The sequence below is a fragment of the Thamnophis sirtalis genome, unplaced genomic scaffold (assembly GCF_051295495.1).
Source record: "Thamnophis sirtalis isolate CommonGarterSnake01/CBP01778 unplaced genomic scaffold, rThaSir2_p1.2 scaffold_5, whole genome shotgun sequence".
Classification (NCBI taxonomy): Eukaryota; Metazoa; Chordata; class Lepidosauria; order Squamata; family Natricidae; genus Thamnophis; species Thamnophis sirtalis.
Genome location: NW_028261385.1, coordinates 43836129 through 43963989, shown reverse-complemented (window position 1 = coordinate 43963989; position 127861 = coordinate 43836129). Strand labels below are relative to the sequence as shown.

The 127861-nt window shown below is 35.4% G+C and overlaps 1 protein-coding gene across 2 annotated transcripts; it reads left to right on the top strand.

Annotated features, from left to right (window-relative positions):
- Positions 1-15182: 15182 nt before the first annotated feature.
- MCTP1 (multiple C2 and transmembrane domain containing 1) lies at positions 15183-122329 on the top strand. Of its 2 annotated transcripts, XM_087715725.1 has the most exons (20): positions 15183-15282; positions 20784-20926; positions 21313-21392; positions 22391-22499; positions 30592-30630; positions 35751-35921; positions 37607-37737; positions 39937-40123; positions 45400-45493; positions 58208-58310; positions 63077-63179; positions 63528-63629; positions 63947-64021; positions 65499-65618; positions 89289-89408; positions 98487-98540; positions 117432-117541; positions 118555-118664; positions 119231-119328; positions 120092-122329. In XM_087715725.1, the coding sequence occupies exons 1-20, from the start codon at positions 15222-15224 to the stop codon at positions 120161-120163; spliced, it is 2082 nt and encodes a 693-aa protein (XP_087571851.1). In that variant the 5' UTR covers positions 15183-15221; the 3' UTR covers positions 120164-122329. The 2 variants fall into 2 exon arrangements, 1 of the variants encoding a protein (XP_087571851.1); XR_015696679.1 differs by lacking the exon at positions 118555-118664.
- The last annotated feature ends 5532 nt before the right edge of the window (positions 122330-127861 follow it).

The window sequence follows — 127861 nt, the reverse complement described above, 5'->3', positions numbered from 1 at the left end:
CAATTTTAATCAGCACGAACAAAACAAATCTATGAAACAACTTGAACATAACAATTTTCACCATCTATTTTCAAGGTTCCTTTTCAATTTGCTAAATGCCAAATGTTACAGTTATAAATAGAGTTATAAACAGTAATTACAGTACAGATGTTCTATTCATTTCACATAAGCAGATCTAGAACTGAATACTGCCACTAGGGTAATCAAACTTGGTATTCTGCACATAACCAATATACAAGAAGGTACTTGTTTTCTTTCTGGAATATATTCATGCTAGAGAGGTTGATTAGCAATGAGTGGAAAGGATGTGTTTTTGAGAAAGAAAACACTGAGTGATAGAGCAACAGAGACTTTATAATAAACAGGATAGGGTTGGTAAATCCAAGGACTTGGGGAGCATAGACAACAGAGTTATTAGTGTGGATAGATGTAAAAATAGCTTTCTGCCAAGGGTGAAACTTTGAACCAGATTTTTCATAAAAGACAATATGGTGATGTATTTTTACATGGTACAATCTGTAATACATGTGCTAACAGTGCAAACAGACTGGTGGTGATGGGAGGTGATTTCTCTAAACTTAAACAAGTTAAGTTTTTTTTCTTTCATTAAGAATTATTGGCTCTTAAAAATCACATTAATTTCCAATGGAGTTGAATGGAATTTGTTTAATATAAATTCCAATGGTAGAGCTGAGCTGAAATGTTTATCAATCTTTACAAAATTCTTATTTGGGAGAAGAAAAAAGGAAAGCTTTTGTATAGAGGCCCCTAGAAATGCATAATAATTTTCATGTTTCAAAAAAGTATGTCCAGTTGATTGAATTTTGTGACGTTAATTCACTGCTTGACAGTTGTGCATAAAAAAGATGTATGATATCAATAAGAAAGCAGGACAATAATAGCAAAACAAATTGACATTATCCTAAAAGTACCTGTGATCAATTAGTATATGAATTAGGAAAAGTGTCTGGTACCTGTATGCTTAGAACAAAACAGTAATTGCAATGTTTTGACCCACAATCTCTTAATTGTAGCATTAGAGTTAGATTTCAGGAATATCACTCACTGAAATGAGTTTCCTTATAATGGTGAAAAAATTGTGTATGGATCATTTAATTATGATAGATTTCAACACAGCACTATCAGAATATTTATTCCATGCATCTAACACTTCAGATAAAAATGTATGTAGGTTTTGCAGTTTCCCCTTCATGCCTTTTAAAAGACTATTCTGAATTTTTGGTTGAACTCAAATCAAAGGTTATAGAGTACAGCTATAGCTGTGGAATCAGCCCAGATACATAGCTAAAATAGCTGAATAAGTTAAATAAATAAATTTAAAATAAAATGAATTAAAATAAAATGTGCTAACATGTGAAGTGAATACAAAGCATATATTTGTCCAGAGTGCTTGTCAAAAAACTGGATTTTAAGAAACAAGATTTGTTCCCTAATTAATTTTACACATATTTGTTCTAAAAAAGCATGTAAAATCAAGGACAGATGCCTAAGTTCAGAACAATAATAAGTGATTATATCAGAATGACAAAGGGTAATATAAATATTATTATGTGTCAAATATTGCAAAGAGAACAGTGGCTCATATGGGAATGATGCGTCATATCATTACTAAACATATTTGAAGTCTACTCTTAATAGAAGAACAAGTATTTTATAAATACAATTGTACAACTGTTACTGATATATTTATCTAGGCATGCATTTCATTTGAATGGCTGAGTGGATCAGTGATTGGTTGCTGATAAAAATCAGGAGTTGGGGGTTGGGTTTACGTAAAAGAGATTTCTTGGTGACATTCACTTTGCATCATCCGTGTGGATGACAATCTGCAATGGTCATTGAGGTCAAGTAGTCCAGAATTGCATGTAAAAATTGTGCACGTTTTCTGATTATTTGGTTAAAAAGCCCTAGTTGTTTATTTTTCATGTATATCTTGCTTTTAGTCTAAGGAGCTTCCCATTGTAAATATATTTGAATCCTGAAATCTTTAATAATATCATGCTGACTTCTAACAGCAGTGTAATTAGGATAACAGTCTAGCCAGATGCTGTTGAACAGATTTTTTTGATTTTTTTTTCATCTTCTGTCTGACAGGTGCAATTTAAAGCTTAAGTTCTTGGCTCATGTGTAGCAATTTGCACTAAAAACACCCTCTTGAACTTACTCAGTTCAGTAGAAAAAGCATCTGGTATGATTTTTAATTAAAATTATATTTGCTGATGTTGGATTTATGATGATATGCATCAGTGATCAGGCATAGTCAGTTATCTATACTTTGGCTGCTAAGGATAGCAAGCTGTGCTAAATTATGAACTGGTGATAAGGGTGTGTGGAGTAGAAATGGAAAGCCTTTAAAAAGGGCAATAAATAAAGATCTGCAGAGTGTGAAAGGGGATGGAAGGGGAGAAAATCAAGGCATTGATTGATGATTGATTGATTATGGGCCATCAAGTCATTGTCAACTTTAGCTGCCACATTGATTTCTTTCATGACCATCTATTCCTAAATTGGAACAATTTTCCAAAACTGCTCATCGCTGCTATAACTGAGTTTATTATCTTGTTCTTGATGTTTCTTTCCTTCCACCTTTCCCATCCCACTCTTTGCATGAGGTACTCTAGTAAGATAATTGGAGCCTGTTCGTTTGTGCTCCAAGTGAGAACTCTGGATTGATTTGTTCATGCTTTTTTTTTTTTACTGTTCATTACATTCTCAGTAATCTTCTCCAACACCAAAGTTCAAAAATGTCAATAGGTTTCCTATATTGCGACTTCCAACTCCACATTTTGCTTCTATAGAGTGTCATGGGGAATACCATGGCTTGCAGGATTCTGATCTTTTAGGTGTAGACACATTATAGCAGTTAAATCAAGGAACTAAAAGATCATAGCATACCGTATTTTTCTGGCTGTAAGACGCACCGGAGTAGAAGACGCACCGGAGTAGAAGACACACTATGATTTTGAAGTAAATTAAAAAAAGTTTTTGCACTCTGCAGACCTCCCAAACCCACTGCACGCCTCATTTTTTGCAAAAAAAAAAAAAAAAAAAAAGCATGCAGAGGCTTTGGGAGGCTTGTAGAGTGCTCCTGGGGGCTGGAAGGCCAAAAATGAGTAAAACGGGCCCATGTTTTTGTCCTCCCCAGCCCCCAGGAGCACTTTGCAAGCCTCCCAAACCCTCTGCACATCCATTTTTTCAAAGAGGGCGGGGTTTTGGTAGGCCAAAAATGCTGCATTCAGACTCACCCAGATTTTCACCCACTTTTTGGGGGGGAAAAGGTGCATCTTATACTCTGAAAAACATGGGAGTTACTCATAAAGTGTACGGCTTTTATTATATATGTATTAATGCTTAGAATGAAAAATAAGAGGAGCTACAATTTTACTGTAGATGAGCAAATAGTATTAAATGAAGTCTGATGGAATGATTCCTATGTTAGGACTACAACAATTGAAAGACGCAACATAAATCATTTTATGCGGTTCTTGCTTTCATTTATTTCAGACACCTATGTGTATATTGTCTTTGTTGCTTAAATATTTACTTCTCGTTTTTTATATTCATCATCATCAACTTCGTACAATGTCAACCACAAACTGGTGAGTCAGTTTGGTCTAGTGGTTAGAGCACCAGGTTAGAAAGCAAGAGACTAAGTTCAAGTCCTGACTTAGCCATGAAAGCTAGTTGGGAAACTTTGGGCCAATTATTCTCTCTTAGCCCAACTTAACCCAAGGATATTGTTGTGGGGAAAATAGGAAGAGGAAGATGTGTTGGATATCTTCCGTTACCTTGAGTTATTTGTAAAGATAAAAAGGTGGGTAGTTAACTAACTAGCCAACTCAATTAGTTTTCTTCTTGACCTTCCTTTTAACCTTCTCTTACATACATACAGTACATTCATAAATACAATGATCTATGAGATTTTCATTCATTCTCTCAATGTGACCAAACTATCTTGATGTATTTCTTTCATATTGGACCTTTCACTTTTGTTCACTTAGTTTACATTTATTGATGTATCATTCATTCCCTATCATGGATTGTTTTATCATACACAATTTCCAATTATCCCATTCCCATTTCTTAGATAACCCATTTTCTCTGTATTCGGTTGATAATGCTTTTTCTGACATAGCTAACTTCCACATCCTTATAAAAAGCAGGCATGTTTGTCTGCACGACCAAATGCAAGTTAAAATTGATATGGAATTCATTGCAGTCAAAATATTAAATTACTGTAAATTTATTAAGTAAACGACTGTTAAATCAAAAATTACAAATACTTTCTAGTTCTAAAAAAATCATAAAAGATAACTTTCCTTTGCATTAAATATTAAGGGCATTCAGAATCTTGGTGTTAGTCTTGGTTCATTTCAGAAATATTTGGGAGTTACTGAATGTAAGAAACACATTCATTAAGATAATCAGTCATATGCTTTATAGATGTGCAGATGTCCAGAAACAGATTAGCATTCATATCTTTGCGCATGGAAACATCTTTATTTTATTATAAGAAACAAAGGGAAAAATTTTGTACAAAAAGTTTGTACATTCCCACAAAGAAAAGTCTCAGAACACTTAAAAAAGTTTTTTTTAATCTGAAATAAGATAAAACGTGGCTGTCACTGTAGATAGACAATGCTAATTACACAAAAAGATAAAATACAGAAACTAGTGACCGGGTACAAAGAGCCATTTTGGCTAAAGTGCTGGTCTAGAAACCAGCAGACTGTGAGTTCTGTGTCTCTCTTAGGTGGGTAAGGCAGCTGGGAGACCTTGGACCAGTCACCTATACTCAATTTTCTGAAGAAGGCAATGACAAACCATTTCCAAAATCTTTCCAAGGAAACTTCAGGGACATGTCCACCAGGTAATCTCTGTGAGTACCCTGACTCAACACACAAAAAGAAAAAAGAAATGAAATGAGAAAAAGGGAAGGAAAGAAGGAAGGAAGGTTTAACATATTTGTATAATGTTTAATGAACTTTTTAGATAGAATAGTTGTGGCAGTGGATAATACTATTTTATAGCACACATGCCATATTTTTCGGACTATAAGATCCACTGGAGTATAAGATGCACCATGATTTTGAAGAGGTAAATTAAAAAAAAAGTTTTTGCACTCTGCAGGCCTCCAAAACCCTCTGCACACCTCGTTTTTTGCAAAAAAAAAAGTGAGGGACATGCAGAGCTTTGGGAGGGGGCTGGGGGGGAGAAACAAGGAAAAATGCCCCATTTTTCGCAAAAATGGGCCGTGTTTTGAAAAAACAAAGGGCATGCAGAGCTTTGGGAAGCTTGTAGAGTGTTCCTGGGGGCTGAGGGGGCAAAAATGAGCAAAAATGGCCAATTTTGTATAAAAATGGCCCATTTTGTATAAAAATGGCCCATTTTGTATAAAAATGGCCCATTTTGTATAAAAATGGCCCATTTTTCCCCAAAAAAGACATGCAGAGGGTTTGGGAGACTGGTAGAATGCTCCTGGGCTCGGGAGACAAAAATGGCCTGCTTTTTTGCTTGTTTTTGCCCTCCCCAGCCCCCTTTGGAATTGACTAACACAAGATGTGGTGTTGGCTATTCGTTTGCCTGGCTTCAGAAAAGCATTGCACAATTCAAGAAAATCATGGGGAATAATGGCTATTAGCCCAGATAGCAATGTAACTACCTCTGAAGGCCATCTGTTGAGAGTGGACTAGGGAACATTCTTGTGCAGTTGGCTGACCATTGTGAGACAGACTGTTGGACTAGAAGGGCCAAGAGTCTAATCCAGTAGTGCTCTGCTCAGGTTCTTAATACAGACTTTTTACTGTTCTGCCCCAGTGATGTCAGTTTGCCCGAAGCAGGCAGCTTAGGACGTTCTTTTTATCAAGTTTATTATCAGGCATTCTTAATAGCAAAACTTACGGTTCAGTGTTAAGTTACTTCTGACTTTTCATGATCTGTCCCATCACGTAGTGTAAAAAGTCTGTGGTCTTTCTATCCCTTTGATGAGCGAAGAAGAGCAGAGATGAAGAGGGGATGAGCGGAGAAGATGAGGGGAGACGTGTTCTGCCCCATCCCAGTTAACAAAGGGCGATTTAGAGAGTGACTGGTAATAAATCACTTTTCCCGGGCAGAATACCCACTGCCCAATCAGGGAACACAGATATGGTCACATGTTATGGAACTACATTTCCCACAAGGCATTTCTGCCTACATTTCCCATAAGGTAGTTTCTTAAAGAAGACAGTTCTTAATTCCTACATTAGCTATATACTGTTGGGACAGCACAGGTTCCTTTGTAGTTGATGGATTGTAGTATGTTCTGAAAATTATGCATTTGGTTTCCATCATAAAGTCTTCAGCTCATTGGGTTCACCTTTTTTAAAAATAAATGTTGCTTACTTAATTTATATTAAATTAAATTAAATTGCATATGGTTATAAAGCAACAAATAACAATCTGATAATAACAGATTTCAGAGACTGTTAAAAATAGGTTGATTCAGCCTTATCCTCTTCAATGATTAATATAGTTTTGCATGGTTAAACAGTTTGGCAGGGGACATCTTGTACAAACTTAAATAGCAAATTCAGTTTAAATAATGGATTTATATGCAGTAAGCCTTGGGACTTACTATTTGTTTTCACAGCTGAATAAAATGCTATGGAGAGAATAATTACTTTGTTCAGTGCAGAATTTTGTATTAGTGAAAGGGAGAAAAATTAGTTGCATAATTATCTTTGGGGCTTGTGCTCCCCCTCCCTCCCTCCCTCCCTCCCTCTCTCTCTCTCCCCTCTCCCCTCCCTCCCTCTCTCTCTCCCCTCTCCCCTCCCTCCCTACCTCTCTCCCTCTCTCTCTCTCTCTCTTAAAGAAAATTGTCAATTCTAAGGTGCCACTACTTAATTGGCTTTTTGTTTTAATATTGTGGCTCTCACCCTTCACAAAGCACGTATGTAGACATTGTAAGAGGAGAGTCTTGTTAATCTATGACGGGGGTGTAAAACTTGATTTCTTTGAGGCCATATCAGGGTTGTGTTTGATCTCAAGGGGACATGGTGGGCATGGCCATGGTGGGCATGGGCAGCTTGACATCATTCATGTTAGGAGCGTCTGAGTGTTCTGCCAGCGAAAACGGGCTCCCGAGCTCCATTTTCTGTTGCGACAGCTTCCTGCAACTCTCTACGAGTGAAAACAGAGCTCGAGAGGGCTGCCCGTACCCCTGATCTATAGCATTGAAGATAGCTGAATGATCAAGTAGCACCAGGAGGTAATTGAATTACTGAAGCTTTGAAAGAATGTCAACCATATTGAAAATCCTCTATTGACTCCTTTTGATTCTCAGGTAAACTCTTCTCTCAGTGGTGATGATAGTTTTCATAAAGGAGAACCCGCTGAACAATGGTCATTGTAGAAGAAACAATTGCTTGTACTGAAAAGTCTTTTGTACTTTTGACTGAAGGCCAGTATTTTGGCCTTCAGTCAAACCTTTTGGTATCCTCTCATGGACAAATACATTTATTTAAAAATGATTTAGATACAAAACTGATTATCATGACAGGAAAGGATACAAGTTAAATTGTAACTCAGAAATAGGAAAATACATACGGAAACGGAAAAACTGTGAAGTGTAATCAGTACGGGTTGTTCCCACCACTGATGCTAGAATTTTGCCCTTTACTCTTAGCTTTTGCTAATCCCATTTTGTTGCTGCAGCTGAAGTTTGAAGTTTGTACTCTGCTAAGTGGGTCATACTGTATTAGTTGTAATAATTCAAATTCATACATTTGATGACATTCGTTTCTCTGATAACAGTAAGTGGATTCTTTAAAAATACCAATTATAATATTAAGGAGGTTGGGAAGACAAATGTGAGGGATGATAAAAAAGTGATATTACTGTATTTTATGGAATTGTGGCAATATTTTTTGTTAGGTTTTCTCAAGTCATGTATATTAACATTGAAAATTTAAGAACACTTTTTTTTAACAATCCCATCTTATTTCCTAAATTGACTTTATTTTTTCCCTTCCACTGGTGTACATTTTCATTCTTTAAATCAAAATATGTTATAGTTTATTTTTTGCAAATGTTAACTGAATAGATTCCAGTGATTCTGAGATTAGTTAAATGTTTTAGCGCAACATTCTGCACATAACTCTACGGGACCGATGGAAAAACGAAACGGTATTGCAGCTGTGTAAAAACCAAACTACAATCGAACTTTACCTAAGAAGACAACGACTTAGATGGTTTGGACACGTTTGCCGTATGGACAATAGCCGATTACCTTACCGATCGATTAACTCGCTGCGACCGGATGGGTGGAAAATCGCACGAAATGCCCCAAAGAAAACGTGGATATCCCAAGTGGCTCACGATCTTCAACCACTCCATTTCTCGATAACCGATGCCCAACAAGCCGCCCTAAATCGGAATCAATGGCGTGCTGTAATCCGTGACGTCCTGCCCCTGGCCTTCACAATGCAACGGTCACTGCCTTATGGACGTTGACATTTACGAAGATTAAGTCCATAATGTTATGTGCTTTATTAAACTGTATTTTTAAAATTTATTTTCTAAATATGAATAAAAATCCTGTTAACCCTCAAATTTTGTGTGTTATATTTCTCATTGTTAATGTTAGAGACTGGTCTGTGCAATCAATGGAATGTTTTTGTTTAACAACATTGTATAATTGGGATCTAAAAATGGGAAGGAGTTTGCTGAAATAGGCAAGTTTCTGATTGATTTTATATAAATAGTTGATAACATTTTGGCTTTATAAATTTATATTTTGCTTTCAATAGTTATATCAGCATTTTCACCAAGCCTGCTTTGTTTGTTGCTTTCCTTTAATTCTTTGAAACAGTGTATTTCATAACGTCAAATATTTTTCTGAATGGATTTGATTCTGTTATTTTCTTATAATTGATTGCTTTTTAGACTTTGTGGTCTAGTGCTGAAGGAAATTGATATCATAAGCATCAGCTAATACTTTAGAGCAACATGTTTTAAGTGCACATTTCTGTATATGTTGTGCCAGTGTCTACTGTAAACTATTTCACTTTGCTTAGGAGAAGGAAAATAAATGTTACTCTAGATATTTGGATAATTGAAATTATTCTGTAATGAGTTTGTGCTAATGTTTCATAGTGTTCCAAGATTCCAATTATTTTCATTTATCCTGTGATAATTACATTTGTCTCCAGCTGTATTGCTGACTGTTTACGCAAAGTGATCTAAGTGTTTGTGGTGATTATGGTATTCTGTTTCTGGTGTAAAATCTGTACTTTAAAATCATCTTAATGCAAATGGCTTTGCTTTATAATTTCCTTGAATTGCTCTGAGGCTTGTTGTAATTTGAGTTATTTGTAGTATTTCAGCATGGGTAGAAAAATATTTATTTATTATTTTGAAGAACTTATAGAGTCAGTTTGGTATAGTACAGTGATGGCTAATCTTTTTGTCATCATGTGCCAAAAGTGTACACACACCCATAATGTAATGCACGCATGCCCCCGTGCCCTGCTCCCCATGCATCCCCACGTGACCCCTGTGCATCCCGCCTCCTGCACATACAATCCCATGTGCTTCCCCACACTTGTGTGCATGACCTCCACATGCCCCTGGCATGCACATGCAACCCCTGTGCATGTGTGTGCAACCCCTATGCATGTGACCCCCCACTGCACCCAGCCCCACAGACATGCATGCACACCTCCCACATGTGTCCTTCCCCCTGTGCATGCATGGCAGAGACCCAAAAACCAGGTTGGCGGGAGGTTCACATGCATGCATGGTGGAGTTCAGCTGGGGTGACAGCTTATGTGCCCACAGAGAGGGCTCTGTGTGCCACTTGTAGCACATGTGCCATAGGTTCACCATAACAGGTATAGTGGTTAAGGCGTCTGGCTAGAAACTGGGAGACTGGGAGTTCTAGTCTCACCTTTAGCACAAAGCCTGCAGGGTGACCTTGGGCCATACGCTCAGCCATGAGAAGCAGGCATTGGCAAATCACTTCAAAAAATCTTGCTGAGAAAAGTGCAGAGAATCATTCAGGCAGTCGCTAAGAATCAACATTGACGATGGCACCAGAAAAAAAAAACTTGCCCCATTCAGTCAACTCTGAGTAAATTACCCCAAATCCATTTGTCTGGTTAAGATTAGAAAAAAAAATCAAAATTACATTGTTCACGCATAATCAAATAAAGGGAAGGACCAGGGGAGACATGATAGCACTATTCCAATATTTGAAAGGCTGCCACAGGGAGGAGGGGGTCAAGCTATTTTCCAAAGCACCTGAATGCCAGGCAAGGAATAATGGATGGAAACTCACCAAGGAGAGATTTAACCTAGAAACAAGGAGGAACTTTCTGACAGTGAGACCAATCAACCAATGGAACAGCTTGCCTTCGAAAGTTGTGGGAGCTTCATCACTTGAGACTTTCAAGAAGAGATGGGACTGCCATTTGTCAGAAATGGTGTAGGGTCTCCTACTTGAGTGGGGATTTGGACTAGATGACCTACAAAGTCCCTTCCAACTGTGTTAATCTGTTAAATCTGTTAAACTCTTTTTCCCAGACCTGATAAAACTACCAACTTTTTCTGACTTCCTCAAAGTAAAGAAGGAGCGGGGCCATTCAAATATCTGGAGGGATACTTTTTCACAGGAGGGAGGCAGCAATTGAAAAGATGTTCTTTCGCATCTGTGGGTCACAGTCTCTAAATGAAGATACAGGTAGAAACTCATTTTATTGGATCTTGTCAGTCAGGAAGAATACATTGGAAGAAGGTGTTATCACTGTATTCAGACTCTGGACCAGAGGTGGTATTTAGCTGGTTCTCTCCGTTTCGGGCGAACCGGTATTGGCGGCTGTAGGAATATCTGCCCACCCGCCCTGATGTAATGCATGAGCACTGTTCATATGCAGAAAATGGTGTCCATGGGTAGACGCGGCACATACGAACATGAGCGCACTCACATTTGTGAACCAGTAGTTAAAGTAAGTGAATCCCACCACTGCTTTGGACCATGGAGGTTTTTACATGCGGCAGTAATCTAGTAGTAATCAATGACACTCTGGAAGAGATGTTATATAGCATACCAATTACTAATTGAGCTGAGTTGAAGGACTTGTCATCTATTAAATACTGAAAACTGTCCGGATGAATAATATATGTATAAATTCTAAAATGTAGGACATGATTGTTTTGATTTATGTAAGATGGAGGACATTAATATAATTTTAAGACTAGAAATAGTATAACATCTTAGCATGGAGATAAATTACTATTGAGGATTTATATACATTGTTCTCTAGTTCTATTCTATTGTGTGTTTTACTCATATCTTTGCAATAATGATATACCATAATGCTAACAAATAATAAAAAAGAAAAGGCATACATAGCTTGCAATGAATGAATCAATTTTCCTGTGGATTACTTATTGTTTCTGAGACAGTCATTAAGGTCTGATGGTATAGTCTGGTATACTATACTTCATTTAATTTCAGTTGAGAAATCTTATTAACTTGGGTTCATATTTAAAAAGAAAATCTTGTATCATGTATGCAAATATTCATACATTTGTTTTATTTATTAAAAATATATTCTGTTTTTTAAAAAAACATTCCCAAGGCATATGTATATATTATAATATGGGCTTAGTGTAGTATAATAGCTTGTAGGTCCCTTTCATTTGATTGTATTCATTCATTCATTTATTCATCTAATCAGGACTCCCATGAAAACCACAGACTTAAATCTATAATTTAAATGTAATATCAAAGTATTTATAATATAGCTTAAAATAATAACAAATTATAAAAAGAATTTATAGTAGCTATTAAGTTAAACTTATATCTATGATACAACTTTAAAATAAATATGATCAATAAGAGCTATGGAAAGTTAAATAGACTTTTAGAAATCCATTGGTCCTGGAAAATCAATAACATAGATACCTGAAAAACTCATAGGAAAGGCATTCCAGAATTGTTAGGTAATCAATAAAAACCTTACTCATAGGTTAGTAGACCATGATATCTACTGAATGTGAGGACTGTTTTGGCAGGACTTCTGTTTGTGGAACATGAGTAGGAAACTACAGGAAGTCCTCAACCTATGACCACAATTGAGCCCAAAATTTATGTTGTTAAGTGAGTAATTTGTTAAGTGTGTTTTGCCCCATTTTATTACTTTTCTTGCCATGGTTGTTAAGTGAATCATTGCAGTTGATCAATTAGTAACAAGGTTATTTAGTGAATCTGGCTTCCCCATTGACTTTGCTTGTGAGAAGGTTGCACACATGATCCTGGGACGCTGTCATAAAAATGAGTCGGTTACTAAGCACCTGAATTTTGATCACATGACCATGGAGATGCTATAAAGATTGTAACTATGAAAAACAGTTCTAAGTCACGTTTTTCAGCGCCATTGTAACTTTGAAAGCTCACTAAATGAAGTGTTGTAAGTCAAGGACTACTTGTATAGAAAACTGGAGCCTTCAAATTTTGTCACTTTAATTCATGAAGAACTTCACAAGTAAAAGTTAAAGTAAAAGTTAGTATTCGTCTGGAAAGAAATCAGGAGTAATCCATGACTGCACAATAATGGAGGAATGTTTGCAATATCTAGTATCAGTATTTCCACTAACGCATCTTCTGCTAATTGAAGTTTCCTAGTTTCACTCACCACAAAGTTTTCTGTGATCCTCCAATAGCCCACAATTTCTTACATTCTGGTTGTATCAAATATTATTTCCCTTTGAAAATTTTACCTTTTATAATTCAGAGAAGTTAAAATTAATGTGACAGTTGTACTAGATGTAATCTTGATGGTTTCGGGCTCTTTTGTGAAAAAAGTGTAAGTCTTTTGAGCTTTAAGGCTCATTTTTTCTCATTGTTTAGAGAGCTCATTTTTTCTCATTGTTTAGGAAAACAAATAATTGTTGAGCTAATGATTCACCATAGCTCAAGTTTGAATTAAAATAATTCAACCTGTTTTAAAAGTAGTGCTTATAACAAGTGATTCAATATCACATAAATAAGATAATATTTATGACAGATTCTAATGCAAAGGTTTCTTGCTTTGGTACCTTATAATCTACATTATAAGTAATCTGGCCTACACTGGCCTACCTTTTGAAGTCAGTGAAGATGTTTTTAATCTACTGGATTTTTTAAACTTCCTAAAACTCCTTGGATTGTCTGTGTCTCTCTCTAAGTTATAGTGTTATATTTTACTTGCTTAACTTCTTAATCACTTCAGAGTATTGTATTATTTGAGTGCTAACATGAGAATACTCGTGTTATAGATGTAGATTTCAGAAATGAATTCTCAGACTTAGTATATGACTCTTTAATAGAAGAAGTATCTAATACTTTGCTTATAGTAATAAGGCATGCATTGCTGACTCTAGAAACTTACTTGATTTATAGAGTTGTCAGTATACAGGTAATTTTATCAATAGATTTTCAAAAATGCTAAAAACAAATGCTGTAGTGTACTTCTGAACTGAAATAATGAAAGTTTTTTAAAATATCAGAAAATTAATTTAAAATGTAATTGCTACTTAAATTTTATTGATATCAAATTAATACTGCACAAAATAAATGTCCAACTCTGAATTAGAAGTGTATTATTGATGGTCTGTTTTTTATTATAAAAATATAATTGTCTTGAATAAAACAACTGTATGATGCCAGTGAAGCACCTGCAGGCAGGACAAGAAGCAATGGATGGAAAACTAATCAAGGATAAAACCAACCTAGCACTAAGAATAAATTTCTTGACAGTTCGAATGATCAGTGGATTGACTTTCCCCCAGAAGTTGTGGGTGCTCCAATACTGGAGATGTTTAAGAAGATATTGGGCAGCTATTTATCTGAAATAGTATAGGATTTCTTGCTAGAGCAGGGGTTGGACTAGACCACCAAGGTCCCTTTCAACTCTGTTATTCTGTTAAATTGTGCTCAGAAGTTGAGGTTTACCTGTAATGTGATTACATACAAGAGGTGGTATTCAGTAGGTTCTGACCAGTTCTGGAGAACCGGTAGCAGAAATTTTGAGTAGGTCAGAGAACTGGTAAATACCACCTCTGACTGGCCCCGACCCCATCAATTCTCTGCCTCCTGCGTCCCAGCTGATCGGAGGAAATGGGGATTTTACAGTATCCTTCCCTTGGAGTGGGGTGGGAATGTAGATTTTACAGTATCCTTCCCGTGCCACGCCCACCAAGGCATGCCCACCAAGCCACGCCACACCCATCAAGCCACACCCACAGAACCAGTAGTATTTTTTTTTGATACCACTGATACATACCTTATTATCCTGAAAGAAGATATATTGTGGTCTGTGAGACAACTATTGAATTTCTTATTGAACAATTTAAAGATTTTGTTTCTCAGTTAATGGAATGAAGGTATAGGTTTTCTGTAATATAAAATTGTGCCTTTTTTGCCTCTCATATTAATTTAAGAAAATTATTTAAGCTACTCATTAATGATACATTACTATAATTATTGAAAATGTTCAAAATAAAAATCTTCTTATAAAAGGATGCTGATATTTACAACAGTACACAAAAAAAACCCCACCCTAACCCCAATGGTAGTTGTGTAGGCCATGTAGAAAAATCGAAATCCAAATAGGCAGTAACTTTATTTAGACAACTGCATTTTGCAAAATTATTGAGATCTTTCTAGTATCAAGAAATTTGATAAAGACATGATAGTTATAAAAGTGCATGCAAAAAAATGTATTAATGACGAACTTCTGTTAACATTGCTTATTAAACTATATAAATGCATGGTTCCTAGACTTTTTGTTTTACCTGTTTAAGTTTTTTATTTCTATTCTGTTGATCATTGTTTTATCAAAACAGGAAAAGTAAATTGTAGATCAAACTGTTACCTATAAAATACAATTGATCTTTTCTGGGAAGATAATAATTTGCTTCCATCATTTTTATCTCAATTTTATGTATGTACTGAAAATTCGTAATATTTATAAATAGGAAGATAATTGTTAAAATCTATTACTGTCGGTCAATGATATTATTATGATATTATTATGTAGTTATGAGAATAAGGAATTCTAGTTTTCAAACAAAATAATTGAGAATATACTAAAACTGTTGTAAGGATATTTTAATATTTTCTTTATGCTTTTTAGAGATTTGGGACAAGTAATGTAGAATTACCACCTGCTGAACCAGGAATGTACCAGTTGGATATTACATTAAGACGAGGTACTAATTTAGCAGCTCGTGATAGAAGAGGTAAGAATATGCTTACAAATTGTTCTAATATAGTTAGCTTCCTAAAGACTGAGATGGGTCTGATAAATGGTAATACCGTTATTACATTACTTTATACATTTTGTAATGATAACTTTCACCTTAACATAAGGATTTTGTTTGTTTTAAATTATTTTTAAATTTTAAATTATTGTTTAGCAACTTATAAAATAGATGGCAAATAGTAAATTTGTATCAAACATATTTCTCTTATCTATGTTTTCTAAATTTAATAAGGCAATATACTATTCCCCCCAGACCTTTTTCTGGCCCCAGAATATAAACACATATTTTTTAAAAAATATGAGCAAAAGAATACATATTCACTCGCTGGCTTAGTCCTGGATTGGAAACCATGCATTGGTAATTCAAGACTGGACTGTGTAATCCCAGAATCTAAAAACACTGGAAAATGGAGTGGCTAAAGAAGAACCAGTATTGGCTGCTAGTTAGCTGTTGAGTATGTTCAAGTAATTGTTTTGTTTTGTGACTAGATGTATGCACACTTTTAATGATGTTGTGTTGGTATGTATTGTGTTGGAATATGTTATATTTTTATAGTTGAATATAGATCAGATTTGTGATAAATGGACATTAGAAACAGGATAGTTTACCATTGAAACAGTAATTAGATCACTGTGTGCTGTGCTGTGTCAGTTTAATACCAAGTGGTATTGGCAACACTGCGAGTCTTCAAATAGATCTAGGAAGAACAGAATCAAAGAGCCAAATCATGACCAGAATTTTTAGGCACCAATTGATTGGTCATTTAGAATTGAAAGTCAAGTATTTTTTTTAAAAAAGATTGCATTTGGCTTTTTTATTCTTAACTCTTAAAGCTGCTCTGATAAAATGGAAAATCCTTTAATGACATTGCAGTTTGATTTCATAGACACCATATGCACATACAAACATTAGCTAATAAGCTAGTTTTTTTTATGTTAACTGACATCTTTGACAAAAGCAGGCATCTCTCTTTGGTAGTTTTAATCCTATTTCACAGTCTAGCTTTATGCTTTGGGAATATATAATAATAAGCAATTCAATGAGATACAGTAATCTACTTACACTAACAAGTTTAACATATTTTAAATCACCTTATTTACTTTACAGTAGATATCTATCTCAGATATTTTCACAGTTGACCTAGACCCGGGTGGCGAACCTATGGCACACGTGCCACAGGAAGGATGTGGAGCCATTTGTCAAGGCACGTGAAGTGTTTCCCTATCAGCTGGCCAGCACGCATATGTGCGCTGGCCAGCTAAGTTCAGCCTTTTTTTAAAGCCATTTTTCGTCCTCCCCAGGCTCCAAAGGAAACAGCTCCCCCCCCCCGGAGGCCATCCGGAGCACAAAAAACCGCCCCTTCGGACTTCCAGTTTGCTCGTAGGGCCAGTTTAAGCCCTCCGAAGCCTTCAGGGGCCTTGCAGAGGCTTCCCTAAAGACTCTGGAGGACGAAAAATGACTCAACAGACAAACCGAAAGTCACTTAAACCGCCCCTACGAGCAAACCGGAAGTCTGTTCCTGAACTTCCGGTTTGCCCATAGGACCATTATTTTGCTCTCCGGAGACTTCAGGAAAGCTCGTGAAGCCCCGGGAGGGCCTCCGGGAGGGCGGAGGAGGCTGTTTTCGCCCTCCCCAGGCTCCTATAAAGCCTCTGGAGCCTGGGGAGGGTGAAAAAAATGCAAAAAATGGGGGGAGCGCCTGTCACACGCGCATGCGTGCTGGGGGGTGTCACACATTGCATTATGGGTGTGACATGCCCACACACCACCACCCCTGCGCTCCCCTTGCTTATGGCACGCAAGCCAAAAAAGGTTCTCCATTGCTGACCTATGACCTAGACTAAATGGAATTTGAAAAGCTTTGCTTTGTGAATTCTAAAAGGGTTTGGCTTTCAAACAGTGTTTGAAACTAACTATGGATGTGACAATATTGTAATATAATAAATGTTTGCTAAGGTTAGTTTTCTATTTTTTTGGGCTTGTGTTTATGTGGACAGCATGTTTGCAGAAATGAAGGGTTTCACTGGTTTACTTGTGCCTATTGGTTAAATCTGTCGGATTTGGTTAAAGGTGAAGATCAGGTCTTGGAAAAGATGTGTTTTCATTAATCTGTAGGCATTAATCTGTAGTTCATTAATCTGTAATCTGTCTTATTTTTAAATAAGACACTTATTTAAAAAGTTGATTCACCATTTCTGAACACTGCATGTTCTGTTACAAACAGCCATTTAAGATGTAGAGAAGAGGTCAAAGATAGGTCTGCTAGAAGAGACATGACTTCCCTAGATACTATTTCCCAGCTTATTTGGTCCCTACTTAAGAAATCTCTAATGTCACATCTTTAACGTTAATATTAATTGTGTTTATCATTAATCTTTGGAATTGTGTTTAATTTTGCTTGCCACATTGAGTGATCATCTGAGCAGAAATATGTGAATTTAAATGAAATATATAAATTATGTGAAATGCAAATAACTCCCTGCTTTATTAGGTAATTACTTTTGCATGACTGTTTTAATACTTGACTCCTTTCAGCTGAATTATGAGATTGACTATTCATGTGTTCTGTTTATTGACTGACCGACTGAAAATTGTATTTAATTCACTTTAGTTACTTAGTGATCACTTTGTGTGCAACATTTTATAGAATACAAGAAAGATGCTGCAGATGAAGATGAAAATTTCTTTTTCTATTTTCTTTTTCTGTACTTTTTTCTTTTTCCTTTTATAAAACTGTTTTTTAATTCTGTAGGTGTGTTCATTTTACTTATATAATATATTTAATAAAATTGATAAAAAAGAGGGATAATTGTGACTTCATAAAGGTACAATCAAAAATTCACTACATGGGGAAAAACTGGAACATGAAGTGTAAAATTTATCAAGACTCATAATTAGCATTTTTGCGTTCTTTTGAAGTTTCTCAATGTCATTGGATCAAAGTTTATACAAATGAAAAGTCATATTATATATATTATAATAAGTCATCCCAGCAAGATTATTCTGCACGTTATGTGATAAATTATGAATCAGCACTCTAATCCATCCAATTCTAGTGAATAACATTTGCTGTTTTAATGTACAGTCTGGTAAATTGGTTGTCAGAGAGGATCATATCATTATGAAGAATCTAAAATTTTGCCCAGGAACATTGTCAGAACAATAGTTCTGAGAATCATAAACTATTCCATGAGTACTGTATATAAAAATTTAGAATTAGTAATAGAAGAAATTGAGAACATTATGGCAATGTTATTCATTAGGTAAGATTAATAATCAATAGCATATTTCTCTTGAAAAATGAACTCTACAACAAAATGCTATAAAGACCATTTTAAAACATAGACTAGAAAGTAAGTTTACAAACTAGTGAATATTTTAACTCTGTAAAAAGGGTAGATTTCTTGTTGTGCAAACTTAACTTTATATAAAATTTATTTCAACAATTCAGCAAGATAGTGGTCATATAATTATATCTTGAACAGAAATGATGTAGTCTAAATAGTTTCTCAAAATAATGGACCTGTTAATTTTTTTGTGTGTGTTTTATGGAAATTGATAAGTAAGGTTGCAGAACTTATGTGGATTCCTATGTATTGCAGAAAAGGTTCAGTAAATGTATGCCATCAGAGGAAGTGTAAGAATGGTATAGGAAAAGCTGGAAAAAAGGAGCTAGTGCTGTTTATTGCTTCATAATTCTTGTTCTATAAGAAGCTGTTTATTGCTTCTTATAGAACAAGAATTATCCCCATTATTTATCTTATTCATTGTATCGTGTGATTTGACACATGACACATACAATAAATAATATTGCTGTAAATAATACTGTGGTGTTAAATCAAGGATTACCTGGTTGCAACCTAATCCATTCTCCTGGATTTGCACAAGGCTTTCTGTCACTCTGATTAACATTCCTCCTTCATTCTTAAGATAAAATGCTATTCTTCCAGCAATTTGTAAATATATCAATCATGGTATATTTCATCTTATCCTGAATAATTCTTGCTAATGTGTTTAATCTATGATCTATGGACAGCTGTTAACAGGATTGACTACAGGATTGCTGTTTTATGAGCCCATGATTTGTGTAGGTTTGTAACTGAGCATCAAAAGAAAGAATTTTGCTGTCATACTGCCACCATGTGCTCAGCAAGGACTGTTGCTGTTACAATTGCTTTCAGGGATTTTTTAAATAGTGAGACTAAAAAATACTTAAAAATATTTTTAAATAAAGTAACAATTGCCATATTAGAATATAGGATAAAAAAGCCTTAAATATTTCAGTTAATATTAGAAGTCTGCTTGAAATATTGTTTACTCAGACAGCTGACTTGGCAAGTTTGCATTTTGAATTAAAATGGAAATGAATGAAATATGTTAAACACAGGTTATATTTGTTATGGGCAACTTACTCAACTTTATATTTACATGGCATGATACTTTTAATGGTAAATATTGATTAAATCACATCAGTAAAATTTTGTTTCTAAATTTCATTTACCTTCTAAATAATGCATGCAAATATATGTCTATACACTTTTTGCTCACATTTTATTGCAGAATTTAATGTTATAATTGGCTATTTAAATTCTGAATCTAGATTGAATATACTAAAGAGTATGTGGAGATACGTTTCATATTATTCAGAGAGGGGGGGATAATTTGATAGATGGTGTATAAACACAAAGGTTTAGAACAATGTAGAACAAATTCAGATATTAAACTACTGCTTCCTTGTTTTTTGTATTGCTTTATTGACCTCAAATATTTTGTTTGTTTCTGTTGTGAAAAGTTTAGAATCTTTTAGTTATTGAGAAAGAGATTAATAAAGGATATTTCCAATATTTATCAAAATAGAGCATTAATCTGAATTTTACTTTGTTTTTACTTAACCTGATTATACACTGGAAGAAAATTTTGCCTTGTTATTGCCTGATGAAATATTACAAAAATATAAATTGTATTTATGCAATGATTTTTAATAACTGAAAATGCATTCCATGTTGCTTTTATTCACAGTAATGTGCAATATGCATGCAGTGCTTACTGTAAAGTAAAGTAGAAATAAACACTTTACAACCAGGAACAATTATTTAATATAAAACAGAAGATATTTTATTCTGGGAATTACATGTTTTGCTTTAAGAATTAATTATGAGTTTATTCTCTTTTTCAGGAGTATTTTTAAGTGCTAATTTTAAAGAAACTATACAAAAGCACTGATGAAGTTTCATGATATCCACCATATAGAGTACCTATTATATAAAAAAGCAAGGAAAATAAATAATAAATAAATAATATATTGAATTTCAAAGAAAATAAATGTATAGAATTGATCCAATCTCATTCTTATCTTAATCTTTTAAAAATGTTTGTTACTCAAGTCATCTAAAAAGAGAAAACTAGCTGCTTATTCTTGTTTTTATGAGCTCCCAAGAATACCTAGTTTTTATATATGACCTTAACTTTTGCTTCAGGAACAAGTGATCCATATGTCAAATTTAAACTTGGCGGAAAAGAAATCTTTAGAAGTAAAACAATCAGTAAGAATCTTAATCCTGTATGGGAGGAAAGAACTTCCATTCTTATTGAACACTTAAGGGAACAATTATATATAAAGGTAAGCCGCATCCAGTTCTTAAAAATAGCAATAATGGTATATCTTACTGATCTCTTAGCTTAGTCTTGTTACAAAAATATTGTTAAAAGACACAATACAACATCCTTATTAAAATTGCAACAGCCATCAAAATATTCCAGTATACAATGAAATAAAGTCTTCATAACTTTGATTAATGTTTGGTAAATTATGCCAGAGAAAGAAAAAGAAATAGTAAAATTGAACTTTAAAGGTGTATTTTATAAAAATGAGTACATAAATCTTGAGACCAATTAATTTGCAGTATCATCTAGTAATTGCATGCCTCATGTATCTATTTGTGTTAACATTGGCTTGTTTAATTTAAGAAATTGTTTTTATTAATAAGTGTTGTTTGTTCATCTTAGGTTTTTGATTATGATTTTGGACTTCAAGATGATTTCATGGGGTCAGCTTTTTTGGACCTGAATTCCCTAGAACAAAATAGGTATCGTTTTATAAAACTCAATGAATTTCATGAGGCATTTTTTTCTATTTCAATGTGACTAGAGATACTGAGAAAAAAAAGAACAACAACCTGAATGCTATACTACCAATACTAGTTAAATTAAAAGTACTAGAGTTGAATTATCACAAATTTATGAAAAGAGAACTAGGAACTCTTGCCTTACTTTTCCCTCCTCATCTAGTTTTCTTTCAGTTTTACATCTTTAAAACTACTTTGGGAGCATTTCAGACTGGAAGGGTATAGTGTTTGAATTTAGATGATCAGTTATAGTGAGGTCTCCATATTTGTGGTGGTAAGTGTCCACCATATTCTCATCCAAATGGCCCCAGATACTTTCTACATATGTCTGAACACTTTGTGAGATAGAAGAAACAGGCAATAGAAGAAACAGGGGTGTTGAAGTGGAGGGTAGTCCCTTAACTTGGAACAAACAAGACTTGGAGTTGAGAAGGACCAAGTTGGGAATGGCTTGGATCATGATGGGTCCTTGGCTAATGACCAGTAGAATTCAATTAATGACAGCAAAAGGATTGCTGGGATTGCATTGTTAAGCATGATGTCGTATTTTGACCACATCTCTTAGTGATAGAAATTCTGTTACTAGTTGCCATTGTAACTCAAGAACTACCTATTTACTTTGATTTTACTAAATATTGAAAGTTTGGGTAAGGAAAAATATCCAAACTTTCAAGTATTTAGTAAAAGTTTGTACAGACCCAAAGTTTTTTTATCTAGGATAGGGTGAACATTGTATTCCTGTCATTTTAAGATGTCAGACAGTCCTTGATATATATTAAGAGCTTTATCCATAAGTTTACATAAATCCTTGTTCTTGCTTTACATTCCTCATTGTTTATTTAGTGAAGGTGACAGAAAGGAAAACATAACTCATGACTTCTTAAACCCTTTGGCCTGGGGTAGGCAGTCTAGAGCATCAATTTTAGTGTTTTCATTTTTGTATTGACTTGTTTTTCTAGGCCTGTTGATGTTACATTGAGTCTGAAGGACTCACATTATCCTGACCAAGATCTTGGGACTATACTGTTAACTGTGTTGCTCACCCCAAAAGAACAGCAGAGGGAAGGGGTAAGTGTATGCTAAATAAGTCATATAAGCAAAACTTCAAGTTTCTGATTGGCCTATAAATGCCTGGACTTGTATCTGTCAGAGATGCTAATTAAAAGAGAGTACATTTTTTCCAAGTATGTATATAAATGAATGTATACAATTGAACATCACATTCTAAACATTTACAGCTAGGGATGAGCTTTTGTGATGGATTTGACTATAATATAATTGTAATGAGATAGAACAGAATATATAATTAATATAGAATATATTTCATACAAAGAAAGTCAAATTTAGGACTTTGTTTTCAAGATCAACTTATAGTGAACCTTGCCATTAAGCAAACAGTGAACAATTTCAGAAGAAGAATGAAATGCCTCACCATTTTTTTAAAAGCGAGGCCAAAAAAGAGGCCAGAAGCAAGGAATTGTTTATTAAGAATTGGTAATAACCTAATCACATGCTTTGAATAAAAATAAAACAAATTTTCCTTGTTCAAGTATTCACAAGTAAATATCTTTAAACTGGTATGTCAGAAAAAACATTATTTGGAAATATGAGTCCAACTATCTCTTCCTAGGTAATATTATTCAATATTTTTATTACTTTTCCTCTAGTAGAGAGAACCAGCAAAAGTCTGAGGCACAGCCCTGAAAAATTTCCAAAAGTTGTTATCAAATTAAAATCTGTAATATGACAGAATGAGGGGAAGTTTTTAAATGCTATATGTAACTGAGTTACATTTAAATGGAATCAGATTTCTACTTTGCCTTACCCACAGCTTTTTCTAATGAGGCATGCACAGCCCGTCAGCAAGATTCAAAGCAATTCTGTCTATTCTGTTTCACTCCCACAATCATCAAGGTACAGGATCAATTAAGCTGAGAGATAGTGACCAGCTCAAAGTCGCCTACTGAGGCTATGTACTTGAATGTGGACATCCTAATCATAATTCAATATCCTAACTTCTGTACCATTTTATCACTCTCACAATTGTGCAGAATTTTAGAAGAGAAAAAATGGTTATGGAATGTCATCCTTTGTTATCTGTGAAAAATTAGTAGATAGCTGCCATTGTATATTTTAAATAATTCTACTTTTTAAATTAGTTTTTTTGTTGCAGTAATTTGGAAAAATTACAGTATGGAAGAATTTTCATCAGATATTTATTCTATAAGTTGTCAAAACAAATTATATTTTAATTACTTCATACCAACCATCCAGTCATACTGTAATGGTAACTTGAAAAGTATCAGAGATTGGATAAAAATATTGAATTAAATTGTGAGTTTGTCGTGCTTCAAAACATATGTGCAATGGAAAGGCATCTCATAATAAGTTTTTGTCATGTATAGTATATGCTTTTAATAACATACATCTCATAATAAATGTAAATGCCTAGTAGCCAATGCATGGTTACCTGAGACATAAAGAATCTTGATATAGACCATATTATGCAACATAATATGGAACATATTATGGTTATATGCTAATTTATTATTGGGTTAAAAGTAGCTTTCATTATAAAAGGATTAATTAAAATTAATATTATGCTCTGTATAATGTGCACAGAGACCCATTGATTAAAATTAATTTAAGTGTAAGTATTCATGAATTAATGAAAGTTCAAATGGAACTTCAAATCCATCTTAACAACCACATGTTTTAAGTATTTTGGAAAATTGCAATATCAAGAACATGTTATAGAACATGTTTTTAATGATATGGCTCTGGTCATAGAAGCAAAAGAGTAAAATATTTTCAATTAAAGGGAATGGAATTGAATTGTTGACATGTTAGATTAGGAATTGTTAATGATGGAGTTTTAATGAGTGCTAAAAAGGACAGCAGAAACATTCTATTTGGCTAATAGTAGCAGAAAAAAAACTATTTTCTGTTTGCTCTACATCAGTTCAAACTTCTCATAGTTTAAAGAGGTGACATGCTTTCAAAATGTTTTTAATTTATTTTAAGGATTAAAACATAATTTAAAACTTTTCTATATTGGGGTAGATGCTTAGATTCTTCATATTGTCTCCATGATTCACACGCATCATAACAACATGCAATCTTCTGGAATTTATAGAATTTATTGATGGGAACATTTCTTCATAGCATAGATACGCAACACTTGTTGAATCTCTTCAGTTTTTCAATTTCTGCAATGAATATATATAGCATATTCATTCTCACAGCTGCTTCATTCATGTTCCCAATTCGTTAAAACAAGGTTTCACTGGCATTTTTCATGCATGAGCAATTTTTGGTCAAAGGCTACAAGCCCTTGTACAGGTAGTTCTTGCTTAACGTTCACCCAGTACTTGTACTGTGTTTCCCCGAAAATAAGACAGGGTCTTATTTTCTTTTGGCCCTCCAAATGTTGCTTGGGCTAATTATTGGGGGGGGAGGCTTATTGGTTTGGGGTTGCCTGGTGGCTGCTCTCTTGCGAGCGGGTATCAGGGGTAAACGGCTGTGTTGCAGCAGCGTAACACAGCAGCCATGAGGTGACTACGCTCATGAGGAGCCGCCCGGCAACCCCCCTTTCCAGCTGGACAGAATGCCACTCACCGACCCAGTAATATCCCAAAGGCACTAAGCCGTGTGGCGCTCTGCCCGGCTGGAAAGGGAGGTTGCGTGAGCACCTGTTCTGCCCCAGCTTGCATGCTTCCCAGCCTCACCATGCCTTGGCCCAACTCTCCCTGCATAACCGGCTCCAAACTCCGGAGATCCACTGCTGAGTTTTCCGGCAGCGGCTGCTCTGGGACTATGTTCTATGGTTGTAGGCTGGCTGTTGGAAGACTCTGGTGGCACCATGCAGATTAGCGCCTTTGGGATATTACTGAGTCGATGAGTGGCATTCTGCCCGGCTGGAAAGGGGGGTTGCCGGGCAGCTGCTCATGAGAGCAGCCGCCTGGCAACCCCCCAGTCCAGCTGGGCACAGCGCCACTCACCAACCTGGCGGTATCTTGAAGGCAGCAAGCAATGTGAGCGGCTTTGAATCCCTCCCCTGACTCCTGTGGCTTGGCGCCTTCGGGATATCGCTAGGTTGGTGAGTAGCGTTCTGCCTGGCTGCAGGGGGGGTTGTCCAGGGGGCTTATTATTGGGGGATGGTGTATATTTTTGCCCACAGGAAAATATGGCATGGTTTTATTATCAGGACATGTCATAGTTTCGGGGAAACACGGTAGTTGTAGCCGAGTAGTGTTCTGACCCAGCCCACATAAGCAATAAGAAACCACTTACTCACGAGTAAACCAGATTTCTTTATTCAAACAGGGAAGGAACAATCTTGTCATGTTGCATAAACAACCCCAAAAGTAATTAGTCACAAATGAAAGTGTTTTCCTCTTCTGAAATAGGGCAAGAATAGTCTTTGTTTACATGAGAACTCAAGATAGAAAGTCCTTTCAATGATTAAACCAAGCAGAAACAGTCCCTGTTCATACTAGTTGAGGCAAATTCACTCCCTGTTATTTCCCAGCAGGGAGATTCAGTTGGAACCTCAAATACAGAGCAATTAGGCCCAACCAACCTGATTCTGGCAAAGAAATCCAGCTTATTGCCTTCAATTGCTCTGCTCTCCTTTCTACACATATGCGTATCTGGGATGGGCCACATCCAGGGGTAAAATCCAGCAAGTTATGACAGGTTCTGGAGAACCAGTCGTGGAAATTTTGGGTAGTTCAGAGAACTGGCAAATGCCACCTCTGACTGGCCCAAGAGTGGGGTGGGGATGGAGATTTTGCAGTACCCTTCCCCTGCCACGCCTACCAAGCCATGCCAATCATACCATGCCACACCCACCAAACCAGTAGTAAAAAAATTGAATTTCAGCACTGGCTACATCTGTTCCTCCCCATTCAGGTCAGGCCCCAAAGACAGCTGCCTATCCACCAAGAAGTGGCCAGGAGACTCTGACTCTGGCTCTGCCTCTGATTCTGCTTCCTCATCAGAACCTTTCAAAGAGCTGGCCCAGGCTCCCCCATCTCCTCGTCTGACTCTGCTGCTAGCTTTGTTGGCAGCCGATGGGCCACAATAGGTAGTGCCCGTGTGGTCACATGTTCATGATTCAGAGGCCTTGCAACCTGCTCCATTGGTAGGCTCATAATTATGATTTTGCAATATCTTGCAGCACATGAATGCATTTGTAACCTTAACTGCAGCTGCCAATATGCAAAGTCAAAGGAAAACTAGCAGGAGGTTGCAAATGATGATTAAGTGATCCTGAGATGCTGTGACCATGTGAGATTTGTGTAATGACCGCAACTGCAACTGCTGGAAGTGCTATCATAAGTCAGTACAGTCACATGACACTTTGTGATCACATTGCTTCATAGTAGAGTTCCCAATCCCAATTACAATCTGTGAGTGAGGGCTACCTGTATGTGTTTCTTTGTTAACTTTTTTTCTATGGCTCTGAAGACATCATTGTGCTGTACTAAATTTTGCATTCTTGGGAGGACACAGCTATTGCTTTTCTTGCATTGAGAGAGGACTTATAATAAACTTTTGTAAGCACCAATATAATTCCTCTTCTATGAATTTTCCTTTGGAGGCAAAAAGTGGTAGGAGATGCTGAGCGTATAATCGGTTTCGTCATGTGTTTCACCTCCTAAGATCAGGGAGAAGCTTTAGTAGAGGTAAATCTGGTGTTGTAAAGGCCTAACAAAGAAATGCAGCTCCTATGACTTTGACTTAGTGTCACTCAGCCCTCAAACATCCAGATAACAGACAAGGTAACAACTAAAGACATAATTGCAGAGGAATTTAAGATTAATCTGTGAGAAAACTAGATCAGACAAGGACTATCAAGGTCAAATATAAGTTTGGTTCATTTAGTGCAGCTAGAACAATGTGATTGTGATAACCTTTTCTCAGTTTCTTCTGTGAAGATTTCCTTTTTATTCCGGCTTTAAATTCTGATGACTTTGTGTTTGGATAACATTCTCTTTCTGCTTGTTCTTATATACTATGCATCTGTCTGATCAAAATGTTACAGTTTCGGAATGGATTTATGATTTTGAAGTAAAGTCTATTGTTCTAATTGCCCACAAATACAAATACTTGTTGCAAGACCAGAATATTGCTTTTCTTCATCCAACGCTTCTTCATCCAACATTTGAAAAGTGACTAAGGGCTTTTGGTGCATCACTATTTCTTTGACAATTCCCTGGATTCCTCAATTTTGTTGTTGGAACAAGGAAAAAAACTTTTTAAATCAACGACATTTGATAAATTTGCTAAAGCAAACATCCCACCAAAATCTATGACCAAGATTACCATATTTTTCAGAGTATAAGACGCACCAAGGTTTTGAAGAGGCAAATAAAAAAAGTAGGTAGGTAGGTAGGTAGGTAGGTAGGTAGGTAGGTAGGTAGGTAGAGGGATAGAGAGGGAGAGAAAGAGAGAAATAGGTAGGTAGGTAGGTAGGTAGGTAGGTAGGGAGAGAGAGAGAGTAGTTAGGTAGGTAGGTAGATAAAGGGATACAGAGAGAGAGAGAAATATAGAGAGTGTCGGTAGGTAGGGTGATAGACAGAGAAATAGAGAGAGAGAGAAATAGTCGATAGGTAGAGAGAGAGAGTAGGTAGGTAGGTAGGTAGATAAAGGGAGAGAGATAGAAATACAGTAAGTAGGGAGAGAGAGAGTAGGTAGGTAGGTAGAGGGATATAGAGAGAGAAATAGAGAGAGAGAGAGAAATAAATAGGAAGGGAGAGAGAGTAGTTAGGTAGGTAGATAAAGGGAAAGAGAGAGAAATACAGTAGGTAAGTAGGGAGAGAGAGAATAGGTAGGTAGGTAGAGGGATAGAGAGAAATAGATATAGAAATACAATAGGTAGGTAGGGAGAGAGAGTGTGTAGGTAGGTGGTAGGTAGATAGAGGGATAGAGAGAGAGAAATAGAGAGATACAGTAGATAGGTAGGTGTTTCTGCTGGCACAGCACTTGATCAATGTCTCATCAATCAGTTAAAGAGCTTTTGGAAAGGAAAAAAAAGTTTTTGCACTCTACAAACTTCCCCAAAACAGCCTGTTTTTCATGAAAACAGGCCTGTTCCCCCCCCCCCCCCAAAAATGTATGAATAGCCTTGCAGAGTGCTCTGGGGGGGGGAGAGAAATGAGCAAAAAATGGGCCCATTTTTTGTCAAAAAAATATCCATGCATAGCCTTATGGAGGCTTATAGAGTGCTGCTGGGGGCTGGGGGGGGACATCCCATTTTTGCTGATTTCTGCCCTCCCCAGCCCCCAGGAGCTCTCTGAAAGCCTCCTTAAGGCTATGCACGGCCATTTTGGTGAAGGGGCGGGGCTTCGGGAGGCAAAAAATGCTGTATTTGATGTATAAGACGCACCCAGCTATTCAGCCTCTTTTTTGAAGAAAGAAGGTGCATCTTATACTCCAAAAAATACAGTAAATAAGAAAACAAAAGGACCTCTACTGCAAGTACGGAGCCCTGTATTTATGGATCTTTTACCCTGCCGGTTTCGTCAATCTTCAATCCTGCCTTCAATTCTGTTTTCCATTCAGATTTGGGTCTCAGTTTTAAAGGAAGAAATCAGTAATTGAAGTACACCAATATCTTTTTCTCTATACCAGAAACAAAGTTCTTCTTTTCCTCCATGTCAGGATTTTAGTGATAAAAGGAAATTTCATTATGTTGATCCTGCTTTTGGCAAATGGCAGTCCCTAGTTTCTCTTAGTTCCCTGACCTATTGTTAAGTGTGGCTTTCTCCCAGAGCTGAACATTGTCCTACACATCAAGCCTTTATTGGTCTTGATTAATGCACACTGGCTCACTGGAGTAGCCCTTTATACTGTATTACTAAAGAAATGCAGGTTCAGATATCAGCTCTGATTTATACTTGTTCTTCATGCAGGTGTCATGACTATAATCTTAACTACAGTTATTATTTATAAAGAAAAACTCCCTAAATCAAGAGACTCCTGTAGTATCATTTTTATATATCTCTTTGAACTTGGGATGTTTTTCAGTGCAGTTTTTCACATCTGAACTCCACTATGTGTATAGCTTTGGCTGAGATCATTCTCCACTATCAGGGAATCAATCTTCTATCTTCAGATGCTCTTCAACAACCTTACAACTGCTCTACATTTTGGGATACTACTTGGGGAACCTAGTTGATAAGGTGCATAGCAGCATATCATCAAAGTGAAACTCTTAGTACTTTGGACAATGCCAGGGTGGTTTGTTACATTCACAAAAAAGATGATACCAAGTCTCCGGTTTTTATGCCTCCACTGAAATTTTCTTATTGTAAATGTATGTCAAAAGACAGCTTTGTCCATGAAGCCTTTCAGGCTTGACTATTAAATTAGTGCTAAGGCATTTTTTTTAAAAAAAAATCGTTTAAGAAAAATTAAGCATAAGACAATAGTGCCTGAATTTTTTAAAATTGTTTTTTAAATAATCAAATTCAAGTAAACACTCTGATTACTTAATAAACAAATAGCAATAATACTTAGACTTATATACTGCTTCAAAGTGTTTTACAGCAATCTTTAAGTGGTTTACAGAGTCAGCATATTGCCCATCAATCTGGGTCCTCATTTTACTGACCTTGGAATGATAGAAGTCTGAGTCAACCTTGAGTTGGTCAGGATTGAGGGAATTGAACTCCTGGCAATGTGAACAGAGTTAGCCTGCAATACTGCTTTCTAACCACTGCGCCATCATAACTCATACTTGTTCAAAATTTATCTTTCCTTGTATGTGGATGCCTATCATAAGTACTTGTTATATTAGAGGTTCCTCGGTCATATTGCTGAGTGAGGTCTTCAATTTCTATATATCTTGTGTTCTGTGAAAGAGTAGCATGAACTAGGATGCTCCTACTTCCAGATAATTTTCATTTCTTGTTCTTTTTGAGATCTTCACTACATCTTCAGGTTATCATATGCAATTTCTATTCTTCATTAAATAATAGGAGCTTAAATCGTAATTGTGTTTCAATGTGAATGTTTGTGGCTGTTTGATTTCTGTCTTCAATTGTTTAAAATTTGTCTGATGTTTTGTCATGTGCATTACTCATTTAGAAGGCAGTTGGCCTTTCTATATGAACAAGTAAAAGGTGATTAAAATGCTCTATTTTATTTGCAGACAATGCTAATGAGGAAGAGTTGGAAAAGAACAAGTAAGGTAATTCTTGGCATGTAGTCTTGAAATAACTGATATTTTATAATTTATCATGTTAAACTTCAGGTTGTGACATGTAGCTTATTATTTTATTCTCTGTTGTATAAACATGACAATGGAATGATCCTTTCTAATAGCTCTATAGAACTAAGTTGGTTCAGTAGTTAAGGCTAAAAACCAGACTAGAAAACAGATGACTCTGAATTTTAGGATGAAAGCCAGATCAATGACTTTGGGCCAGTCACTCTTTCTTGGCCCAACACACCTCACAGGATTGCTGTTGTGAGGAAAGTAAGAGGAGGAAAAGATAACTTAGAAAAATAATAAAGGCAGAAAATTAAATAAATAAATAAATGCATTAGAATATTTGAATGCATATAAGTGTAGTTAAGACAGACAATAATAAGTGTAGTTAAGATAGACAATAATTGCTATTTTTGAACTATATAGATACATGAGGTTATGTTCTAGAACCATGATGGGAAACCTATGGCTCATGTGTCACCGGTGGTACGCAGAGCCATATTTGGTGGCACGCCAGCTGTCAGCTCCACCATGCATGTGTTTTTCACCCTTCCAGAGAACCAGGGGAGGCCATTTTCGCCCTCCCCAAGCTTTAGGAAAGCCTCCAGAGGCTGGGGAGGGCTAAAAACAGTCCCAACGGGCCAACTGGAAGTTTGTTCCTGAACTTCTGGTTGGGTCGTTGGTGCCATTTTTCACTTTTCCAAGTCTCCAGAGGTTTTGCTGAAGCCTAGGGAGGGTGAAAATGGTCTCCCCTGGCCCCCCGAGGTCCCCTGAAAGCCAGAAATGGATTGTTTCCGAACATCTGGTTGGTCCACTGAGGCTGTTTTTTGCCCTCTCCAGGCTCTGGAGGCTTTCCTGAAGCCTGGGGAGGGCAAAAAATGGTCCAATGGGCCAACCAGAAGTTCAGATATGATTCATTTCCGGTTTCCGAAGGACCTCTGGGGAGCCGTGGAAAGTTGTTTTCGTCCTCCCCAGGCTTCAGGAAAGCCTCCAGAACCTGGGGAGGGGTCGTTGCGCGTGTGTGTGTGTGTGTGGGGAGATTGAGTGGGCACGTGTGTGTGCAGTTTCGGTACACCCTAAGAAAAAGGTTCACCATCACTGTTCTAGAACATTTTGCTTTTGGAAATCATAAATTCCATGCTAAAAATAAGGAACAAGAATCTAAAACTGGTGGTTGTTTATTATTATTTGGTACAAGTTTATGCTGGAGTTCTTGTCTGTTAGCAATCTTCTGTCACTTGATTCTGTTTTTGTATGTTCCTATGAATAATATAGCTTTTGCTTTTCTAGCTATAGAAACGTTGTATTGTTCTCTTAATAGTGTTAGAAGGTAGGATGAGGTGTCTGACGATTGTTCCTAGATATTTGCTCTTTCTTACCACTCCTTCTGATTATTCAATTTTTATTTGGGATCCAATTCTGACCACCCAGTAATTGTTGTCATTATTGAATTTGTAGAGTGGTTTGGTTTTTTTTGCTCTGATACAATGCTTTTCTTGAAATAAGACCAATAAAATACATGTTTGTTTTCAATATTAGAAAAGAGATTCTTAGCTACTGGCAATTATCCACGAATAATTGTGCTGGGTTATACTTAGGACATGAGTAGGAGTTGCTATGTGATTTAATATATCTAAGAAGGAATTTTCCTGTTCTCAATTTCAGTTTGAAGTTTGAACAGTGTTTTCTGCTTTTGCATTGACTTGTGAATAGTATGGGCTCTTTATAATATTACTAAAGTTATACTTCCATGTGAAGAGTATAAAATGTTTTCTTGACAGTTATGCAGCATTATCAATTTAGGAATTCATTAGGATGTCATCATATACTTGTATTTTTTGAGCACATAATAAGACTTGGTAGAGTAGTTGTTATACGGAGATAACCTGAAAAAAATAATGTATGGCAGCTAAATATTAATGCATTTGAACTTCACAAATATCGGCTCCAACATCTCAGAGGATTTATTTTGAACTGCGTTTTGTTTTGCCAAAAAGTCACTTTTTCACAAAAGTGTGTCTTTTCAAAATTTGTTTTCTTTTGTTTCAGGTCTGTGTAGATGCCATTTTTCTTGTGTTCTGGATTTACTCTCAACCTACTCTTTTTTCCAATATTTAATTCAATATTCAGTGTTAGACTAGAATTTTAGCATCTACCTGATTATTTTTATTTATTTCAATTGTTTATGGGTGCCTACACAAAAAGACTCTGGATAGTGTACAAAATCAGAAAATTTAAAAAAAAAACATAAAACCACACAGATAGCCCAGAGTATACAGTTACAACAGCAACATAAAGTAACAACAGGAGCCCCCAAAATACATTAATCCCAGGCCTGGCAACAATTCTAGATTTTAACAGCTTTCTGGAGCCCCAGGAAAGAAGGCATAGTCCTTATCTCTAGAAGGATGCTGTTCCAGAGGGAGGGGGCAGTTACACTTCTGGGCTGAAGGTAATACTTGTTCTTTGAACAATAGCTGCAAGTCTAGAACTCCAAGTTACACAATAGTTTCACATGCCCCATCCTGCCGCATCCTAAATCAACAACGGTAACATGCCCCATTTTGGAAGGTGAAACAACTAGAGCTAGTCACTCTTATCAGGACTGAGCAAAGTATGTTCCACACTATCAAAACGTGAACAGCCTTCAGACACTCAATAACCTCAATAAAGGAGAAAATTTGTAGCTTAGGGTTGAAATGAGAGGTCCTTGGTGCTATGTAACTATGTAACATCAGTGCTTATGATGGTGATGTTACCTAGTTTGGGTAATGAAAAATTTGCAAGAAAACAAATAAGCTCAGAGAGCACCGAGGACTCCTCATCAACAATTTCACCTGTGCAGCTTGAGTTTGAGATATAAATCTGGATTTTGCCAGCATACTGATGATACCTAAGCCTTAACCAATGGATGATTTCACCCAGCAGTTTCATGTAGATGTTAAATAAGAGAGGGGAGAGCATCAAACCCACAAACAACATAAGTGAGGAGGTGCAGACATGATCTCTCCACATTAACACTGATTGAAACTGCCCCTTGAGGAAGGAGGTTAATCACTGCTACACAGTGACTCCTAGTCCCAAGAATCAGAGTCAAATAGTATCAAAAACTGTTTGAGAAATCAAGGAGCACCAGGATGGATGCACCCACCTCTATCCCAGTTTCACCATGATTTTAGTGGATATGAAACATTATTGGCTTTGTTAATATTTAAATGAGGGAACTTCCTCAAAATTCCAGGATTAATGACTAGACTCCAGTTTAACAAGAAATCTCTGATGACCACTCCTTAGGGACATTTTTATACCATCTACCTAGATTTATACCATCCTTGATTGTTATGCTAGCCCTCATTTAACTAGCTTGTGGGATATTCTGTGAAATACTTGCTGAATTCAAAATATATTATACTTAGGACATTCTCACAATTTATAATTAGCCAATTTTAAAAATGAGATAAAATCAGTATGGGAAGACTTGATCTTGAGGTACTGTGTGCTGATTTCTAGCAATTGCTGTATTGTTTTATCTAGAATCTTTCCAGATACTGACAGCAGACTGATTGTGCTGTAGTTATTAGATGTTCCTTTTGTTACTTTTTTAAAAGTAGGATAACATTGACCTTTTTCAAGGTTATAGATCAGCTTTTTCTTTTATGTTCTTTTATTTACCCATCCATGATTTCTCAAATATAAAACTTCTTCAAAATAATATTAGTAAATATTAGTTCGGAAGAATAGTTAACTGATTGTAAAGGACATGGAGGAATTGAGCTTGTTGTAGTATTGTATTGTGTCACAAAATATTTTGAACTGATGCTTATTTAAATAAAGGAAGATGAGAAAATAAATCTTAAGATATATTTGTATCAGCGCACTGGAATGAAGAAATAATTATCAAGTTAGAAAATGTAACAAGAAGTCGATAATTAACAAATATGGTTTCCCAAATGGATGAGAAGAAAGCAATACAAATAATTGATCGTAAAATGGACCTCTATTTACCTAATGTGTTGTTTATACTTTTTACTTTTTCTTATATAATATAGGAATATGTTATACTTTTCCTTATATAGCATAGGAAATAATAGGAATAAAATTTCAAGAGCCAGAGGAGACAGTGAGGATTTGGGTAATCCTTATTTATGAATATCAAATATGTTCTATTCACACAATCAAGATTTAAGGCATTGCTTTCTGTCAGATATTATGTATATTTTGTTCTGAATTCTTTGTTGTGGAATCTTCTTGTGGATAGTTGCCATGCTCCTAAGGTTAAATGCTGATGCTAATTTATAAACATTATTTTCATCCAGTTAAATAAAAATGTAGTTTAAAAGGTTTTATTTTAATTTTCAATGTATGCCCAGAATATTTCCCAAGATATGTACAAACCACTATTTTACGTAATATCTATTTTATTACATATGTCTTATTTTTCTTTCAAACTTTATAGTATCAAAGTAGCTTTTAAATTCAACTCACTCCTTGCTTGCAATTGTTTTAAGAAAGAAACTTGGTATTTTCTTTTTTTGTTTTGTTTTGTTTTGTTTTGTTTCCTAGCTTTAAAAGTGCTTTGTTGTTTTTCTTAAATCTTGACATGCTTTGAGTAACTGTTGGATATAAATTATAGTGACAATAAGACTTAGGAGTCATTGCAAGCAATGTAGTATTATCAATTATTCTTCATTATTGGAAAGATAACAAAAGTAGAGGTAAATTTATTGAATTTAGTGTATTTGAAAAGTTGAGAGATTACTAAAAATCAAGTACATTATAGCTGTTAGCTGCAAACATCATCTAAAAACTTTCAAATTAATCTTTGTTTGCCATAGAACAAATTGCCCGTTAATCAAAGACTTACCTGTATATATAATCACCATTCCATTTTTTCCATTTTTCCCCAAAAGTGGAGTAATACTAAAGTCTAAGATATAGTTGTTTCTTGCTATTCTAAAATCTTGTTTTCATCAATAACCATTCATAAATAAGTTTTCTAAACATTAAGAAACCTTTCTTAAATATTTTCTTAAAATAATAATTCTGTTCTGAAAACAAAATACAAAGTTAATAAATGAGAGTCCTCTCTGCACCTGAAGTTTCAGACCCAGAGTATACGTCTATCGGACTTTCACAAAAAAGCTCAGCTATGGAGAGGAATAGTCAGTATCACTTTAATTGAAGGTTGTGGACTCAAAGCCATGGACTCAAATGGGCTGAGTGATCCCTATGTGAAATTTCGGCTGGGACATCAGAAGTACAAGAGTAAGGTAACTTTTGATTTTATTAAACTATTTTTTAAAGACTCTAGTATAATTTTTAATGTAACTTCAGAATTTTTTTGGTTGAAATCATTATTTGATTATTATGGTTCATCGCATGGTCAGCCAGATGTTCAGACTGGATTTGGCATTTTTATCCACCTATTGTGTCCTTCTTAAAGGGCCTGGGATAGGCAGATGTGGATATTTGATGGTGTTACAGATATTGTTATAATATGTAAGCTGTTCTGAGTAAAGCCACTTTTTGCAATTGACTGGTAGTGATTTTGACAATGTCGATCGTATCCAGTTGTTTTGGAATTGCACCCAAGGCAATTATTGGTATTGGTACTACCTTTACTTTTTTGCCACAGTCGTTCTATTTGTATTTGCAGGACTTGATTGTTATGTTATTATACAATATTAAAAAATTGCAATAGTACAATGCAATGTTTGGAACTCTAGATTTAAAGCTAGTGACTTACTAAATCAAACCTCTGAATACAATCATATGATTTTAGACCTGGGGTTAATCAGATACTTGAGCATTAAGCTATTCCACAAAATATAGACAGATGTTCTGCAACAAGAAGTAGAAGAAGGATGCTGAAGAAATGGAAAAAGTGCAAAGGACAACACCAAAAGTAATGTAAAGTTTGGAAAAAAACTTGTGAAGAATGATCCCCACCTACCAGGAAAAACAACTGTGAGAATGATGGTATTTGCAAGCTTTTTTGCTAGATTTGGAAATCCCTTAGTGCCCTAGAGAAGCAGATCTCAAATCTGGTGAAAACACTATCAAATGTCAGTGTTCTGGAAGACTTGGAATGCTGGCCGCCACTAACATTTTCCCAAGATTTGAGATCTGTTCCTTCAGCATGTAGGAGGATTTCACTTGCCTGCCCAGAGGAGAGGGAAAATTCCTTGGCATGTAGGGTAATGGACCTCAAATCTAACATACCCCTCTACTGTCAACATCCTCTGCTGTCTTCCCCATTAACTTTCTGGGGAAGACAGCAGAGAAAATGGCAAATTGTGATCATGTAATTGCAGAGCTCTTGGCACTGATCATTAATGCAAACAGGTTGACAATGTTTCAAAATGTGGTCATGTGACCAGGGTGGTAGTGAACTGTGCTCCTGTCTCAGATACTGTTTTGGTCAGGAATAAAAACTCTTACTAAATTAAATGATACCTTTTATGTTGCTTTAAATAATTGAATGAGGGATATTCTATTTTATTTTTATGAAATGTTTGTTTTTACTAATTCAGTTCTTTTTATTATAGGTTTTTTTAAAGGAAAGAAAAGAACTGAGAAAAAATAATTTTTCATAAATTTCATATTGAAAAAGATGTAAAATTTATTTCACCTCTCTGTCTCTAAGCAAGAAAAAAATTAATCTATTTGAAGGAGAAACTAGAAACTCATATCAGTTCTTTTGTGATGTAAAAGAAAAATGTGCTAAAGTAATAAATAATATCTTCTTATAATTTTCATACTTTTTGTGTTTTTTGAGAAAACGTTAACATGTTTCTCAGTGAATATTTTAATAAATGTGACCAAATGTTATATTGACTGCTATCCAGAAGATGAATAATATTTAAATATAAAACTATTAAAATAATCAAAATTCTGTTTTGTTATTCTTATCATAACATCATAACAGAAATATTTTTTTAATTTTTTTATCTAGATAATGTCAAAAACTTTGAATCCCAGGTGGAGGGAACAATTTGACTTACATCTTTATGAAGAACGAGGAGGAATTATTGATATTACAGTATGGGACAGAGATGCAGGCAAAAAGGATGATTTTATTGGCAGGTTTGTTTACAAATGACTTATAGTATGACAATGAGCTTTGAAGAAGAGAACATATAATTTTGAATAGCTTGAAGTAAATTTTTTGAATTAAAAAAAAGAAATAACATTTAGAAATCACCTAATTTTTTATGGAAATGTTTTTAATGTATTGATGGCAGATCATATCAGCTAAAAACCATCCCTTTTCAAAATTATATTTCAAAAGATTTATGGTGCAAGATTAGGGTTATATTGGTAGTATTTGATAATTAACTCAGTTATTGACTATGCAACGCTTTCTATCTGTCTAGCATCATATATGTTACATATGTAAGGCAGAATGTCAACATCAGAAGCTGGAATATGATCTTTTGATTTAATAAGGGCAGCTACAGGTTTTAAATAAATAGATAGCAATAACAAGATAGCATAACTTAGACTTACATACTGCCCCACAGTGCTTTATAGCACTCTCTGGGCAATTTACAATGTCAGCATATTTTCCCCAACAATGTGGGTCCTCATTTTACTGGCTTTGGAAGGGTGAGTCAAACTTGAACCCCATCAGGATCAAACTCCAGGCTGTGGGCAGTTTTCTTACAATACTGCTTCTAACTTTTATGCCACCAGTACTCCTCAGATAGATGTAGTTCTTGAAGTCTATCTGTTGTTGTTTTTAATTTCTAGATAACTTTTAAAATTAAATTGGAGGTGGTAGTTCTTCTTGAATTAGGTAGTTACAGTACTTCCATAACTTATTTTGTAAGTTGATTTTGTGGGGTGGTTACTGCAGAAATTTCAACACATTCAAGGTTTGTTGTTTTTCTGTTCTGTTGGTGACAAGGATGTTAAGGAATGGAAATTTCTTTTCTTAGTCTTCTTAGTAAACTTCATTTCTGGGCATCTGGAATTAAGTGTTTGAAGTGTGCTTCCGATTTGATTTTCTTTTAGGATGACAAACCTTTCATTGACATGTTTGGGATTTGATTTTGTTCTAAATGTTACATGTCTGCTGTTCACATGATACTGAGATCCCGTAGATGTTCTGGTGACTTGTTGGATGCTATTTGGAACCCTGACATTTACCCACTTTAGAGCACAGTGAAAAAGAAGAGGAAGATGTTTCATTCTATCTATGATGACTTCTTCCTGTTCAGCATCCTGCTTCATATGTGAAACTCATAGGCATGTATGTGCTTAAGGGAACTTAGCACAACAAAACTCCCTGTTATGTCTGCATTCAGAAGAAACTATGAAAAACATACTCAAGACATTTGATCAAATATTTATTAGAAGTGTCTTTCACCTCATCTTTTGAACTCTTTGGCTTGAATCAGCTTAATACCACAACGCCTTTGCTTGACTTTGTTATCTATGTTGCATGTTTAGATTAGGGTTTTGCCTATTAACAGTTCGTTATCCGCAAGGAATTTGCCACAAGAATTGTAAATAATGTGCAAAGATAGATCTTATTCTATACCCAGCTCCATATCCAGATTATGATGCTCATATGATACTGATTTCTGAAGCACAAAATCTGTGTATCCTTTTCCTTTTGACTTACTATGTGCTGGTTGGAAAATACTTCTAAAACTCTTCTCTCTTTCCCCACTTCTTCTTATGGCTGGAATGATCCATCTCCATAGGTGGAGGGATATCATTATAAATTGTGATTATATTATAGAAAAAAAATGTTGAGCCTGTAGCCAAACATAGGCTGCACTTTAAACCAAAGTTAGATAGATTTCAGTTACATCTCTGGTTAAATGCTAACATTATATATATTGAAATCTGACCAATAAGAATTTCAATCTCCCTGTTTCCTTCCCAAATCAGAATTTCCCTCCTCCCCACTATCTAGAGTAATTTTAGAGTATGTGATCATAGGCGGTAGTGAAGAGTGGTACTTCATTTTCAGTCAACAAAAGGAGTTTGGTCAACATCCAATATATTGGATTTCCTGTTATGAATTTTTAAAAGTTATACAAGGAAGTTAAAGGAACATTTCATTTCTAGTACTCTGTTTTCTAGCATTTAAACTTCATAGGCAGAAATATGCTTCTGTAAAGTACCTGTTTTGCTGAATGATAAAGTTCATAAATTTGAAGACTTTGTCCTGAAAACAAGAAGTAAATATAATATGGTTCATTTTGGGTAACTGAGTTCACAGTATTTCACAGCACTGTTGTACAACATGCTAAAGAAAATGCTTGTTTCTAGGTGCCAAATTGACCTGTCAACTCTAAGCAAAGAGCATACTCATAAGCTAGAGCTGCCTCTGGAAGAAGGTGAAGGGCATCTGATATTGCTGGTTACATTGACTGCTTCAGCTGCGGTCACCATCTCTGACTTCTCAATGAATGTCTTAGAAGATCCAAAGGAACAGAAAGAAATCCTAAAAAGATATGTATGCAGCATCTTTTCTTACTATTTTTTGCATAAGATTATAGTGATAAATGATGAAATGTAAAAGGAAAACTTACTTACCGTGTTTCCCGGAAATTACATGTCCTGATAATAAGACTATGCCTTATTTTTCCTGTGGGCAAAAATATATGCCCTCCCCCAATATTAAGCCCCCTTGACAACCCCCCCCTTCCAGCCAGGCAGAACGCCACTCACGAACCTAGCGGTATCCCGAAGGCGTAAAGCCACAGAAGCTGGGGGCAGGGGGGCAAAGGGGCTTACATTGCTTGATGCCCTTGGGATACTGATAGGTTGGAGGGTGGCGCTATGCCCAGCTGGAGCAGGGGGTTGCCGGGCAGTTGCTCTCATGAGCAGCCGCCCGGCAATGCCCCTTTCCAGCCGGGCAGAGCGCCACTCACCGACCCAGTAATATCCCAAAGGCGCTAAGCCGCATAGCGCTCTGCCCAGTTGGATTGAGAGGTTGTGCGAGCACTTGTTCTGCCTCCAGCTCGCATGACTCCCTGCCTCACCATGCCCAACTCTCCCTGCAGGGCTGGGCCAGGGCACCGCTGCCGCCCTTCTGGTGCCGCGACGGCGGCAGCGGGGCGGTGGCAGCAGCGGGGCTTCAGCGGCAGTGCCCTGGCCCAGCCCTGCAGGGAGAGTTAGGCATAGTGAGTCAGGGGGGCACGTGAGATGGAGGCAGAACAAGTGCTCGCGCAACTTCTCTTTCCAGCCGGGCAGAGCGCCATGCGGCTTAGCGCCTTTGGGATATTACTGGATAATTGACTGGCGCTCTGCCTGGCTGGAAAGGGGCATTTCCGGGCAGCTGCTCATGAGCATGGTCACCTCATGGCTACTTTGTTGCGCTGCAACACAGTTGTTTGCCCATGAGGCTATGCCCGGCTCTTTGGGCGCCCGCTCGCAAGAGAGCAGCCACCTGGCAGCCCCAAACCAATAAGCCCCCTGCCAATAATAAGGCCCAAGCAAAATTTGGGGGGTCAAAAGAAAATTAGACCCTGTCTTATTTTTGGGGAAACACAGTACTTGCTTACTTACTTTGTTTATATGATGCCATCCCGCACCCAGTAGCCAACAGTAATAATGTACGTATATACGTACCTAAATATGTACGTATGTACATACATACGTGTATGTATGTATATATGTATATGTATAAATGTAGCTTTACTTGATATTATTTTTTCACTGAAAAGTTAACTTCTTGTTATAATTAAGACATTTCCTTATTGACTTTTCCAATAAGTAATGTCCTTAAGTAGCTGAATAATTGATCAACTTTGCGTTATTTAAAACAAAGCCCTCTCTTCACGGATTTCTTCTATTAGATGTTTTGAGTAGGTTAGAAATCTAACATAAAATAATAAGGATACTAAATGTTTAATTTCTGGATTGAACATTTTGAAAAATATTCTGTCTTATATCATAGAAGCAATTGTGTAGTTTTAGTAAAGGAACAGCAAGGGGAGCTCTTACTCAACTTTTATTAATATTGGATTAACTAAAACTGACTTACTAAACACAAAGAAGAAAGAAGAAAAGCTATCTCCCCTAAAATTACAAAGCTTTTATTGTATAGGTCTGCCAGATGTTTAGAAGTTATCTCTAGACTCTGTGCATTAAGCTAAACTCTGAATAACAGAGGGCTGTTTAATGTTTTTTTTTGTTTTAAAATATTCTTATTCTTTGGTTGACATCCTCTCAATAAGTAAATTTAATAAAGATGTACCTTATCAGGCTGTGCAGATAATATGAAGTGCTAGTACTATTGCTGTACAATATTCTTCAAACAGATTAGCAGGATGTGTGCTTCAGCAAATTTATTCTACCTATCTCCACTGAATCAGCTGCCTGCAAGTACTTATACACATCATTCGCCAATAGTATTATCATAAACACAATTTAATAGAGGTGACTTAGCAAGGCTAACCATTACATTTTTAAAATCAAGTAAGAACCAAGAAATGTACTAAATCATCTGAAAACTAGTGATTACCAATATTATTTCACATTTTTTTGAACTAAGGCAAGTTGATCTGTCAGACTGTATCTTGGGAGATAAATGGATTTCTCAGATACTAATTTTAGTGAAATATGCATTTTGTTCTCCTGTATACCAGAAAAATACAAAGCAAAGGATGTTCATTGTTCTGATTATCTTTTAATAATAAATAAATAACCAGTAAATTTTAATAGAGAATAGCAACATTGTTTAAAAAATATGACATTGAAAATCTGATTTTCAGTATGTTTATTTCAGAAATTAGAGTGTTGTTACTTACAAGCTGGATAACTTGGTTCATCAACATGAGCCACACATAACTGCAATAATCCTGGACAAATAGCAACATTGTAGTATACGGGATATAGAAATAGCTACACATTTTTGTAGCAAATCTTTATCCCTACATATTTTAGTAGGAATATTAGTGTTATCCTTTGCTAAATCTTAGTAAATATTACTGTGTAACTGACAAATTCATGATCTTTTTTAATCTAAAATTATTTATAAAGTTTTATTTTTAAAGTATTGAGAAGGAGATCTTTCTATTTAAAAATGTATTTTTCCCTATTTTTGAGACTGAAAAGAGTAAATGCACTGACCCTGCCGTCAGATCAAATAGCCTTGGAAAATGACTCTATTACTGTCATTTAACCATTTGTAGCAGAACATCAGAGCCCTACAAATTAAAGAGGCATTACCGTTTGAACCATTTTATCACAATTGTATGAAAAGATTAATTCCTTTTGGGATGGGAGGAGGGCCGTAATGGGTAGCAGACCAAAAGAGAGATTCTATGACCTTTTCAGAACGGGTATGCTGAACCCCTGCTCCCCCTTGTCACAGTTTAAAAACCAGAGAAGCTAGTTTAGTGAAGAAGTTGTTAGCATTCCATTTTTATTATGACATTTCACATTCATCCGATTTAATGTCCCTTGACCGGATTGTCCACCGTGAGACGATGGGGCTTGAAATGTTATTTAGAGCATTGATAAAAGGTGAGCAGTTATAAGATGACAGCGAGTCATAAGGCTGGTGGTGTGACATTAATTTTCTCCATAACAGAGATGGAATAAGACGTCATGGTGACAAGCTGTCAATCAGTGCTGGCCCCTCAGTGTATCTTGATGCCATAGGATGGGGTATTGGTTCTCCCATAATAGAGCTGAACTGAGATGCTCTCGCTGACAGCTGCTGCAGCTATACAGAAAATATATTATACAGCCTTTCATTAAAAAAATAAAGAGGACTCATCTCCAGAGCATTTCAATCTTTTCCCATCTATTGAGGGCTGAAAGGATTCACAGCAAATCATAGATTTCTGTGCTATGGAAATGTGAAGCCTCCAATACCATCTGGGTTTTGAGGCCTCCAACAGTCTTCATAAATAAGACGACCGATAATCATCTCATAAATCATTACTTTAAGTTGCATGTTTAAAGTAATGTATTAAAGTCATTTGCTTTTCACAAAATCCTACAATAATCTGCAGTGCGTCATTGGCTGAGATTGTCAGAAATGCACTAAATTGCACTAAATCAGCTGACTAGCAAAATCTAAAAGTTCAAACTATAATTATCCCACTGGCAAATAATAGTGGGTGAAATATTGCCAGGTCTTTTTAAATGAATGGAATGCGCATATAGGTAAAAAGGTTGACTTTTGTCCAGGAAATGCAAAACAAATGCAATTTCAAAACAACAAAAATACTTTTAATTTCACCATGCCTCCCTTGTTCAACATAGCATTGAACTGGAAAATATCTCTATTAAAATGCCAGGATTGACAAAAAAAGTCCCCAGACCTTTTTGAGAAATGATAAGTAATGGCAAATAGCATTTTTCTGTTGCTTTCTGTAAGAACCAGGTTTAAACCAAATCAAGAAGAAAAAAAGGAAGATAGAGGGGGGAAATTGTCTTTCTGATTAAGCGAATTTCTAATAGGCAATTATTATGAAATTAAAAGTTAAGAGATATAGCATTAGTGATCTTATAGAATGCTAGAGATATGTGCCATATTGATGTGCTATATAACTGCATTGCCTCCGCTGAACATTGCTTCTATTTCTGAGATGTACATTACAGGCTTTGTGTCTCATTTTTATTTATAAATGGGTCTCTCTAATACATGGTTAAGATTTCAACTTTTTCAAGCAGAAAACATTTTTGTTAAACAGAATATGATTAAGAATTTAAATTTTGTATCATAATGGAAAAGTGCATTAATTCTGATGTTTGTTAAAATCCAGGTTTGCTATTTTAATGGGATTCAACCTGTCAAAATGTTTAGAAATTCATTCTTTACTTGGTGTTTCCTGATTTTTTAAAAAATAAATACTATTTTTAAAACAACACTTTTATAAAATATTTTAATTATACTGTATAAAATAATGATTATATAGTAGTAATTATAAAACTATAGTTTTATACCATAATAATATAGGAAATTTGAACACATGCTGTGTTTATGCAATTAAAACTTATAAACAAATTAAAATAATAGCTATTTTGTGAATAATATGAGGAAGCTATAGGGAATACATCTAAGTCATACAGAAATATTTGTGTATGCATAATTTTAGTTTTGTTACAGATAACTCATAGAAACACTCCAGTTTCTAAATTATTTCTCAAGAACCTGCAAAATCTCTGGTTTGTGGAATAGAAATACCTTATGATTAAGGTGTCATCATTTAATATAATTCTGGGACGCTATTCCAATTAAATAATGATTTAAAATAAGGAACAAATACTAAATATCTTTTTAAATTAGACTTGTTAAATTATGTATTTGGGATAGAATTGAATATTTTATCTACTAATGTTAAGAAATAAAAGTGGTATAGCAGTAACCAATAGTTTCCATGCCTTCCAAGGCTATCAAGAGATCAGCCAAATACCTGCTGACTCAGGAAAGTTGGAGGAAGAAAAGATTCAATCCAGGATCCATACATATATAAAAGCTTTGACATCTGTGTACTGCAGTGGAAACATATCTATATGTTTCTTTTTGGATTCTTCCTTTTTATGTACAATTAAGACTAATCCTGCTGTGTTCACGAGCCTTCTGCCAAGTAAGCCAGTTCCAGAATAAAGTGTTGAGCCAGACCTAAGTGCAGCTTCAGAGTTATGATATGTTAGAAGCATGTGATTTAAGCCATCAGGACTATTTAGAACCTTTAAGAGGAAATGGTCTCTTCATATTTTGCTTTTTTTATGACTTCAGTGTAATTTCCTAAATTTTGTGTATGTTTCTAGAACCTAATGCAGATGTTTCAAAACATAAAGGATGTGGGATTTCTCCAGGTAAAGGTCATCAGAGCAGAAGGTTTGATGGCAGCTGATGTTACAGGCAAGAACTATTTCCATTTTTATGCTAATCAGTAATCACTGACTAATTTTATGTTATAGTTTACAAAACCAACAGTATAGCAAATAAAATACTGAAGGTTGCTAGGTTTCTGTTCTATTCGTGCTTAATGAAAAATTCTGTTACATCTTTTAAAAAAACATTTTGCAAATAAATTTATATCTGGACTTTTGAGAACCCAAATTCTTACTTGAGAGAAAAGGTGAAATGAAGCAATCACATGGCTGCCAAAATATTTTGTTCTGAGAGCCTTCAATGAATTACTGTGTGTACAACATAATTACATGAAATGAGTTAAATCTTTATCAAGCCTCCACGTCCTCTCTTGCCTTTGGGGACCAAGCTCTCCAGGACTTTATCTGCTCTCTTTCTCAAAATGTCTCCTCCATTTATCGAGCTGTTCAGGTCTTCCATCATCCGGGATTGGATCATCTGCTGCACTCCTTCCTTCCTGGTGATTCATTAGTCATGAAATCTTGGACTTACTCCAGTTCCCTGGCTGAACAGTGGAAAGGACCCTTCCACATCCTTCTCATGACCCATATAGTTGTCAAAGTTGCTGGTATTTGCACCGGGATTCACCACACCCTTCCCAAGACCACTGATCCTTTTGAGGACTCCAATTATCATTGGACTGTAGGCTGTGGTGCTGAGGATGACCTTGGACTGAAGCTTTCATTTAAACAACATCACCCTTCAGTCACATGCCAAAACATCAAAGGAGTCACTGGTTTACTAACAGCCACTCAGTAATTTGCCATAAGCACTCTTATCTTTTTCCACCAAATGGGGCCTCAGGAAGGTATAATGAGGGAGGAAAACTTTGAGGCTCATAGAGAGTCAGTCTATAAGGAAGACCTTCCAGCAGAACACCACTCAATACAACTGGGCCATGCAAAAAACATTGGAACATGAAGGCACCACCCCACCCCAAAACAAATAGAAGGACAACAAACGGCTTTGGTCGCCATCTTTGGGGGTTGGAGTACCAACACACACATTCTGAATATCCAGACCTGAGCAAAACTGTTAAATGTTACCAGTTGTGGATCTGTGCACATATACTCCCGACTGGCACTCAGAGGCTGGTCATGGAAGCAGCCCTATTGGAAGCCCAGGTATACCAAATCATAAATGTTACTGATAGTTGGAAGATGCCTGTTCTCCATAATAAAAAACAAATCATTGCAAAGTTAGCAGCTCATATCCAACACAGAGCTGTGGCTTGCCTCCAACCTTTTAATTCTTCTTCCAAATATGAACTTGGTATATATGCATGGTGCACCATCACCTGGAAAGTCAACCACACCTAATGGGACTTGTGGATAAGTTCAGTCAGGCTTTTGGCATTAAGATCAGTGAGGATCCTAATCCATTGGTCCTTTACAACCTATGTGAGGCAATGCCAGCCTGGACCCCATTACAATGGAGGCTCATTCAAGTGAAGGATATTTCATAGCAAGTGATTCAAAATTGCCACGCCTTGGATGTTGTCCTTGCTACCAAGGGAGGTATTTGTACATTAATTCACTTCCATTGTTTCAATTACATCTCTCTATGCTGTCTTGATAATTTGAAATCACACTACCTATCTGGAAAAGGAGATACAGAACAGACCCAAAGATGCTGATATTTGCCTCTTCTCTGGACTGTCTTCTTGGCTTACTAGTTGAGTACCTGGTTGGGGTTGGCTCTGGGAGATTTTTTGGGTTATCCTTTTTGTAATCTTCCTTATATTCTTCTATTGTTGCATACATTGTCTTCCTCTTATCATGTCTGCCTGCCTTAACATCTGTTCCATGAGACATCAGAAGTATGGCTCGTATACCGTCTCTGTTTATCCTGTCTTTGCTGGTCATACTTCTGTGCACTGGTCAAAATATGAAAGAATTTATGTTGATCAGGATTGTGATAACGCTGATGATTGGTTAAAAGGTTCTTATGTTTAGGCCTTAGTTGGCCCTGGGCATTTTGTAAAGTTTCATAAGAAACCAAAAGCTTGTGAGTAAGCATGTGATAAAATCACAAGAGGCATGCACAGGTATTTTTGTAACTGCTCTACCTTATCTACTATATGCCCACTTCCTGTTATATACCGTATTTTTCGGAGTATAAGACGCACCAAGATTTTGAAGAGGTAATTTTTTTAAAAAAAGTTTTTGCACTCTGAAGACCTCCCAAACCCTCTGCACACCTCACTTTTTGTGAAAAACGGGGCATGCATAGCCTTTAGGAGGCTTGTAGAGTGCTCCTGGGGGCTGGGGGCCAACTCCCCAGCCCCCAGGAGGCCTTTGCAGGCCTCCCAAACCCTCTGCACATCCATTTTTGTGAAGGGAGATCACCTGGTCTCTGTCTCTTTGATTGCACCAAGTCATACCTGATTTCTGCTTGACAACACCATGCTAGCTGTGAGTATGAGGGCTGGTTGTAACTACTACTCATTTGGCAGTATCATAAATTATAAGTATCATAAGGCACTGTCATAAGTTGAACAGTTGCTAAACAAATGTTATAGTAATGTAATAGTAAAAAGATCTGTATGTATATGCCTACAGTTTTATGACCACATGAATTACACTAAGACATACTGATCATCAGCAAATCTTATTCTGAATTAACCCTGTTTGATATTGCTGTAAGACATTCTTATAGATGATTTTTTTTGTTACTCTTATTATATGCTATTAATTGGTAGCTGCTATTAACATTTCAAAGGAAGTTATTCAAATTCCAAATTCCATTCCAGTATTGACATAACAGTAATGACTGGAGTAATGATGCAGTTTATGAAAACCTCCTGATTCCTTTTACTCTAATAATACAGCACAGCTTTTATGACTGACATGCCCAAAATAAAGTTCTAGCCCTTAAATATTTTTCAGATATATTTTCAGACAGGGCACCAACATGTAATAAAAGCTATAAAATAAATTTTATAGGACCTTTAACTTTGATTCTATTAATAATAATGTTTATTCTCTTCCCAGGGAAAGAAATAATCTTAGTAACCAACAAGTTTTTAAATTAATGAATATAATTCATTAAATTAATGGGAGAGAATGTTTGTTTTCTATTTAGTAAAATAGCATTTTGAGTCAATTAAAATGGATACTCTCCTGAGAAAACTTAGAAAATTATGAAATCCAACTTGCCATAGAATTATCAAAAAGGACCTAATCTTTTTCTCCTCTTTTTTTCCTTTTTGAGTGATTGATAAATCTCCATGGAAATCTATAACTTTTAAATGAACCACTAAAGAATAATTGAATTCATTGAAAATATCTACAAATTTGATTCAGGCAAATCCACAGCTTAAGATGTTAAGTAGTAGTATCTTAAATTGTTTTAAAAATAAGAGTATTAAACATAAAATATGACAATGTTTTTATAAAAGATTTTAATAATGGCTGATTATTGTATGTGAAATGTTTCTTTAGCTCTCTATTCATTGTATGTTTAATAATAGTGTGCTGATTATTTAGTGTTCATATGTTTTAATTAATATTGTTGATGAAAGATTATTGCAAAACAAGAACAGGAATATGATGTCGAATCCTTGTTTTTACTACTGCTAACTGAGTCTTACTTTTATTAAGAAATTAAAACACTGGAACTCATTAGTGGAACCTGAATTTGACAGGCTGCCTAGGAAACAGTTTATTTTTGCTATCTCTGGGTTTTAATTAAGATGTGTTCAATTATAGTCTCCTCACACGCACACTTCCCCTGCTTGCTATGTCACAGACGGGTGATCAGGGTGCTTTCAGATGGTCCAGCCCATGACTTTGACCTTCTGCGCAGTCCAGTGTTCCCTGGGGAACCGTTCAGCTCATGAGGTCTGATTTCACACTTCCAGGATGCCTCAGCTCTCTTAACAATGACAGGGAGACAAAGCCCTTTAGAACATGCCGCACAGGGACTTGTTTAAATTGGAAACTAGAGAGGAGTCAAGGAACGAGGTTATGGACTACAGAATAGTGCTTTTAATAAAGAGCTCACAGCTCTGGTTCAGCTCAAAGAGGGTTACTTCTGTACAATTAATTGAGCCATTTATCTAAACCATCTTAGGTGTCTGATTTCTCACAGAAAGATGCAGATGAGATATGGCCTGAATGAATTTTAACACTGATTGCTTTGGGAATTTTAGTTTGCATTAAACCATGTATTTGTTTTTCACCCATGGTCTTAATTGTATATGATTAAAAAAATATTAAAACTGTTATTGGCATTAGGAAAAAAAATACAGCTTGAAAGATATATCCATTCTCAATGCAAGCAAAATTTCTAGAAAATAGTGGTTTTTTGCTAATGTTTCATCATGCTACACTCCTGAATGTTGCAGCTGCATAATGTATCTCTGGCAATCTCCATTCACACCCTAACTTTAGTTAATAGATAGCATCATGTCTACCCAAGTCAGAGGAGTAGAAGGTTTCATGTAAAGTGCTGGATGTAGCCTGTAAAAGCTTGTAGGCAGGTTGTCAGCAAAGTAAGTAAGCCAACTTGATGTCCTTGAAGACATTCAGATAGTTCCATGAAAAATACACCTATTACTGCAACAAAATGCAAAACCTTTATTTGAATCCAGTGCAGATATGATTATTTATGTAATCTGGCTGTCTGGAATTTGGAATGAAGGTAATTAAAAATAAGTCATAATTGAGTAATTGATTTCAGCTACCTCTTCTGTTGAGTTTTTAAGAGAAACCTACTCTTGGTCTTCTTCTAAATCAGGGGTGTCAAACTCAAGGCCTGCGGCCCCTATCCAGCCCGTGGGGTACTTAGATCTGGCCACAGAGCCACCCTGGAAACATCAAAGGACCGGCCTGCAGTGCCTCTGCCAGCGAAAATGGAGCTTGTGAGGGTCGCGCACAACCCTCCCGAGCTCCATTTTCACTGGCAGAGGGTTGCAGAAGACCATCGCAGCCAAAAATGGAGTTCGGGAGCCCATTTTCTCTGGCAGAGCACTTGGGCCATCACAGGTACCCCCAACATGAGTGACATCAAGCTGGCCATGCCTACCTTGGCCCACCAAGGTCAAATACAATCCTCATGTGACCCTCAATGAAATCGAATTTGATACCCTTTTTCTAGATGATTCTGAATCTTCAGTGGAATAACATAATTTGTTATAATTTCTTGGTTTGAAACTTGGCCATACCTGTATCTTAGGGAGATCTTTGGGGTATTCTATGTAGAGGCATACAGTCCACTTTTAACAACAACTTCTGTAACCTTGAAATGGTCTGTCCTGTGCTGGACCAACCCAGAAGTCATCCATTTCATCTTGTTGCTGGCTCTAGAGCATGATTTGAATAAATCAAACTGAATTGGAGGGGATTTTTTTTAATCACAATTTTTAAAAAGCTCCTTTAGGGACACATATTTTTAAAACAGTTTTGTTTCTCTGATGCTACCAGCCCTTTCATCCCATTTTATTTTCTTAATCACTATCCCCAGGAATTTTCAGTATAGATCCAAATAAAACATTCTGGGTACGCTTAAAGCAAAATTGTATGCATGCTTCATCTCTACGTCATGCAAGTCCTGATTGCCATAACTTCCTAGATAATGATAATATTATGGTCATATGCATTGGGAGTAAAGGAGAAATAGTATAGTCCCCTCCCTCCTATTCTCTACTAGCAAATTGCTGAGAGTCTGTTGTATACAAAATCTCAAGGCTTTCTTGCAACTCATTGGATCTGGGAAGATTTTTCAGAGGTTTGTCATGGCTTGATTGGGTTTTTGTCTCCACACTTCTCATCTGCTTTCTTAGGTCACTTCTGCAGCATTCCCAAACTCCTAATAATCCTTTGAATTCAGTTTGAATGAGAACAGCTTTATATCTTCTCACTTTCTCTGCCATCCAGTCAAAGCCCAAAAGGTCACCATCTATCCAATATTAATATAATAAGATGTTGTGATTGATAGAATGGCCTTAAGGATCACTTTGGAATGATTGATGGGGCTGATCTCTCTTTATTGCAAGTTGCTTCTATAGATGTTTTAGCTATGTTCTTAGTTTTATACATTCTAAGCTTCTATATTTGGGAACATGGTGGCTCACCTGAGTAGAATGCTGGGCTGAGGGTTAGCAAGCCCTTGTTCGAGACCTGAGTGCTGCTGTATTGCAGGGCAAGTTCCTGTCATTTGCTTCAGCTTCTTTTGACTTAGCAGCTCGAAAACATGCAAACGCAAGTAGATAAATAGCTACCACTTTGATGGGCACATTAATGGGGGCATGAAAGGAGCTGCCAACCAGGCATCACTTAGGCAATGGTGATGGCATCGACTAATCATTTCAATCTGGAAGCACCTTGGTGTTTCTGGCATGAAATCAGCAGCAGTTTCTATATTATATGAGTAAGCAGCAACCAAATGTGTACAAAAAAATAAACATTTGTAATTTGGGATCCAACAGAATTTTTAATGCAATTCTTTACTTAAAAAGAATTACTCATGTGCACAACATATGAATAAATGAAGTAATTGAATGCAAACATGCATTTTTAGAAAATATGTACAATTATTTAATTATGAGCACATTCAAATAGGTATGAGCACATGAATTTATGAGCACATGCAAAACTTGATTGATTTACTCATCTCTTCTGATGACATTCAATTCTACTCTCTGCTTCAAAACAGCTTACATGATATTCTCATGTGGACTTTTTTTTTTCTTTGAAGCTCAACATGTTCAAAACCAACTGCTCTTTCCTTTAAAGGCTTTTTCTCTTGTGTACTTCCCATCTGCTTTGTATAGCAAGTGCAGAGCTTTCTTCTTTGCTTTTTATATTCAATCTGTAAATATTCTGTTGCTCCTTCCATTTTAATATTGAAAAAATGAATCCTTTTATCCAGATGAAAACTCACTGATATCCTGATAATCTTACACTGTCTCTTCTCTTGTTCTCTTGTTCTATTGCTTAACCTTGGTCATTTTTCACTTTATCCCTATCCACAACTAGTGGGTAGTGGGGGAAATCTTTTATTACTCTGGCAATGTAAACTCAATAAATTCCAACATTATCCAGTAACATGAGATGTTTGTCTTCACTACCAAAGTTCTTAAGAGCATTAGCCCCTTATCTGTTTGCTTTAGTATTTCAATGATTCCTGATCTTGATCTACTCTCTTCAAATATCATCAAATGCTTTTTCAATCATCTATTTTTTGGTCCATTGTGTAGATTCTGCAGAATGTTTTATATGGTGCTGCTTTATATTAACATGAAACTTTTGGGGGAAAAAAGTATTGCTGTCAGGGACCAAATCATATGATTGTATTAAAATAATGCTTTTCCAGATGCTTTGCTCGTTAAGTATCTCTGGACTCAGTTTAAAATTTTACTGTTCATACAACTTTTCATGCTTTGATAAAAACATGGTTTGCATGTGGATCTCCACATTGTGTCTTCATTGAATCTATTTCACAGATGATCCCTAAATTTAGAGCTTAAGTCACTATTTGTCATTAGATGAAAAAAAATCTCTAGGATGAAAGGACAGCCTCATTTCTGGAAATCTTTGGGTAAATCAGCTTATGGTAATCTGTTTTTCCCATTTGAGCTTCCTTAATTTTATGCATTCTTTCTATAACCATATACATCAATACATTTTTTTGTGAAAGATTTCCACAGAAATGGTGCTACTTGAGAGACCGCCTGCTGCCGATCAGCTCCAATAGACCGATTAGATCCCACAGATTAGGCCTCCTCCGTATTCCATCCGCTGGCCAATGCCGTCTGGCAACCACCCGGAGGAGGGCCTTCTCTGTGGCTGCTCCGGCCCTTTGGAACGAGCTCCCCGCGGAGATTCGAACCCTCACCACCCTCCAGGCCTTCCGCAAAGCCCTTAAAACCTGGCTATTCCGACAGGCCTGGGGCTAATGAGTCTTGTCCCCCCCTCGAATGGTATGGTTGTTGTGTGCTTTTAAACTATGGTATTGTTTTGGCTGCCTTTTTATTCCTTATTTGTACCCTTCCCCCTTGACTTGGGTTGTGAGCAGCCCTGAGTCCCCTTCGGGGAAAAGGGCGGCATAGAAATATAATCAATTCAATTCAATTCAATTCATATCAAACTATATTTTGAAACCCTAACCCAAGCTTATAATTTTCATTTTCTAACATAACTAAAGTGATAATGAAATCTGGAAATGTCTATATCAGTGATGGCAAATGTTTTTCTGCTTGAGTGCCAAAAGGGCACGCCTGCATGCATGCCCACACCCATAATGCAATTCCCTCCCCCCATGAATGCATGCACAATTCCCTTCAGTCCCCTCCCCACGCATGCGCACAGGCCTCACTGAAGCCTCCGAACTTCCGGTAGGCCTGTTGGGCCCGTGTTTTGCTATCCACAGGCTCTGGAAGCTTTCCTGAAGCTGGGGAGGGTGAAAATGGCCTTCCCTGCCTTCTGGAAGGCCGAAAGTCAGCTGGTCAGCATGCACATATGCGCTGGAACTGATATTGGGCAATGTCTCGTGTGCCCTAAGATATGGCTCCAAATGCCACCTGTGGCATGCACACCATAGGTTCGCCATCATGGATCTATATAGTATGACACTTCCTAGAAAATATGTTTAGAATAGGAATGTCTTTGTATGAATTATTATGTGCCTTGATCAGCTAGCTGCCAATCATCTGTGTTGGTGTTGAAAATATTTTTGTTATGGGCAAAAACATTTTGAGGGGAAAAATATGAAAGAGCTAAAGCCATCAGTGCTGACACTAAAGGGAGGTATGGAAAGGAAGACACTGGGGAAATTAGGGTGGGTTGTATATCTATCACCCATGTTCTTGTCTTCAAGCACAGCACATTCAACCAGTATTGCTACTGCTGATCTTACTAGGACCTCATAGATACTTTCTGTATTGTGCCCTTGGCTTCCAGCTCTGACAGAAGGTGAAAAAGGAATTACTACATGCACAAAGAGCCACTTACTCTCAACAGAGTAATTTTTATTCTTATGGTGCAAATAAAGTGAATAATTTCTGCTTATATTTCTAAAATGCAATGTTATGTATAAAATAATATGCACGTGTATAGAGGGCTTCTTGCAATTCTGCAGCAGTTCCACTTGGTTAGTGCTGTGTTATGTTAACTCCTTTAGGTAACTGGGCAGTACTTTCCCTTCTTATCCTTAGCTTTGAGAGGAGGAGAGAAAGAGGAAAATATTTCTTTCCTGAGCCTCTTAGGAAGCTAGGATCTTGGTTAAGTATTTCCATGCACTTGTTTGTGATCAATCATTTCCAGTGCAATTCCATTCCTTTGATCAACCAGGCTAATTATCAGATCAAACTTTCCAATTCTTCTTGCTCTTTCTGAATTCTCAGTCATGCACTCTTCCTTTCGCCAGGTCATCCAGCCAGTAAATGCTGAGCCCTATCCAGTCAGCCCAACTTTATCCTAAATTAAGGGATTACAGGGATAATTTTGCCTATATTGTTCAAGGCAACTTCCAGAAAGGTAAAATATCTGCAGTGGTTAGAGTGCAGTACTGCAGGCTACTTCTGCTGACTGCCAGCTGACTGCACTTTGGCAGATCGAATCTCACCAGGCTCAAGGTTGACTCAGCCTTCCATCCTTCCGAGGTGGGTAAAATGAGGACCCAGATTGTTGGGGGCAATATGCTGACTCTGTAAACTGCTTAGAGAGGGCTGGAAAGCACTGTGAAGCGGTATATAAGTCTAAGTGCTATTGCTAATGCACCACCAAGCAGGAAAAATAGCAGACGCATTTGCCAGAAAACCATTCATAAAAATCAGTACCAACAAAATACATTTTCAAAATCTGTTCAAATATATGAAGGGAAAGGCTTGGGCTGAGATCCCTATGAAAGGAATATGAACAGTGGGCCAGATTTTACCATTTATGAAAACCCTATTTGTACAGCATGCTTAATCATAGAGGGAGTAGGGAAGGTGTTGTTTCAAACTATAGCCTTATCAAATAAGCTGCAAAACTAACGCAAGTTTGTTTGAAGCAACTTACTTTCATCCAATTAATCGTGTTGTATGGATTGGTTTGTTGGGATTATGACTTCCCCTCTTGTTTCCAAAACATAGATGAGGGTGTGGAATTATTCTCATGAAAATGACTAGGAAAACAGGTATTCTTTGTGTTGTACTTATGCCTTTTTATTGAAACATCTGTCATATATCTCTCAATTATATCATGGTAGTAGTAATATTTGGAGGCTGAATTGATTTGCTTATATTTTGGATTTTGAGGGTTGCTAATGTAAGGCCACTGTGATAAAACTAACAAAGAAACTAGTGTTTTCCCTTTAGCATACCTACAGCCAAGTGATTTAAAAAAAAATATCTTACTGAATTTATTCATCTATTTAAATTATAGATGAAATTATATGTATTTGCATGTTATCTTAGGGTCTGATCATACAGTATTAGTTTCCAAAAGTTGCTTATGCAAAATAACAGTTGTTTAGATTAAGAAACTAAAAATTTGGATATCTGTATAAGGAATATCCAGTAGAAATTTATTAGTGATATCTAATGGCTTTTCTTTGAAAGAGATGGAAAATGATGATAGTTGACTTTTTCTTGTGGAAATAACAGCACTTGCAGTAATTCTAGTTGATGTTATCTGACTTTGAAAAAGGAGCAAATTGGGTAAATTGCATCTTGTTGCTTAAGAAGAATTCAAGAGTCTGGAAATTTAATAACCAATTTTGCAATAGGATGATGGGAAGAGGAACCATATGATGTAACAATATGGGAATACCATGAAAAACAGAAACTTTAGACAGTTCAGTGGCAGAATGTGGCTTTTGCATTTAAGTTTTTACTTTGCTTTTCTATTCATAGATCGTCCAAATAATTTTCAGTTCAAATTAAATGCAATATTATTAAACATGCAAATCCAGTGTCACCTCAAAAATTTTATGTTACTTTCTTTTAAAAATGAAGTTAAAAATAAAGTATAGATTTTGTTTTAATTGTATATTAATAATTGGAAATATATATTTGTGATGTGTTGAACATTTGTTTGAAACATTCTTGCTTTTATTAAAAAAAGTAATTTTTATCCAAAAGGTGTTAGTACTAGAGGTAAATTCTCAATATAAGTCAAGATCCAGAGTGCTTTAAAGATAAATCCTGTAGAATCATTTATATCTGAATTAATTCAAAGTACAGTGTACAGTTAAAAATGGAAATCTATGATAAAGGCAAAAGAAAAGTATGTCTTGTTTATTTAAACCAACACACAGATTTATCTGACGTGTAAATGGAGAAAGACTATTTCATCATTTATTGATTTATGCTTCATACAAAATTATGTAACAAAATTATGTTTTGAAAACCAGTTTGGTATAAATGCTAGGTGACAGGCTAGAAGCCAGGAGACTGTAGGTTCTAATCCTGCCTTAAGCCAAAGTTAACTGAGTGACTTTGGGCCAGTCATTGTCTTTCAGCCCTAGGAAACATACAATGGCAAATCACTTATGAAATCTTGCCAAGAAAACTTCAGATACCAGTCCAGAAGGAACACCCCCCCCCCAAATATATGTTATGAAATTCAACATACTTAAAGCAATTATACCATGTCATTAAATTTAATATTATGTACATTAACCTGTGGTAGAATCTAAATCAGTGCTGCAATATGGAAAATTATTAATTTATTAACAGCTTTATCTACATAATGATTGTCTAAAGTATGAAACAAATTACAAATTACCATTTAATGGGGTTTCTTTGAGACCCTAAATTTGTGATATTTCATTACAGAATATTTCTAGGAAAAAGAGTTGCCCAGTGTGCTATACTTTGCACTCGGATCTATCTATCTTGGCGATATCAGTCTAATAACTGAGTTTAGCGGGAAACATTTGTTACTCCTGCTTTTGTTGCAGTTAATTTTCATGTAATAAAATAGCCTTATCAGGACAGAGATTATTTGAAAGATTATACTGATTATTATGAATAGTCTTGAGTCAAACCCATTGACTTATCACATAACTGTAATGTATCAAAGTGGTGAAATTTTGTCACCACACACTTTCTTGCAATATGTCCTGAAAGTTCAGTACGATTTCACTGAAATATTAAATTTGACAATATGTTTTAATTTAAATAGCACTACAAATGTATGCAAATGTTAGATGTTTATGACATAGAATAATCTTTAAGAAATTTTAAAAATTAAATGGACGATTGTTATCTGTTTTTCCTAGTATATATCCTTAAATTAAAATTAAACCTAAATGTTTAAATCTGAACTATGTAATATGTGGAAGGGCCATTATGTCAATTCTTGCTTGTAAATCTATTAGTTTGTAGCCTTCTAAGTTTTAGCCCTCAGAATATATTTAACATGTGCATATATAATAAAATGAACTAAATATCAGGGTTGTGTCGTTTTTAAAATTGGAAGGCAAAATAGTACTAACATGTGAAAATTGCTGTCTGCAGCAATTTTTGCAGTATTATCTGACTATCTCTCATGCAGTTCTATGCAAAGGCATGTTTAATCACAAGCTAATGTTCACACCCCACCATTTTTGCCTTTATTCCAGAATATCACGCCGCAATATTTTATAGTTTACCACACAACATTACTAATAACCTTAAGGTTATTTTGTTTTTAGAATATTAAGTGCTAATTACATAGAATACCAAGATAATTTTACAAATTCATGAATGTCTCTGAAATTATTTTTTTACAGGTAAAAGTGATCCATTTTGTGTAATTGAATTGAACAATGATAGATTGTTGACCCACACAATATACAAGAACCTTAATCCCGAGTGGAACAAAATCTTCACTTTGTAAGTCTTACCATATTTCTTAACATTTCATTTCCAAGTTTGATTGTGGCTTTCAAAATTATCAGAACTAAATTGCTCTAATTTATTAAGTACAGCAAATAAATGTCTTTGGAATAAACAGGTAAGATAGTGAAATATCTATAAGCAAATGTTTTTTGTCTTTTGGTAATTTATTTTTATTGGTGATCTTCAATATGGCTGTGAAATGATATAGTTCCAAAACATTTTAAAACTTAATCTGGCAAATGTAACCAAATGTGTTGCTGCTAAGATGCTGGAAGAGAGATCTCGTACATTGGAAACCTTAATTTTTTTAAAAAAAAAACACCTTACATCATACAGGTAGTTTTACAACAGTTCATTTAGTGACTGTTCAAAATTACCATAATTCTTGGTGATATCAAAGGCTGAATCTGGGAGCTGATAGTAAGTGTGATATACTTATTTCTGTTTACTTATTTAGGATTTTAAAATCTAGAATCTAAAAATCATAGGAGCCTGCCTCTGGGTACCCCTCTTTTGGGGACTTCCAGCTTCAAAGGCATGGCTGTCCCAGAAAGCCTTTGGGAACAGTGAGGATTGACATGCACTTTCTGGGTGGTACTATTATGGGATAGTGTGGTTTTCATTATGGTTATTCTATTTTAATGTTTTTGTTACTTGATGTAAGTAGCTCAGAACCATTTGGAATTGATCAGCAAACAAGCTATAATAAATAAAAGAAGTACTATGTTTCTTTATATTTCTTTTTTGTTAGGAATGGACTAGGGATTGGTACGGCACATGGATCAATCATGTTCAGCACTAAAGAATAACAATTTGTACACCCCCAATACCCCAACATTCCCTGAAATTCAGTGCATGACTTAGAGCAATTTATCAGAAGTTGCTTGGCTAAACTTTCCTAAGCAATTTAGGAAACCAAAGCTTTTCCTAATCCAACTCTAAACCATCTCCCCCAAAATACCTTTCAAGTGATACCACCTAACACTCTTCTGCAGCCCCTTTAAAGGTCAGGAGGCTAAGAAAGTTTAACACCTAAGACATGCCCATTCTTGTTATAAAGGACAGCTAAAGCTTAGAGATAAATCAAAGATGACAAAATGCTAGGCTGAATAATTTGCTGAATTGGACATTCGTGGCACAGTACTTTCTGACCAGTTATTGTGATTCTTCATTTAATAAGAATGAGTTAACTATAGGAAAGAATGTAAAAAGACTTTGTAATATTTTAATATTAAAAAATTGATGTATTGGAAATCATTTAGTAGATAAATCATTTTTTTAGTTTATAGAGAATTGAGCAGATCTTACAAGTTTACCAATGGCAATATTTGATTTTTTGAATTTGAAGAATGAAGGAACATATTATTGTAAATTCTCCTAATTGTATTATAAGAAAAATAGATCTGTTTCATGTTATTTATAGTTTAATAATCCACTGCATATTTCTGGTTAGCAGCTTTATTTGTTATTGTTGTTCTTGTTAAAGCCAAAAAAATCCAAAGGTTAGTATAAGAACATTATATGATCTGCTTTCTAGTCCTACAAGTCCAACATTCATATCAAATTTTTCTGGAGAATGGGGGCAGAGCGCTTGCAACTTCAGGCCCTCTATAACGATCATGGCTTTATTTCAATCTGTTAATGGATGGATAGCATCAGTCATACCTGTAATCAGTCAGGTTGAGAGATAGTCCGAACATGATGAGAAGTGCTATAGTGCTACAGTGAATATCTGCTTATGATCAGACATGTACTCTTAGGCTCGCAAAATTAGATCTTTGGGCTGCCCTGTCTCTGTAGGGTTTCCGTCAACTTTGTCAAGGACTCAGTAGCCCTGGCTTTGTCCAGGACGTTGTGTAGAGTGAGGTTGGTCTTGGCGAGGAACCTCCTCTGTAAACTAATGTCCCAAACACCACATATAATTCGGTCTAGCAAGAGTTCATCTAAGTTTCTGAACTTGCAGTAGGCCGCAGCGTTTTGAAGTGTGGCAACATATTGATTGATTGTTTCACCTTCCTTCTGGTTGCGGAGGTTGAATTCGTGCCTCTGCAGGTATTTAGACAGTATTTGGTATTGGTATTTGGTATTTATTCAATTTGTAGGCCGCCCTATTCCCCAAAGGGACTCAGGGCGGCTGAACAAAAAACCAAGGTAAGGGGAACAAATACAAAAAAGTAAGACAAACAAGACAGTGATACAACAATTTAAAAAAACACAACAAGCACAACAGTTCAAGTAGGGGGGGGGACTCAACCCCAGGATTGCTGGGACAGCCAGGTCTTAATGGCTGTCCGGAAGGCGTGAAGGGTGGCGAGGGTCCGAATCTCCACGGGGAGCTCGTTCCAAAGGGCCGGAGCAGCCACAGAGAAGGCCCTCCTCCGGGTGGTCGACAGCCGGCATTGGCCGGCAGATGGAATTCGGAGGAGGCCTAATCTGTGGGATCTGATGGGTCTATGGGAGGCAATTGGCAGGAGGCGGTCTCTCAAGTACCCAGGTCTAATACCATAAGTGATGACTAGCACCTTGAAGCATATCCGGAGACCAATAGGCAGCCAGTGCAGCTCGCGGAGGATAGATGTAACGTGGGTGTACCGAGGCGCACCCACAATAGCTCGCGTGGCTACATTCTGGACCAGCTGAAGTCTCCGAACACTCTTCAAGGGCTGCCCCATGTAGAGCGCATTGCAGTAGTCCAGTCTTGAGGTCACGAGGGCATGAGTCTGGGAGTGTAGTGTGTCTGCAGCATATGTTGTAGGACCGACCAAGTGACCGAATGGAGCGGCGTTGGTTCGGACAAATCGTTTGCCATCTCGAACACTTCTGGTCTGCAGTAGCTCAGGAACATTGATTGTTTCCGGCCTTCGGACAGGCTCAGGAGGTCATTGGCTTCGAGGAAGCATTCATACCTCATCATGTAGGACTCTCAGTGCTTGGTGGCAGGGTCGTACGGAGCTGGTGGGGCGTGCACAGACATCTTGTTTTGGCAAGTGGATTTGAATTTGCCGCTTTAAGATGGCTGCTCTCTGCCGCGCTTCGCTCTGGGCTGGATTGACTTGCTGGATTGCTTCCACTCTTTTTGGTGCCTAGTTGCCTTCCAATCCCATCCTCATTGCCAGTGTTAGATCAGGTGAATGGATGAGGCAGACTCAGGCTTCAGCAGCAACAGCTCTTAATTAAGTCACAACTATATACAATCCAGCAAAGACTCTGTCAGGCAGCAACCCTTTTATAGGGAGCTATCAGACCCTTCGACCAATCAGATTTGAATACCTTTCCCTTTGGAATAGAGGACCTTGGTGGAAACTACTATACTGATTGTCAGTATGTAACACTGTTCATGTAACTTTTCAATAAAGTAAAATAGCTTTGGCTGATTATCATCTGTCTCACAAAGCTTAGCCACCTAGGTAATGAAGCTAGCTACTATTGTTCACATATAGTAACCCTTACATTTGGATTACATGATGCAGTCAGTGTGGGGCTGCCCTTGCATTTATTCCAAAAATCTCATTTGGTGGAAGATGCTTGGAACAAGTTGCTAAGCAAGACACTTGGCCATGTTCATGTTACATGTGAAAGCAATTGAATCAGCTGCCTATTAGCTAACAAACCCAAGTTCAGATTTTACTCATGTAGAACATGGAACCAGTTCAAACTTCAGATTGTTAAGATTGTTAAGGTAGATCATTATGTGTGAAGCAGGAGTGACATTTTACATATTTTCTGTAATATGCCTGCACTCTGAAATGTTCTACTTTAACATTTGTGAAGTGTCTGCCATTACATCTTTTATTTTCCTTTTCATGCAAGCCTTCACCACTAATTTGTGGTTTGTTCTCCTTTTCACCAGTTTTAGGTTGAGCATTATTTTACATACTTTAGATCTTAATTATATTATAATCCACATTGACATTTTAAATAAAATATTAGTTATGGACAGACAGATGTATTTATTAATATATGTGTATTATGTAACATACAATATATTACATAAACATAATAATATATTAAAATATATTAAAATGATTATGCCCTTAATATATAGCTTAATAATTTTGTGTGTGTGCTCTTTGAAATTTTAATTCCATTATTAACTTCCTTTACAAAAAGGAGAGGTTGAAATTAGAGGAAAAGATGTTCCTATTGCTGGTTCTACAGCCATTATTCAAGGCGTGGGCAGGCTAGGATTTCTTTCAAAGTGCTCAATAGTCCCTTCTCTCAAAGAAGAATTGATGACCCGCAGAGTCCAACTTCCAGTTCCCTTGCTAGATGCTTTGGGCAGCCAGATGTGTAATATTGTAGAGAACTTTCTCTACTAACTTGAACTTACACAGATCAGAAACGTACTAGGTAACACCACAAGTTGATACCTCTATAACTTCAAAAGATTCCATCTATCTGGCTTCCAACTCAGAGCAAATGCAAGTGATTTTATCCATGAAATGCTTAGCCAGACGATCACAACTTACGCTAATTGGTTCTTCCGGCCTATCTTTGTCTAATGGGGTCTGGGACACTCTAAATAGTGCAGCTGGCAGACATTCCACAGACACAATAAGGGCAAGGAAGTATGTAATTGCCAAATGTTCAGTATTATGACTGAGTTTTATTCCTATTTAAATTAGTCTTCTTTTAGCCCTCTTTTTCATATTTATACTTTCAAAAATACATGTACTATTTGATTTTTCTGGGACTTAGTGATGTGTTTTTGTTAGCAACCAGTTCAATGACTTGACGTCTTTCTGCTTCACCCTTTATAGCAATATTAAAGATATCCACTCAGTTCTTGAAGTGACAGTTTACGATGAAGATCGTGATCGGAGTGCGGACTTCCTAGGCAAAGTGGTTATTCCATTATTGTATGTAAGTTGATATTATTATTGTTATTATCATCATCATTGCCATCGTCATCTGCTCTAAATTTCTTTATGCTCATGGAAACAATCAGTACAGGCTGTCATTTCTCAACCCAGGTCTGTAATAGGAATACTGAAAAAAAATTTAACATACTCAATTCACGGCCATGTTGAATCCCATGATAGTTAATTTTTCCTGACAGACTTGGTCCTGGTAATGAACAGGTACTTGTCAGAATTGCCACAGTTGTTTTGGGTTCTCTGTCAGTTTCAGCAGCTGGGGGTCAAAGGTCATGGAGGGAGTGTATTCAGTAGAGACTGTGAGACAGACGGCTGTCATGTCCTTTTCCTGCAGATTCAAAATGGTGAACAGAAAGCCTACGTTTTGAAAAACAAGCAGCTGACAGGGCCAACAAAGGGGGTCATCTATCTTGAAATGGATGTGATTTTTAATGCTGTAAGTCTTAACTTTGGCTTTTTTGTACTGCTAAAGAGTTCGGTTTCATGAAAGCTTTTGTTCCTGATTTGTAGAGAATTTCTGTCATTCCTCATTTTCTCTAAACTTTGATATATGCTGCAGAATACTCTTCTGCCACTGCCTGAGACAGTCACACTTTATCACTCCACTGCTACTGCTGTAATATATACACAAGCATGAGCTGTGCTTCATATTTCTAGCTTATAATCCTGGCATTGCGATTTTGAAATGCTGTGATAATGGTTCTAAATGAGACATGTTTCAGTGCCTAAATATCGTGACATTCTGATGTTTAGGTGAAAGCCAGCATCCAAACACTAATGCCCAAAGAACAGAAATATATTGAAGAAGAAAACAGACTATCTAAACAGGTAAAGATTTAGAATTGCAACGTTTTGTAGTGGTTTTTGGGGGGTGGGGGTGGGAATAAGCATTTAAAGCACTGTGATTTATAATAAAAGTTTATCTGGACACGTGAGCACGCACTCACACGCACACACACACGCACACACACACGCACACACACATGCACACACAGACTCACACACACACAGACACATGCCCCACTCCCAGCAACAACTGAGCTTTAGAAAAGTGTCATGAGAACTACAATAAAGTCATCAGTTTTCCCCTGTGTATCGGGTTATGGCACAGGTGGCTGTAAACTTAGTCTACCATACATTTTGTGGCTAATTTGACCTACAGGAACTTTCATATTATTGTGGATTAGAGAATCTATCAGTCTTTTGTTCTCCTAGTTCCAATGCTGTGGTGCTTATTAGAATCTTAATTAAGGCAACAAACTTTTATTTGACTCTTCAAAGACTGACACATATTTTTTTCTGAGTGTGTTTGCTTCTACTAGCTGAAATATTTACTTATGAACAGTGACAAATTTAAAATGTTCCTTGTGTTGAAGAATTGGCTAAAATAATACTACAACCAAATTTATTCTATATTTTGTATGATTACAATTATAGTACCTAAATAGTCTCTAAATCAATCTGCTTTTCCAGAACTGATTTATAAACTGAATAGTGTTTGTATACTTCTTACTTAAAATACAGAGTTACTTTTAGTAAGGATTTTTTTTTATCATCAATCAAATAATATTTACATAATCATAAAACAAGCAAATACTCTTTTGTAATACACAAAACAAAATACTTTCAGTACAGTCCTCCCAGTTTTTTTAGAAATTAGTGGGCACATTTGCAGACAGTGGGTAGATAATCTTTATCGCATAGTTTGAACTTAAAATATCTCATTAGAGAAATTGTGTTTTAAATAAAAACAGATACAGTATTATACTTTAAAATGCAACAAGTTAGCAAGCTCTTTCCAGTGAATTTTATGAATAAGTTCAAGGTAATATTTTTCCAAATGCTGCTGAAAAGATCTTCACAGGTTTTAAAAAGAAATGCCTGGTTCTTCTTGTCCTTGCAATGTTTTGTCACATCTTAAATGGAAAAACAAGTAAAATTGCCTGTGAATTACTGCATATGTCATTTCATATAGCTAGTATAAAATTTTGTTTAAAAAATCTGGATTAATATAGTAAATCTTTGAAACTCAGTGCCTGGAGCACAGTTACATATTCAGAATGAAAGCTTAGTAAGTACAGCAGCATTGTAATTTCTTCTATTGTGCTGCACAGTGGAATGGTACAGCCTTTTATATTTTGCAATTACCGATAAACCTGTGGATACCTATTGACAGTTCCTTTTTTTATTCTTCAATAATAGCACTTTTACTTTATATAGTGTATCCTTTTAGGATAAAATGTGAACACAGAATATATTCAACAGCACAAAAGAAGCTAACACATTATCTGTTTCCCACCTCTAGCTTCTTCTAAGGAACTTTATGCGTGTGAAACATTGCATCATGGTCATTATAAATGCTGCCTATTTTATAAATGGTTGCTTTGAGTGGGAGTCACCACCAAGAAGTTTGGCTGCTTTTGTGGTATGATATTTTTAATTTATTCATCATATTTGGCATGTTTAATGGAAAACAATTATTAATTTTGCACACAAGCTTAACAATTCCCATTTGTTCCTAAGGTCAGTGGGAATGGCAAAACCAATTGTAGAAGAATTTTCTGAGGTTTACTTAATCACTTCTGCTGGCAGGAGAAGCAAACCAGGAGCAGTCAAGTAGGATGCATCAGCAGGTTACTTGTTCACAATAAGCCAACACTGAATGTGCAGACACAGATAATACTTAATAGTCTCACACTTGGAACACATTGTTATCAACTATTCAGTAAGAAAGCAATAATAATGGACAAGTCAGTAGTTTTAGAATTGATGTACACTTTGAATTACTGATCTCTTGAAAAATGATTTACTTATGAGGGTTAGGAAGTTTAATGCAGTCACTGGAATCTTTATTATGTCATTCTTGATGAATTAGATTCCTGGTCATCAAAGACAAACCGTAATATTGTTTTCTTGCTTCATAATCTTAATGTGTATAGTTTTCCTGGTAAAAGAGTTTTTTTGCTGTGTAGGTAGGTGTCTACAACTGTTTATACAATGAATGATACTAATATTGGAGGTGCTATATATAGAGGTTGTTTTCTAGATTTCTTATAATGCACTATTATATTAATAAGTACAAGCAACTGAAATTGGTGTTGAGACAACTGTTTAACTCAAAGAATCATACAGGAGGGGTACGTTTCCTATTTGAAAGAGCTGAAATATTGCTATGGAACTTACTCATGTGGTTTTTCAAATTAAAAAACTTTTAGGGTATGATATAAGAGATTATATAGAGGTAGAAACTTAACTGTTCCCATAGATCGAAATAAATACCTTGTAGTATAAAAGAATAAGACCATTTTATGGAGAACACAATATTTGTAATAGCTTTATATTATCACAGTTAGAGGTTGCATTCTTCTCAGTACAAGTTGCTGATATACTGTGACCAGGCTATTGCCATCATCTGTGTTTTAAATAACCTTTTATTGTTGTGGAATATAACTAATACACACACATATATAAATATATATTTTTTATATTTACCTTAAGTCATTTGGTTTGCATTGATTCTGGTGTCTCACTTGGAGATCCTACATTGGTCAAGGTAGTGCAAAGAGTAACAGGTTTTTAAAAGGAATCAACACACAGAACCTTAACATTTTAAAATAATATTATGGCATGATCTTCATGTAACATTATCTTTATGTTGATACCTTGTAGGTAGCATCTGAATGTTTTCAAGGCCTTTTGATGTAAGGCAGCTAATGCGTGTGTGGTTATAGTCAATATTTTTATGGTTGACTTGTCATAAAGTAGATTTTAATAACTTATTCTACTATCAAAGAGCCACAGTAGTGGATAGCTTTTTATTATGACTCATTTTCAGTAACAATTATATATCTGAGCATATTTACTGATTTTAGAATTGCAACCTACATCCACTGTTCTGCAAAATGTAAACTGTTTAAAATACTTTTGAAATAGTAAGATTTTAATGGTTCTAACTGGAGAGTAAATGAGCAACATGGATAAAAGCAAAGTTGTGCAAAGTGGAATCCCATTTTTTAAATTGTTACAGCTACTTGAGAAGAGAGAATTAGCAAATAACATATTTCTCAAGTCACAGCAGGTGCCAGCACCTAGCCATTCTCAACAACTAAATATCAGACCTGATTAAAACTTGGAAAGAGAGAAAACACAAAATTATAGGATTACAGTCTAGACTGAAAAGTCAAATGTCCTGAAAAAAGGAAATGATAAATCACTTCCATACAGTTTTCTGGAACACAACCTGGATATATTCATGTAGTCAATGTCCACTCAAGAGAGATTTTATTACTTAACTTCCTCTAATGGGAATTTTCTGCTGGATTTTGGTTTGTTCCAACTGTGAAGTGTTAGGTTCAAATAACATGTTCCAAAGTTTAGGATTTAAATAGTATAGAAACAAATGATATAGTTTTTCCTCCAATAGGTATTGTTCTCCCAAATACTATATTGATCATAACTAAGCATTCAGCTTACAAAACTAACAGAATTTTTTAAATATTAGCTTTTTTGTTCATATTTAAATTAAAACATGAATTACTTCTATGTAATTTTAACATGCAATTATTCAAAATACTTTTATGTATATTTAATATATGAAGGCAACTTCTTGGTACATAGAAATTAGAAGAATTGTCTTTGCTAGTGTAGTATCAAAATGTCTTCCAACTTGGGTTTAATTCTCTTCAGTTCTTCGCCACACATTTCTGTACTTGTGGAAGTTGGAAAGTATAATGCTTTAGGGCAGATGAAGGGTGTATGCAACCTTTTTCCTCCACTATCGTATTACTATAATGGGCTGAAAAATAATTGGATATCTAAGATTTAAGTAAAATGGGGTACTTCAAAACAAATTAGTGAATTAGTTATTGCAGACAGATTTTACTCTGTAAATAGGTTTGTGGATAATTTGTGGTACTTTGGACTATTTTGAATTGTTTTAGCCTTTTCAGTTGTTATACATTAAGTATTGCTATGTTAACATTAACATTTGATATTTTACACATTTATTTCCTGCATTGCTGTGTGGTCTTTGGGGAAATGTGCTCTAGTGCTACATGAAAGAGACATAATATTGATCAGGTAACATTTCAGTTACACTTATGTATGTTGCAAAATTAATGAAAATGCCAGGCAAAAATGTCAGAGTGCACAAAAAGGTAGGATTTGAATTTGGGCTGTTTAATGAAAAGTTTAAGATTTATGTTACAATATGTCATTTTAGCCTACAGTATAGAAGTCATAATACAATAATTGCTGTGTTACTTGAAGGAATATTAAGTCTTAATTTATAAAAAGTAACTGATATCCTCAAATTACTTAATTTGGTCTAAATAGTCAAATCCTGCTCTAAATAACAACAATACTGTCATATAAGGAGAAAGATACAAATGTGCCACATTTTTGCAAGAGCTCAGAAGATTATGTAGTCTTCTTTTGATTTTAGCCAGCATTCATCTGCAACCTGTTTTAGATTTTTAAAGTAAATCTAAAGCAGTTCCAGTACTATTTTTTCTGTTTTAGTGCTCAGATTTATTTAGCTTAGGTTTGTACATATTTATGTAAACCATTTCTGTGTTTAGCCATCACACATGAAAAACTGGAGGTCCATCTTGAAATGATTAAGGTCTTAAATTGTCATTACAAGTTTATGATTAATAGGGGATTCGTAGGATAACAATATAATGGAGAAACATGAATATTATTTAATAGATTCATTTTTGGTAAATGTGCCAAAAAAGACCAAAAATTTAAGAAATAATTCATGTAGTATAACCCAGTGTATAAAGAGGTATTGTCATTTTTATTTAGTTGTACTATTATACATTCCACTCCTTTCTCTAGGAACTCAGGATGCTATACATAGAATTTTCTCCCCCTTTTTTGCAATAACCCTTCTATTGGAGTATAGAGTGACTGACCTAAAGTCATCCAATTAATTTCATTGGATGAGTTTGTATTTGATCCTGGGCCTCCATAGTTAGAATCCAATAACAACCATTACATAAAATGGCTTTTATTTCAGTAATAAATAAATAACTAGAAAAAAAGACTACAGACTCAACACTTAGATATTTGTGTTTTTACCGGGTAATCAAAACATGGTATTCGTCTATATTATTTTACTTTATATATGATTATTTAATATTGCTTTCTCATAGAGGTTTGTAAGAGGAACTTTCCTTGAAATAAGACGGTAGCAGTTGAACATCTTCTGAGCCATAAACCTGGGCAGATGGCATACGTCTGTTATTACCATAAAAGTCTACTGAGATTTTTCACAGTTACGGAACATATTCACGTTGAATGGCTGTGGCAATTTCAGTCTGTGTACTCTGAGAGAATAACATTTATTGTTAAGTTCAGAAGCCTGTATGTAGCATTTAACCATAGTCTTTTGATTCCCATGTTCTCTCCTCAGAGCCTTTGGTGCAGACCCACCAAAACAGCTGCTTCTCGGGAACTGAGGTTTGGCAGGGCTGCATCAATTCCACATAAGGGAGATAGTTGGGAACTAAAGGACATAAAATTATATGGAAGTACATTCCATATCCATACTGAGTAATTGGACTTAAATTGTTTCTTTAAAAGAAAATAACATACTGATTTATTTTATATCAATATTTAAATATTCAATTGAATAATTTAGGCAGACAACCACAGAATTCCATGTGTAAGAGAAACTGCTTTTAATAAATTAGGGAGAGGGATCTATTTCATATATACAATAAGAATTGAATTTGAAAACTTGTTGTTGCAGTAAATAGTATATTTTCATGATCTGAATCTTCTGTACTACCACAAATCTCTGTTCTGTTTGGGATAGGGGAATGTGTTGGGGATTTTAAACACATACCTGTGAACAACCAAGCTGTTGATGTGTTGATGCTCGGATTTTTGAAAATGTTCCTTTCTTCTTGATTCATTAAGTGTATTAGATCAGTTCTCATACAATAAGGAAAATAGTTAATGTGATGATGGGAAAATTTCTGGCTATCTCATTCATAAATAAATGTTTTTCTCCTCTCCCCGCTCCCCCTGATTATTCCTGGCTTTATTCCTATTCTTTTTCTTTATTCCTGATCTTTTTCATATTCAGTTCCATTTGTTGAAATAATGCTTAGATCTTTTTGCCTTCTTTTTATGTACATCTCAAAAGTTCATAGTTACCTATTTCATTTGTTTTTAGTCTGAGACTGTTTTTGAATTTCCATGTATACGGTGAAATTTTAAGTAACAACAAGCCTTCATCAATAACTTTACCTAAATTCCTTATTTAAGTATAAGTTTAGCAATCTTGTAAGGAAAAAACCCTTATGGTATGAGAAATGGGTTTTTTATTATACAAATTCAACATGAGTAAAATTAGAAATTTGGATTCCCATTTGTATTTAAATAACATTTTAGTGTATTTTATCCACCTGGGCAGAAATTTATTTCTTGCAAAATTTTAAGGTGAATACTCTGGAAGAGGGATCTGATATAAATCACTTTTCAGAAAATAATGGACCTCTTAATTTATGTGGAAGAAACAGGAAATTCTAAAATATTCTATTTGAAATACAAAATTGTGTTTGAGAAATACTTTCTTAAACATGAAATTAAAGAAAAAGACATTTAAAACTTTACTTATGAGGGAAAAAAGCCATTGTGTAATTGTTTTCAGGGCAGTCCACAACAATCCTATTATCCTTAGTTTTTAAAACAATCTTAGGAATGCTGTGTTTCAAACTGATAATTATAATTCCTAGCTCATCAAAGTAAAAATAAAGTAAAAAATGCTTTTTTTAAAAAAAGTACTAACAATAATTTGTTCTGAAAAAAATGAACCTGCTTTTAAAGGTTAACACAGAATTAGAATATATTGAAAATGCAATTAATGTCAACCACATAGTAGCCTTCATTACTCTCAAAACTATATAGGCAACAAGAATACCATGTCGCCATTCAAATTATAATGGTCACCTTCCTTAACTAGAAATGAGCATTGATAGGCCAATTCAGGTTCTTCTCTACCTCATTAAAATGATAAAGCCAAAAAGAAGAAAAAAGGCTAATCTAATGTTAGTTGATCACTGTCTAAAAACTGAAATCTGCTGCAAGTGAAACTTGACTCCTAGTGACTTCATGGTCATGCATACTTACTACTTACTGTTGATGTTATAGTATAAATAATCATGTGGAAGTAATACATGCAATATGCTACTACATGTGCTTTAATTTCAAAATAAAGCTATAATATTTGATGAATCTCTTATGGCCATCTTTATATCTGTCTGCCATAAACACGTTAAATAAACATTTAAAAAATATATCCCTCTGAAAACTGCATATCCTTTAGGTCACCCTTGATCCTTATCATTTTAGAATACTTTGCATGCAGCAATAAACAATATTCCTCCTCTTACTTTTCTGTAAGATTGTCACCTAGTCAGTGTTTTGTCCTGTAATGAAATCAGTGTGTGTGGGCAGCGTCTCTCTCTTTCTTCCCTTCCTGTTTATAATGGGTGAGATGGGGGAAGAGACTCCTCTCTTTCATTTCATGTAGTGTTTAATCCTAGTGATTCTCTCCATATCATCCCTACCAGGGTGGTTTAGCTAGCAGCATTTCATTTGCCTCCCCCCTCCTGTCTTTGCTGCCATAAAGCTTTGCAACTCCCATCCTTCATTCCTAAGCTCTTTGTTTACAGCACTTTCCTTCTCTACGCTGTTCTACTTGCTGTGCAGATCAAGGCAGAACAAGCAGGCTAGAGTGTTTTCTGGGCTGGGCTGAGATGAGATAGCAAGAACCAGTTGATGGGAGGCGTGTATACCTACTTATCTTACCTCTGAAAGACAAATGCACATGGCTTCAGTTTGAATTAAAAGATAAACAGGAATTACGCTTCAACTAATTCTAAATTAAATTGAAGTTATAACTAATGAATGCTTCAATCCTTCATGAACAAGTGTTCTATTGGAAGAAACTCTGTGTATGTTTAATAACACAAGACTTGAGCAGTCCATAGTTGCAATCTTTATGCTATACTATTAGCAAAAAGAACAGAAATAAATGCAAGTAATGTAGTATTGATACATGAAAACAAAATTAAAAACATAAGGCCATATTATCTATATTTTTAAAACTCAACTATTAAGCAGATTTAATTAGATCTAGTCAGGAATTTACATGGTAATAAACCTAGTTTACATGTTAAAATCACTTAGGCTCTATAAATAACTGTGTTTGAGCTTTTATTAGTTAATTATTGTGGGTGTACTTCACAATATCCCAAACTTAGTATTTTTTTAAAGATGGAAGGCAGGCTGTGAAGTTAGTAATATTTCAGGAATTATTCATTTTGTAAACTTTTGCAGCTAAAATTAATAACTATCAGAATATTCTTACAGGACAGTTTTTCAGTGAAGTGGTATTTGTTTCTCTGCTGCTGTGATGAGGGTGGATTTGTGTATCTTCTTTCTTTAAGCAGATATAATATGTATCTATTTCAGTGACTGAGCATTTGAGTGCACCAATGCAAGTCATAGCTGATAACTCGGGCAGCCCATCTCGTACTACTGTAGAACCGTATCCCTGAACTGTCTGGAGTTACCTACCCAAGAAACAATTACTCTATTAGGGTCAAATACCCTTTCACCTTTCTACCTGAACACCTGCAAATTGAGCTGTATCACATTCAGAATTTTAAGAACAGAGCCATTGTAAGGGGGTGGTTTGTTTCTGGGAGAAAATTATGCCAGTTCTCTCTTAAATGAAAGACAAGTCTGTTGTTACTTAAGGGATATTAGGCTTCACTGCATTTTTGAGAAAAACAAATTTGCTGTAACTTTATCTGTAATGTAGTATTGAATGAGTGCAAATAGAGTCGATAGGATGTATAGCAGAGCAAGAAAAATAAGAGTTTGTTAAAGCAATGAAAGGGATTTGTAACCCTTATATTTCTAAGGGATACCATATCAGAATCAAGGGTTAGAAGGGGAAATGACTTAGTTACAGCATGAACATTAAATACCTGCACAGTAATTTACCCAAAAATATCATCAAAGAAGGATGCTTTATCTATTCTAAACTCACAATGAACTTACACATTTCCTGAAAGTAACTAGGTTGATGGTCTTTTATTTAGTTAATGTGTTATTATAGCAAAGAGGTATAAAGCAAAGAGGTAACTGCCAAACTGTGAATTTTCATTGTGATAATGCCTTATACATTCATTTGCTAATGTCATTATTTTATATTTTATTTCAAATATAGTTAAGATACATTAGTATATGTTTCTCCTTCATTTTCCTTCATTATTGATAATTTGCAAAGCAAACTATCATGTGCTATTTTTATTAGGAATTTGAGGTTTTGGCCAAAAAAAATTGAAACACATTATGGAAATTTATCTAGTTGTAAATGAACTTTAAGTTATACTAACAAAAGTATGCAGTTGAATTGAGTTTTAAATTGAAATAAAAAAATGTATTAAGCTGGAACACTTAATAGTATACCATACAACTCCATTTAAATTTGGTAAAAGTTGTCCCATAGAAATTTGTATATAATTCATGTCTTATTGTTATATTTTAAAAGTGCCAGTTTATATAGTCTACGTAGAAGATGCATGATTGCCAATTTAATTGCCAAAGTGTTGCATCCTCATAGAGAATTTTGTGATATAGATGGTTTCATTTAGATAATGTTTCACTAGATTGTTTCATTTCCTTTTAATGTTTACTGATTTTTGTGCATTTTTTAAAAAAAAAATCACCATAACAATGTGAATTTACGGAATAAAATTTCATTTATATAAATTAGATCCCACCTTTTAATGTATGAATAATTTTGGTAGCAAAAAATGAAAGGAAATGGATTGCAGATCCTATTTTCTTTAAAAATATTTTAATGAATTCTGTATGAAACAAAAATTTACTAGTATTTATGTACATAGTGAGACAAATATTTTAAAATCATGAAAGCAGCATTAATGTTCTCATGTTGTTGCCCATCAAGATTGCAAATTGCACACATCATAGAGAGATTGAAGCAATGAAATTATATATGATATATCAATCGACAGAGAGATAACTGACCTGAATATTTGGGGGTTTTCTAATTCATACATTCTGGTAATAAATTGTTCAAATTAAATTTTTAAAGAAATATGATGTAACTGATTTAGATATGATGGAGATAAATACATTTCAAAAAAGAACATACAAGTCTTCTACTTCTTGTCTTTTTAATAAATATCTCAAACAGTGGTGTTGTATACATTTAACTGGAATAAGCTCATTTTATTTAGTTGAAGCTGATCCTATGCACTTTTACACTGACATAAATCTCACTAAATAATTGCTTTTGCGTAATAAATCTCACACCATATTATAAAGATGTAATCCTTTGTGTAATACACAAGTTAATGGACATAAAATCTATTGTAAGTATGATTTCTGAATAAACATAGAATTGGCCATTAAAATGCAAACTAGAGTCAATATGTTAGATTTCAGTAGAATGAAAGACAATAAAAATCTTTGTTGCCTTGAAAGAATCATGCATGTCTCTCATATCTTCTGTTCCTATTTTATCAATGGCAAAATGCAAAATGTGTTCCAGGATGACAGAACAGATCAATTTTTACATGAGATTTAAATTATTTTAACATATCTACTTTCATACCTATAATTTATGCTATAGAAGTAAAAAAGTTTGATTTCACTGATGTACGGCTGATTCTTTTAATCATTCTGAATTAAGAATGATTAAGAAAAATGAAAAATTTTAAGACAAAATTTTAGTACAGTTTAAAGTTTAAAGCACTATAGCCACAGCCAAGAATTTGATTAGAATGATTTATTATATCAAGGTTTTTCTTTTATTTAATGCTTGTCTTTGGTTAAGCCTTTTAAAACTTCTTTCTAACAGTAACCTTGACTGCCACACAAGTGATACAAATGAAATATCAAATCTACAAAGCTTTATAAATTAATTACAAGTCACGAATCTTATAGCTTAATGCACCATCTTATGTCTTATAAATGACAGTTGTGTATTCTTTTATAGATTTTAAGTATGATATAATTTTAAAAAATTGGAAACATTTTAGAAAAGTTCTGCCCTAAAATATTTTCCTTAATGTACATTTCTTCTTTTGTTCCATTGTGTTTTTGTTTTTTATTTGTTTGAAGTTAATTATGTTTAGTGTTAAAAAAAAAATTGTAAGGGGAATGCAAATAAGAACAGGCTTATTATACATTCAATAAAAATATACCTGTTTGAAGTATAGTAATATAGTACAGATTATATAATACTAAAAAATATCTAAAATTTGAACAAGAATATTATTTACATGTTAAATGCAATTTTCATAGATAAACATAAATTTTATTCCTAGAGTTTAATTTTATAGACACAATTAAATATGAGATTGTGTGTTGGAGTCAAGTTTATTAATTTCAATTCTAACACCGAACTATTTTGTACTTAGTTTTATTTTTTACAGATGAAACTACGGTATTGTCAGATTTATTCTTAAATTGTTTTTAATAATATGTCTTTTTCCCCCTAAATTTACTATTTATTATATATTTTGAACATGTACCAAAATGTTAGTAATTTTTTAAAAGACACTGAATTATTTTAATGTCAGTTTTTTAAAGTAATTTTCTGCATAGAAGATATAAAGCAGTTTAAAAATAAAGTATAGTTAATATTAAAAAATATTTTCCAAAGTTCATTATCCTAATTTGATGCAATTAAATTCAACAATTTAAATTTTTATGCCTGAGGGTTATTCTTATTTACCTGTAATTTAATAAAATATAGGGGGAAGTTGCAAAATGCTTAGATTTGTTTCTTTTTAGATTATGAAAGTTAATGAATGGAATTGACCTATTAAATATGAAATATATAGACTGAAATATACACATATAACAAGTTGTGCTATTGCTTTTGAAAGATTTCCAAAACAGGTGGCTAATAGTTATTTATTGACATATGCAAAGATACATATATTAATTTGCATGCCTGTAATATAATAAGACATGTATAGAATCAAATGCCATGCTTGATTTAGAACTACATATTATACTTCTGCTCAGTAAAAGTATTTTCATAATTATAATGAATGCATATATTAACTAGCATACATATTAATCATTTTATTATTGACTAATATCAAATATTTATCTTGTCATGTAGACAAACATAATTATTTAATTATTTATGAAACAGTTGTGTGAAGTATGCAAAGCTGCTACTGTAGAAGTGTTTCAACCACTCTAGGAAATAACATTTAGAAGTAAGCTAGCATGATTTAGAAATGCTTTCTGTGGAAGCAGAAGCACAAAGAATGCCTCCTGTATCAGGAGTTTTAGTGGCTTTCACTGTAATATTAGAAACAACTCTTTATCACATGTGCTTCAGTGGCAAAGTTCGCTAGAAAAGGTATTTACAGAAACCTATCAATTAGAACATTCAGTCATTTGTAGCAATATTTGTAAAGTCACAACATTTCCCCTCATTGTTGAACTTGTTATTTCACATTTCTTTGTTTTTTGTTTAGTTTTAGCTCAATTCTAAAAAGGTTTACATTGTCTAAGTGCCATTCTTTAAAATGAGTTTCACTAGCATTGCATTAGCAGGAACATAGAGAATCAGAGGCAACAGTTGACAATTTTAAATTTTAGATAAAAGCAGAAGACATTCTTCATATACCTGATATCACAGTACTTTTATGTTTTTGCTAATTTATAAAACTTCTGATTCCTCCTTTCAGCAAATTAATGATAAATGAATGTTGTTCTGCTTTTGAACCCCTAGGTAGCACTATTGTCTCACAAAACCAATGACATCTCTAGACAAGGCTTTAGTTATTTATTTACTTATTTATTCAAGCCTTATAAACCAACTCTAACTAGCACTACTACATTAGCATAATTTTCAAACTTTAATGATGATCTTATGGCATGGCCTAAATATCATGCTTTGAGATTCTCTCTCTTTCCCTGGATGATCTGATGGAGGTAAAACAGTGACAAAATTCAAATTATTAGTTCAAATACAAAAATTATTTTGGTGTAATGTGCAAAAAATATTCTTTTAATGTGTTGCTTTTCAGCTATCAATACATCTGTGAGGTTCTGACTGACTATATTCTATTTCCTTTATACAAAACACTATTCAGCACTTGCTTTATTTTCAAGTCACTAATGAGGTAAATGAAGTCTCAATCTCTTAATCTTGCTTTTCTTTTCATCTTTAAACAGGGCCACCTACATGATTTCCATTTAGCCATGTGCTTTTATGCCATTTATTAAGTAGCACTCTAAAGATGAGCAACATGTATGAATAGTTATTGCTGTTTCAGGGTTCCTTCTAACAAACAGTGTAGAACAAAATATTAAAAGATTTTTTTCATTGTCCTAGAGAGGGATTGCTTGCTTTAATGGTTAGTGAATTGCATATAAGAATTGCATATAAGCTACTAAAATAGACCTCTCTCTGGTTTACAAGACTTGGTACTTTGAATCATCCTAGCAATAATGTGGTTTTTTTTCCATATAGCATTTCCTTCCCCTTAATGCAACTACTTCTTAGTTGTATAATTCTGATAATAAGTATATATTATGGAAGGAGACTTGAGATATTATTCTGAAAAGTAATCATGGCCTGCTTGAATCAAAATTTGGAGCTTCATTCTCTTTTATTGATAACAAAGCACATAAAAATATTATTTTGAAGTTATTCCTTGCTCTAAGAAATCTGGACTTCAGTTATTACAATAGTTTCCTTTTATTCATTTGTCCCCCCTCCCTCCCAACCTTTGGTTAACATAAGACAGCTGTGAGTGCAAAATTCATTGAGATTCACTAAGTGGGATTAAAAAAAACCTACAAAGGCCTATTAATGTGCATCTTTATTATTCCTTTGTCAGCGTGCTGCACCATGGGAGACTTGAAAAGGGAACACTACAGCTTTCTATGAACAAGCTGTTTTCTAATCATATTATCTGCGCATTCGTGCGTATACTAGAACATGCAAAGTCAAATGCAGGTGGGAGGGAGCCACCCTTTGACTCACTGTAGTAGCAAAAATATTTCAGGCTATCAGCATGAGAGTTTTCAGCTTTTCATTGTCTCAATAAAAAGAGGTATCTTTATCTTGAAGGCAAAGAACACAAATAGATCCCCAGTGTGTTTGCATCAATTCTTTAAAAAAAAACTTGCAATTAAAAATAAAGTAGTGCAGGTATTCTAATAAAAAAGAAAGTGAAAAGTATTATGATGAAATCTATTTGGAGTGAATTCAATAAAGTTAAAAAACGAGAGCCTCCATAGTGATAGCTCTCTTTCTCTCCAGCCTAAGTTTCTGCGGTCACTAGCCAAGTTAGAACAAATGGTGCTTACAAAACAGTTCATAGTTTGATTTGTCAAAGAAGATAAACTATTTCCATGGTATACCCCAAAAGAGAGCTTTTTGAATGCATGAACACTGTTGAACATAAATGCAGACTGATGTAAAGAAATCATCTGTCTGGGCATAACAATCTTTTTACAATGGCTGATGTAACAGTTTGCACAGTTTAGCTACCAAGTCATTGTATTTTAATTATGATAAATAATCATTTGGTTTTCTCAGTTGCAATGTAAGGCTCTGAAAGTTGGACCATAAGAAAGGCTGAGTCCCAAAGAATTGAGGCCTTTGAACTATGGTGCTGGAGAAGACTCCTGCGAGTCCCTTGGACTGCAAGGCAATCAAACCAATCAGTCCTAGAGGAGATCAACCCTGACTGCTCTTTAGAAAGGCAGATCCTGAAGATGAAACTCAGATACTTTGGCTACCTAATGAGAAGGAAGGACTCACTGTAGAAGAGCCTAATGCTGGAAAGATTGAGGGCAGAAGAAGAAGGGGACGACAGAGAGTGAGGTGACTGGATGGAATTCCTCTATAAATGCAACTTGTTATTATGTAATAGATATGATCCTAGAGCAGCGGTTCTCAACCTGTGGGCTGTGACCCCTTTGGGGGTCAAACAAGCTTTTCACAGGGGTCGCCTAAGACCATTGGAACTCTTTAACTCTTTAGAGTCTAAACTAAAGAGTTAAAGAGTTTCGATGGTCTTAGCGTGCTGTGTCGCTCTCTTGCGTGCGCACACACCCACAAATACACACCCCAGCGCACACGTAGGGAAGTAGGAGGAGAAACGCAAACGTAAAAACTAGGATTGGCGCTGTTTTGTTTTTTCTTTCCTTTTTTTCTTTTTAAAAGAAAGGCAGTCTTTCCACTTAGAGCCGGGAGCCTGCTTTTAACTCGCAATGCAAAGTTTAGGGACCTGCCGCCCGCATTGTTACCACCTCTGCTGCTGCCGCCCCTGCTGAGGAGCCTCCCGCGGCAAAAGAAGCCGGCCCGAAGGAAAGGAGCGGCTTGGATTCCCTGCACAGCGGAAGGAGAGGTGCCAGAAGACTGACGGGCTTCCCTGCAGGCCAGTCCGGCCAGCCTCCCATGCATGCGTTTTTCGGCGACTGTTCCGGCCTGGGTGTTCCTACAAGGTGCACACTTTTGCCGGAGTTGAGCTGCATCAAAAGAGGATGCTTGAACAGCAAGAAGGGCAACAGCTGAGACGACCTGACATTGCTTTCCCCCTCCCCCCCCCCGGCGCAGGCCTGGCTCCGCCAAGCCAACTTTGCTTGGTTCTGCCGGGATCCGAAGGGGAGACCATTAGCCGGAAACCGAATTGAGAAGAAGGGAAGGGAGACCGGACTGGGGACATGGGAGGAGGAGGGGGGGGTTATTGGTTGGAAGTCTGCGAGGTGGGATCACCGCGCACGCGGCCAGAGGAGGAATACTTCCCCATTAGGGAGGGAGTTCTGCTGCTCCTCTCGCCAAAGGAGGGCAAGCACCCAAGATTGGAGTGTGCGTGCGTGTGTATGTGTGCGGGGTGGGTGGGGGGAAAGTAGGAGCCAGAATGGAGAGAGACACGTGCAGCCCAAAGGACTCTGGGAAAGCTGCTTGCTCCGAGCGACAGAGGTTGATGGGCGGAGCTACAGAAGCTAAGAGGTACCATTTCTGAGGCGTAAAACAAGGTGGGGAAAATAAAATGAACATGGCGACAAAGGAAAGGCTAGAGTCCAATTTTATGGTTGGGGGTTACCACAACATGAGGAACTGTATTAAGCGGTCGCAGCATTAGGAAGGTTGAAAACCACTGTCCTAGAGAATCCTTCAACCATCTTTTCAGTAAGAAAGGATGAAGGATTGAGAAATTCTTGGCCATTAATTGGTTTGCACAAAACATAGAATCTGGTTTAATTTACAGTATTGTAGTATACATTTGATTTGTTCATACATTGACTACATTAATCAAATTTTGCAAAAGTTTAATGACTATACAATTGATTATAGTTTAAGCTTATGATTCCAATATGTTCCATGGAGGTATTACTGTTCCTGAAGGAACATGCAGAAGTATTGTCCATATAGATTGGCCATTTATTTTATTGGAAAAGTAAAATACGTACTCAAATGAAAATTGAGTATGTAGTAAAATACCGACTCAAATGAAGAGTGTGTATGTGATTTGCTTGTTCCACTAATGTCTATCCCTTTTTGCTTTCTTTGGCCTTGCTTGGCTTCTTTTTGTTTCCTCTGTTTTTTCCCCATCAGTGAAAGAATGTAATGTGACTGTAAATACAGGTCTTACTATTTTGTCTCTGCAATATCTGAGCTTTGGTCCTTAAAAAAAATCTGCATATGCTTTTAGATTCCCAAAATTGAGTATAACAGCCTAATCTTTTTAACCAGAACTACTTCATAATGCATTTAAGTATTATCCTCAGTTGAAAAGTGTGTATATTTGTGTGTGTATTATGCAAATCAGCCATGATTTGATTTGAAGATTCAATCCTTACTATGATTTAGTAAGTCAGCTTAATTCAGTGTGAAAAGTGGTTGGAATCAGTTTCAAGACTTGGCTCAATACAAGTGTGTGTGCATGTACAAAATCCATCAAATGTCTTAATTTGATTTGAATGCATCTGATTCAATATGATGATTCAGTTCAAAGGGATGATTTGGTTGGTACTCTGAAATTTTCTATATCCTTTTTGATATATAAAGAAAAAATGGTAATCGGTGTGATTACATGACAGTAAAATTAAAGAGAACTAATTATACTCTTGTGATTTGTGTTTCATAAAATATAAAATATGAGAGACAGTTTGGTCTAATGGGTAAAGGCACCAGGCTAGAAACCAGAAGACTGTGAGTTTTAATCTTGCCTTAGACATGAAAGCCAGCTGCTGATCTTGAACCAGTCACACTCTCGCAGCTCAACCCATCTTCACAAGGTGGTTGCTGTGCGAATCATAGGACAAGGAGGAAATGAGTATTAAGGTATGTTCGCTGCCGAGTTACACACCCACACCCACACTTATTTATTTACTTACCTATCTACCTTTGGGAAAAATCAGTGGTCAAACTGGAACCATTAGAAAGCTTTTCATTTTCCTATATTTACAATATAGTGTGGATACCAAGCATATAATTTACTTGAACATCACAATAAACACAAAAATCAAACGTTTTGATACTGGGGATTCAGAATGTCAGTAATAGCTGCTCTTTTGCTTATAAGTTTTACCAAAAACTTATAAGCAAAATTAGTTCTCTGAAATAGGCATGCCCGATTGAGTCAATTATAAAATGCTGTGTATGGTCTCATTTCCTGAATAATGAATGTAATATGGGTTACCTCTGAGCATTTTAGTCAAAAGCAACAGAAAAGGATTGTTAGAGCACAGTGGAATGAGATCTGTTGATTCAAGATTTTTATGATTCTTGTTATATTCTTGTAGTGTAAAGAATAACCCCCATCTTTAATTTCCCAAACTATTGAAATTTACAGATATTCCATTAGCCTGCAATATCTGTTCAAATTTATATAGACATCAAAACATTCTCCATATGCTAATACTAATGCAGGATCCTGGCTCATATGAAAGCCACTGTGCAGTCACCTGTACATGCAAAGATTTTCGTTTGCAGGGATAAAAACTAACATCATTGGATGTTTAAAGATTGTAGATTAAAGATTGTGGACGTGTTATTAGGAATATGCACACTTTGAGAATCTGGATGCCATCACATGAAGGAGAACATGAAAGAGGTTAATGTCATACTGATTTCTGACAGGTCCATATGCTTAAAATTTCTAGTGTATTCAAATCACGGCAGAGGAAAAACCAAAAAATTGCAGCAATGAACTAAGAATAACTAAATTACTTGTCTAAAACAGCTTCACAAATATTGATGAATAACTGAATTTTTTCGAGAAGATATATTGGGTTCTACCTGTAATACAGTGATGTGCAGTCAGGTGATGCAAGGGAGGCACAGCCTCATCCCCTGTCATCATGAAAAGAAAAAAAATGTAAAAGGAAAAAGGCGAGAGCTGAGGTCAGGCTAAGCTAGTTGCTGCCTCATTGTGGATGACTCTGCTTAACTGTTTAAAGAAGCCTCTAAAAAGCGCCCTCTACTATGAGGCAGGAAAACTGCGTGCCTCATCTAGTCTTTTTAGGCGTTTTATGATCACTCGAACAGAGTTAAGCAAGGGTTAAAAGCCTAAAAATTCCTGACATAGGTGAGGCACACAATTCTCCTGCCTCATAGTAGAGGGTGCTCGTTTGGGCGGGGCTTCTTCAGAGGACCTGAGGCAAGAGCAGAGTTTAAATCCTCTTTGAAGCAGCTGGAAAAGGTATGTGTGGGTCGGAGGGAGGGGGAGGAATTCAAACTTCATCCTCCTGGTGCGGGGCTTTGGGCAAAGGTCGGAGGGAAGGACCTTGGTTCGCTTGTGCTCTCCCTCCCCAAGTGTAATTTGATTGCAGGTAGAGCCACGTGCCTTTTCATACCTGTAATCAGTGAAGCAATACTATGGAAGGCTCTAATGAGAAAGTTATGTTCAAATAATGTGAAGGCAATTTTTATGCTGCTAACTCCATGACTGAGTTAGATGTTTACCATAGTAAATGCCAAAAAATGTTCATCAATCTTCTAAAGACAGCTGGATTAGGTAGATTGTATCTGAGGGAGCAATTTAAGTTTATTTTTTTCAAGCAGGCATCACCAATCTGGGAGCACATTACCATTTTTCATGAGCTGCTCATCTACTGGTATTTATGTATTTTGATATTGCATATTTTCTGTAGAACATATTAAATTACAATGATGGGTAATTATTGGTTTTGCCTTGATTTTTTCTCTTTTCCTATTTGTGTGTGTGTATTTGATGTGTGTATGTATGTGTACAGTATATACTCTGAGTACACACACACATCCTTGTTTTCCACTTTTTTATAAATACTCTGAAATCTTAGTGGAAGTGTTTCTAACAATGTTAAACTCAAAGTTAATTAACTAAAATATTGATTATGTTGTGGCATCTGCAAGGTTTTGGTTAACATTTCCCCTTGCTGTAGAGTTTGAGTTTATTTTCATGTTTTGAAGCAAATTCTCATGATATCTTTAAATTATCTCCTTGGGGGTGTTTTTTCCTGAGATAATCTGACAGAATTTTCCTGCAAGATATGCCCATCAATTCTTCACATATAGCACCTCTGTGCTTCAGGCTGTATGCAAATTTAATGCCCATCTCATTTCTGTTTCTCTTACATGGATGACAGACATTGCAACAATAACCCACACATTCCCTATAGGGATTTTCATAGGATTTTCTTATATATAAGAACATACATACATTTCTGGTTTTGCTTGTGTCTTTCCATATAATATTATATATACAGAAAAATATAGGAAATGTATGATATGCATAGTTTAAATCATGTACCAAGAGACATGTATGTGTCTCTGTCCTGGAGAGACTAATCATCACTAGAAAAATAGATGTGGTAAACTAAAATGAAACATTAATAATATATTTATTGAAAAATAATTTCTAACATTTGAGTTTTTGTTTTTCTAAGCAAAACAAAAGCTACAACATAAGAAATGAGTTTTTGTTTTTTACAAAATGAGCACTGTGAGCGCAAATAATATAGTTGAATTTGGAAGCAACCTTTTAAATATAGGTCAGACTTTTCACCAGAAACTAAAAGTTTGTGAAATTAATTTTCATTATAAATGGTGGTGTACATGTTTATACTGCCTGTGTATTTTCAAAGGAAATTTGAAACATCACAGTACATCATCCTAAATGTAAATAGAGTAACTTGTGTTGCTGAATGCTTGAGAGCAGTAGAACTATTTCCTGTTTGAGAGTTTCTTTGTAGTTCCTCACCTCTTGGGAGAATGCAGAATGAGCTTGCTGCTCACAACTAGGCCATGCCCATACAAAACAAGTAAGAAGCATACTACAATCTTAGCCACAGCTTTGTTTCCAGATATGAACAGGACATGATTATGAGCAGGTCATGGTATTTTAGAATTTTAAAGATTGCAGAGCTCATTTTTCTATGGTTGTATTTCATGCAATGAACTACTTGGGAATATTTTTTTCAGAAAAAAATGTCCTAGGTAAAATGGAGATGGGAAAGGTGTGCCTCCAAGTGGCTTCTTGTTCTTACTCTTACTCCAATCCATTTCACCCTAACTTAAACCTGCAAAAAACATGACCCTGATTCTTCTAGTAACTTTGTAATGGCCCTGATACCTTCCTACAGCAGTCTAGAACTTTGAGGATCTTGAGTTACAATCATGACCCCTCAAACATTGCTTATCCCTGAACCAGTAGAGGCAAATATATGCTGTCCAGAGATGTTATTCTAGGGTTGTTGTTTTTTTGACATATTGCAAAATAACAAACTCTTTTACTTGTATTTACTCAGTATTTAAATCTGCGTCAATGCCTTTTATATCTTGAGAACATTTGAAAATCACATAACCCACCATAATGATTGGAATTCTATACTTTGATATATCACTTATTGTAATATTGCAATTTATGAGCATTATTTTCCATCCCACCCCTTGGTAATTGGTGAAAATGGAAACTCCATTTGGGTCCCTGCTGCCATTTATAGAGCAATAACATTTTCATTTCCTTTTGGAAATGAGCAGTTGCATTAGGAAATAAATAAAGATGGCAGTTCTCAGCACCATTTGGAAGTGACACTGCTCAATGGGGTTAAAAGAAATGGAGATATAATTAATAAGCAGCAAAGGAGTGATGATAACAGGATAAAGCAAAAACTGCACTTTTATAAAAAAATCACTGTTAATGATTTTATTTTTAAAGTTTACAGTTGGAACGTTTTAAAAGTTGTTACATATACAGTATGTATATAGGTTAAATAGCTTTCTGGTTTTTCTATGTTACTATTCAATAAAGGATTGTAAACTTTAAAAGAAGAAATATATATTATAGATAAAACTACATGGTAAAAAAAAATAAAAACCATACACTAAATTGCCTATGAAGGGAAAAACAAGAGAAAAATATATATTTAGAAACAAAAAGAGGAGAAAAAAGCTAAACAGAACTGAAAGCAAATGAAACTAAATTACATAGATAAAAAAGAAAAATGCATCATGTTATTAAAATGGTATAACTTTTTCACATTTATCTTGGGATTCAGTTTTCCAACAGTGAATTATAGCTAGGCCATATAGAATCATATTGACCAGTTTGCCTCTCTCAGCATAAAGCTGAAATTTTGTATTCTGATACACAGTAGATTTTGCAATGATCATTCTTGATGTTTTAGATAAAAGGTTACGTGTGTGTGTGTGTTTGTGTAGTAGTTGTAAACAAATTGACAGCTGAGCATTTTACTGGCTAAAATTTATGAAGGGCATTTTCATTAGGGTTGGATATTTTTAAAGGTGCTCTGTGTTGCTGGAATCACAGTAGTCTATTACAATATACTAGGAAAGATAAACTTTTATGTTTTCAGAACTATCCTTTCTGAGATCAACCCTTATGAAAATATGAGTACGCAGATTTATAATAATGAGAACATCACTCACAAGTTCAACCACATGAATGATCGGTTGAATGGTCAGCTGAGCTGAATGGGGTTTGAGGAACAATATATTCAACATAAAAATACACCATCATTTGGCTTTTTTAAAAGCAAAAGGAAAAGTGTTTCACTTTTTGTCTTGATCCAAAAAGCCCATATTACTGGAATCAATCCATACTTTCTTGCTGTATCACACTACAATGTTTTGTAACAGCAAAAACAAGCAATAAACCTGCCACAGGATTATAGCAAAAGGGAACAGTAGTTTCCCTGGCAAGTGGCATGTATTCCCTCTCCTGTAACACATTAAGAATGAGATCAATGTGACTTTCCCTGCCCTCAGCAATATCAGTATTTTGCCAGATCTGATTCACTGTCATGTCATAGTTAAGTTTATTAGGTGTGCTAAATCAGCAACAAAAGGAGAACAATCTGTCCATAAAGACTTGGCTCTTAAACACAGATAGGGGAGTTAATTTCAAGGATTGCAAGTCATATGAAATCTATTTAATTGCCTACCAAATAAGAAAGGAATGAGAGCCATTTTGATGTAGTGGTTAAGGCATCAGGCTAGAAACTGGGAAATCATAAGTTCTAGTCTGCCTTTGGCACAAAAGTGTCTGGGTGACCCTGGGCCAATTAATCTCATCCCTAGGAAGGAGGCAGTGGCAAACCACTTTTGAAAAACCTTTCCAATGAAAGAAAACCCCCTCAAAATTAACATTAATGCAGTATATTTTATAAAACAGTTGCAAGCTTTTACATTTCCAAAACCCTTGGGTTTTTTCCTCCTTCCCATTTATTGTTACCTTAATTTTTAGCTCTTCTCTAATGTAACTTCGTCACAAGAAATACTTTCAGTTAACCTTAACACAATTATTGATTCATTCTAGGTTCTCCCCCCACACACACCTTTATTTCATTGAATATTGTATAACAAAGAATTGTAAAGATAGTCAAAGAAAGAGTTGGGATATACTATCTATTACCTTATCTTGAACCTATTGTGTTAACATCCAAATTTTATGTGATCAGATGAAATTTATTTTTTATTCATTGATGCAAACATATTTATGCAGCCTGGAATGAATTCTGAACTAACTGTAGATTCACATAATACTTGGCTTATGCATGAAGCATTTTATTATTGCGTAAGGAGGAATTTACATTAAAGTATTAATGTGATCATATAAACTGTCATTTAAAATACATATTTTAGGGTATCTTATTTCATGCTTTCAAAGATGCTGAGATTAGGAATGAGTTTGTATGTATAAGAAACAAGAAAGCTTTATTTCCATTGGTGAAAAGATCCTTTATTTGAGATTGAAAGCTTAGTTGTCCTTCAAAAACACAGTCCTATTGATCACTTTAAATTGAATCTATCTCCATTACAATCATACTGGCTTTTTGTTTGCACAAGTGTGCTTAAAATAGCTAGATAATACATTTCTCACTTTTAAGAATTCAAAAGTGGGTTATACTAGCCTAGATTTCTACACTTTGCCTTCCATATTTCCATTGGCTTTTTTAGAAAATAGATACCACATAAACTCGGTGGCAATTTCTCAGAAAATTAAATATAAGGAAACAACGTTCTATCTGATTTCTGCTTATATAATGGTTAAAATGTTCAAAAATTAAATGTAAAGTTTAAATTAAAAACTTAAAGGCCACTTTCATCAAAATGCCTAACCTTTAACCAATCATCTTTGCTTTATCTCTTTGTGCTGCTAATCTGGCAAAATAATCTTTGAACAATATCAATAACTGATTATACTGTGAGTTTTTAAAAATTGATCATATCTTCAGAAACCAGACAATGAATAAAAATAGACCTCCAGGAAAAAAAAAAAAACATTTGTTAGATGGTGCACATGTCACAACTAAGCCATGCATTGACAAACATCATCTTAACAGCTGTCCTTCCCTATTGAGAGAAAAGGAAGAATTATTGCCTGTTGTTTTGAAGGAATGTTTGAAGAAGTGTTCAAAAATAATTATCTTAATTGGGAGTTATCAAAATAAATTCATATATTCTAATTATTCTTTCATCTACAATAATGTAAAATGAACACATTTATAATTTATAAAAACTGGAATTTGAAAGTGTAGTTCAATTCTTAAGATTCCAGCTATACTTCACTTCCAATCCCAACAGTTGACCCAAGTTCCTTTTGGTGATTGTATGCATTGCCAAAGTATATTTCTGAATAAGACTATTCATTTGGAATATTTTTTGTTAGAAAAAGTATTGATAGGTTACTAGCATTCATGTTGACAGTACTAAAAAACTTGCTTATATGTATGGTCAAAGCTTTGAAACTTTTCCCCTCAAGGAGTCTACACGGCTATAAACAAGGGACATGTAAACTTTTATTTCTTCAAAATAAAACAAATTTCTGAGTTGAATGTAAAGAGATGAAAATGGTTATATTTTTTGTCGTAGTAGATTGTTATTTCACTTCTTGTGTAAGAAATAGTATTAGTTTCTTTGCCTTGAATTAATTGCTTGGCATTCTGTAGAAGCAGAATTACAATTACTTTTATTTATCATATTTGTATAGCTGCTCATATGATATGACTTTTAAGCTTTGATTTAATATTTGATTGGATATTTATCTAACAAACTTCAGATACAATGGACAAATGTTTTATGTTTCATCCCTATGTCCGCCCTTTAAATTCTGACTTCTCTGCAAATGATGTCATCTAAGTCAATTGCATAATAATAAAAAAGAACAAATGACATAAATTTTAAAAGATGTTCAGATTTAAGATACACCCCTTCCCCTGAATATTCTGTTAAATTGAAATTTTATTGTGCCATATTTAGCTGAGTGGTTAAGAATAAGTGTGGTTTGAGATTTGAAATACCTGTTTTTTTCAATGTTTTGTACATTAAAGTAGAATTAAGTAGTTTATTTCTGTGAACAAAACTGATTGTAACACCATTGTAAAGAGATATATAGTCTTTCTTCCATGCCTGTACTTTCCCCATATCCTCAAAATTTCCCAATCCTCTGCAACGGGAAAGTGCACAATATGAATAGCAAAGGAAACTTCCCTCAGATGTATTCCATTATTTTATTGCAGGATAACTGAAGATAAATAATCTTTTTCTTGGTTCCAGCTTTTCCTTATTGTAACATGGAATTTTGAGCTGTACATGATTCCACTGATCTTGTTGCTCCTGTTGGTGTGGAATTACCTCTTGGTCATATCAGGAAAGGATAATCGGCCACATGATACTGTAAGTCTTTTTAAGCATATATTTGTGTATATTTATTAACAAAAAATCTTGGGAGTGGAACTTTTTTTCAAGGTCTTATTTCAGTGTCTGAAGGTTTAAAGGATGGGCAGGCTTAAGGAAGAACTGCAACTTGAGTCTTTTTTCGGTTAGTCCAGCATTTTAACCACTACACCGTGCTAATTCTCTCAGAGGAGAAACATATAATGAATTTACAATAAAAAGTTCTTATTCTCATTGCCTTCAGCTAAGTTCCATAGAATTTTGGCACTGTTTTTAGTATAGAGGACTACTGCCCTTTCTTTGAGCAACTAGACAAAAGAGCACAACGTTCTTTTCCACATTTGACCTCCTTATTTTTCTTCAAGAAGCGATCCAGAAAATGTCAATTTTTTCACACATAATTTTCCCTGGTGTATTATAGAGAAGAACTTGTTTTTTCACAAACTTAAAACAGGAGACGTTTAGTTCCAAGCACATATCTATCATCAGATTTTCAGCACAATGCTAGCCTGCTAGATTTCTCCTCCCTCCACAAAACAATCAAACAAAGACCCTTCCTGCTTTTGTTTTCCCAAGTTACCTAGTTTTTTTCCCACAATCTGCCTAGTGGCAGCAAAAAATGAGCATGGCAAAAGAAACTTGCATTTTGTATTATCTTCATCTGATAGTTTCTTAGTAAATCATGAGAAGGTGCCAAATTTAACTCTGGTTCTTTAATCTGTTCACATTGATGGAATTACTGTTTAGCAATTGTTGTTACATAGTACCACCATGTTTAGAGACAATATCTATAGACTACTATGAGCATTATCACAAAAGATTATCTTTTAATAAAGACTTGATTATTGTGAGAGTATGGGAGGCAAGAAACAAGGCTAAGGAATATGTTGTTTTTCCAAGACTGTTATAGTCTTAATTCCCCTTAACAAACTAATAAACATTAAGGACAAGTAAATGCAACATTTCAAAAAGATGATGCTAATAGAATATCCCTGTTACTTAATAATCACAGTTTCTTGATCACTTGTAGTATAACATCTTTCCAGAGAAGTAGCTTCTGGGAACCTTGTGATTAAGGCAAGCAAATGGGTGAGAGGTTTTATGCGGAGGTTTGGCAGGAGGATTGAGAATGAGAGATTCCAAACAATATAATAGCAGAGAAAGTGCTGTGATGATCTTATGAGATATGCACAATACTTATCCTTCTGCCTGACATAACACAAACTGCTATAAGTGCAAGGTTTTAGTACAGAGTTTCTACGTTACAGCCCACCAGGGAAAGTGAGACGTACTGGATAAAACAGGCAAAATTCTTCAGAGAGGCAGAAAAGGGAAGTGAATTCCAGGGAATGCAAAACAGAAGAGAATTGAAAGCATGTGATCTGGAAAAGAAAGAGGATTATGAGATACACAGTGTTGATGGAGCTCAATAATTGTTATTGTACTCTTTCCCTCTAGTAGATAGCCCACAGCTATCTGGGCAACCTTTGCCAACCATAACTTCACAGAACACAGTGAAAGACTCACAGATCTCCATGGTTCAAAGAAACACAAGAACTAATTGGTGGAAGAGCAGACATTTCATGATGGTTGGTAATTACCTGATGATGGATAATTCCCTGCTGAAAGGAACTAAAGCTTCAGAATCCTGGAATTGAATAGGAGGGTCTGTCAAGGTGGTGCTCCTGAGAAAGGTTTATGTTTTTTCACCATAGGCTATACAGCCCCACAAAAGCATTTTGGCAAAAGGGAAGCTACAAAGACTGTGATGGGTATTTTTGGCACCTCACTAATTTCATCAGGGGCCCGTTAAACCAGAATGAAAGAACTTATACAAAAGTCAAGAACTGAATACACGTCCAAGTTTCTTGCCAACAATGCAAGAAACAAAAGGAAAAGCATATAGGTAGAGAGGGATCGTTGGCAGGAACCATAGCAATAAAGCCAGCAGGGGCACCATCACCATTTCAGATGTTCCTACAGCAATGAACACAATGTATGGCAAATATAGAGAATTCGGAACTCTAACAAAGGAGGGTATACATAATGTGATGAGCATCACAGAAACTTGGTGAAATGACACAGATGACATTTATTCAAAAAGAACAGATCCGGCAGAAATGGAAGAGGTGCCGTGGTTAGACAAAAAGCACATGCTTGCACAGAATGAATAAGTTAGAACCTGGAATCTTGTTAAGAATGTTTGATAAGGTAACTGGGATGTTGGGAGGAGATGACTACATTATCCTTGAATTCATGATATCAAGGGGAGGGGAAATAGACAAGAGCCAGACTTGTGCATTGGATTTCAAAAGAGCAGATTGTAATGAATCCAGAGCCAATGACACGAAATACTACAGCAATACAGGGTAAGATGAGGATATAAAATTATTTGAACGAAGATTGTGAAGGTGCCTGAACGAACAATATCAAATAAAAATGGTGGATGTATGAAGAAAACAGTATGGAATCCCACAGTTTGCTAAAGTGCTGAAAAACAAACCAAAAATGTTAGTAGGGGAACATAACCAAATAAGAATATAAAGCAGTTATCAGAAACTATAGGGACTGTGTCAGTAAAATGTAAAGCTAGAATATGCAGAGGCTTGGAAAAATATCCCAAATAATAAAAAGGCTTAATTGGGTATGCAGCAAAAACAAAACAAGAGGAAAAGGGTCTGTAAATCTCTTACAGAGAGGAAGGGGGAAATGGATGATATCAGGAAAGCAAAATATTTTAACTTGTGTTTTACATTTGTCTTCTCTCAGAAGAGAGGCAAAGCTCTAGGAGGCAACCATGGGTGATGCACAGGATACATAAGGGGAAAGTAAAAGAACACTTAGGAAAACTTGCACTAAGTAAGGTCTAGTTAACCTCCACATCTGTGATTCTGTATAATCAATGGCTTAGTCAAGTTCCTATCTGATTATGACAGGTACACCCAGTTTGATTTCATTTACTCTTTACACATACATTGTGCTATAGTATAGCATATTTTGAAGTCCTATTCATGCACTGTATCTCAGTAAAGGTAAAGGTTCCCCTTGGACATATGTGCTAGTCATTCCCGACTCTAGGGGGCGGTGCTCATCTCCGTTTAAAGCCAAAGAGCCGACGCTGTCCAAAGATGTCTCTGTGGCCATGTGGCCGGTATAACTAAACGCCGAAGGAGCACAGAGCAGTGATTTCTATTTTTCTACTTGCATTTTTTACGTTTTAACTGCTAGGTTGGCAGAAGCTGGGACAAGTAACAGGAATTCACTCTGTTATGCAGCACCAGGAATTCGAACCGCTGAACTGCCTACTTTTCTGATCGACAAGCTCAGTGTCTTAGCCACCAAGCCACCGCGTCCATCTGTATCTCAATACTACATGTCATATAGGTTGCTTGATTTACATACATTAGTCCACACACCAGAAATTATGAGAACAGTGGAAAAAACCCTCTGATTCTCCAGAAGTCAGACTGAAAATCATATCATCCCTACCCAAGGATGTATTAGGGATGGTGGTAGGATTGATAGTTAAAGAGATGTCATAGATTCCACTTCCAGCCATAGAGCAAGAGCTTATCTGACTCCTGATGTTTTGTTCATGATTGGGAGATCAAATATGACCTTCACATTATGCCACTGGAAAAACACAAAAAGCCCCACATAGTTTGTGCAGGTGCAAAACATAATCATAAAGAGTTTTATTCACTAGCCTTTATGACAACCAGACAACCTCTTTCTGTCATTATAAACTCAAATACCAAGGTACCAGATATTCTAATGTTAAATTTATAGTGGTAACAAAACAAAAACATCTTTTCAATGCTTTGTATGAGAAATATATTCAACTGATTAAATCAAAATTTCTACTGAAGTATTTAAATATCAGGTTAGGATTTCACTTAGTAAACTGCATGTCATCTAAAATGTGCTTATTTTAGCATTTATTTATAATCTAAAGGTTAAATAAATCTGAATCTTGAGGGTTATTTCTGCAAAAAGTTTAGAACTCTTAGATAGACCAAAGTTTAACTATTTAATGATATATATAAGGCTTCACTTCATTGCAATAGAATCTAAGCTGATTAAAAAAAGCAGATAGCTAGCTAGCTAGCTAGCTAGATAGATAGATAGATAGATAGATAGATAGATAGATATTATTTTATTAAATGTAATAATGTGTGTTTTGTGTTCTTGCTTACCAGCTACTCATTCAGTGACCATTCAAATTACTTTATGGCCAATTTCTGACCATATCCAAGATGCCTTCCCTCAATCATGTGATTGCATTATAATCAATATGCATTGACCTATGCCTGATTCTCCCCCCCCCCAATGCATTGACCTATGCCTTTGTTCTCCTCCCACCAAAAAAATCAGCCTCCCCACCTCTTTCCAGAGCATGTAGATTGGAAAGGGATATCAAGAGAGCAAGCTGTTTGTTTTTTTTCTGACATAGAAAGCAATGCAATCGCACTGGCAACAGGGAAAGGGTCAGGCAAAGGAGAGATTGCTTATAGAAATTGCTTGCTTTTTTCCCCTTTCCCATCCTCTCTGAACAGAGAGATTGGAGAGGAAGATATTTCAAGAAATATAATAACAGTAGACTTATATACCGCTTCATAGGCCTTTCAGGCCTCTCTAAGCGGTTTACAGAGTCAGCATATTGCCCCCAACAACAATCCGGGTCCTCATTTTACCCACCTCGGAAGGATGGAAGGCTGAGTCAACCCTGAGCCGGTGAGATTTGAACCGCTGAACTGCTGATCTAGCAGTCAGCCTGCAGTGCTGCATTTAACCACTGCGCCACCTTGGCTCAGTGTGTAAGAAAGTGCTGTAAGCTGTTTGTGTAGCACACTACAGATCCCAACAGTGCAAACATATTGCTTTTTATGTGCACAAGAGCAAAAGCTTACTCTTTTGCAACCCCCCTCCAAAATTTCAGCTCTGTGCATAGAGGGAGAAGGAGTCTTGCAAAGGACAGATTGCCTACAGAATTCACTTGCTTTTTTCCCCTCCCCCCTCCCCCTTCTGCAGAGCAGAGAGATTGTGGAGGGGATTTCAAGAGAGTACTGTAAACTGTTTGGGTAGAGCACCTGTAGCTTCCAGTCCCCAGCTGCTGGTGCAATTAGATTGTTTTCAATGTGTATAGGTCAGTAAGCATGGGTTTTTGAATATTCCAAAGATTGGAGCAGTTGTTAAGATGCAAACAAAAGCTGAAGGTATGCAGTCTTATCTCTTTTCAGCAGGAGTGCATAATCACAATCCCCTTATTTCCCACTTAGCAACTGTTTGACTTAGAGGCAGAGTTGTCACATTCATTTAGGATAATTAAGCAAGGGCTACCTGTATATGATTCGTAATGCATGAAATGCATTATTAGGCCCATGAAAGAACGTTTTAAGTATTTGCTTAAAATTGAAGAATTAGTGTTAAAGAGCCGGCATGAATAAACGCCGAAGGTGCAAGGAACGCTGTTACCTTCCCACCCAAGGTGGTTCCTATTTTTCTACTTGCATTTTACATGCTTTTGAACTGCTAGGTTGGCAAGAGCTGGGACAAGTAACAAGAGCTCACTCTGTTATGTGGCACTAGGAATTCAAACAGCTGAACTGCCGACCTTTCTGATCGACAAGCTTAGCATCTTAGCCACTGAACCACTGCATCCCTATTCTGTAATTACTTGAACTATATTAAGAATTGCTTTCCAATTATTGTTGGCCATTCTTAGTTTTATAGATTATCAAGTGCAATAACTTTTGAATAATATACAACTGGATCAGCTTTCAGAAAATGTTTAAACTTGGATTCATCTAATGACTGTGTTGTGAAAATGACCATATAAACTAATTAGTGTATTGTCAACGAGCGTATGAAATGTGAGAATATTCAGTTTGGCCTAAACTACTTTCTCATGACCTAAAATCATCTGAGAAGTTTTATATATTCTGTTTAAACTGTGCACATTTAATTATTTTATTTTATAATTACATACAAGCACTGTAAATCAACTGATAGACAAACACATATTGTGCTTTGATTGTACAGAGAGAACCGGGAAGAATGTAAATAAACTCCAGCTTCTACCCGAATGCCTTTAATAGTTTATAGAATATGGATGTTGATTTGGGATGCAGTTCTGTTCTTATTGTTGATTCAAAGAATAGGAGAAAAAAGGGGAGAAAGCGAAGGGTTCAACTCTGCTTATAATGCCTAATCTATATTTTTGTTATATAAAAATAGCTTGATTGGAAGTTTGGGGGAATAGTTTTGTAAATACAGTGCAATTCATGAACTACAATGTGTATTGTGAGATTAAAGAGAAATCATAATAAAGAATTCGCACACACACACACACACACACACACACACTATATGGAGTCAACTTTCACAGGCTCCTAATTGTCATCTGTATTCATATATTAAACATGGATCTACCCCTGAAATCAGGTCGTTAAGTAGCTTCTCCTCTTATGTGGCATATACAGCGGTGACAAGTGACATTACAGAAGGTCATGTCACTTTTAACTGCTCGCATTAGAGCTTTCTGATTTCCCTGGTGCTTTCCTTTGTTTGATTAATACTATTAGGTTGTGAAATGCAGACAGCAATTTTTTTTAATGGAAGAAATCTAGCCATTTTATGAAAGTTTATCCTGTTATATATTTATATGAATTATTCAAATGTTATGTTACATGATAGATCCAAAAGACTGAGAATGGCCAACAAAAATTGGAAAACAAATCTAAATAGACCAAGTAACTATGGAATAAAATAGACACTTAACATGCAAAAACTGTGATCTAAAACTTCCACATGATTGTTTTCTATGGCACACACATTATTTGAACAGAAAGTAGAACCAAGGATAACAGAAGGGGCTATTGGTTTCTCACCTAATAGCATAGGTTTTAAGTTACTGTTTGTAATAGACTGCTTCCTAACTTAAGCCCTGGGATTCATGAAGCATTTCCAGATTCTGCTTTAGTATTTATAGTAAAATATAAACATTTCATTCCTGCTCCAACATTACCACAACTAGGAGCTACATTAAAATCCATTTACCTTTAGCAACCTATGGAGCCTTTTGATTTTCCAAGGGAAGCATAGTGGAATATTGGAAAAAAACATTGCTAGAATGAAAATGTAAATTTTAAATTAATATATCAAGTCATGTTTTTAACAGAATGTATTAGACTGCCAAAATACACATGAAAAGCTAATATATCAGGATTTATTTTGTACTCACTTGTTTTGGGAGTACAGTCATGTGAGTAGCTCATGTATCTGCAATGAATTCTCAGGGTACTTTAAAATCAACCTACATTTCCCCGCTTTTTGTCCTTGCCATCTGCAACCAAAATACACACAGTAGAGGTAGTTCTTCCCTGCCTCCTACAGTGAACAATCACAATTATGATGGTGATAAAAAAAAATAACTTTACACCCAATCCTTGCATGTAGGTCTGCAAAGCAAAAGAAAGCTGAAGTACAGTTGTGGTTTCAGTTAGTGACCGCTTCATTTAATAACCAGGTTGTCCGCATATTGATGGTATTTTATCCCGTGCCTCCGAATGATCTCACCCAGCGGTTTCATGTATATGTTGAATAGTAGGGGGGATAAGACCGAACCCTGCGGCACCCCATAAGTTAGGGGCCTCGGGGACGATCTCTGCCCCCCCACCAACACCGACTGCGACCTGTCCGAGAGGTAGGAGGAGAACCACTGTAAGACAGTGCCTCCCACTCCCACCTCCTGCAGTCGTCGCAGAAGGATACCATGGTCGATGGTATCGAAAGCCGCTGAGAGGTCGAGGAGAACTAGGATGGACGCATGGCCTCCATCTCTGGCTCTCCAGAGATCATTGGTCAATGCGACCAAAGCGGTTTCTGTGCTGTAACCGGGCCAGAAGCCGGACTGGAAGGGGTCAAGATAGCTAGCTTCATCCAAGGTACGCTGAAGCTGGAAGAAGTTGCAATTGCATCTGGTTGAACTAAATCCAGTAACAAATGTTTAGATTTGCTCTGATTATAAACTGATAAAATACACATAGGTGTTAATAGGGAGCAGAGATGGGTTCCTGCCTGTTCTAACCTCTTCTATAGAAGAGGTTCTACAAATCTACAGTGCCGTTTAGAATCGGTTCCAGCTCCCTCCCCCTACTCGTCCGCACATCATCAAGATGAAGAGCGAGAGGAGGAATTCTGGGAGTTGAAATCCACAAGTCTTAAAGCTGTCAAGTTTGAACACCCCTGGCTTTTTTTTTTCTAAAGGGTTAGGGGTGCAAGGGTCTTGTAACTTGAAAGCTTTAAGACTTGCATGCTTCACATGCCAGAGTTTCTGAGCCAACATTTTGGTTGCTAAGCAAGAGCGTTAAGTGAGTTTTATCACATTTTACAAGTTGGCCACTTCCACCTGGTCACATGGCTGGCAAACCACTCCCACAAAGCAGGCCACACCTACAGAAGAGGTTCTAAAATTTTTTGAAACCCACCACTGATAGAGAGGAAAGGCAGCAGTAAACAACAAAATGTCATGATACAATCCTATGATTTATATATTTGTATCCTGCATTAATGCAGATACAAAAGGCTGAGGTTTTGAAGCATGAGCTCATGAATTGTTTCACCATTTTTTGCAACGTTAATTGTATTCCTGCAAAACTAAAAAGAAAAAAGAATTAAGGAGAAGTGAACTTCTAAACTTCTGCTTACCTCTTTTTGTACAGCCAGGTTGAGGAGTTTAGAAGCTCTCAAATTCTTCTCTGCTTTTGATTAATCATAGATTGTAAAGTACCTAGTCGGGATTGTGTTTAATTTGAACAAAGATTAAATTATTTTGGAGTAATTACAGTTACAATTTGACATTCTTTGACCTAACCAGTTGGTTGCAGTCAGAGTACATAGGAGGGTTAAAAATGGAGCTCTTTACTTTTGTATATGCTTGGTAATAGCTTTGTTTCTAAATCAACCAAATGTTGTACATTTTTTTGCACATTAAAAAAAACTTTAAACTGCAAAATGGTTAAAGAAACAAATATTTCCTTTTAAGCTCTTGATGATTGCTACTCTTTATGCCTGCAGGTAGTGGAGGACATGTTAGAGGACGAGGAAGAAGAGGATGACAGAGATGACAAGGTAATTATCTTTCCTGGCACCTGGTACCTAGGGATGGGAGAAAGTAGACACAACACTCCTCTTACAGACAGTTAAAAAGGAACGAGTGTTTTGTAGTGCAGAGCTGTTTATCATCTTAACAATGCCATGGTGTGTGTGTGTGTGTTATAGAAGGTATAGCGATCTATAAACCTTTCCATCCCTTTCCCTCCCTCCCTTCCTCCCCCACCACATCATGTTTTTGTCCAAAGCTGGACCATTTTTTTTTACCTTTCTTTCAAGAACAAATATATTTCAGCTTGTCTGGAACTTGATAGCTGTTGTGAAGAAAAGTGCAGTGACAATTGTTTTTGAAGGACAAAAATTTGTCCTCTCTGGAGTATTTCAAATAGGGCTGTACTTCCAGGTGGGAGGAGTGTTGTAAAAATAGAAACACCATACTGTTTGAAGGTGGTCTATTGCCATCTGTAATTTTCTGAGAATTACTTGGTAGAAGAGTGTTTTGATGCGTGTTGCACTCTGTAAGATATTTAAATAATCACAATTCTCTTCTCCCTCTTATCGATAGATTCGAGATTGGCATTGTGTGGCCCAGCATCAGTCTAAGGGACTGGTTGCTCTTTCAGATGTTGAGAATGTTGCTCAGTTCCTAGGTTGCTGTTTGGGCTGAGAATTTCCACCACAGTAAATAACAGCTAGTTAATACTGGTTATTGAAGCAAGCAGTGGGACTGCAAGGCTGTCCCTGGAGAAGAAGGAAGAGGCATAGAGAGGAAATTAGAATGACCTTGTAAGAAAGAGACCCGTGATGTTAGTTGGCAGGGCTGGCTTATGGGGGGAAAAAGTGCAGCAAGATAAATGTCTTTTAAGAACTTTTAAAATGAAGATACTGAGGGAGTGAAATATTCAGATTATTCTAACGTGTTCAATTTAAATGCAGAAAATGCTGACCTTCATAAATGTTCACGTACGCTTTTAATAAACCATCAACGGTTTTTTGAAGAGCAGTGGGAAAAAAACCCTGTATCTTAATATATGCCTTTGACCTTTGTTGCTAGTAGAGACATACAGTTCTATATCACTACAGGAATTTTAGGCTGGCAGCCAGAAAACATTTGACATGTAGGAAAATTTACTGTGATTAGTTTACTCTGAACAATTAAGGTAGGTGTTTTGAAAGATGAACCTCTGAATATCTTTATTATTTCACATTTAGCAAATACATGATGATAGTTTTTTCTCTATGCATTTTAATGATTTTGATAACAGCTGCAATCATGAAATAATGTCACACCTAAATTTCTTCCATGCAAAGCCATATGTGCTGTTTTCATTACAAAATACTTAGCAGTACAACACATGATTTATCATGAAGGTCAACCGTATAGCATAGTGAGCTTTAACACAAAAACATTTTCCTCTGATAAATGTGGGTCTGCTATCAATTTGGGAGGATTTTTTTAGGATTTAAGCATATTTCATTATCAATGTTTTGTATTTTTAGAAAAGTTTATAACTAAAATCTCTTTAAATTAGACTACGTACTCTTCTGTCTGATTAATATTTATATGTGTACATGTATTTGTATGTAAGTGTGCATGTGTATATGTGTGTGTATTCTTAATTTACTTTTGCTTAAGAAAATCCTGATAGTATTTAAAGGACTTATCTTATTTGATTACTAAATAATAAATCAATCTTTCACTGTCTGTATAAAAAATGAGGACAGTAATAATAATTTTATAAATAAAAACTGTTTTGAACTATATCAATACTTAATACTGGCCATCTGAATCACTTTATAAAATTCCAAACATTTTTAAATTGAACTATTGATGCCAAATGAATATGGGTGATTAAGTATCTACATTAAATGGTACATTTTTAATATAGAAACTAAATGTTAATGAATAATTTCTATGTAAAATGACTGTATGCCCATAGATATGTAGCCCAATATTTAATGGAAAGATTTATAAAGAATTTTTTGGCAGTGGGCTGTTTTTCAAAGCATATTTCAAATATATTTTTCTCAGTTGAGTGTTTTCTGCATAGTGTAAATTAGATTAAATCATAAGTGATTTACTAACTACTTCCATTTTAAATGAATATATAATTTGAGTTTTGAGAGAAAACAAATGTAAATTCTGCTGTGGTGACCGATGTTGATCTCTAGCTCTCAGTATTGTTCTGTTTTGTCATTTGGTAAAATAGTAAAGTGAGGTCAGTGGGTCCCATAGAATAAACATAAAAAAATTAATAAATGTGCCAAAGCCTCACTTTAATTGAAACTGAAGCATATATTGCAAGGGTATAAAATATGTCCCAGATGTCTAGCCACACAGAGTAACTTAGTTTTCCTCGATTACCACAAGGCAACTATTAGTTCAGTAACCTTTTGACTTGAGGGTAAATGGGGCATTATAAGGCTGACAACTACAGCACCTGTTTTCTATTTAATAAAGACCTCTGCACACTTTCCCTTAGCTGCTTCATGTGTTTTTGCTTAGCATATTGTTTGGTGATTATGATAAGGCTCTTTCCTCAGAACTGGTGTAGAGATTAGACACTTAAACAAAATGACTGGGTAACTTATTTGCTACTCAACCAAGTCTGTGTGGGCATCCAGAGAAGTATATTTTTTAAGCTGGACTAGGATTGTGGGTTTTGATAAGTTCTGACTAAGTTGCAAGATCCTAACCATAATCAACCCCAATGTCTGTTTCAAGTCTTGTCTTGTATAAGCAATTTCACTGAATTTATGCAGAGTGGTTCTGATTAAAAATCTTTCTTATTCAGATAAGATTTCAGTAATATATATGCTACATTATTCAGACTTGCTGTTCAGTTACTATAAAGTCATATTTTATGTGAATATTACCAGTATTTCTCTATATAAAAATGTTAATTTTCAGATAAGATAATAACTACCTTTTTAAACATATACGACTTGTTGCCGACATACAGTAATGAAAGTATGAATTGCATTATGGAAGAATTCAATTGTTGGTTCAGTTTAGAACAACATGCAAAATTCACCTTTGCTTGCAAGAGTGCACAAATTAATTACACAAAAAAGATAATAATCTGTATCTACCTTCTATTATTAAAATTAAAGCAAGTTAGTAGATGAATACATCTTCAAACAGCTGCTTAAATGTTAATCTTATAACACTGGCAATTACATGAAATTAAGCTACTCTCTAAGAAGCTTCGACCAATTAAATATTTAGGAGGTTATATAATCTATTCCTCACCCAAATATACCATATTCCTTTCAGTAGGTACAATGTAAATATATTGCATTTCTCTATTAAACAAATCTGCCTTCTCTGTCGCATGCCTGCCGCATTGAAATGTTCCCTGATGATTTGGATGACCCAATCCTGTTGGCATTTCATAGGGCATCAAAGATCTGGATATTCCCTCAGGAAGTTTAAACCAATCCTAACTACTTCATTGACTTCACTGACTAAAATAGAACAATTTTTAGATCCCAGGCATATTATTTTAGACATTTATTGATAATTTATTTTTTTTGGTTCCAACCTCTCGTGTACTGCCTTTGTGTACTGTCATCGTTGTGACATAGCAGCTATATAAATATAAATAAGTATATGTGTAAAAATGGAGATATTATTAATGTCGTAATATACATTAACACATGGTAAATTCATTATCTGAAAATGAGTTCTACTAAGGGATATTAATTACATTTCTGAAAAGCTTTTATTTCCTGCCTTCATTTGCCCTTCTCCAAATAACTCTTCAATGACTGAAAAAAGTACTTGAATCATATTGACCAATGGAAACAAGACAGGATGGTAAACAGAACTCATAACTGGATAATTAAAATCACTTTGTTAACACTAATTAAATTAACACAAAGGTATATTCAAGCTTTTGAGTTCCCCAGAACTGTTCATCATATCTTTTAACATGCAGCCATATTCAATTTCAGTTGTATTTCTCCTACCCATTTTTTGTAATACTGTGTCTGATAAAGAGTTCTAAAGAACTGAAATGTTTATGCATACTTTTCTGATATTTGATGTAGTTTTTCTGGTCAGAGTCTGTACTTTGTAGAGAAGGTATTAACAGAGGGATAGAACTAAGGTCACATTAAGTGTTAGTATCACACTTGTAATATTGCACCCAGATTACCATTTGTAAAAAAGAATGTTGAGATTCTAGAAAGAGTGCAGAAGAGCAACAAAGATGCTTAGGGGACAGGAGGAGCCCTGGTATGTTTAGTTTAATGAAAAGAAGGACTGGGGTGACATGATAGCAGGTTTTCAATATCTAACAGTCTGCTACAACGAGGGGTTCTATCTTTCTCCAAAGCACCTGAAGGCAGAACAAGAAACAATGAATGGAAACCAATCAAGAAGCGATCCTAGAATTAAGGAGGAATTTCCTGACAATTAGAACAATTAATCAGTGGAATGGCTTGCTTTCAGAAGTTGTGGATGCTCCATTACTGGAGGTTTTTAAGCAGAGATTGGACAATCATTTGTCTGAAATCGTATAGAGTCTCCTGCTTGGGCAAGGGTTTGGGCTAGAATACCTCCAAGGTCTCTTCCAACTCTTTTATTGATTTTCCATTCTTGGAACCGGTTTATCATAACGATGCCCAGAGAGGTAGTCTTGATTTTATTGCAGTAAGTTATGTCTTTTATTTATTGCATTTATATAATATATAAATATATTTTTATATACCAGCTTTCCTTCAGTAATCTTTTGACAGACAGTATTTTGATCTTGCCTTTCATTTTAATTTCATAATTAACTTGTGAAATGGTTTAGTTAGTGAAGTTTTTTGAGAGAGCAAGCAATTGAAGATGATTCTTTTCAGTTCTAGGAAAAAGCTAGACAGGCTACCTAAGCAGATGTTATCAACAGTTTGAAATTAAAGTCAGATGTGAGATTGCATCCTGTTCTAATCCTGATCCAGATTTGGGCCCTTACAATCAAGGAAGTTGAGCACCTGCTACAGGAAAGATGATGTGTCATCAGGACATTTCTCTATTTAACTACCTAGTTCCCTGCTCCATCTGACTTTATTTTTTTTAAAAATATTCCTTTAATTAAAACTAACTAGGAACCTGTCATGCACCAGAGTAAATGTATCAGCTTCTATAGCAACTTTGAATGACAGTGATATTTATAAAGGCTCTTCTGTATAAGTGTAGGAGGTCAAGAGTAAATTTGTTTAAACTGTGGATAAACTTTTATCTAAAGAAAACTTTTGCTAAATTAGATTCACAATGTCATGACCTCATTTGCTGCCTAGATTGTGAGGATTTGCTCCTTGATTTTATAAATCTTTTTGTGTTTCTAAATTGCTGTTATAACTGAAATTGTTTCTTCATTCTCTATGCTGGTACTCTTTTGTACCCCATGCCTGTTTCCTTATATATTGGCACTCTATATTACCAAATAGGCTAAGGAACCAGTGTTATAAAATCAACAATATATTGTTAAATCAGTAAGCATTGATGGTGAAATATTTGGGCTTTTATGGCATATGGTTTTTAACAAAGGAAAGTAATCAAATCTGAATCATTATTGGTAATTTCTGTTGAGTTTAGGCTTGCCATTTATTCCCTCTTTTGGCCCAATATATTTTTTCTCATTTGTGGCTTGTTTTTAGTATAACAATGCATTGTGGCAGGTACTGGGATTAAGTCTGGATAGCTGCTACATTTTTGTACTATTGCAGTAAATTATTTAGTCTTTTCATACATCCCAATGTAATTCCAGGCATTTTTACATGAATAACAAGGCATCCCTACTTTAAGTTAAACTGCTGAGGTAATTTTCCCCAAACAACAAATAGGATTTATTAAGCCTGTCATTCACTAATACTATAAAAGTTTTGATTGGGGAAAAATAGTCAGCCTTTCTTTCTATTGTTAAATGTGTTCTCAATCTATAGGGCTCAGCCTTTCTCACTAACTGTTACAATTATTTCTTTTGATAAAAAAAAATCATATGTTAGCATAGTTTCCTTAAAAATGAACTATATCTGCTGCAACAAAAATAACTTTAGTCACTATTGAACTGAAAAAGGAAATGATCCAGAAAATGTAATAGTTGATTCTTTGCCTTAATTCTTGTTACTTAGACCATGCCTAATTGCCTAATACCTACTTCCAGACAAATGAGTCCTAGATTTTTCTAAGTAAAAAATGTAACACACCATCCTGGAGATTTATTTTTCAGTATTCTTGGATGTGTCAAGTACCATTATTTCATTAAAATCTTTTTGTCACCAGATTAAACCTCACAATGCCACCACATTTAGTAATTTATGGAAGAGGGGTAGAGAAAGCAAATACTTAAAGAACAGTCCCAAGGTTTAGAATAATTTTGCCAAGCAGGGATATTAGGCAAAAATCAACTATGTATATTTTAAAAGGGACAAATGCAATTGGACAGGACAACTCAGAAGCATGAGATTGGTCTATTCTGGGCAGCAGAACACATAAAAAGGATCCGGATATCTTGGTAAAATCACAAGTTGAATTTGAGCCAAAAGTATGATGCATCTGGAAAAAAAGCCAATGTAATCTTTGATTGCATCAGTAGAAGTATCCCTTCAAGATCAAGACAAATCATTATTTTCTATTTTGTGTCAGACCATACCTATAACATTACAGCCAATTCTGGGTATTACATTATAGGAAAAACAAAAAGGGAGATCAATCAATAGAGTAAAGCACCTGAAAAGAAAAACTTAAAAACAATGGTGGGTGCAGGCTTAGTCTAGTAAAGAGAAAAATGTAATGAAACAATGTGGTGGTTTCATGTAGAGGACAAGAAAGAATTGTTCATACTGTTCCAGAAGATAGGACAAGAAACAATGGATTGGAATTACAAGGAAGGAGATTCTGTTTGGAGATCAGGGGGAAAAAAATCTTACTAGCAGGAGCTGTTTAACAATGGAGCAGACTGTCTTAGGGAGGTGATGGATCCCCTGTCATTAGGGGTGTTTGCAGAATAGCTGGAAGGTGGTCTTTCAGGGATAATGTAGTAGTGAGTTTCTGCACTGATCTTGGAACTGGACTGGATAATCTCCAAATCCTTGAGAGAGAGTTATTTCTTTATTAATTTGCTCATCCTATAACTGCAAAACTTGCCAACTTGAGATAAGTCCTTCTATTAAGGCTAAGAAAGGTGAGTTAATCTTTTATTTCCTTTTATTCTCTCCCCCACCCTCACCCCACCCATACCTGTAGAGGCAGTTATGTTGCATTCAAGGAAGTCAATTGGCCCATTCTCACTCTTCTCTTGCTGCTCAAAACCTTTTTCCTTAATCTACCAGAAATCTGGCATTAATATTTCTTATATTTGAAACCATTTTAATTGCACATTTCAATCTATTTTGTTTTGAGACAAAAATGATATAAAAACAGAAATTTAAAAATAATTAGAAATTCCCTATGCATTTATTAATGAAAGCTGGCAGATTTATCTTCCAAGAGCAAATTGATTTTCCTATATTTTGTTGTATTTGGAAGGGAGGAAAAGAAATTAACAAAGGAAGAAGAAGAAAAAGCAGCTAATGAATCCTAGTGAGTCATCTTCAGTTATTATTCTTACCATTTTTTTTAAAAAAATGTTCATAATGGCAATGAAACTTACTAAAAAATATTGGTGCCAATAATATGTATTGCTCATTTATCTGTTCCAAATACAGTGGTGTTTAAAAATTTGTGAACCCTTTTGAATTTTCAGTATTTCTGAATAAATATGACCTACAATATAATCATTTTCCTTAATAAATAAAATGAACAAGTATAATGCTATTTGAGAGCTAGTTTGGTGCAGTGGTTAAGGCACTGGGCTAAAAACCAAGAGTGAATTCTATTCCCACATTAGGCACAAAGCTATTTGGATGATCTTAGGCCATTCACACACACTCAGGCCTAGAAAGGCAGTAGCAAACAACTTCTAAAATCTAAAACTGCCAGGACCATAACAACCACAACACCACCATCAAACATCCAGACCTGCCTATCCCAGGTCCTTGGTAAGGACTCGATAGGTAGACAAAAATGCCAAATACAGTCTGAACATCTGGCTGACTCTGTGAAATAATAATAATTAAAAAAAAAAGAATAATCCATTTCCAACAGAATTGGCAGGTTATAGCAAATCAGTTTGAATCAAATAAAAATAATGAAAAGTCGGGACAAAGAAAAAGCCCTAAAGTTTTGGAAAAACAATAGGAGTCACAATAGGAATGCAATATGGAGCTAGTTGAAAATGCAGTGAAATTACCCAGCATGGAGAAATTACAGGTAGACCTTGACTTATAGCCATAACTTTTTGAAATTAGGACAATGCTGTCCTTTTGGTTTTTGTGAACAGTTGCCCTTGGTTGCTGCACCGGGTTCAACACTGGAGTGTCTTTAGCAGTCTCAGCCAGCTGCTACCACCCCAGGCTCTATTTAAGCCCCAGCACCGCCACTGCCTCTGAAAAATGCTGCCTCAGGCTCCGCATCATGGGGCAGCTACCCCAGTAACATTGTGCAAACCTCCAGTTGCCTCCATCACCCTGTGCTTCACAAGCCCTACTCTAAACATTTTATTGTATTCTTTATGTAATTAGTGGTTTTCAAGAGCAATTGGATGTTTGCAGGTGTAGAGGGGGCTTTGGCTGAAGAGCCTAGTTAAGAAATGTCTCCCTTTAATACAGAGGTACTATGTCTAATTTGCCCCAGTTATAATGCCTTGAATATATAATATTACATCATAATATGAATTTTACAAGGCTTAGCTTACATATACTGTAATTATACCAGGTTTTTGTCAGTCAGTTAGTGGTGGGTCTGGGTACTTTCCATTATACCATTATAGCAAAAGGAAGCCACGACATGGTGTAACAGAATGCACTTGGCAATCCCATCAACAGGTGGCCCTTGACTTAATGATCATAATGGATCCTGCCTATTATGTTCATAAGCTATTGACAGTTGTAGAGCAGGGCACCCCCATGACTGACCCGATTTTACTACTTTTCTTTGCAGCACTTGTTAAGCAAACCCGTTTTTGCCAAAAAATAAGAATAATGTCAGTTTCCAGCAAAAACATCCTCAATTGCAGTCATGTGACCATGAGATGCTGTAAATAGTTGAAAATGTGGGCTAGTTGTCAAATATCTGAAATGCAGTCATGTGATCAGGTGGATGTCTGATCTTCAGGATTAGGTTGTAAGTACCTTTGGGGGGGGGAATGTTTGTCTGAACTTTGGTTGTATTGATTGAGGTGGGAAAGGGGATCAATTCCCTTCCTGTGCAGATCTGTAATATCTAGTAATACATTAGGAACCATACTGAATAAAATAACCTGTGGTTAAGTTTTCAAAAAGTATACTTTTTAGTTTCTTTTGTGTGTGGGTGTCTTTTTCCTTTTGTATTTGTAAACTGCACTTTTATTCTAGACACTGTGATCCCTTCATTTTCTGGTCTATTGAAATCCCATTTAGGGAGGAAAAAAGAGGAGTTCCTTGTTGTCTCTTTCCTTTCTTCTCTGAAAAATCTTCTAATAAGGAATACTATTCCTTTTCTTTGTAGAGTGAAGAGATTTCAGACAAAAGGGAAACTATGTCCAATCAGGATTAACTATCTCTTGTTACCAAGGGAACTTCCTTATATTTCCATCATTTCAACATGAAACAATAAAGGCATTTTTTATTTTTTTATTTTTGCAGCAATTTGGTGAAATTGCATTTCAGAATGATTTTATTTACAACTTTAATATTTGTTTGTTTGTGTTTTGGTTAAGTCTTGGCAGTGATCTGTTAATTTTCCAATTAAGTAAATTTACCAGTTCATAGAACCATGGTAAAACATTTACATAGCTGAACTTGAAGAGGAATGAATATCCACTGTTTAGAATATACCCTGGGATCCAGTATTACTTGGGTTTATGAGGATGGATTGGGATTGATAAATCCTACTTCACTCTGAATCATTTTCAAGTAGAAATGAAACTCTTCTTAAAGCTCTCTTTTGTTTAGTAAGAAGAACCAACCTGTGTAAGATTGATTATTAGTATAACATTCTGGAATCAAAAGTGCTTTGAACAATAAATAGTGCTAATTACCCTGTAGTAAGATGGGCAGCCAATAAAATTTATGAATGAATGAATGAATGTGTCTTTATCTATTTAAATTTATCTCGGGTCTTTTTCTGAATCTCCCTGGTATAGCTCAAAAATGATTCTATAAATTATAAAATTAACTTTGGGTTGTTTGTGTTTCAGACTTATCTGGAACTTATCTATCAGTAATTATTTGATCCAGTTTGTAGTACTAGATTTAGATTTTTGTTCCCTTCTTTCTCAAACTACTATGGTTGATGTGCATGATCTCTCTCAGCTTTCCACCTGTTAAAAAATAGATTAATATCTTCAGTTGTTGGTTTGGTAGAGGACTTGATCATTCAGAAAACACATTTATCAGAAATATTTACTGCCTCTGCAGAGATCTTCTCTGTGGAGCTGTCCTATGAAATTTCAGAAATAGAAGAGTGTGTGTGCTATGTTAGGTCTTTCTAAATATAAAAATAATATTTTCAGTAAAATCTCACTGGCTATGGCTTGTAATATAGATTTTGGGTTATAATCTCATTAGACTAATTTCATATGATTACAAACCTTGTTTTCTCTGGGCTGACCTGTATATTCATGTTAATTTTTTTGATGTGTGCAACAATAATTTGAATGACGCTGAGCCCCTATAGACCTTGATAAAAAAATTGAACTTTACCCGTTCTTTTTGAGAGCTGTTATTCTGACTGCCATCTATTCTGCATAAATAAATCATATTTTGAATATTTGCTTAGCCCTATATGTCTAGAATCTGTAATTACTTGTTAAAAAACACTGCAATCAGTTCAAGTGTGAATTAATCAAATAAATGAAAGTTGACTAGAAAAAAAAACTAATTTGTCTAAAAAGTATTTTCTGTTGAGGAATGGAATAAGAAGCATGCAGGAGGCCGAATGTGCCCTATTTTCTTGTTCCAAAGATCATAAAAATTGTACAATCCTCCTCCCTGTTTACTTAGTGTTGCTCTGTCCTAGATCTGACAATGCATACCTCCAGTAACATAATGAAATCCATGGAAAATAGGAACAAAGACTAGAGGAGGGAAAGCCATCAAATAATCGCATCTTTTATTTCTTGCTGTTGAACTGAAAATAGATAGTTTGCAACCAAGGCTAAAAAAGCATTTAAAGCTTATTTACAAGACAATAAATAATACAAAACCTACCTGGCAAACATTGGAGATAAATGCCATCATTGGATTCTTCTATTGTAACTGCCAATGTTTTCTTTGTTAGATTCACTAGAATATGGTAGAATATGGGAAACATTTTTTCATAAGCCTAAAGAGTACCAATCACTACACCCTTTGAAAAATACTACATTTTCTCATGTATATTGGAATTAGATTAATTGCTGAGTTTTAAAAAGACATTGAAATCCAAAAATCTTCCTGAAATAATATTTGTGAGTCTTTATACTTTGTTTACCCTGATGCCTCTTTCAAATGCTGCTGCCTTAGAACTTCACATTGAAATCTATAGGCATTAACCTATAAAGCCTAGAATGCCTTAGGACCATATTACTGGAAGGATAACTCCCCGCATATTTCCTAACTAGACACAATTACTCCCATCAGCGATCCTTCTCTAGATTTTGTTGCTCAAAAAGCAATTGGAGAAATGAGGAAGAACTCTGTTCAGTAGATTTGTCAGGAACTGTATTACCCTTTTAACAATAGATAAAAAGACCTTTTTATTTTCATAGGCCTTCGAGAACCACTGGTTTTTGTGAGATACTAACCAGACAATCCGTGACCCATTGGGTCATTCTTCCTTCCTCATGTCATATAGGCTTGCATTATTTCTTCTCCCCCCTCGTGACTTTCAGGAGAGCCACGGTGAAGCCTCGTCCTCTACCTCCTCTGCTAACCTGCAGAACTGCCTGCTGCTTTGCAAGGAGAGGAGGGAAAAAGGGAATGGCAAACCACGAGCATAACAGCCCTACATCCCCAGTCTAGCAGGTTCCTATGAGCCCCCTCCCTCCAGAAAGGAAGAGAAGACACCCATTGTGGAAACTCCCCAGCCATATTTACCTTGTTAGCAGGCATTCCAGTCATTCCCTCGTCTTTTCCCACATATTTTCTGTTTTTATATTAAATTTATATGTCACCTATCTTGCTATTAATGACTTGTAATATAGGCTTGCTCCATTTCACACACACCCCAATCTTCAGCAGAACTACAGTGAACCCTCTCCTCCTCCACCTCCTCTAACCTACAGAATTGCCTGCCACTTTGCTAGGAGGAGGAGAATAAAGGGAGCTGTGGACCATGAGAAAAACTGCATCCTTATTCCCCATTCCAGTATGCACCCAAAGACCCCTTCCCTTCAGAGAGGAAGGTGGCTCATCCATTGACTGCTGATTTTACCAATAGCCATCTGAGTTGCTATTTTATTTATTTTATCAGGTTAAAAATGTATTTTCTTTTACGGAACAGATCAGTGAGTTAACTCTTCTTGTGACCCTCTCCATGAGATGTAGAAATCCAAACTGTTTGTAAAGAAGTAGTATTTCTTGTCACAATCCTTTTAGCTCACACCATAATCTTAAAATTCATCTCAGACTATTTTGCTACAAATATTTCTTTTTATAGGTGTCCATTTTGAATATTTTTATATATATAAAAATGTGAAAAATATGATGATGAGTAGAATGTCAAGATTACATATTTGTGCTCCAGAAATGGAAGTTAGTTGTGGCAAGCTGTCCTAGGCAATTTGGGCTGTGTTCTGAATATGAGAATTAAGCTGTAAAGAGATTTCATATATAGCATGGACGAACCTATATAAAAGTTAAAATGACTAATTCTTAACATATGTATTTTGTTATACTGGTAGGTAAAATAGGCTTCATATGAAGTATGCAATATAAGAAGAAAAGTAAAGCTGAACCTCTTGGGATGTATAAGCTGAAAATGCCCATTCATGTTCTTTAACATATTACCATATAAATATTATGTTTGCCTTATTCAGGCCCTGTAGATAACACATATGTTCTTCTGATCAGGTTTGTACATAATGTATCAGTGAAAAATGTATCATTCTGTGAATCTTGGCGTGTTCCATTCTCATTGGCATTCATTTATTGTAGACAAAATGCATAATCAGTCTTACTCATCTTCTGTAATCCTGCTAGCAAAGAATTAATGTATTCCAGTTATTGTTATAGTCCTTATTGCTATGGTATCTCTTTTTGAGTTGCACAGTAACCTCATTTTTATGTCACGTTCAGTTTGTACAAACTGTGCTAACTCTTTCAGAAAATGAGTTCCACTCTATATTTACTTTTCATTCATTAAAATTTTAACTTCTCTTTTATTATTAAGAAAATATCCCAAGGCAAATATTATTATAGTCACCAGTTTTTCCTCTTGATATTTGAAAAAGAAATCATTACCTGCTCTAAGTCAAAGATGACTTTACTCTAAAATATACAATAAAATATTTGTTTCCTGTGCTAATCCATAATATCAAATATGATGTCATATTTACTATGCAGCAGTCAGGTAGAAAAATACAAGCAAATTATGTGGCCTATTTGTTGGTGTGGTCTCAGGGTCTACTTTTGCTGTGAGGTATTTGCTGCCCACTCTTGCCGGAAGCAGTTTTTGTTTTCCCAGACTGGTACCCTCCGGATATATTGGCACTGCAATTTACAAAATCTCTAGCAAATCATAAATTGCTGACAATTCTGACAGCTGTAGTTTTAATTCAAATAGAAGGCAACAAGTTATGAAAGCCTGTTTGCAAGACAGTCTCCATCATTGGTTTTTTTATTTTTTTTAAAATATAAATGTTATTGAGATTATCATATTATAAAATAAAGATAATAGGGAAGTGGGGGAAGGGAAAGGGAGAAAAAGAAGTGTGGGACAAAGGAAAGAGAAAGAAACAAAGCATTGACTTCCAACTTTTTTCAGCGCAGCAAAATACAAAATAGAATTACAGCCTCAACATTTTACTTTTATATACTAAATACTAGCCATTTCTATCACAACACAGTACTCAGATCAGCAAAACCCCAAGTCAAAATTTCATATATATTTTTTGCCAGAAGCAGAAGGAGTATCCAGTAGAAATACAACTACTGGTAGATACATTCTTTTCTCTAAGTAAAACAATTAATTTTACTAGCTCCATCTATTTTTCCATCCATTGTTGCATAGTGGTGATCTTTCCATTTAACTGCATACAGTAAAAAAAAAAATCCTTTTTTTTTCAAGCTCTTATCCAGTAATATATAAAACAAAGCTTCTGATTACAATTTTATATTCATTGTAAAACTATTCTGGATTAAAATATAATCTGGAGCCAATATTTCTTGCTTTATCACAAGTCTGTCAAAGAGGATAAAAAGTTTTTTCTTTACAATTACATTTCCAACATATATTTGAGATATCTTTATATATCTTTAACAATTTGTCAGCCATTTCGTACCAATGATGCATCATTTTGTAAAAGTTTTCTTTTGGATTATAGTTCAGTGTCAAACCATTTGTCCACATTGCTCAAGCATTACCGGCATATACAAAATTCTTTGTCCATTGAATCATACAGTATTTCACATACTCATTTTCCAGTTCAATTTCAAAAACATTTTGCAATAACATGTTCATCATTGGCACACAATACAATTTCAGATTCATTTTTTTACAGATTCAAACCCATAATATTTCTTGTCTAAATTAAACTTTCAGTTTAATTGTAGGTATGTGAGCCAGTGACAGATATGCCCTTCTGATTGCAATTCTGTTTTCTGTTTTCATTATAAGCCTACCAGTCATCATTTCTTTAAAAAAAAGCTTCTTGTTGTCTTCATAATTTTATTACTTGACCATATAAAAAAGCAACGTAAACTAACAATCAAGAGAAAACAAAGAGTGAAGAGAATAAGGATGGAATGTAAACTATTAAAAAAAGAAAGGAAAATAGAAATATATACAAAAATAACCTCTGACTACTACTTTCAAGGATATAAAGTACACTTACATCCAATTCTTAGTTTAAGGCTATAATATAATGTTCATTCTTCCCCCTCCCCAAAAGAAAGGGGAAATAATTTTTTTCTTTTTAAATTTTGACAATCATCAAATTCATATGTCAAAATTTGACTTTTCTCTGCCTTTTGCAAAACATCCACAAAGAACTTCCAATTATAGGTTAATTTATTTGGTTATTTCTTTTAAAAGGGCTGTTACCTTTCCTAGATTACCTAACTTGAAAATTCTGCACTGATTTCTATGAAATTTGGCATGTTTTATTTCTTCATAATGGATTAAGTTTTTTATATTTCATGCAGTTCTGGTGAAAAGCATATAATATTAACTGAAATTATTAAGGTGTAAAATTCAAAATATTCATGATATTTGGAATTTTATTTTCTCCTAATGATCTAAGTTGCCAGCAAGGATTGTCCTATTCTGATAAAATACAAGAGAAGAAGAGTTGTAGTCACTCTATTAGCTTATTTTAATATTAGAATGCACTTTTATACCTTGTAAATGTATTTTGTGGCAATTGAAAATGTTAAGATTGTTCTTCTCTTTTTGCCTCAAAGAATACACATGACTAACAATAATTTGGGTTTATTAGGAATTTAGAATTGTTATTAATTGTGATACTTTTCCAAGGAAAAACCCTCTTTTATTTGTTTAACATGTAGTTGTTTAAATCTAAATCTGACAGGGTCAGCATAACCTCCTAGTTTCAACTCAAACCTGACTATTTTTCAGGTTCTTCAAAGAAAATAGTGAAATGCTTTTTAAAGCTTTTTTCAATACATTAAACACAAAACTTTTCTTTTAGTACTGGTGGTCCTCACTTAACAAACATTTGTTAGAAGTTCCAATTGTGCTGAATGAATGATAGTTACAACAGGGCATCCTTTGTTGCAGCACCCCACAGTCATGATCCAAATTTGGTAGCTTCAGTCCACCTTCAGTTACAGTCATAGCATGTGCTGCATCTTGCCCCATTGCCTATCTGCCCCATCTCTGCCCTTGTAGCCATTCCGATGACAAAATTGATTCCTATAACAGTCCATCTTTGTTTTGAGAGAAAATACCAAAAATATTTGACAATGGAATATTAAGCACTTTCCGTTTGCTGAAACTGGCTCATATGTTCTGTGCTAACACAGCACCTTGCTGGGAAAAAGTACAGCTTTTAACTAGCCTGGAATATTTTCTCTGTGAATCTTTAGAACAGGAAATAAAAAACAGCTAATGTTTCATGGGGCATGTGGAATTAGTTTAGGAAAAGCTGAACCTTTATCCTTCTGTCTGCCTCCTTTTTCCAGTGCTGTTTTGTCTATGCCTGCTTTCGAATATGTCAACAAATTTTCTTTGCGCTCCAAAGTGGAGAATGCAATAGGTCTGAGGAGAATAGTGGCCCTTTCCATTTAGAGAGAAAATGTAGAACAGATGTGTATTCAAGAAGGTACAAGTTGATCTTGTTAAAATATTTGTAAAGAAAAATAGCTTCAGGATCTTCCATAGAAAATCTCTTGAGCTCTAGAGATAGAAGAAAAGGGAATGCGTTTTGTTATTCTGATAGCATTCTTTCCATACAAGAACTGATGGTGAATCAAGATATGCTTCGATCTAGGAATCTAAATTGAAGAATTATAAGTAAGAACAGAAAACAGTTATGACTTGAGGCTGAATTATTGGTTTTTTTTAAGCAATTCTTAAACAGAATGATAGTTTCATGGCCCTCCTTATTTACTGAAAAGAATACTGTTGCAGCAACACAGCTAGTTCAAATAGAACGCTGTGTATACCTAGGACTACCACTGTGCATCTAGGCTGTGAAAAATGCAGACTATTTGGAGTTGTCCAGATGTTTGCAGCTCATATGATAGTTTGAGCAATCCTGCCTTTATTATAAAATCATAGGTAGCATCTATGAATATTTGCCCTCTGAAATAAACACTGATAAAATCTTAGCAATTGTTTAAATAATTGTCATATGTATGTTAGCCATATTTTAGGATTTATTAGAGATACTTTTGTTAAACTGTTACTTTCTTAAAGAACAATATAGTCCTCAACTTACAACCATTTATTCATCGACTGTTCAGAGTTATGATGGTCCTGAGCAAATGGTGGTTACAACCTGTCCTCAGAATTCAAGCTGTCCCACTAGCACAGGGGTAGTCAACCTTTTTATACCTACCGCCCACATTTGTATCTCTGTTAGTAGTAATTTTTTCTAACCGCCCACCGGTTCCACAGTAATTGTCATTTTATGAAAACCTAATGAAAATGTTTTTAAATAATGCTATGATTTTTTTTTAAAGTCAATTAAATTAAAAAAAGGAAAGTGCTTCAGTATTGGACAAAACGCCTACCACCCACCATAAAAGCTGGAACGCCCACTAGTGGGCGATAGGGACCAGGTTGACTACCATTGCACTAGCATGTACTTATGACTGGTTGCAGCATTCTGTGTTCATGTGATTGTTATTTGTAACTTCCCTGCCGGCTTCCTCAGAAAGGTAATGAGGAAACTGGCAGAGAAAGTCACAAATAAGTTCCCCTTACCTACATACCCATTCCCAGCGCCCCACACTGGTGACTTGTTAGCCTCCCCATCCTTTGCCATTCCTCTTTTGCATTTTCTCTCACCCTCCCCACACCTTGCTGTGCACCCTCACGCATCCTTCCTGATGTTTGCCAATCTCTCTCACAGAAGCTTCCCAGGCCTCCTTTGCATTCTCACGTCCCTTTTGTGCCCTCCTTCATCTGGCAGTAACCACTAATCTACCTGATAGCCTGCTTGGGACTATTCAAGTCCTAATTTTTGTCATAACTCAAAGACCACCTGTACTTTATATAGGAAGGCAGCATGTCTTACAGCATTTAAAACTGCTGTAAGATGGAATTTTATCTTAATTGTCAAAAAGTATGGCTGCATTTTGTTTTTAGATTTTTTTATATCCCATCTTAATTATTTTTATCTATAATTCAAGGCAGCCAGCATACAGTATCTGATATTCCTTCTTCCTCCTATTTTCCCCACAACAATCAGCCTGTGAGATGAATTGGGCTGAGAGAGAATGACTGGGCCAAAATCACCCAGCTGATTTTTCACGCCTAAGGTGGGACTAAAACTCACAGTCTACTAATTTCTACCCTGTAACTTTCACCACTATACCAAATTGGCTATATAATCCATATAAAAACAATTGTGATGAATATAACTACGGTAGTCCTTTTTTGTGATTCTGTCCTTAAGGCATTTATAGCAGCTTGTTTCTCAACCAGTATTGTTAACACCTTAACTACCATTGTTAACTCTTTTACTTAGAACAAGCAGGCAAGGCTATTTTTAATGAGATGTTCAGTAGTAGTAGGGATTTTAAAGACGTTGGTGTAGAACATAATTTCTCATACTCCTTGTCATTTTATTTGAAATATACTTACTGTTACCGGTAATATATTTAGTATAGCTGCAAACATTTTGAAAATGATTTGGAAGAACCTAAGACCTGATTTAATGACACCCTTAGCTCCTCTCAATTACTTGTTCAAGTATACAAGCTTGAAAAATGATTCCACTGCTTTAATAGTCACATTAAAGACATGCTATTATAATTATTAGATTTGATAGAACAGCATCACCTGTTTTTCAGGCTAATGTTTTCATTTGTACTTAAGAGAGTACTGTAGCAGAGAAAAATAGAAGATTTCTTAATGTGTGCATTTAAAAATATATTTTAATGCTTTACTGGGGAAAACTATAATAAATTTATCAATAATTGTTGATTGATTGTCTTTCTTTTAATCCTCAGGACAGTGAGAAGAAAGGGTTTATCAATAAACTCTATGCCATTCAGGAAGTGTGCATAAGTTTTCAGAACATCCTTGATGAGGTGGCCTCTCTTGGAGAAAGGATTAAAAAGTAAATATTGACAAATGGTTGCTTAGCTTTTCTCAGATTATGTTCATATACTTGTATGTGTATTCCTATTCCAATTACAAAATGTTCTGGACAAAGGACAAAAATGTTACTTTAAAAATCACATCATCCTTACTTTATCATTAAAGTTCTATCACTTGGACCAGGATTCTAAAAGAATATGACATCTAATGTTGAACAGAAAGAAAAGACATAAACCTACATTATAGTAGAGAGATGTAATCCCTTCTTTTATTAAGAGCCTGTGCTGACAATCAAATATGAGAAAAAGTCTAGGATAGATAATCTTAGAGATAATTGTTTAACCTTCATCTTTTTAAATGTTTTATTTTATTTATTATTCAATTTGTATGTCACCTGATTCCCAAAGACTGTGAGTTACTCGGAAATACAAACATTAAAACAGAATATACTCAGAAACCAAAATAAGGAATAAAGATTTCAAAAATTGAAAAAAGAATCTAAGGGATCTTTATTCACTGTCCTAAAGGCCAGAGGAAAGCTGGGTCTTCAAGGCCCTTTGAAATACCATAGAGTAGAATCCATGCAGATCTAGTGGGCTTGGCACTATTAGAGAAGAGGTTAAGCACCCAGGATCCCAATAGATGACATTATTTAATTAAAAGTACCCTGGTTTCACCATCACTGCCAGATTACCAACCAGGCAATACTATGGGAAGGATTAGTGTACTTCCCTTTCAAATCAAGCTAAGCCAAGAGGCACAACATTGGGGAAGAAATTTGGAGAAAATTTTAGAAAAAAATGTTTGAAGTTTAGTTTCTACAATATGTGCTCCAAAATTGCTTTTTAGGGATTGGGTCCAAAGCACCAACACATGCCATATTCTACACTCATGTGTATTCATTGTTGGTTCACTGAAGATCAATCTTATTCCATTTAAAGATCTATATTCTACCTGCTGTTGCTTTGGGTTTTTTTTAATTATTTCTTTCTGTGAACTATTGTATTTCTGATCTATTAATTTTTCATTCAGTATAATCAACTGGACTATTCCATTCTTAAGCTGGCTGGCCATTGTTGCTCTGTGTGTGTTTACAGTCATCCTGTATTTCATTCCACTGAGATACATTGTCCTTGTCTGGGGTAAGTAGAGACTTTACCCACCAGAACCCTCTGTAGAACATAGAACAAATTGCTTTAAATTTATGAGATATATTATCTGTAGTGAATATCTGATAGAGAATGGAGAGTGCCCTGTTTTTCTAAATTCTCAGTGATGCTCTGAATGTATCAGAGGGAAGTTTATACCAATAAAATTGAATAAGGTTGCTGTTCCTCTTCTTCCTCATAGATATTTTTTTAACATGCACTTTTTATAAATACAAATGTTGAGTCAGTATTAAAAAAATAATAGGCATATTGGTACATTGGCATTCATGCTTTTGAATATATTGAGTCTGCATTAGCGGTTATCATTTTGGCATTCAAAAGCCCAGTATGGCACTACTCATCTATGGCTTTCTGCCAAGTAAAATTATTTTCTTGCTGATAGAGATTACGTTAAAACCAGGAGTTCCTGTTTCCAAGGAAAAAGGTATGAAGCACTAATCAAGATTGGCTGTACAGCTAATCCAGCATGCCTATGCAATTAATTTTACAATGACATTAAAATATCAGTACTCATCTATGTGAATTGTTGCTTTGTTCAGGCATCAACAAATTTACAAAGAAACTCCGAAGTCCATATGCGATTGATAACAACGAACTACTTGATTTTCTTTCCAGAGTCCCTTCAGATGTGCAAATGGTCTGTATTTAACTTTGATATTAAACTTGATGATATATTATTTTTTGAAGGTTAATTTTCTAGTTAAATTGTGAGTTCATGATCAACCAAAGTTATATTACATCAATTTTTGCGTGCTTTAAAGCAATAGCTTCAAGGATCTAAGTTGATGAAAGAAGAAAACACCACTGTAAAACAGCAAATCATTTCACTCAGTGCACTGAAATATGAAGCGTGTCATGTAAGGATGGCAATCCTTTGCACTTTGAAAGGTCCTCATTTGATGGAGGCATTTACGTTTGCTGAAAACTGCTGCATATTCCTCAAAGAATACTACGCTAAATATTTCTACTGACGAGTGTCTATTTGTTCCTTGATTGTACAGTTGTAATTGTAGCTTGCCTTTGTAATAGAGCTCTACATTGTCCTACTTTAAAATGTCATTTAAAAAAATTTCTGGCTTTTAAAAAAAATGTCATTTGGCTTTGAAAAGGTTATTCCTTACGGAAAGTAGGGTAGGAGAAGGCTTTACTGAAATATTTATTGACATGATCTCCTTTCCAACATACTCATTGTGTTATTTGTTATTTTTATTTTCCTCCTTCCCCTTGGCCTGGAAATTTGCCATGGTTTGCATTTTAGGAACAGTGCCCATGTTAAAGTTTGTCTGGACAATATTGGTTGCTTCCCTAAATATTTCTAGCCCCATGGTGTAGTTGTATTTAAAAAAAAAACCTTCGGTTTGCTCAGTTGAAATTGATGTCTGAATTCTGTGTTTAAACAGGTGCAATATCAAGAATTGAAACAAGAGCTTTCTCACAGCCCAAGTAAGAGGAAGAAAAACAACCTTAGTTAGTCAATTCCCTGTGCTGGACAGATCAGCATCTGAACAAGGAGTCACATCATCTGAGTAGAAATTCTTCTCTTTCTAATTTTCTGCTTATTTTCTTTTGGGTAGTAATTTTTTTTTTATTTGGTAAGCTTAATGAGAAATGTGTAAATACTGTACAGAGAGATTTAGCAGAGAAAATATTTTTTCCGTTGTACAGAACTACAGTGAAAGTTTGAAATTTAGCTTTTGCTCCAGCTTTATAGATGAGAAAAGCCACCAATAGCATGAATGTGGAATGGTACATGACAGGCACATACAAAGGAATAGACATGTTAAATGTAATTTAATTCATGCTAATTAATATTAAGAAACCAAATAACTGACCTTTTTAACCCAAAAAGGATGTTCACTTTAAAGTTCCATTTTATACATATCAGTGGACATGCAGAGTAAAGCAAATTCATTTATTTTATCCATTGCTGCTACAAATAACCAGATATTATAAGTTAACCAGAACTTGCTGGAAGTAAATGAGTTACATGCAACACGCAAATGTCTTACTGGATCTCCAAAAATTTAAAGGATTTCTTGGTACTTTTATCATTCCACTGCCAGGTTTCGGAAAAAAAATCCTATATCTAAAATTACTGCCAGATTTATAACTAATTCCATATCTAATGTTTATAAAAACTTTACTCTTGATTTGTAATTATTAGCCTCATGAACAACTTGCATATGTTTTGTAAGCAAAATCAGTTTTAAACACATTGCTTCCGATGACAGGTTATGAATACCTTCTGTGCACCTTGTAATACTTTAGGTTTACATTATCCTAAATTTTTATAGGAGTCAATGGAAACACATTGCAGGCAGGTTTTATTTTTTCTTTAATTAATTAGTCTTTTCTCCAGAAGGTTAAGTGGCCTGTTATATGCAAACCATTTTCTATATTATTGACTATATGGACGTTTAAGCTATTGTTATTATATAATAAATAGCTTTGTAAGAAATATTAATTTGTAACCTTGGGGGGGGGGGGAACGTTTCTCTTGAATTGGTATTATTCCCCAGATTTTATTTCACTACTGTAATGGAAAGATATTAACCAGTATATTTGCATTAAAATGTGGCGAAGGGGGACATATATTCCATATATTCATGAAAACTGATTTTGGATTGTATATTTGTTGGTTAAGAGATCTGTAAATGGATCTTGCCTAAGTATACAGTCTGCTTGATAGAATACCAAACTACAGGGAAAGCTAACCCTAAACATGTTTCTTGAATAGTCGGGTGGTTTTGATATGCATATGTATAAAGGAATTTTCTAGTTGCTTATTATTGATGGGCAATATGTAATTCATGAAAACAAAAACTTTTATTGATGTGAATATTGGGGAATAGAAAATAACTAAAGAACATTACACTAATTTAAAAACTTATTGCAAAGTATGTGAAAGGTTTTTTCCCTGTGATGTAATCATTTATTATTATCTATTACCTTGTGGGCATACATTTCCTGCACAAAATACTTCTTTATGCAATTAAATATGAGTTTGGCTGTTCCATGTGAACTACATTAGAATAAGTGTGCGTATCTCTCTTTCTGTCCATTCATTTTCTGCACTTGAATGCAGGGATCGGTGTTATGAGTGTTACTTTCCATTCTTGGCTGATTAGAAACAGCTTAACCTTAGATCAGAGGTCCCCAACCTTTGTGGCTTGATGGCACGGCTGGGAGGTGGGGCGGAGAAAGAGGGAAACTGTGAGCAATGGGCTGGTGTACACATACTGGTGACTTGATTTGCTAAATTGAGCTGTGCACATGCATGTGTACCAGCCTACCGCTCATGCGACTCAGTTGCAAATAAGCTACAGCCCAATTGTGAGCCATGGCCAGGGGTTGGGGATTCATGTCTTAGATAATTTTAGCCTGAAAACAATTACAAGTGATACTAGACTGCCTCCTAAATCTTCCCACTTGGTTAAGGAAGGGTAAAGCAATCAGCTTCACAGTCTCCCATACGGCATTTTAAATCTCAAACTCCCTTTTATATAAATGAAGAAATGTGCAAACAGAGATAACCCACCTAAAGAAAGTCCTAATTTTCACTTCTGTGTATCGGAGCCTTTTACTAAGCAATCATTCATCATCATTCATTTATTGGGTTTGTATACCTCCCACTCTCAAGAGACTCAGGGCGGCTTACAGGTAAAAAAGGAAGGGGGATACAAAAACTTTTTAAAAAAAGACAACATTAAAATTCCACAACATTCATAACTTAGGATGGGGCTGGATAAATCAACAGCCCCAGGCCTGCCGGAACAGCCAGGTCTTGGTCGCTTTGCGGAAGCCCGGAAGGGTAGTAAGGGTCCGGATCTCCACGGGAAGATCGTTCCAAAGGGCTGGAGCAGCTACAGAAAAGGCCCTCCCCTGGGGAGTCGCCAGCCGACATTGACAAGCAGATGGAATCCGGAGGAGGCCTAGTCTGTGAGTTCTTATGGGTCTCTGGGAGGTAAATGGCAAGAGGCGGTCTCTCAGGTAGCCAGGTCCTATACCATGTAGGGCTTTAAAAGTAATGACTAGCACCTTGAAGCGTGTCCGGAGACCAATGGGAAGCCAGTGCAGCTCACGGAGGATAGGTGTAACGTGGGTGTACCTAGGTACACCCACTATCGCTCGCGCGGCTGCATTCTCCCTTTTATATAAATGAAGAAATGTGCAAACAGAGATAACCCACCTAAAGAAAGTCCTAATTTTCACTTCTGTGTATCGGAGCCTTTTACTAAGCAATTCAAGCTTCCTAGTTCAACCTAGTAAATGCCTTGTGTCTTGCTGCTTGAGAAGACTCTTACTCCTATTTTCCACTTGTCTTCCTTAAGGATTGAAGGAAATTCACCCAGTGAATGTAATAAAACTTACTATTTGAAAAGTTCTTAATATTTAAAAAACGGGTTAGCTAATATGAAAGGTGATTATGAAATTAGGCATGACCAAGCTTCATGTCTATATATCCATATAGGATACATTATGAACTTAATTTGAATCTCTCAACTCCACGCCACTCGCTCACCATTCATCCACAAAAACCTTAGCCTGCAGTCTTATTGCGAGGAGCAACTGTCCAGAATACATCTGAGTGATCTCACAATCTCTCCTTTCTCTGAAGAGATTTTGTCAGCTAGGTCCACCTTCTGGTCAGTAATCTCCACCATAATGCTGTTTCCACACCTTCAGAGCCACCTAGCACTTCACTAAAAGGTTTCCCACATAAACAGATTTTATGTGAGCAATCAATCCCTAACACTGTGAGGTGGCACAGTGGTTAGGGTGCAGTACTGCAGGCCACTTCAGCTGATTGTTATCTGCAGTTCAGCGGTTCAAATCTCACGGACTCAAGGTTGACTCAGCCTTCCATCCTTCCGAGGTGGGTGAAATGAGGACCCAGACTGTGGGGGCAATATGCTGACTCTGTAAACCGCTTAGAGAGGGCTGAAAGCCCTATGAAGCGGTATATAAGTCTAATTGCTATTGCTATTGCTATTGCTATTTTAAGTCTCCCAAATGCATACTCATCACCATTGTAACTGAGTCTATCAACCTTGTTGTTGGTCACCTCTTTCTACCTTTCCCAGTATTACAGCTTTTTTTTGGGGGGGGAGAGCTGTGTCTTTGCATAATACACAGAGATAATGTTCTGATTTTATGGGAAGAGGGAATTTATCTAGGGATTAAAAATCCAGTCATTGTAGAGATTGCCTATATAAGAGGTCGGCCACAAGTATATGATCAATTTTAATGTTGTAGCTAGAAATAGAATAAAATCTTAACAATGGATTATACAAGAAATGGTGAAGGAGTAAATTTGATTAAAAAAATTTTTGAACCAATATCAGAAAGATGAAGGAACTATTCCAAGCCTGGTTAAGCCTCTTAGCATGTCCACGTCTAATTAGCCATTCAATGTTAACTGTAGGCAAAAGAAGAAGTCCTAACCTCCTTAATGCACATATCTAAAGTTTTTAGCGTGTATTCTAGAATATTGTCAGCAAGTGAAAAAGTAGAAAAGAATTATAATCTTTCAGCCTTGAGAGAAAGTTTAACTTGATTTTGAGGGAAGATGATGTTTTTTCACATAACAGCAGGGGATGATTCACATTTTTCAAAGGGTGCAAAATGTTTGCATGCAATTAAAAATTAATAACATCAGATGAGACAGTTCTCATGGTTATATTTATATATCATTTACATTTATTCACTATAATTTTAGAAAGCATGGCATAGCCTGTTCTAGAAAGAGTAAGAACTTTGTTAGTGATTGGAACTTGTTTGGAACACATTTTCTAGATTTTCTTTTGTTTTAGATTGGTACCCATGCTATCAAAAGCCTTTTTACAAATTTATCAAGGCAAAAAACCCCACTCAGTGTAATGTAATGATAAGCCTGAATTCTCCTTAAATATGTCCATAGCAAAACTTTAATAAATGGGCTCAGGACTTGTACTTGGTTAACGACTGTAACTGTAACTAGGATTCTATTACTAAGTGAGATGTCATAAAGCAGGGGGAAAATAAAAATAATAATCACATGACCATTCCAACGGACGATAGTAGGTCTAATTGCAGCTGTTAAGCAAATCCCATGTAGCCCTTCTGTGTGATGTCACGTGACCATGAGTTAACAACTTCTTGCCAGCTTCCCCATTGACTTTGCTTGTTGAAAACCTGGAATTAAAGTCACAAATGGTGATCAAGTGACTATGAGACGATATGGCCATCATAATTGCATTCTGGTTACTAAGTGACCAGATCATGGTAATGTGACTGCCAGGATGCTGTGAAGGGCACAACTTTGAGGACCAATCACAAGTTTTTCCATTCAGCGCTGTCATAACTTCAAATGATTGCTGAATGGGTGGTCATTGGTTTTCTTTTTGTGCTGACCTAAAAAACAAGGGAACAAGTAATTCTTCATGTTCCATGAACACTCCAAAAACCATAATAGACTGTTAGAGAACGTATATTGCATTGTCTACATGGTATTTATATTTAAAAAAATAGTTAAGAATTTAAAAGCCTTCAGATCCCATACAAAGAAAAGGTCTCCTTTCAAAAATTTTGAACTAAAGATTAGTTGACCACATCAAATTGATATATCACATTTTTTTACGACCATTTAATATATAACACAGGAATTTGAGGACATTTTGGATAATTCAAAAGTATTTTTTTTAATAAAAAGTTTTTTAATAAAAAGTTAATGGACTTCCAGGAAAGTAATTATGAAATGAATATGGCTGTGCTTTCAGCAGAGCTGACAACTGTGGTGAAATGAAAAACCAGAAAACTGATTAAAGTTTCAAATTTGCTCTCTGCATAAAGGGGAAGAGCTGGGTTTGCCCATAAACACTCCACACAGAGGCTCCCAATGGGCAAACTAAAACAGTGGTCTCCAGCAGGATTTAGAGCTCTGGGAGCTGAGGGAACGTCAGTTTTGCCCAAGCTGCAGTTTAAACCCTTCAAACAGTATTGGATTCCCCCATTTCCTTTATTACTTCTGGAACTTGCCTGTTAACTGCTTTTTTAATATCAAAAACCTTCAGAATGAGAAGTTTCATTGTACTGGGTGATTCCCTTTCAATATTCAGTGAAAGAAGTTTCATGTAAGTTTTAAGAACTTAAAAAAATATTTTGAAATAAACAGCAAAAGGGAGAATATGATGTTGATTTTTAAAAATTATACATGGAATAAGGAGCCAGATGGATTGGAAATATTTTGAAATTGTAAGAATCATTCCTATGGGTTTTTAAAATCATGTTAAAATGTATGATGATTTCTCTAAGTATAAGAAATCCTGTTGAAAAATATTGGGGATAAGAAAAAACAGGAGAAGATTTTGGAGGCTGGACATTAAAAGCTAACAGGAATTAATTACAATTAAAAAAGAAATGATTCACTAATATAGCATAAAATATTTTAATTTTGGCAAAATTTGAGAATATTTGGGAACAAATTTCTATAATTTGCTACCATTGTATTAGATAATTATATATACAATTGTAGCTGTTTATTGTTTGAAATATATAGTCTTATTTTTTCTATTTTTCATTTATTTTTTAAAAATGTATTTTTTCTGATAATGTATATATTTTTTAACTTTTCAAAATCAACATTATAATCTCCCTTTTGCTATTTATTTCAGAATACTTTTAAAGTTCATACATTACCATGATTTGGTTTGGTTTCTTTTTTGATAATCCTTTTTGGTAAAAAAGATTGTCTGCTATTATAAAATGGGTTTAAAAGAAGAGATAGAAGAGGATGCAACTTTTTTGGATTTAAATTTAAAAATGACAAGTTACAAAACAAAGATTTTACATTGGATTTACTAATAAAGCTGACTGATGTCTTAACTAATAGAACACACAAATAACAAGAGTTACTTGGATAACTTTCTTCTCTTGAACTTATAAAAGAGATGTGTTACTCATAAATCAGTTTTGAGAAAAGACAAAATGAAAAGAAATCAATTTTTGAGACACTGTTTAAAGGGGATAAACATCAAGATTTTTAAAAGCAAAAAGAAATATTAAATTGGCCTATTTGATTGTTAAATACATATATGGTGGTTTTCTAGTAGCTCTTAATAGGTTTTTCTCAGCAAGGACTGAATGACAGAGCTTTAACGTTTGTTTATAGTTAAGATATGGGAATAAGGGTTTTTTTATTTTACTTTTAGAGAAAATGATAACATACTGTGTGAAAAGAAATGTGAAACTGATTTATTTGAGTATGGTTAAAATTTGTTATTTCCGATAAACCTTAATGATTAGGATTGAAGGACAGGGTTTTATAACTTGTTTATAGATAATAGATGAGATATGGGAAGAAGAGATCCTTTGTTGAAATGTTAGAGGAAGTGACAAGTTACTGAAATTCTTTGTATTTGTCTTGATGAAATGGGAGTCATTTCTTTATATATATATTATTTTTCTATGCACCTTTTTCTTTTTACATGTTATATTTTCCTCAGCTTCTTTTTCTTTGTATTTTTAAACTTTAATAAAAATATCATAAAAGTGTTTGTAAAGTTAATTTTATAATAAGTAAAACAGAGCATGTAAATTGCTATTAAGGAAGAAATGCTAGTTAATGCACATGGGCAGAATGAATAGCCATTAAAGCTGGGGTGGGGGGTGGGGAGAAAGAATCCCATCTACTTTCAACCAAACTCAGTTTAGAATACAATTAACTCTTAACTATTGAGAAACTAGCATGTTTGTAACTCTAATGGGAAGTTCAGTTGAGCAGTATTAAAAACCTTCATAAGCCTTTTTTGAACTGGGATAATTCACTTTCTACTATTTATTTGCTATGTATTTAAATTCTACGTGATTGTAAATTATACCATCTATGATTCTTCTGTAATATTCCTGATTACAATATTAATACACAATGTGCATTTATATTTTAACAACTAGTCTGTGAAGGCCACTTTGGAGTAGTGTTTAAGGCTCCAGGCTACAAACCAGGAGACCATGAGTTCTAGTCCCGCCTTAGGCATGAAGTCAGCTGGGTGATCTTGGACCAGTCACTTTCTCAGTCCTAGGAAGAAGGCAGTGGCAAACTACTCCTGAAAAATAATGCATGAACTTGGCAGGCAGGTACTAAGTATCAACACTAACTCAAAGGTACTCATCTTGCCCATTAAACCCCCCCA

Excerpts from the sequence above, each read along its gene's own strand:
- MCTP1 (XM_087715725.1), top strand. The coding sequence starts at position 15,222 with ATGTACCAGTTGGATATTACATTAAGACGAGGTACTAATTTAGCAGCT. Across the intron at positions 15,283-20,783 it reads AGCAGCTCGTGATAGAAGAG|GAACAAGTGATCCATATGTC; the intron begins GTAAGAATATGC and ends CTTTTGCTTCAG. Across the intron at positions 40,124-45,399 it reads AAGAAATCCTAAAAAGATAT|AACCTAATGCAGATGTTTCA; the intron begins GTATGCAGCATC and ends GTATGTTTCTAG.